The following is a 103,246-nucleotide window of genomic DNA, read 5'->3' on the forward strand; positions in this document are numbered from 1 at the left end:
GGATCTCAGACTTATTGTTGAGCAGGAGCTGCTTGAGTAAGGCAATGGACTAAGACAGAAGGTTCCAGTAATAGGTGATAGGAAGAACAACTAGTAAAAACTTAGAAAACCGCAAGAAAGAGTTCCTTCCCTGCACTAGTTCCCAACTTGATAAAGAAGATGGGGTAAGGCGTTTCTGAATAGAGAAACAGCCTGACAGGAATTTAAATTTCAGTTTGATCAAAGGAAAGTGTGGCGGCCAGGAAAGATGAGTTCCTTAATGGTGAATCTGTCTTCTCCCCCAATTTTGCTATTAGTGAAAGTGGGGACTCTAAAGCAAAGTGAGACAGTTAATACAACTAAAGTAAGTTTTTATACATCTGAGTAAGTGTGCTTACATTTTCACACCCCCCCTCTATCTACATGTTACTTGTCAGAGAAGTGAAGTGGCTAATGGGTGATGGATTATGTATAAGATCTTTATGAAGAAAATTAGACAAGTATTAGTAAGTGGATAGATGTAAATTGTTTCTGAAAAGGACATCTTGAATATTGTAAATTGTCAACCATAAATTTAATCTAATTTCAACCAAATCCCAACAGATGTCCATCAGATAGGAAATGACTGCATAAATTATGATAACAGCCATGCTCTCTGCATTATACAAAACAGGCACAGACCATTCTGTGCAAAAGCAACAGATTACAGAGTCCTCTTAAGCATAAATGGAACATTTTTCAGGATAGATCATATGTTAGGCCACAAAACAAGTCTTACTAAGTTAAAGATGACTGAAATAGGCATCTTTTCTGACAATATAAAACAAAACTACAGGCAGAAACCTCAAGTTTTCACAAATAGGTAGGAATTAAGCAACATCCTACTTAACCAATGAGTCAAAGAAATCAAAAGAGAAATTTAAAAATGAAACACGAAAATGGTTACATAGCAAAACTTGATGGGAGGCAGCAAAAGCAATCCAAGAGGGAGGTTCATAGGGATAAATGCCTTTATCAAGAAACAAAGATCTCAGCCTAACTATATCTTGGGTGGGGTGGGAAATAGAGCCCAAAGTTGGTAGGAAAGAGCAATAAAACTAAGCTGTTTTTTTTCTTTTTAAGGTAAAATTGACAAAACTTTTAAATAGACTCACAAAACAAATGGAAGATAAGTTATACCACAGAAATATATAAAGAATCATAAGATGTTGATATTCACCAGCAAATTGGACAACCTAGTAGATAAACTGCTAGAAAAACACTATCAATCATGACAAAAGTGGAAAATCTAATTAGTCTGTTTAGTAATGAGATTGCTAACGCATATATATGGAATTTAGAAAGATGGTAACAATAACCCTGTGTACGAGACAGCAAAAGAGACACTGATGTACAGAACAGTCTTATGGACTCTGTTGGAGAGGGAGAGGGTGGGAAGATTTGGGAGAATGGCATTGAAACGTGTAATATCATGTATGAAACGAGTTGCCAGTCCAGGTTTCGATGCACGATACTGGATGCTTGGGGCTGGTGCACTGGGACGACCCAGAGGGATGGTGTGGGGAGGGAGGAGGGAGGAGGGTTCAGGATGGGGAGCGTATGTATACCTGTGGCGGATTCGTTTTGATGTTTGGCAAAACTAATAGTGTTTCAGGTTTAAAAATAAAATTTAAAAAAAAAAATCAGAAACCTCCCAACAAAGTCCAGGACCATATGGCTTCACTGATGACTTCCACCAAACATTTAAAGATGAATTAATACCAGTCCTGATCAGTTTCCAAAAATGGAAGAGGAGGTACTGTGAAGCCAGCATTACCCTGATACCAAAATGAGACAAGGACACCTAAAGAAGAGAAAATTACAGGCCAATCAATATCCTTGATGTACAAAATAGATGCAAAAAGCCTTAACAAAACATTAGCAAAGTTAATTCAATAATATGTTAAAATTATCAAGTGGGATTATTCCAGGTATGCAAGGATGATTCAACATCTGCAAATCAAGCAATGTATTGTACAGCTTAACAAAATGGATTAAAAATCCTTGTCATCCCCATAGATAAGGAAAAAAGGCATTTGATAAAATTCAACATCGAATTATGATTTTAAAAAACATCATAGTATAGAGGCAAAGTATCTCAACATAATAAAGACGAAATGGCAAGTCCACAGCTAATCATACTCTTGGGGACGAGGCAAGAATGCCCACTCTGAATATTTTTATTCAATAAAGAAAAATGGAGTCCTTGCCAGAACTAGGAAAGAAAGGCATCCAAAGAAGTAAAATTGTCACTATTTGCAGATGATATGATGTTGCATATAGAAAACCCTAAAGACCACCAAAAAAAAAGTCGGGTACTTACTGATGGTCAAGTGGTTAAGAATCTGCCTGCCAATGTAGGAGATACAGATTCAGTTCCTGATCAGAGAACTAAAATCCCACATGCCACAACTATTGAAGCCCATGTGTTCTGTAGCCTGTGTGCCACACGTAGAAAGTCAGTGTACCAGAACAAGAGCTCTGCATTGACACTGAAGATCCCGCTTGCTACCACCAAGACCTGATGCAGCCAAGTGTTTATTTTTTTATGTATCAGAAAAGAGAGAATCCCATTTACAGTTGTATATTAAAAAACACCTAGGAATAAATTTAACCAAGGTAAAAAACCTGTATACTGAAAACTATAAGACAGTGGTGAGAGAAACTGAAGAAGATAATGATAAACATTCCATGCATACAGATTGGAAGAATTGATATTGTTAACATGCCCCTTCATTTTAAAATGCCCCTTCATTACACATTCAGTGCAGTCTCAAAATACCAGTGGCATTTTTCATAGAAACAGACAATCCTACAATTGTGTGGAATCACAAAAGATCCTGAATAGCCAAAGCAATATTGAGAAAGCTACAGGCATCATGTGTCCTTATTTCAAGCTATATTACATAGGTATAGTAAAACTATGGTATTGGTACAGTAAGGAAAGACATTCTCTTAAGTGATGTTGGGAAAACTAGATCACTACATTACACTATTCACAGAAGTTAAAAATGGATTTAAAAGTTGAGCATAAAACCTGAAATCATAAACTTCTAGTCTAGAAGAAAACAGATGGTAGGCTCCTTGACATCAGTCTTAGCAATGGTTTTTTGGATTTGACACGAAAGCAAGGGCAACAAAGGCAAAAATAAATAGGACTACATCAAACCAAAAATTACTGCACAGCAAGGAAAACCATCAGTCAAATAAATGTGAGAAAACCTTTGCAAATAATATCTGATAGGGGTTAATACCCAAAATACATAAAAACATAATAGCAACCTAAAATAGGCCAATGACCAGAACAGGCATTTTTCCAAAGAAGATATTCACATTGCCAACAGGCACATGAAGAGGTGTTCAATATTACTAATCATCATCTAAATGAAAATCAAAGCCACAATGAGATATCAATTACACCTGTTACTAGAAAGGTTATGAAGAAAATAAGTGTTAGCAAGGATATGAAAAAAATAGAACCCTTGTGTACTATTGGTGAGAACCTCTGTATGGAAAACATAGAAGTTTCCCCCCAAAAAAACTAAAAATAGAACTACCATGTAATCCAACATTCCACTTCTAGGTATTTATCTGAAGAAAATGAAAACACTAATTCAAAAAGATACATGCACCCTCATGTTCATTGCCACAATATTTATGATAGCCCAGACATGGAAGCAACCTGTGTTCACTGATGGATAAAGAAACTGTGTATAATCAAATATTACTCAGTTCTGAAAAGAAATCTTGTCATTTGTGACATGAGTGAACCTGAAGGGCATTATGTTATGTGAAATGTCAGAGAAGGAGAAATAGTTTATAATCTAAAAAAAAAAAAAAAAAAGTTTTCATAAAAACTGAACTCATAGGTACAAAGAACAGACTGATGATTGCCAGAGGTGAAGGTGGTCAAAAGGTACAAACTTCCAGTTACAAAGTAAATGTCATGGAACTGTAATGTACATCATGGTGATTATAGTTACTGCTATCTATCTGAAAGTTGCTGAGAGTTTAAACATTCTCACCACACACAAGAAAAAAATTTGTATATTAGTGATGGATATGTTAACTAGGCTTGCTGTGGTGATTTTGTGCAATGCATATGATTGTGTTGTACACCTGAAACAAATACAATGTTATATGTCAGTTGTGTCTTTTTAAAAATTAATTTTTTAGCTTTTCTTTAACTGCAGTAGAAGAGGCTTTTTAAAACTATATCTAGAGAGCAATAAAGAAATCAATGAATTTGACTACACCAAAATTTAATACATTAAAAATTAAAAACCAAAGCTACAGGTTTGGAGAATGTTTTGTCAACCTATAATACTAGAGAAAGGATTAATGTCCAGAATAAATAAGCTGCAGATGAAAAGAATATACTATATATATTTACTATATATGTATATAATTATATATAATTTCAGTAGCTATATATTTTCTCGATTTACAATGGTAATAAAGATTATTTCCCAAAATAAATACAGAGCTGATACAAATAAATTTTTTAAATCATTCAAAATTATAAAAACTAATAATTTGATAGTATTATAATAGCATTGGTAGGTTTGCTAGGAATTTGATGTTGTAATACACTACTGGTTGGACTGTACATTGGGACACTGCTTTCAAGGAAAAATTTGTTAGTACCATTAGAAGTTAAAATATGGCTGACTACCCTATTACCCAGCAAGTGTACTCCACTATTTTTCCTGAAGAAATACCTATCTGTATAGAAAAAGGCATAGATGATGACACCCAGTCAACAAAATAATGATGGTGCAGCATCACACACTACAGCCCTTGAATCAGATATATCAGTATTTACACAATGTGAAAAGATCTCCAAGGTGTGCTGTATGGTACAAATGCTAGTTGTACATCAATACTCATATTATCAGTTCATTTCAGTTCAGTCGCTCAGTCGCGTCCGACTCTGCGACCCCATGAATCGCAGCACGCCAGGCCTCCCTGTCCATCACCAACTCCCAGAGTTCACTCAGACTCAGTCCATCAAGTCAGTGCTGCCATCCAGCCTTCTCATCCTCTGTTGTCCCCTTCTCCTCCTGCCCCCAATCCCTCCCAGCATCAGAGTCTTTTCCAATGAGACAACTCTTCGCATGAGGTGGCCAAAGTACTGGAGTTTCAGCTTCAGCATCAGTCCTTCCAAAGAAATCCCAGGGCTGATCTCCTTCAGAATGGACTGGTTGGATCTCCTTGCAGTCCAAGGGACTCTCAAGAGTCTTCTCCAACACCACAGTTCAAAAGCACCAATTCTTCGGTGCTCAGCCTTCTTCACAGTCCAACTCTCACATCCATACATGACCACTGGAAAAACCATAGCCTTGACTAGACAGACCTTTGTTGGCAAAAGTAATGTCTCTGCTTTTCAATATGCTATCTAGGTTGGTCATAGCTTTTCTTCCAAGGAGTAAGCGTCTTTTAATTTCATGGCTGCAGTCACCATCTGCAGTGATTTTGGAGCCCAAAAAAACAAAGTCTGACACTGTTTCCACTGTTTCCCCATCTATTTCCCATGAAGTGATGGGACCGGATGCCATGATCTTCGTTTTCTGAATGTTGAGCTTTAAGCCAACTTTTTCACTCTCCACTTTCACTTTCATCAGGAGGCTTTTTAGTTCCTCTTCACTTTCTGCCATAAGGGTGGTGTCATCTGCATATCTGAGGTTATTGATATTTCTCCCCGCAATCTTGATTCCAGCTTGTGTTTCTTCCAGTCCAGCGTTTCTCATGTTGTACTCTGCATATAAGTTAAATAAGCAGGGTGACAATATACAGCCTTGACGTACTCCTTTTCCTATTTGGAACCAGTCTGTTGTTCCATGTCCAGTTCCAACTGTTGCTTCCTGACCAGCATACAGATTTCTCAAGAGGCAGGTCAGGTGGTCTGGTATTCCCATCTCTTTCAGAATTTTCCACAGTTTATTGTGATCCACACAGTCAAAGGCTTTGGCATAGTCAATAAAGCAGAAATAGATGTTTTTCTGGAACTCTCTTGCTTTTTTGATGATCCAGTGGATGTTGGCAGTTTGATCTCCGGTTCCTCTGCCTTTTCTAAATCCAGCTTGAACATCTGGAAGTTCACGGTTCACATATTGCTGAAGCCTGGCTTGGAGAATTTTGAGCATTACTTTACTAGCATGTGAGATGAGTGCAATTGTGCAATAGTTTGAGCATTCTTTGGCATTGCCTTTCTTTGGGACTGGAATGAAAACTGACTTTTTCCAGTCCTATGGCTATTGCTGTGTTTTCCAGATTTGCTAGCATATTGAGTGCAGCACTTTCACAGCATCAATTTCAGGATTTGAAATAGCTCAACTGGAATTCCATCACCTCCACTAGCTTTGTTCGTAGTGATGCTTTCCAAGGCCCGCTTGACTTCACATTCCAGGATGTCTGGCTCTAGGTGAGTAAACTTGTAGGGAAAACTAAATTATTTATGTACACACATATGTAATAAATGATGGATATTTCATAGGAAGTACCTGGGATTAGGTATAAGACAAATGGAAATATTTTATCTAAATTTCAGGGATATTTATCATAATGCATTTATTTACTATTTCTATAATTATATATATTTAGATAACAATGATTATAAACAGATGAATTTGAAAATAGTATGTCGACATGGGGCTGTCAGGGTCACCTTGAAAATTCCACTAAATATAATAAAACTATTTCTATTAAAAATATATATATATATATATATCACATATTTCTAAGACAGTTCCAGGGAAAAAATGATAGGAGAGGCCATGTCCTTTCATTAAATGAATAGATAGACAAGGAATAAAAAGTCTAGAAACACGTCTAGATAAATATTTCATTTCCTTTTTTTTTTTTCACTCCACTGGGTGTTTGTTGCTTTGTATGGGCTTTCTCTATTTGGGGTGAGTGGGCTTCTCACTGCAGTGTCTCTTGTGGAGCACAGGCTTTAGGCATGGGGGCTTCAGTGGTTGCAGCTTGCAGGCTCAGGAGTTGCAGCTTGTGGGCTCAGGAGTTGTTACGTGCAGCCTCTAGGGCACGCAGCACACAGACTTAGTGGAAGCTTGTGGGCTCCAAAGCACAGGCTCAGTAGTTGTGGCACATGGCTTAGTTGCTCCGTGGCATGTGGAATCTTCCTGGACCAAGGATTGAACCCGTGTTCCCTGCACTGGCAGGCAGATTCTTATCTACTGACCATCAGGGAAGTCCCAAATACTTTGCTTCTGATAAATGGCATTTCAAATAGTGGGGAAGGAATGGCTATGCAACAACCCATTAGAAGTTTATAAACTCTGGTAACATGCAACATAAAGTTAAAGATGGAATAAAGATCTGAAGATCAGAAGTAAGAATATTAAATAATACATTTGACACAAGCTTTCGAAAATATGGTACAGAGTAGTGTATTTTGAAAGATACACTTCAAATAAGCCAAATTTTAAAACTGGGGGGCTATTTTTTTTCTATCACATTTTAATACATGATATCCAAACTATTGAGTTCCTATGTCATAATAATTAAATTGTACAAAGGATATGAACCTAAATCTCAGAAGAAAAACAGGTAGCCATTTAACATGAAAAACTACCCCTCCAAACCAAAAATGTGTCCAAATGTGAATTTATAACAGGTGTGAGCAAACCAGAGAGATTTAGACACACTTCTAACTGTACGCAGGATTTAAGTTTGAAGAAACCTGCTTTGGATTGCAATCAAAATTCCAAATGGGCACACCATTGAGTTAGCAACTTAATTTCTAAAACTCTTATCTTAAATGTGGACAAAGATGTATAGCTAAAAATATTAATTTGCAACATATTAAAATTAAGAATCAACCAATATTCAATATGCAAGAGGTTAAATTGAAGTGCAGGAAAAAAAGCTAAGGAACACTGCATTAGACATAGTTCCATGTATCTTTTATATATTTCAAATGTTATATACATATTTGCATTTGTATATGTAATAATAGCTATAATTGAGTTGCATGGTTCTAAATATGCTAATGAATGACCTGATTTAATTCTCACAACCCTGTATATCCCCATTCTACAACTGAGAAAACAGAGACAGAAATTAAGTAACTTCCACCAGATGAGATTTAAACTCCTGGCACTCTGACTCCTGAATACCATTAATATATGCAGAGAAAGAAAATTGGAAGGAAACACGGTATTGAAAATAATTATCCTAGGAAGGGAAACAAAGAGGGGACTGAGTAAATTTTATACATATTTCTATACTGTTTGAATCTTTTATAAAATGTATTCATCATGTATATCAGATCAGATCAGTCGCTCAGTTGTGTCCAACTCTTTGCGACCCCATGAATTGCAGCATGCCAGTATCATCATGTATATACTTATGTATTTTTAAAGGAGGAAAAAAGTTTGGTGAGGAACTCATTTTTGTTCTTCTATGTAAATAAATTTTAAGATAATTTGTAAGTAAGAAAAACATATTAGTAAACTCCTGGAGTTGGTGATGGACAGGGAGGCCTGGCGTGCTGCCGTCCATGGGGTTGCAAAGAGTCAGACATGACTCAGTGACTGAACTGAAGTAAGAAAAAATGTGAAGGACTTTTTTCTTCACTTTCCAGGTTCCTTGGCTTAAATTGTATGAAAAGTTTGAGGTTATTGTGCCATCTCTTATGGCTTTAAAATTTTTTGATATTACATTGATGAATCATACTGTTCATGGGGTTCTCAAGGCAGGAATACTGAATTGGTTTGCCATTCCCTTCTCCAGTGGACCACATTTTGTCAGAACTCTCCACCATGACTCGTCCATCTTGGGTGGTCCTACACGGCATGGCTCATAGTTTCATAGAGTTAGACAAGGCTGTGGTCCATGTGATCAGATTGGTTAGTTTTCTGTGATTGCGGTTTTCAGTCTGTCTGCCCTCTGATGGAGAAGGACAAGAGGCTTATGAAAGCTTCCTGATGGGATAGACTGACTGAGGGAGATACTGGGTCTTGTTCTGATGGGTGGAGCCATGCTCAGTAAATCTTTAATCCAATTTTCAGTTGATGGGTGGAGCTGTGCTCCCTCCCTGCTATCTACCTTGGGCCAAACTATGGTGGAGGTAATGAAGATAATGGTGACCTCCCTCAAAAGACCCCATGCATGTGCTGCTACAGTCCGTGCCCCCAACCCTGCAGCAGGCCACCACCAACCCACGCCTTTGCCAGAGACTCCCGGACACTCACAGGCAAGTCTCCTGTGGGGTCACTGTTCCTTTCTCCTGGGTCCTGGTGCACAAGGTTCTGTTGTGCCCTCCAAGAGTCTATTTCTCAGTCCTGTGCAAGTTCTGGTGGGGTTAATGATGACCTCCTCCAAGAGGACTTATGCCATACCCACACCCAGAGCCCCTGTCCCTGTGGCAGATGACTGCCGACTGGTACCTCCACGGGAGATGCTCAAACACAGTTCTGTGTCAGTCTCTGTGGGGCCCCTGGGTCCTGGTGTGCACAAGGTTTGTTTGAGCATCTCTGGCAGAAATGGGGTTTGATTCTAAAGGTGAATTCACCCCTCTTACCTTCTTGCTGGGGCTTCTCCTTTGCCCTTGGACGTGGGGTATCTCCTCACAGCCACTCCAGTGCCCACCCTCTTACTGGGGTTTCTCTGACCTTGGACGTAGGGGTATCTCCACATGGCCGGTCCGGTGAAGCGCAGGCACCACTCCTGATCTTGGATGTGGGATATCCCCTCTCAGCCACTCACCACTCCAGCGGGGCCACCAGATTCCTTATATTGACAAAGGAGGCAAGAATATACAATGGGGCAAAGACAGCCTCTTCAACAAATGGTGCTGGTTCCAAATAGGAAAAGGAGTACGTCAAGGCTATATATTGTCACCGTGCTTATTTAACTTACCTGCAGAGTACATCATGAGAAACGCTGGGCTGGAGGACACACAAGCTGGAATCAAGATTGCCAGGAGAAATATCAATAACCTCAGATATGCAGATGAAACCACCTTTATGGCAGAAAGCGAAGGAGAACTAAAGAGCCTCTTGATGAAAGTGAAAGAGGAGAGTGAAAAAATTGGCTTAAAGCTCAACATTCAGAAAACAAAGATCATGGCATCCGGTCCCATCACTTCATTGGATGTGATGAAGAAACAGTGGAAACAGTGGCAGACTTTATTTTCGGGGGCTCCAAAATCACTGCAGATGGTGACTGCAGCCGTGAAATAAAAAGACACTTACTCCTTGGAAGAAAAGTTATGACCAACCTAGACAGCATATTAAAAAGCAGAGACATTACTCTGTCAACAAAGGTCCGTCTAGTCAAGGCTATGGTTTTTCCAGTAGTCATGCATGGGTGTGAGAGTTGGTTGATAAAGAAGGGTGAGGCCAAAGAATTGGTGCTTTTGAACTGTGGTGTTGGAGGAGACTCTTGAGAGTCCCTTGGACTTCAAGGAGATCCAACCAGTCCATCCTAAAGGAAATCAGTCCTGAATGGTCATTGGAAGGACTGATGTTGAACCTGAAACTCCAGTACTTTGGCCACATGATACGAAGAGCTGATTCATTTGAAAAGACCCTGATGCTGGGAAAGATTGAGGGCAGGAGGAGAAGGGGACGACAGAGGATGAGATGGTTGGATGGCATCCCTGACTCAATGGACATGAGTTTGAGTAAACTCTGGGAGTTGGTGATGGACAGGGAGGCCTGGCGTGCTGCGATTCATGGGGTCGCAAAGAGTCGGACACGACTGAGCGACTGAACTGAACTGAACTGATGAATCATGTACTGATTTCATTATTGTAGATAATCCAGTTACCTATTAAGTGCTAATAGTTGCTTGGTATTTTACAACCTCAACTGAAGTTATAAAGTAAGTATTCCACAAACCTCCTGACAGTTCCTTGAAGATGGAGCTGGCCTGGCATTTAGTCCTTACTGCCCTTTTAAGTTTTTCTTGCTGGGGTTTAGACTGGGACTCTGATAAAAATTTCATCTCAGCTGCTGGTCCTCTAACCAACAGCTTGCTACATAACCTGAGAGATCCCCTGGGAAACCAGGCTTCTCCCTTTGTAGCAGAAGATGAAGAAATTTATGTTTGTCGCCAGCCACTGCCTGCATTCCTGCCAGAGTACTTTAGAAGTGTCCGTGCCAGTATGATCACCCATTACAAAGTATTTCTGCCATGGGCACAACTTCTCCCAGAAGGAATCTCGGAGAACCCAGACAAGGGAACAGTGCTGTGCTATCGGCAACTGCTTGAGGCCCTCAAGACTGCTCAGCTTCAGCCCTTGGTGGTTCTACACCACCAGACCCTCCCTGCCAGCACTCTCCAGAGAACTGAGGCCTTTGCGGATCTCTTTGCGGCCTATGCCTCCTTTGCCTTCCACTCCTTTGGGGACCTAGTTGAGATCTGGTTCACTTTTAGTGACTTGGAGAAAGTGATCACGAAGCTTCCCCACCAGGAATCAAGATCTTCACGTCTGCAGATCGTCACTGATGCCCACAGAAAAGCCTATGAGATTTACCATGAAAAATATGCTTCTCAAGGTGAGTTCACACAACCCTGATGGCTGACCCACCGGCAGCCTTCATCATCCACCTTCATCCACCCTTCCTAAAGCAGGACTCAGCATTTCTTTTCACTTACTTTCAACAGTCCCCTCATAGCTATTTATAAGTGAGAAATTAATACCATCCTGAAGATTTCTTGGTAGAGGTAGGTAGGGGTGGCTTGCATTGTACCATGCCCAACATCCCGTTTGAAAAATGTCTTTAAACCCTCCTTACCCAGTCTTGAGTCTACACTATTATCAATTATCTTTCTGTCTTTCCTTCTTCAGTCTTGCCTCCCTGACTCCCTAGGATTTCAAGATTGCCCATTCTCTTTCAGCCTCCCTGCTTTCTTTTTTACATTTTAATTTTTTATATTTTTTGACCATGCTGCATGGCTTGGGAGACCTTAGTTCCCAACGAGGGGTCAAAACCATGCCCCGTGTAACGGAAGCTCAGAGTCCTCACCACTGGACCATCAGAGAAACCTTGAGCCTCCCCATTTTTCTTATGTAAAGAGAATTACATGTTCTAGTTGAAGCTTATATTCCAGCAGGGGAGACAAATACAAGATAAAATAATGATACACTGATGGATAGTGAGAAGAGCATGATTACAATTGTCCATATTCCCGCTTCATAGCTAATTTAAGCTTCCCATTCAGTAGGTCTGGACAGACTCAGGACATTGATTTTAATATATTCCCTCGATGAATCTGAGGTATACCAATTTTGAGAACCAATTAGATTAATTAGGTTAATTGGATTAGATATGCTTTCTAGTTTTTATTATATACTGTATATTTGTATACATACTATATATCTGTATATTCTACTTTTTAAATTTATTTTTAATTGGACTTTGCAATTTTGTGCTGTTTTTTTCCGTACAATAACATGAATCCCATGAGTATACATATTCCCCCTCCCTCTTAAACTTCCCTCCCACACCATGTTCTACTTTTGAAACTTAACATATATAATTAATATAGTCTCATTTTAATAAAAACTCTTTGAAAGTATGATTTTCAGTGTTCTTACATGTTCGCATTATATTAATGGCTCGTTTAAGATATTTCATTTTTACATACTAGTTTAATTTTCACAGTTAAAAATTACGTTGCAGTGAACATACGTATAAATGCTTGCCTTCAGATAAATTCTGACAGACTTTTTTTTTTTAATTATTTGTGTAATTTATGGCTGCGCTGAGTCTTCATTGCTGCACATGGGCTTTCTCTAGGTGAACAATGAGAAGTGCAGGCTTCTCACTGCGGTGCCTTCTCTTGTTGCTGCTCCCAGGCTATAAGCTTGAGGGCTTCAGTGGTTGCAGTGCGTGGGCTTAGTTACCCCAGGGCATGTGGGATCTTCCTGGACCAGAGATCAAATCTGTGTCCCTGTTTCAGCAGGCAGATTCTTTAGCACTGAGGCACCAGGGAAGCCCTCTGAGATTCTTGAAACTGAAATTACTGGGTCAGAAGATGCACTTTCTTTAAGACTTCAAAGGATGTTGCTAAATTATTTTCCAGAAAAGTTGTAACTTTATACCAACAATTACAAAATTGTTCTTCTGACCCTACTCAGCCTGTTTTCAGTGATGTAATTGTTTTATCATTGGTGTAGACAGAAACAGTTAATAACAGATCTATAATAAAAATAGAAAAGACTTTTATTCAAGCCAAACTATATCTTTGGAGAGAGCCTCTCAGAAATCTCTGAGGGACTCCTCAAGAAAAGCATGGTTTTAAGCACAGTTTTATATTTCGTCAGAAAAAAAGAACATCAACCATGACGGGGGTACATTCCTGCAAAGTTTTGAAAAAAGACAGATTAGCCTGTGCACACAGAGTGTGTGTGGCTTGCCACCCGGGAAGGAAGCCTTATTATCAGAGGTGTACTGTCACTGACATCCCAGGAAAAGACGCATTCGTCTCTATCTGCACAACAGATATTCTTTACTTCTGGGCAATGCATCTTCTTCTTTGATGGTTAAAGCACATGGACAATGTATGTTTAATAGACTACAAAACAGGATGTTCTAGTTAGCAAAAAGTTTATGTTAAATCATGCATAAGCCAGAATGACTTCCCCATATCTCAGTACGTGGAAATTTTCTTCCATCATTGGTAATTTGTTGGCTGAAAACTATTATCTCCTTATATTCTTTATTTGCGTGTGTTCAATTATAGAGAGGTTAAACATTTTTTTCTGTGTTTAAAATAAAATCAGGGCAAGGGGGAAAAGAGTGGGAATGTAATTGGGGCTATTTTAGATATGATTGTCAAAAAGGCTGTCCTTGGACCACCTTTTTAGCCAAGTGGAAGGAGGGAGAGAGCCACAGGATCTGGAGGGTTACACGCCGCTGGGTGAGAGAACAATCCTGCCGAGGGAACCACAAAAGCCCAGCTGTCGGTCTCATAAACTCTAGATCAAGGGAGAAGAGGAGATGCTGGATTTGAAACCAGTTTCTTTAAAAGCCTATCATGGGACAAATGAGAAAATAAATAAATATTTATTGACTGTAATTCTACTGAAGAAGCTTTGAGTAAAATGAACTTTGAAAGAAGGCAAAACTAGACATGGATCATCTGAAGCTGAAGAAAATCTGTCTTATTTTGAGGACTAATTCCATAGAATTATTTTAAATTATAAAGCTATATATACATGTTTGTTAAAATGTTTTACATATTTCATTTTTTATCTTCATCAGGTTACTAAAGACTATTTCTTTCTTAAACTCATGTTTGCCTTCTTTTCTTCTGCTCATTCCTCTCAGCCTTCATTTCATGTTTTATCAACATCACTAGATTGTCTGTCCCTGATATAATACAGGACACTAAGTAAATTCTCTTCTCAGTCTCTTTACTATTCCAAAAGACAGTTTTTCTTTTTCCTTTCTCTCTCTCACTCATCTTCCGCTTTTTAATCCAATTCCATAGCTTTGTTGTTCTTTGTAAAATACATTTTTAATATACCCAAAAAAGTTACATATGCTGATTAAAAGCAAAATATAACTTTTCAAAAGCAGGGATATTGAATAATATCCCCTGAACTGAAAAAAATTTTGAGACCAAAAAGTGAAGCGGGCAACTCCATAAAGTATAATTATGGGATTTATTGTGGGTAACTTACATATGGGTTGGATTGGCGATCTGGAAGCATTTGCAGCTGCATTCCCCACTGCTGGGCTTCCCTGATAGCTCAGTTGGTAAGAATCCGTCTGCAATGCAGGAGACCCTGGTTCAATTCCTGGGTCGGGAAGATCCCCTGGAGAAGGATAGGTTGCCCACTCCAGTATTTGTGGACTTCCCTTGTGGCTCAGCTGGTGAAGAATCTGCCTGCAATGCGGGAGACCTGGGTTCCGTCCCTGGGTTGGGAAGATCCCCTGGAGAAGGGAAAGGCTACCCACTTCGGTATTCTGGCCTGGAGAATTCCATGAACCGTATAGCCCATGGACACGACAAAACGTCAGACTTGACTGAGCGACTTTCACTTCCCCACTGCCAAAAGGGGTATGGGGAATTTAAAGGGGCCAAAGCTAAAAATACAATCTGACTACTAAGGGAGTAACACATATGCACCAATAGGAGCCAGGGGTTTTTCCTCCCCCTTGGGGTCTCATGACCATTTTTCCCTGTGGACCATTAACTATCTGTGTTAGTTGAAGAGCATTCTTCCAGTTCTTGCGTCAGATGAAGACAAGGGTAAAAGTTGATAGGAAACTTATCTGGCTTGGGTGCATTTCTTGTGAGTACACCAGAGCTCAGTAACGCAGGATGGGAAGTGGGTAGGACTGCAGGCCTAAGAAGGAGCTGACAAAATGCAGTCAGTGTGATTCAGCCACATAATAGTTAACATCCATGAAGTGACCATGCAGTCCAGTGATTAAGCTATAACAATACTGTAATGGTTTTGTAACATATAGAAATATTGAATTACTATTTATACACATGGACTAACAATGTTGTAGGTCAATTATGCTTCAATTTTTTTTAAAGCAAGTAAACAGCAAAAAATGAAATTATACCCACAATATAATATCTGCTAGGTAGAGAGCCAAGAAAAATAAAAGCAAATGTCAAGGCAAAAATATTTGCATCACAAATATTCATAGCAGTATTATTCGTAATAACCAAAAGTGGAAACAACCCTAATGGCCATCAATTGATGGATAAACAAAAAGTGGCATATTAGTAAAATGGAATAGTACTCAGCACTTGAAAGGAGTGATTGATTCATGCTACAATATGATAATTCTTGAAGACATTATGCTAAGTGAAAGCAGCCAGCCCCAAAAGACCACATATTATATAATTTCATTGATATTAAATGTCCAGAGTAGAAAAACCTATAGTAGAGACACTAAAGTAGAGTAGTGATGTCTGGGGCTAGAAGAGAGAATGGGAACTGACTGCTTAATGGGGATGTAATATCTTTCTGGGTGACTAAAGTCATATCTCATATAAAGTGTTCCAGAATTAGTGCAGAGAGTTGCACAGCTTTGTAAATGTACTAAAGATAACAAAATGTTATAGTTTAAAAGGATGTATTTTATAGTATATGAATTATACCTCAATTTTAATGTAAAAATTAGTTAGAAAGTTGAGGGTTTATAAGACAAAATAAACCATATCACAACTTTTGTCTACTTGTATGTTTTTCCCTATCTCATCTCCCGTTCTACCCACCCCATCCCAGGTTACCACTGTGCTAAATATTCCATCCATCTTGCATTAGACCATGGCTTTCCCCCTCCCACACTGGTGTCACAATGGATGTACAAGTTTAAGCATTTCAATAAAATAATTAATTACAGGAAAAGTGGCATTTTACTAAATACATTTTAGCCAAAAAATCACCATGTTTAAAAAATACGTTTAAAAATTAAATTCCCATATACTGCTGATTAGAAAATAAACAATCTGAAATTCTGATTTTTTTCCAAGGAATTTTTTATCAGGGAATGAGTTACCTACAGTGAAATGCATGGATCTTAATTTTACAGTCTGATCTGTAAAATTGAACCCATACCTGTATCAAGATATAAAATTAAAACCATCCTCTCATCATGATATAAAACATTAATCAACACCTCCGAAAACCCCATTTCTGATAATTGTATCCCTTCCTAATCCTTACCCCAGAAACAAACATTGATCTGGCTCCTATCAGGAATCATACAGTAGGTACTATTTTGTGTCTGTCTTTTTCCATCAGCATGTTTGTGAGATTCATTTATTTTGTTGCTGTTAGTAATTTGCTGCTTGTTTCTTCTAAGTGGTGTTCTATTGTGGATGTATCACAACTGAGGGGCACTTGGGCAATTTCCAGTTTTTATCTCATATAAATAAGTTGCTATGAACATTCTTGTACAAGGTTTTGCACGGACGTATGTTTTCATTTCTCTTGGATAATACCTAGGAGAGGAAATGCTGGATTACAGGGGAGAGATGTCTTTGACTTTCTAAGAAACCGCCGATTTCTCAAAGCAGTTGTTCTATTTTATACTCCCACTAGCTATGTGTGAGAATTTCAGTAGCCTCATAACCCTTACTAACATTCGGGCATTTTCGTCCTTTTCTATTTTAGCCATTCTGATGGTATCTCATTTAGATTGCATTACTTTTTTTTAAAAAAAAGTTTCCCAACTGCGTATGTATTTAAACAATTTAGTGTCCAATTTTGCTTGGTTTGGAATTTAGCATGATGAAAGAGTATTATACATTTTGTAGTCCTCTAGGACTTTTTTGTTCAAACAAAATTGTTTCCAAGGCTTATTCATATTGTTGAACAGAGCTATATCATCATCTTTTCACTGCTTTCCACTGTGGGACTAAGCCAAGTTTTGTTAATTCATTTTCCTGCTTATGGACATTCTAGTTTTCAAATTTTGCTATTATGAACATAGCCATTATGAACATTCTTGCACATGCTTCTTTCTGCATGTGTCTAAGAGTTTCACTTGTGTTTATACTCAAGTGATTGCTAATTGGGGGGATGTAAATATTTAGCTGTGAGAGATAAGTTGTTTTCCACTGTGGTTATACCAACTTACATTTCCTCGACCAGTGTTTATACATTGGTTCCTATTGACCTCTTCCAACACATGTAATTACCAGAATTATAAATTTTTGCCTATCTCACAGATGTAAAAATATTTATCATCCTTTATCATCTTTTTTACCTGATTCCTATTCAGATTGAGCAGGTCTTCATGTGTTCATTAGCCATATTTATTTCTTTTGTATAATTCCTGTTTTGCCTTTTATCCATTTATGTTTTGACTTGTTGGAATACTTTATATATTCTTTAATCTGCATTGGGCATATGGGATGATGGTATTTTTCCACTTCTTATCTTTTCAATTTTTTCATGGAGACTTTGAGGAACACAATTTCTTACTTTATACAAAATTATCAATCTTTTGGTAGATTTTTTTATAAGTTCACTTGTATCATTTCTTAACATAATTTTGTTTACTTATTTATTTTTGGCTGTGCTGGGTCTTCATTACTGCGTGGCCTTTTTCTCTGGTTGCAGTGAGTGGGGGCTACTCTCGAGCTGCAGCGTGCAGGCTTCTCATCGTGGTGGCTTGTCTTGTTGCAAGCGTGAGCTCTAGGGCGCTCAGACTTCAAAAACTGTGGCTTATTGGCTCAGTAGCTGCGGACACTGGGCTCTAGAGCACAGGCTCAATAGTTGTGGCACACAGGCTTAGTGGCTCCGAGGCACGCACGATCTTCCTGGATCAGGGATCAAAACTGTATCTTCTGCATTGGCAGGCTAATTCTTTACCACTGAGCCGCCAGGGAAGCCCACAGTCCCTTTCCCCTCTACTCTGAATCTCAGATATTAGGTAATTGTACATCTTCCAAGAACACTGCTTAGTCACTTTCTGTCATTGTGTTACTGTTGATATTTCTTAATGATTAAGGGGTAATCATTTAAAAGTCAGAGAGAACCTGAAAAATTAAAAGCTATAGGTGGTTCAGAGTTTTTTCCTTTCTAATCAAGACTTTTAAAAAATTAATATTACTTTTTTGTTTGTTTTGATTTTTACTTGTTTTGCCTATCCAGGGCCAAGGAAATAATTTGTTCAGCATGTTGGTAATATATCCATAGGAAGATACTCTATCAATACAGGCAAACCTTTAAAGCATTTTTACTTTTTATTATTTTAGTTCTTTATTTACATGTTTATTGAGTTAGAGGTACATGAGAAAATGTTAAACCAAACAACTACTTTGAAAACAGATTGAGTTGGTGATTTGAATTTATCTGGCTATTTTAAAAAGTACTTTGCTTTACGTAAATTCACTTGAATCCAAAATTTGAAGCATCCTAGTAACTCACCGAAATAACTGAGGTAGTGACTTGTTTCAAGATTGCATACATCCTACAATAATACTACTTTTTAGAACAGTTTTAGATTTATAGAAAATTTGAGCAGATAGTACAGAGTTTCCATATGTCCCTGTCCCTGAAACCAGTATCCCCTAACATAAACATCTTACATTATTATGGGGCATTTGTTGCAATTAAAGAACCAAGGTTGATACGCTATTACTAACTAAAGTCCGTGTTTTGTTCAGATTTCCTTGATTTCTCCTGCATGTCCTTTTTCTACTCCAGGATCTCTTCCAAGGTACCACATTGCATTTAGTTGTCGTATCTCTGTAGGCTCCTCTGAGCTGTGAGAGAAGTTACAGCCCTGTGCTTTGGTGGCCGGGATGTAATGGTGTAGCCTTCCACTAAGGAAAGCTGTATGACAGTTCCTCAAGAAATGGAGCCTGCAATTACCATACGATCTAGCACTTGTGGGAATACACCCAAAAGAACTGAAAGCAGGAACTTGAACAGATATTTGCACACCCATTTTCATGGCGTTATTCAAAACAATCAAAAGATGAAAATAATCCATATGCCCATACAAGGATGAATGGATAAATAAAACATGCTAGATACATACAATTGAATGGTATTCTGCCTTCAAAAGAAATGAAATTCGGACACATGCTACAGCACGGATGAACCCTGGGTACACTACCCTAAGTGAAATAAGCCAGACACAAAAGGACAAATATTGGATGGCTCCACCTACATGAAGGACTAGAATGATCAAACGCACAGAGACAGAAAGTAGAATAATGATTACCAGAGACTGAGTGGAGGAGGGAATGGGGAAGGACTCAAGGACCCGGAGTTTCTGTTTGAAATGATAGAAATCTTGGGAGGTGGATGGTGGTGGCAGTTGCAGGACAAAGCCACTTTAAAACATTTAATGGTGAGTTTTATGTTATGTATTTTTACCGCAGTTTTGAGTTCTTTTCTAATGACTGTGTGTTGGTATAAACTTCCTGCTCGTGTTTTCAACGTCCTACCGTGGGAAGGATATGAAAAGATTCTTGGCAGACCAGCAGGAGCGTGAACACATCTCTCACAGGAAGAGCAGAGTTGCACGCCGCGCCTCCCACCTGCCAACACCGGAACGCAATCTAGGGCAGCGCTGGGGACCCCACCCTCCTCCGGAAGCATTGATCCTGCAGTTCAATACTGGCCTGATTGATTACTTTTATTTAAACATTTGGGGCAAAAGGGAGAGGAGCAAACAAAAAGGGGCTGTTTTGTCTGAACAATAGCAATGGGTTTTAGAGGAATGACATACTTTTGTGATGGAAACAGAACTGAGCTTATCCTTAAACAAAATCTAGTAATACCTGTGAGGGACATAAACTCACACATTGCCATGCAGTAATTTTCTACATGGGCTGGAAACAGTTAATACTCAACCCCCAGCAAATACTGATTTTGAGTTCTGTAGACAAGAACACTGACCTTTAACCATATCCAGCAAAAATTACAAGATAAATTATCTTAAACCAGTGCAATTAGCCCCCACTTCAGTGCCGAAGAAACATGAACTGCCAGCTTAGAATGAGCTTCCAGTTTTGAGTCACCTGCATTTTATGTTATTTTAAGAAGTATAGTTTGTGCTTGCACTAGGAACCAGTTAGGAATAATATCGGAAAATTCATTTTGTATGATATGAGACTTTCTGGAACCTCAGGTACGTTTGTTCACTCTGAGTCTAAAAACAGCTTGTAAAGTCAAATAGGAGTGATGTGTGAGTCAGTTGCACTTAGGGATTAACTGTCCTCCTGTGTCATGTCATTGATCCAGAGATAATACTAAATTGGACATTTAAAAATGTTCAGCACAGGCTGACAACATATGTTCTACGTGTGCTGATGTGATGATAGACTGAAGTGTGGAAAATCTGTGGAAGGTGAAATGGCTCCATGGGCCACAATCACTGAATAACTGGAAAATAGCATTATCTTATCAGAAGGAGGACCAAATGTCTCTGAGTGATATTCCCTGCTCAGAGGATTTAGAAGTTCCATTATGCTTATCAAAATAAGCACTTTGGTAGTTGGCAGCGGTTGGTTATTAATAGTGGTTTCAATGACTGGGGAGATCTTTCTCCTGTACAGAATTTGAATGTAGGAGAGAGGTCAGGCATATAAGCTTGTCATTTAAGTCTCAAACTCTGGCTTTAGGCCATTTTGTTTACTGTTTCCAAAGCACAGGTCTGAGCACTTGCCTATGCACGCATCCTAAGCTTGCTATTTGGAGAGACTCGAGAAATGTCGAAGCTTGCTCCTCAGGGAGCACACAATCTCAGCAGGAGATAAAGACTTTTGTGCATCAAGGAGTTAGATGGTGCTTCTGACAACTGAGGCATCCCAAGTCCACCACGTGAATGGATGCATTCTCAGTCATGTCCGACTCTTTGCAACACCTTGGACTGTAGCCTGCCAGGCTCCTCTGTCCATGGGATTTTCCAGGAAACAATACTGGAGTGGGTTGCCATTTCCTCTTCAAGGGGATCTTCCCCACCCAGGGATGAAACACACATCCCCTGCATCTCCTGCACTGGCAGGTGGATTCTTTGCCACTAAGCCACCTGAGATGCCCACAGCAATGTGTTTCAAACCGATCTGAGCACCACTGTATCTGAAGCACCCAGGAAGCTTGTTAAAATGCTCTCATTCCTGGGTCCACCCCAGTCGGCTGACAAGAAGGACAGGTGATTCTGATGTACGTAAGCTTCAACACCACTGTTAGGTGATCAAATGTCAAAGTGAGAGGGTTCAAGCTGCACAGGTCTAAGTTTCCTTCATATTCTCCTCAATGCACAGTAAGGGTTGAATGGACATTGGCACAGTGAATAAGGACAGGTAACAGCAGTCCCCTGAGAGCACCCTACCTTTCCAAAGTCTCTCCACTTGGAACTCTAAACTGTTGTATAGACCAACAGTTCCCAAGCTTTAGCGTGTGTCGGAATCACCTGGAGAGCTTGTAAAGCACGCAGAGGCCAAGGTTTATTAGGAACTGAGACGCAGTTCTCTCCATCTGCCTTTTACATTGTGTGGGGTTAGGGAAAGGAACTGTTTTTATTCTTGCAAAAGACTTCACAAGTGTCCTGCACGTCACCGTTCTGATTTATATGAAACAGTCTCTAAAGGGACATTTCTTAAAAAGCTACTTTGTTTTCTAAAATCTTTCAGCTAGAGTAAAATCATGTGAGTGATTTCTGCAGAAATCTTTTTTAAAGTTGGTGAATGTGGACTAAAAAGGCCAACAGAAAACGAGTTCACCAGTGGCTTCTGGGGTCACAGCCTCCTTCCTCTCTCACCTACATCCCCTCGTCTGGTTGGTTTCAGGGGGAAAACTCTCTGTGGTCCTGCGAGCTGAGACGCTCTCCAAGCTCCTGCTAGAACCATCTATGTCTGCACTCGTCAAGGTAATGACAGCCCAAAGAAATAGAATCTGTAACTTCTGAGAAAAGTTGCAAGTTTAGTTTTAAAAAAACAATAGAAATTTTTGTCGACTTGACATCCTTTCTTTTTAAATTTGTCTTATTGACGTGTACTTGACCTACAATGCTGTGTTAATTTCTACTGTACAGCAAAATGATTCAGTTATATATATTTTATATATATATACATTCTTTGTCACATTCTTTTCCATTATGGTTTATCACAGGATATTAAATATAGTTCCCTATACTATACAGAAGGACCTTGTTGTTTATCCACTCTACGTATAATGGTTTGTTTGACATTCTTACAAATGCCTCTTCTGAGTGTTATGCATTCTCTAGATTTATAATTACTTTAAAACAAAATCTTATTTGTTGTAGCCCCAGCTCTCACTTGGTCAAGTGTCAGCTTTTGCCTACACAAAGACGTCAAATGCCTCTGGTCTTGCTCCTTCTTAAAAAGAGCTTATCAAAAGAGAGGTCAGTTTTGTATTTTTCATTTGTTTTTTTTAGCAAAACAGACACTAGGGTAAGAGGTTTTTTTTAAAAAAATAACATTAATAATGTGGTCCCTAGAGTGCCCATCCTGCTTTCTACCTCCTCTAAAAACAACTTTTAACTATAATTTTAATAAGAAACATTAAAACATTTGAGAATTTAACAGCCTTGGCCCTTGTAACGTTGACTGCTGGGCAGCGTGGAAAACCCTCTGAGAAAACAACTGATTCCTGTGTCTGTGTCTGTGTCTGTGCTGTGATGGAGGCCCCATGTACCAAGGTCCAACTTCAGATTTACAAGCTCAGGGGTTTAAACACCAGACATGATAAGGTTCTGAAATGACCAGGTCCAAGACTGATAGTATGACCAGAAAACCAGAATATCTAAATTCTTTTACAAGGGGCGATAACTGCTATCAGTTATGAGCTCAGGAGACCAAAGTGCTGATCAGAAAATGCTTGTCAAGCAGTAGTCTTTGAACTGGTCTCTCTGCCCCCATTTCCCCCCTGCAATACATCTTTTGCTGAATTCCCTGCTGAGAAGCTACATTCCCCTGAAACAGTGAAGGTCCTCAGAGCCTTCCAGAATGCGGTTCACCAGGGCCCTCTTGCCGGCTCTCTGCCCTCGCCTTTTCCCCGGTGTGCATGCTGTCACTCCACCAGCCCTGCGGCATTCGCTACCCGAAGTCTTATCCTCCTTCCCTTCCTCAAATCTCTTCCAATAAAATTCTACTCATTCTTAACATCAGTGTTAATGTGCCCACCATAAAGAGGCTTCTGTTAATAATACTTCCCCACTAAACCTGATGTGGTCTCTCCCTGCTTGGAATATTTTAGCCATTTGTTAGATCAGCAGTTCTCAAATTTTGGTATCAGCATCACCTGGAGAGCTGCTGCTGCTGCTACTGCTGCTAAGTCGCTTCAGTTGTGTCCGACTCTGTGCGACCCCATAGACAGCAGCCTACCAGGCTCCCCTGTCCCTGGGATTCTCCAGGCAAGAACAGTGGAGTGGGTTGCCATTTCCTTCTCCAATGCATGAAAGTGAAAAGTGAAAGGGAAGTCACTCAGTCGTGTCCGACTCTTCGCGACCCCATGGACTGCAGCCTACCAGGCTCCTCCGTCCATGGGATTTTCCAGGCAAGAGTACTGGAGTGGGGTGCCATTGCCTTCTCTGACCTGGAGAGCTACTAAAGTACAAAACTTAGTGTGGAGGGACGCCCAGGCTTTCATAGCCTTCCCACATTCCCAGGTGAGTCTAATCCCCACCAAGATTTGAGGTGTGGACTTTTCTTATATCACTTAGAACTTTATACCTGTTCTTCATGTGGTCAGTACATTTACTAACTCTCTCTATCAAGTTGTAAGTTTCTGTGGCTCCTACTCATCTTTAAACCCAGCACAGTGACTTCCAAGAGTATGAAGTCGATGATCACGTGCTGTCTGGAGCTGGTAGACAAAGCAAGGGCTGAGAGGGCCAAGGAGAATGTTCCAGTGGAGCTTGCCAGAGGGGAGCAAGCCTGTGGACTGTTGAGCAAACATGGCAACAACTTGATTGGAAAAGCATAGGGAGCAGTGGAGAGTCAGTTATCTCAGGTCACAGTGCACTGGATTGTTTCCAGATGCCATTACCCACGGTCTCAGTCCCAAGGGAAGACAAGGGGGGAGTACGGGCAACAATCTGGTCGTGGCCAGGAGAGAAATGGCTCGCTGAAAAGGGTGGAGACTCTGGATCTGTAGTTCTTAAAATATACTCAGACAGAGACAGGTGGAGATGTATGTCCTTAATTGGAGCACACATAGGAGTGTCCACAGACCATGAGAGCTCTGTTTCTGGATTACAGGATGGCCCAGGCTAGGGCCAACGGGAGTGGACTTTAAGCTGTGGTTTGAAAGTAGCCAGTGACTATAGCCTACAATTAAAACTCCAAGCTCCGGTAGGGTCTGCAGAGATTACTAAGTGGACTGTGGATGGCTGAATCTCCATTGCCTCTGTCCTGCAGAGTGGAAGGGCCATGAGAAGGGTGCCACCCAGGGCAGCTCTGGCCCCTGACCCCTTTCCTTAGAGTTCACTCACTCAGTGGAAACCCACCCTTTCTGGCCCACAGTACTTCTTTTACTCACTCATTCACTCATTCCATCGTATGCATTTATTGAGCCCTTCCTGTGTGCCAAGCACTTTGCTGAGTGCATACATGATGCATTCCTCACAACACAGAGGCAAACCCCATACACATTCCCACCTTGTCCCCAGCTTTTCCTCATCCTGCTTTCTCCTTGGAAAATCCCGCTTTGGAGTATTCCATTTAGTAACGAGAGAAACAAACAAACAAAAAATAGTTCTGAGCCAGTTCTTCATCTTGAAATTGCTTATGTTCTAAAGATTCTGTTTGCTTATTTCCAGGATGCAGTTGACTTCATCTCTCTTGATTTACCTTATGAATGCCACAGTGAGGCAGATTTACCACAGACGTTGAGTGAACTGCAGGTAACTTAAGCTATTTTCCATATTGATGATGAATGGCAAAGGTTCCTGAGAGCATACTAGTCATTTAATGCTTCAGCTGATGCATAAACTGGTGGTCCAGTGGTTAGGACTCCATGCTTTCATCACTGCCAAAGGCCTGAGTTCAATCCCTAGTTAAGGAACAAAGTTCCCACAAGCCTTGCAGCACAGCCCCCCCAAAAAAGAATCCATATACGAGCAGACTTCCCTGGTGGCTCAGATGGTAAAGCGTCTACCTACAATGCGGGAGACCCAGGTTCAATCCCCGGGTTGGGAAGATCCTCTGGAGAAGGCAATGGCAACCCAGTCCAGTATTCTTGCCTGGAAAATCCCATGGACGGAGGAGTGTGGTAGGCTACAGTCCATGGGGTCGCTAAGAGTCGGACATGACTGAGCGACTTCACTTTCACTTTCTTTCATACATGCAGTCTTGTCTGAGGAAATTTCCATAGAGAACCTCTGGAGGTTAGATAGTCTTCCCTGGAAAGGATAAAGAGAGTTGGCTTGTTAAGGTAAATATTTACCTGGATCCTCTGCTCTCTCATGTAGAAAGCTATTGAGAATCAGAATTCCAGTGTTCATTCTGAGATTGAAAAAGACATTTCGTAGATGTGGTCATGGAAATATTTGCCTTAACAAGCCAACCCTCACTGTCCACTCCCCCCAAAGAACCTGTACGCCCCTCTCTGAGCCTTAGCTGCTGCTTCCCGCCAGCACACAGGTGTCTCAGGGCCCGGGGACCCACCGCATGTCCACAGGTTCTGAGTGCTGCAAGAGCTGCATGTGAAGGTCCTGCATTCCCTTCTCAGAAGAAACCCTGCTCACCAGGGAATTCCTCACTCAGCAGACGGCTCCTCCAGCTCTCCAGCCCTGTGACATCACAGGCCACCCTACTGTGCATGGGTCTTTCAGGAAGGAGAAAGCCCTCTATTCCCTTAGTAATTCGACTTTACTACATTGACCCAGCACAGGGAAGGAACAAAGCTATGTGAGCCACAGCCCCACTAACTGGTTCTGAGCAAGTTAATCTGTTTCTCAGAGCTTAAGTCACCTCATTGTTGCTGGTGGCTCTGAGAAAATAAAGAACCTGCCGGCCTCCTGTTTGAGTAGTTGCTGTTGGTATTTCTCAGTGGCTGTTAACTATTCAGAGGAGGGGAAGACAGTGTGGGAAAAATGACCAAACCCAAGAAAAGGTAACTTAAAATGAGGTCAAACAACTTGTCAGCCCAAAGATGTTCCTTTTGATACTGAAATGGCTAGAAATGGGAGAAAAGTGACACCTGCTCCCATTTTAATGGAGATAGTTCCTTTTCAATTTCTTTATGGAAAATTCAGACATATCCAATGGTAGAAAGAAAAACATAATGAAGCCATCTCCAGGTTCAGAAGCTGTCGACTCGGGGTTGATCTTGTTGCATTTATACCCTGCCTCCCCGCTCCCCAAGCCAGATTGCTCTGAAGCAAAGCCTCGACGTTATAAACATCACGACGGCAGCCCCTGATGGAGCTTCTTATAGTAGCTCAGGCCGCCGACACGGGCAGATGGCCTTGTTCCTGGTCCGAATACAGAGACTAGTTCTAGGAGATACCTTGTGGCCTGAGGTGATAAGATAGATGAACCTATGTCTTTGGTGGGGGTCCGTATAGAGAATGGCCTCTGTTATAGAAAAGTGTAGTTTTTTCCTCCCTCGAGTCTGGAGTCAGCTCCCTTTATTAACTGACACAGCTAGAGGTCATTTCCAACACCACACTGAGTGTTGTGGCTTCACATCTTGAACATCTGTCCCTGTTAACGAACAACTCTCAGCAACTTCCGTTCACTTGCTGGCCTATATCATTTTCAGACCATTGAACCAAAAGTGAAAGTTTTCGTCTTCAGCCTGAAACTCCAGAACTGCCTCTCCACCAGGAACAACGTAGCCCATCTGCTCTTCAGCCTTCTCAAAGGTGAGTGGGCCATCACTGGAGAGGTTTGCAGTGACGTTTGGCACGTTGGCTTGTAGGGTAGCAATCTTGAGAGTCTGGGGTTCCAACAGGAGTAGTGACCAAAGAAGGTCTGGTCTGAGAGGCTGCCCTAGATGCCTGTAGAGTCCTTGACTTCTTACTGTTGGTCACTTAGTTCCCACTGACCCAAGAAAGAAGAGAAGTTCTGTACAGCATGCGAAGGATGCCAGGGTCTTATGGAGATAAAAACCATCAGGCCAGAGATGTCAGGTGTAAGCGTGGCAACAGCCCTGTGCCCATCTGTCTGCTTCCACTGCTCCTCCCTCCAGGGTCTCTCATCTGTGCCCCCCTTTGCAGGACTGCTCTCTGCCCACCCCAGACACTTTTACTTTTGTTCATTTCCGCATTGCCTGATCAGCATCTTCAGTTACAGGACCCCACAATTCATGGACCATCTCCACAATGTCTCTTATTTCAAATTCTTGAGAGTGAATCTGATGGGTGGGCCATGCATCAGAAGACTTCTCCTGGGACTTCCCTTGGTGGTCCAGTGGTTAAGACTCCATGCTTCCAATGCTGGGGCTGCAGGTTCGATCCCTGGTCAGGGAACTAGGATCCTGCATGCTGTACAGCATATAAAAAAGGTTAACATTACATTTGATAAAAAGTTTTTAAATGATTATTCAGAAGAAGATTGTCCTGGTCCAGTCTGGTCAAGGGAAAGCAGTGTCCATTAAGGCATCAGGGGCTGAGGACCACTAGACACTCTGCCAGAAGGGGCCAGGGGAGGCCCCTGGGTGCCTGATATCCAGTTCAGTCTCCCTGTAAGGTCAGAATATGGGAGATGTTGGTAGTGCCCTTTTTACCACTTGTAACCAGTGCTGACCTGGCTTCACAGACTTCATGAACCATATCCATGAATGCCACATAACTCTCACCCTAACTCACTTTGGAGTAATGATTTCCTGTTCTTAAATCCCATCTCTTTCTAAATGGTTGCAACAGGCAATCTTATGTTTATGCTGCTGCTGCTGCTAAGTCACTTCAGTCGTGTCCGACTCTGTGCGACCCCATAGACGGCAGCCCACCAGGCTCCCCTGTCCCTGGGATTCTCCAGGCAAGCACACTGGAGTGGGTTGCCATTTCCTTCTCCAATGCAGGAAAGTGAAAAGTGAAAGTGAAGGTGCTCAGTTGTGTCTGACCCTTTGCGACCCCATGGACTGCAGCCCACCAGGCTCCTCGGTCCATGGGATTTTCCAGCCAAGAGTACTGGAGTGGGGTGCTTCTTACAAAAAAGATTCCACCCTCTCCTAATGTTTGAGGTCTTCTGAGTCAGTTGTGCTCTGCATTTGGTCTCTAGAAAAGCAGCATCAGCATCACTGGAAACTTGCTAGATATTCACATTCCAGAGCCCACTTCAGATCAGAAAGCTCTGATCAGAAACCTGGGAGTTGGGCCCAGCAATCTGCATTGAACAGGCTCCACAGGTGATGCTGATGCACATGGAAGTTTGAGAACTGCTGTTCTTAGTAGGAAAAAAAAATCACATGTGACCTCCTTAAATCATGGCCTTGGAATTTTCCAGAGGGGCTTGGAACCATCGCTTGGAGTTTGGCTGTGGTATATGAGTGAGGAGAACTGTTGATGGCAGTCATGCATAGTTGGGTGGGCTTCAGGTGGAGTAACTTAAACTTCTTCTCTTACAGCCATAAATGAAGACCAAGTGCTTGTTATTGGGTTTGATGTTAGTACATTCCTGAGCTGTTCATCGAGTTCCAAGAAAAGGTAATGTTAGATTTCCTGTTGAACTATCAATAACTGATGTTTGCAGAATGCTCTGCTGTTCTTCACCTGTGTAAACTCATGGGACTATTATCATGTGCCTTTTGGATTAGTGAGTCTTCTGTGGCCCTTCTGGACATGAAAGATGGAGACTCAGAGGGGAAGGCTGGGAACAGTGTCTCTGGGCCCCATGCAGTTCTGACATTCTCACCAATCATTCAGCCTCCTCTAGTTCACCAAGTGCACACAACTAACAGAGCAGGTGTTTGAAGCCCTGCCTTCTAGTTAAGATCTTGTTGGAGGCATTGTTAGATGATGAAGAGCAGGCTGGGTTAACAATAGACCTGCTCATCCCTGAAGTTATGTGGTCTGAGTAAAGTGAGTTCTCTGCACCATTTTCTGTCATGAAATTTGAAGCATATTACCTGCAGGGAGACAGCATAAATGGGAAAGTCAGCCGTGCACCGGGCAGAAGCCTAATTCAGCGGTTTCTCAGGACAAAGGTTTTAAATTATTGTGGGATTGCAAATAAGTTCTTAGCACATGACTAAAGTACAAAATTGGTGAGACACATATTAAAAAAAAAATTAGAGCAGATCTGCAATTATCTCCATAATTATGTCAGTCTCTTGCACTTACCTGGAGAAGAGCATGGCAACCCACTCCAGTATTCTTGTCTGGAGAATCCCATGGACAGAAGAACCTGGTGGGTTACAGTCCATAGGGTTGCAAAGAGTTGGACATGACTGAAGGGACTTAGCACCCATGCGTGCATGCACTTACATTCCAATGCATTTCTTGAGTGAGAAATCTTGGTGTGGAAGCCAGTGTAGGGAGTTTCCCAGAACCCTCAGCACTCCACAGAGTATGTTGCACAATGGAATGTCTTGTGCCCTGTGTCAAGGAAGGACTAGGGGCAGCCATTAGCTTCCCAGACCTTCAGCTAGAGCTCACTGCAGACATTTCTAGCATAGCTCTGTCCAAGATCATAAGGTTCAGTGTGCTACCTCTTTGTACCTTTTTTTTCTCCCAGCACTTGGCTGTCGTCAGCCATGTCTCCCTCTACTGTTCAATCCTCTCAACTCACTTCAAATCAGCAGTTCACATCACCAGACCCTAAGCAGCGACATGTCAGGCTTTGTGCTCAGTGTGAGAAGTATATTGCAGTTATACTGCATGAGCACGCAGGTCAGAACTGCTCTCCGTTTATACTTGGAATCAGCTGAGGAGTGCTGGGCTGTGTTTTTTGGAAAATAAAACTGAAGAGGTCATAATAAAAGGGGCAGTCTGAGAAAGCAGTGCTTATAAAATCACAAGGTGACATGAGACATCAGTTCCAGGGTTCTCTTTCTAACACCTTGATCTCTCGCTACTTCCCCTGAAGGGAAGGTCCAATGTTGGATAACATGAGAGTAGGTGAGTGTTTATGGAGAACCTGCAGGTGTGGGGCAGGTGGAAGGGGGTTCTGGGAGGACAGACATAATTTTCTCATTGGAGTGTTTTAGACTCAGAAATGAGACAGAGAGGCGCACCAGTGACTCTAGCAGAGAGTGTGGCAGGAGATACAGCACTGCTCCCCAGAGGAGAGGACGAGAGCATGACCTGGGATGCTCTGAGGGGTTAGAGTAGAAGGTGAGGGACAGCTGAAGGAGGGACACCTGGAAGGCTGGGCATACGGACTTCTTGAGCTAAATCTCTACCCAAGTGAGGCAAACCCAGGCTCCAAGGCCTGTATGGCAAGTTCTGTTTTATCCAGGTGCAGTTTATTTCTTGAAAACCTCTTTTCACCCAAGCCAGAAGGACAATCATGATCAGAAGGGTTGGGTCGGAAGAGCTGAGTGGGCACCCCTCCGTGTCCCTGGTGTGCTCAGACTCATGCATCTGTTTTGGATAATCCGCAGCTATAGGCCATCATTTCCCGTCACCACTTTTTTACCAAATGCAGAGTTGATGCTTCATAAAACAGAAGGCGCTTAAGTTTGAACCCTGGAGGAGGGCATGGCAACCCACTCCAGTATTCTTGCCTGGAGAACCCCATGGACAGAGAAGCCTAGTGGGCTACAGTCCATAGGGTCGCACAGAGTTGGACATGACTGAAGGGATTTAACACACACAAATTTGTAAGGCTCAGGCCCCGCTCCATGGGAGAGATCTTTCTGCAGGGTCCCTGTATCAGTTCTGCGCTCTGGGCCAGGCTTGTAAAATGCCAGCCCCTCTCCACACGAGAGCCCTAGGACAGGGAGTTGCTCTTGTCCTTCACTGCCTCTCCCCTTGTGTGTTCTCTCCTCCGGGCTGAACACACCCACCTCTACCAACGCTTCCTCAAGGCTGCCCTCTGCTGGTGAAACTGCTGCATGTTCTCAGGCCCTGCTCTCCAGCCCACAAGACAGGACTCAAGGAGGGAGGGAGGGAGGGAGGGAAAGAGGAGGGAGAGAGAAGGAAAACAGACTAGAATTAAACAGAATATATCAGACTTTGTTGTGTATGAAAATAGCTCTTTAAAAATAATTTTATTTATTTTTGACTCAGCTGGGTTTTCATTGCTGCACGGGCTTTTCTCTAGTTGAAGAGAGCGGGAACGATGGGGTGCTGCTACTTTTCATTGCAGCGTGCAGGCTTCTCATTGCAGTGGCTTCTCTTGTTGCAGAACATGGGCTCTAGGGCGCTCAGGCTTCAGTAATTGCTGCACAAGTGCTCAATAGTTGCAGCTCCCAGGCTCTAGAGTACAGACTCAGTAGCTGTGGTGCTCAGGCCTAGTTGCTCTGAGGCAAGTGGGATCTCCCTGAACCAGGGATCAAACTCATGTCTTCTGCATTGGCAGGTGGATTCTTTACCACTGAGCCACCAGGGAAGCCCCCCAAATAGCATTTCTATGTTATGTTTTATTTCAGCTATGTTTATTTCAGATATATTTATTTCTGAATAAATATTTATGTTCATAAAACATAACACAAATATGCATATAATGTCCACACATCTACGCATATATATAGTGATATGTGGTTAAAAGCACAGACTCTGAGCTCTATCATTTGCAAGCTGTATAATCAAGGAGTTCTCATTTTAAAAAAAGATAAAAGTTTATTGACATAAATGAAGCCCAGAGATGGACAGTCTATAGAGTGGGTAAAATCATCAGAAGTCCAGGCTCCTCTCTTGTTTTGTCACCCTTATCAAAACTTCTACCTCATGGTCCTAGATGGATGCTTGAGCTCCTGCCATTATGACCATAACCCAGGCAACATGAAGAAGAAAGGAGGTTGTAGCTGGGGCTGATATTTAAGTGGTACACATCAGTAGAGCTGTACTGGTAGTTCAATCACTGAAATATTTCTGTACCAGCTGGTAAATAGCTGCTGGCCCCTGATGCCCAGAAATTACTCACTTCTTTAAGTCTCAGTTTCCTTCTCTGTAGGAAGAAGATAAATAATGTAGTGCCTACCTCATACACTTATTTTGAAATTTAAATGAGGTAATTAATGTACATACATTTTTATCACAGTGGCCAATACAGAATCAAAAGACTCAATAACTGAAGTCATTATCTTTAGTTGTGTTTTATAAATATACATTATAAGAAGAAAAATTTCATCAGAACTGAAGACGGTATTCAAGGGTGTTCTGATACAGAGACTAGTAGCATTAGCACAGTGTTTTCAGTCATGCAGGAGTAGTGATAACTTGCCTAAGTTCAGTTCACTCAGTCATGTCCAACTCTTTGTGACCCCATGGGCTGCAGCATGCCAGGCCTCCCTGTCCATCACCAACTCCCAGAGTTTACTCAAACTCATGCCCACTGAGTCGGTGATGCCATCCAACCATCTCATCCTAACTTGCCTAAGAAGGGGTAATAATAATAATTTCCCATCTCCCAGTCACTTCCTGCCCATCACTTGGAGTCAGGGTTATTGGAACCTTTACTAACTAAGCACATTGTCACCATTCATCAGTCTCAGGTCACCTATAAATTAGAGTCATTACTTATTATGTCCCTTTATGTCACTTCACTCCCTCAGCTGGTCTTGTTCTCTGAGTGACAGCCTGACCCTCCAGACTGCCCCGCAGCTGGGCCCAGACACAGCAGTATATACCTGGCCGCCCCGCTCAGCCTATCAGAGGGTCTGGGAAGCATTTGCCAACCAGTCCAAGGCAGAACGGGATGCTTTCCTGCAGGATGTTTTTCCTGAAGGCTTCCTCTGGGGTGTCTCCACGGGAGCTTTTAATGTGGAAGGAGGCTGGGCCGAGGATGGAAGAGGGCCGAGCATCTGGGACAGAGTTGGGCACCAGAACACCAACAAGGGCCAAGCAACGCCAGAGGTGGCCAGCGACAGTTACCACAAGGCAGACACTGACGTCGCCCTGCTCCGTGGTCTCCAGGCCCAGGTCTACAAGTTCTCCATCTCCTGGTCCCGCATCTTCCCCACTGGGCAGGGGCATAACCCCAACCCCCGGGGCGTTGCCTACTACAACAAACTGATTGACAGCCTGCTGGACTCGCACATCGAGCCCATGGCCACACTGTTCCACTGGGACCTGCCCCAGGCCCTGCAGGATCGTGGTGGGTGGCAGAGTGAGGAAGTGGTGGACGCCTTCCTGGACTACGCGGCCTTCTGCTTCTCCACGTTTGGGGACCGTGTGAAGCTTTGGGTGACCTTCCACGAGCCGTGGGTGATGAGCTACGCGGGCTACGGCACCGGCCAGCACGCACCGGGCATCTCCGACCCAGGGGTGGCCTCTTTTAAGGTACTTCCCATCCTTGCAGTGCCTACTTGTTGGAAGAGGAAGGGCACTTGGTTGGAAAAACACTCTTTCACCTTCCCATCAGCAAGTCTTTCCTTTTTCTTCTTTAGAGGAAATTGGAGGGAGGGAAGGAACTGTTAAAATTGTTAAAAGTGCCAAACGCTGTTCTGGCACTTTAAACATTGTTACTGCACCCTCAGAACGGCTCTGATGGATGAGGGAATTGGGGTTCAGGAGGAGAAGCAATTTGGTCGTGATGACATTGCTAGTGTGTTTGCAGTGTGAAGCCAACATTTTGAGCCCAAACCTACTTGACTCCAAATCAAGTGTTCCATGTCAGCCAGGACTTAACTGCAAGTGACAGAAAACCCAACCTAAACTGACTTTAAAGCAAGGAGGGAATTTCTGAGTTCAGGAAACTAGAAAGTCCTAGTTTTAGCTGATCAGAGTAGAGTTGTTTGGACCACCGATGACGTTACCAGGACTCAGTTTTTCTTTTTCTCTTGTTCCCCTCATTGGCTTTATTCTTAGGCTTCCCGGTAGCCAGATGGCTGCAATCCTTCTCTGATATTTCAACATAAGTAGAAAACAGGAAAGATTGCTCATCACTGTTCCGGCAGAGGTCTCCTGTGTTCATGGTCTCCATGTGGGTCGCATGCTCATCACTGAACCAGTCACTGGGTCTAGGCTAGGGGACTGTGAAGCTCAGTGCAGATCCCAGCTCTACCCCTCAGTACTGGCTGAGAGATGGGGAGGTGGGGACGGAGGAAGGTAATCTTTCCAGGGGGCAATCAGAGTATCACTTCAACAAGAAGGGGATGTATATCTTGAAAACAAAATATGTATTTTTTCTTTTTTTGGCCACATGTGGCATGTGGGGTCTTAGTTTCCCAATCAGGGACTGAACCAATGCCCCGTTCAGTAGAGGTGCAGAGTCTTAACCAGGGAAGTCCCTGGAGACAAAATTTTAAATATCTTCATATGGGTCCCAAGCATCGTCTTCCTTTTTTTTTTTTTTTTTCCTTTTAAATCTCCCAGAAAATCTACTAGCTTCACTGGCAACATTCTTCAGGATAAGCACGTTAGTCTGGCTTTCCCCTGCCACACTTTGGGTTCTGTTCTGAAATGGGCTTCCCTGGTGGCTCATATGGTAAAGAATCTGCCTGCAATAAGGGAGACATGAGTTCAATCCCTGGGTCAGGAAGATCACCTGGAAAAGGGCATGGCAACCCACTCCAGTATTCTTGCCTGGAGAAGTCCATGGACAGAGGAGCCTGGCGGCCTACAGTCCGTGGGGTCACAAAGAGCAGGACATGACTGAGTGACTAACATGCACAAACTGCTCTGAGACAGGAGTATTCACTGTGCCCCAGGCTAGATAAGTGTCACCGAGACATTAAAGCCTTTGGGGGGAAATGATACTAACACACATCAGAAAATTAGAGAGCAATTCAAAATACGCACAGAGTGAGCTCTGTGAGTAAGCGACTCAGTATAATGCCGGAACGTAGCACTGAAGTCAAGGCTTTCGTTCTGCTCTTGTTCAGTACACTTGCTTGCTCTCATTCAGCACACTCGTTCACCACACCCACGGAGAAAGAGAACTCCACTGAAAGGGGGAGGTTTGGACCTTTCTGTGTTTTTATTGTGAAGCTCATCCCAACCTTTTCTCCTTTGCTTCTTATCCCTACAGCTATGTCTCCTGAGATTTTCCTATAGAGACTTTGATGAGAAAGTCCACCTCACTTTTCTCTCTTGATTCTTCCTTTTATTTATAAAACATTATGATACCAGTAAGGAAAAATTTCAAAGACGAAATCTCTCTCATCATCATGGACTACAGCACGCCAGGCTTCCCTGTCCATCACCAACTCCTGGAACTTGCTCAAACTCATGTCCATTGAGCCAGTATTTCATTCCAGTCACAGTTTCCTTGCACTCACAGTATAGTGTACCCCCGGCTTAGTACCTTTGGCTTTTTGTTGTTGTTGTTGTTTTTATTGAATGTAGTTAATTTACAGTGTTGTGCCAATCTCTGCTGTATATCAGAGCAGCTCAGTTATATACATATATACCTTTTTAAATATTCTTTTTCATTATGATTTACCCCAGGAGATTGGATATGATTCCCTGTACTATACAGCAGTATATATACAGTACTGTATATACTATTATATATGGTGTTAATCTATCCCATATATGATAGTTAGCGTCTACCAACCCCAAACTCCATCCCTCTCCCTCCCCGTTTCCCCTTGGCAACCACAAGTCAGTTCCCTACGTCTGTGAGTCTGTTTTTGTTTTGTAGACAGGTTCATTTCTGCCGTATTTAGATTCCTCATATAATATCATGTGCTGCTTGTCTTTCTCTTTCTGACGTATTTCGCTTGGTATGGTAATTTTTGGTTGCATCCATGTTGCTGCAGATGGGGTTATTTCATTTTTCATGGCTGAGTAGTAAGTATCCCAGAGTATATATGTGCCACATCTTGTTTATTCATTCCTCTGTCAATGGACATTTCGGTTGTTCCCATGTTTTGCCCTGACACCAGTAAGCTTAGAAGGGAAGCATTCCTGCTTTTAAGAAAGGAGCACAGTTTCCTGCTGGAGGTCAGGGCCCAGTTAAGGACTAATATTTGGCACACTAGAAGCAGTCAGGAGCTCCTCTTCATAGAGCCATGTTTTGGAGTAACATTCTTCAAACACAGGTGTCATCCTCTTCACATGACGAAAAGAAGAGGAGCTCAGTAATAACAAACCCCTTCCTGCACCCCCAGTCTCTGCTCTGTGCTCTGCTCACACAGCTGCCCTGAGTCCTTCAGGGAGGATCCAGAATGACCCACTTCCTGCAGACCAAGCTGAAGTTGAGAGAGAAGATGGTTTGAGTTTCCTGAGTGTGTGACAGAGTCGATTTAAATGTAGACTTGTTATGCTCCACACACCCCTCCTTTGCCCAGTTTCTCACGGCGCTCCACCAAGGAACGATGCTGACTTTTGTAAGACCATGAGTTGAGTCTACAAACAGGTCCTGGTGGTGGTTTCTCTTCCTAGATTTCATTAAGTAGAAAGGAGATCAGGCAGACTAGAAAGACTTTTCCCCTCCTTTGTGTTAACTAAAACGGTCCCCACTTCCAACTAGTTGTGGGCTCGCTAGTCCATAAGCCCTCACCGAGCACAGAGGCAGCATAGCACCGTGAGTGACGGTACAAGCCCGAGGCGGGACGGCCCGCATCTACCCTTCTCTGGATCTGCGTTCCTCACCTGTATTTTAGAAATAGTATTTGTACTTGTCAAACAAGTGAGGATCACACGAGAGAAGCCATTAACCCTTGTTATTGTTAGTGTGGTTGCGGTGCTATTGCTAATGATCTGACGGAGGTGTTGACTGGTTGTCAACACTTGTGGACATTGTTGCTGTTGGCTTGTGAGGCTATCGTCCCTGTTGCCGATGTTGCTGGCACGGTGGTATTGTCAACATTGTCCAAGTCCCAGCCTCCTTTACATTGTTAGCATCAGTCTTCTTTTCGGTGCTGTTGACGTGATGTTTTGTTGATTTGTTGCCAGTGTGACATAGGTGTTAACTTGTTGATGACTTGATGACATTGTTGGCATCAGTGTTGATATATTGATGTTGACATCATCAGTCTTACTGCTTTTATTAACTTGCTACCATCATTCACCTCGGTGTTAACTTGCTAACATCGTTCTCATTGACTTGTTGCCAGCTTGTGGGTGGTGCAGCTGCCACTGAGTCCTGTATTTCCTTCTTTCTTCCTCACAAGGTGGCCCACATGGTCCTCAAGGCACACGCCAGGGCTTGGCACCTCTACAACACCCACCACCGCCCACAGCAGCAGGGGCGTGTGGGCATCGTGCTGAACTCGGACTGGGCAGAACCCCTGTCCCCAGAGAGGCCCGAGGACCTGAGAGCCGCCGAACGCTTCCTGCACTTCATGCTGGGCTGGTTTGCACACCCCATCTTTGTGGATGGGGACTACCCGGCTGCCCTGAGGGCCCAGATCCAACAGATGAACAAGCAGTGCCCCAGTCCTGTGGCCCAGCTCCCTGAGTTCACCGAGGCAGAGAAAGAGCTCTTGAAAGGCTCTGCTGATTTTCTGGGTCTGTCCCATTACACTTCCCGCCTCATCAGCAAGGCCCGAGGAGATACCTGCATCCCCAGCTATGATACCATCGGAGGCTTCTCCCAGCATGTGGACCCCACATGGCCCCAGACCGCATCCTCTTGGATTCGCGTGGTGCCCTGGGGCATAAGGAGGCTGTTGAACTTTGTATCCTTGGAATACACAAAAGGCAAAATTCCAATCTACCTAGCTGGGAACGGCATGCCCATAGGGGAGAGTGAAGACCTCATCGATGATTCCCTGAGAGTCGACTACTTCAACCAGTATATCAATGAGGTGCTCAAAGGTAAGAACATGGCTATGCTGGTGATTGAGTATGGGTGGTACTTCATCAAGTCTTCAGAGTTTTGTTTTATGGGACAAAAAAACGGTCTCCCATGGAAATGAAGCCAGAAAGTAGTGTTTGTAGTCAGCTCTTCATATCAGCCTCCTAACTCTCTCCCTAAAGGCCTTAAGTCTTTGCTTTTATATTCTTAGTCCCTACAGTGCTCCTTCTATGCTCTGCCCATCTGAGTCCTAACCATTCATCAAGCCTCATCATCTTTTTGTTGTTGTTGTTCACAGCATGTGGCTTGCAGGAGCTTAGATCTCTGACCAAGGATCGAACTCATGCCCCTTGAATTGGGAGCATGGAGTCTTAACCACTGGACTACCAGGGAAGTCCCCTCCAATCCTAATTCTGGATAAACAATTTATGTAGCCTTACAGGCTTTGCCTTTACAAGCCTCCCCTATTTTATAGCAGAACACTATTCAAGTGCTTCGGTGTCTTCTGGGCTGCAGTGCTCAGTTCAATCCAGTCGCTCAGTCATGTCCGACTCTTTGCAACTCCGTGGACTGCAGCACGCCAGGCTTCCCTGTCCATCACCAACTCCTGGGGCTTGCTCAAACTCATGGCCATTGAGCCGGTGATGCCATCCAACCATCTCATCCTCTGTCGTCCCCTTCTCCTCCTGCCTTCAATCTTTCCCACCATCAGGGTCTTTTCCAACGAGTCAGTTCTTCACATCAGGTGGCCAAAGTATTGGAGTCTCAGCTTCAACATCAGTCCTTCCAAGGAATATTCAGGACTGATTTCCTTTAGGATTAACTGATTTGATCTCCTTGCAGTCCAAGGGACTCTCAAGAGTTTTCTCCAACACACCAGTTCAAAAACATCAATTCTTCAGTGCTCGACTTTCTTTATAGTCCAACTCTCATATCCATACATGACTACTGGAAAAACCATGGCTTTGACTAGACAGACCCTTGTTGGCAAAGTAATGTCTCTGCTTTTTAATATTCTGTCTAGTTTGGTCATAGCTTTTCTTCCAAGGAGCATGGCTGCAGTGCTGAGAAACCCCAAATAAGCACCTCTATTTAAAAGATAATAGCAGAGACTTTAGAACAATCAGTAACAGAGACTTTAAAGCAGTCCTAATTTTGTTTTTCTCCACAGCTATCAAAGAAGACTCAGTGGTTGTTCAGTCTTACATCGCTCGCTCCTTCATTGATGGCTTTGAAGGCCCTTCTGGGTATAGCCAGAGGTTTGGGCTGTACCATGTCAACTTCGATGACAGCCGCAGGCCAAGGACTGCCAGGAAATCTGCCTATTTTTTTACCAGCATGATCGAAAAAAACGGTTTCCTCAACAAGGTAGTAAAAAGACAGTCACCACCCAGTATGGCAAACGTCCCCCGGAAAATCAGAGCCTTCACTTTTCCATCCGAGGTGCCCTCCAAGGCAAAAGTGGTCTGGGAGAAGTTCTCCAGCCAACCCAAGTTTGAGAGAGATCTGTTCTACCACGGCACATTCCGCGATGACTTTCTGTGGGGCGTGTCCTCGTCAGCCTATCAGATTGAAGGAGCTTGGGACGCCGACGGCAAAGGCCCCAGCATCTGGGACAACTTTACCCACACACCAGGGAGCAACGTGAAGGACAACGCCACTGGAGACGTGGCCTGTGACAGCTATAACCACCTGGATGCCGACCTGAACATGCTCCAAGCTTTGAAGGTGAAGGCTTATCGCTTCTCCATCTCCTGGTCTCGGATTTTCCCAACTGGGAGAAACACTTCTGTCAACACACATGGTGTTGATTATTACAACAAGCTGATCAATGGCTTGGTGGAAAACAACATCTCTCCCATGGTGACCCTGTTCCACTGGGACCTGCCCCAGGCCCTGCAGGACATTGGAGGCTGGGAGAATGCTTCCCTGATTGACTTGTTCAACAGCTATGCAGACTTCTGCTTCCAGACCTTTGGTGACAGAGTCAAGTTCTGGATGACTTTTAATGAGCCCACATACCAGGCCTGGTTGGGGTATGGCTCAGGGGAATTTCCCCCAAATGTGAATGACCCAGGCTGGGGACCTTACAGGATTGGCCATACAATCATCAAAGCTCATGCCAGAGTCTATCACACGTACGATGAGAAGTACAGGCAAGAGCAGAAGGGGGTCATCTCCTTGAGCCTCAGTTCCCACTGGGCAGAGCCCCAGTCGCTGGTCCCCAGGGACGTGGAGGCAGCTGACCGGCTGCTGCAGTTCTCCTTGGGTTGGTTTGCCCACCCCATCTTCCGAAACGGAGACTACCCCGACGCCATGAAGTGGAAGGTGGGGAACAGGAGTGAGCTGCAGCACTTGGCCACCTCCCGCCTGCCCAGCTTCACGGAGGAGGAGAAGCACTACATTGCAGCTACCGCCGATGTGTTCTGCCTCAACACTTACTCCTCCAGGACTGTGCAACACACGACACCCAGGCTAAACCCACCCTCCTACACAAGTGACCAGGAGCTGCTGGAGTGGGAAGACGCTTCCTGGCCTGCCACAGCCATGAACAGGGCTGCCGCCTGGGGGACGCGGAGACTGCTCAACTGGATCAAGGAAGAGTATGGGGACATCCCCATTTACATCACTGAGAACGGAGTGGGGCTGACAGACCCCAAACTGGAAGACACCGACAGGATATTTTACCACAAAACCTATATCAATGAAGCTTTGAAAGGTATGTGAGGGTTCATGTTCCCCTTACAGAGTCTCCCAACATCTGTATGTCAGGAGCCTTGGCAGGATGGAGTACAAACCATCAACAGGTCTCTCTTTTATACCCTGGTCCTCTAACTCTTTCCCTGTCTGAGGTTGCATATCCCTCTGGAATCTGAAAAAAAAAAGCAATGATCATCACCCCAAATGCGCACACAGAGTCCCACAAGAGTATTTTCATTATTGACCAACTAGTGTGTGACAAGTACTATTCTAAGTGCTGGGGACACAGCAGGGAACAAAAAAAACACCTTTATGCTGACAAGGAGCTTATTATATTCTGGTAGATTCCATTTGTCAGGCTTCTCTGGTGGCTCAGATGGGAAGAATCTGCCTGCAATGCAGGAGCCCCAGGTTCTGTCCCTGGGTCACAAAGATCCCCTGGAGAAGGGAATGGCAATCCAATCCAGTATTGCCTGGATAATTCCATGGACAGAGGAGCCTGGTGAGCTACAGTTCATGGGGTCACCAAGAGTCAGACACGACTGAGTGACTGGCACTGACTTTCAGGTTCCATGTACCCTAGAGGAATAACCTCTAAAGTGGGCTAAGACTCTTGAATTTCAGACATGTCCCTTTACTCCAACAAAAGAATTTGATTTTGCAAAGATCAGCCATTAATACTTGTTATGGGGTTATCGGTATTAACAAAAAGATGATCTATTATGGCACACATTACTTGTGTGTACAAGTTGGTGGTTGAAGACTGCCTGAAGTGAGGAGCCAGTACGTGGCTGCGCTTCTTGGGCCCTGACCCTCCTGGTATAAAGCTGTCCTCTGCCCTCTATGCATTGTCCCCAGCCTACAGACTTGATGGTGTCAACCTTCGAGGATATGCTGCCTGGTCCCTGATGGACAACTTTGAGTGGCTGAATGGCTACACGGTCAAGTTTGGACTGTACCATGTTGATTTCGATGACGTGAACAGGTCTCGCACAGCAAGAGCCTCAGCCAGGTACTACACAGAGGTCATCACCAACAATGGCATGCCGCTGTCCAAAGAGGATGAGTTCCTATATGGACAGTTCCCCAAGGACTTCATCTGGAGTGCAGCTACTGCCTCATATCAGGTGAGGAGTTAACCATCTACAGTAGACCTACTATGTGCCAGGCTCTGTCAGGGCTGCAGAGGGCAGACAGGAGCAGTGGATTTTCACAGACCTGTGGGTAGGAGGTACAGGTACTGCAGGGTGAGGATAGAGGGGCATCTGGGAGGCCCTCTTTCCAGACAGTCTGGCTTCTTCACATCCCCAAATTCAGGTGGACAAGTACAGTTAGAAGGGCCAGGCTGAGATAGGTGTTAGCAGGCCAGATGGAGCAGGTGGAACCAGGCAGAAACCCTTAGGCAAAGATGTGCAAATATGAAGATTCTCAGCTGGACGCCTTTATTTCTTACCTAGTATCTTCCAAGCAGACAGTTTGATCAAAATGACTATCATGTGGACCTGGGCTTTTTGTGACGTCCTAATAACATGCCTTTACCTTATTCACGCTAAATGAAGCTCACTAATACAGAAAATACAAGGGTTCACTTTTCCTCAGAGAAATGAAAGCTACAAAGTGAAGTGTGACTTGCCTAGGCAGTTAAGGGTGGGACCCTGCTTTACATCTCCTGCCTCCTTTCATTTCCTTTGATCCAGGAGTGGGGGCTCTGTATTCTCAATGTGGAACCTGGGCAGGGTCAGTGGTCTGAGCTGACCTGACTCTGGGTTGCTCAGCCCTTGAGTTTTTTCTAGGTGACCATAGCTGCTGAAACTGTTTCCAAGAAAGGTGAGGGTAGCCCCACCAGATGACCAGACTACCGTGATATAGTGACATCTCAGACCAAGTTTTGCAGTATCCAGATGTACGTTAGCTAAGCACACAAACATAGAAACTATTCATATGTCTTGTTCCACTGCCTGGAAGAAACCACAGTTCTTAGTCCTCTTTGGAGCTCTGGTCAACACTGAACATGAAAGGTTCATTGGAGGAAATGCCAAAATTTCAGAGACAGAATCCTGTCACTCTTACTTGAGGCAGACAGAATTCTCTGTAGAAAGGTTTCTCCAGCTGGGCCAACTGACATTTGGGGCTGGAGAACTCTGCTGTGGACCCATCCTGTGCACCGTGGTCCGTCCCGTGCACCGTGGGCCCGTCCTGTGCACTGTGGGCCCGTCCTGTGCACTGTGGGTCTGTCCTGTGCACCGTGGGCCCGTTCTGTGCACCATGGGTCCATCCTGTGCACTGTGGGTCCATCCTGTGCACTGTGGGTCCATCCCATGCACCGTGGGTCCGTCCTGTGCACTGTGGGCCCATCCCATGCACCGTGGGCCCGTCCTGTGCACCGTGGGTCTGTCCTGTGCACCATGGGCCCGTCCCGTGCACCATGGGCCCGTTCTGTGCACTGTGGCCCATCCTGTGCACCATGGGTCCATCCTGTGCACCGTGGGTCCATCCTGTGCACTGTGGGCCCGTCCCGTGCACCGTGGGCCCGTCCTGTGTACTGTGGGTCTGTCCTGTGCACTGTGGGCCTGTCCTGTGCACTGTGGTCCCGTCCCGTGCACCGTGGGCCCGTCCTGTGCACTGTGGGTCTGTCCTGTGCACCATGGGCCCGTCCCGTGCACCATGGGCCCGTCCCGTGTACTGTGGGCCCGTCCTGTGCACTGTGGCCCGTCCCATGCACCATGGGCCCGTCCCGTGTACTGTGGCCCGTCCCGTGCACCGTGGCCCGTCCTGTGCACTGTGGCCCGGCCTGTGTACTGTGGGATGTTTAGCAGCAAACCTGGCCTCTGCCCACTAGATGCCAGTAGACCCCTCCCTCAGCTGTAACAACCAGCAATGTCTCCAGACATTGCTAAGTGTCTCCTCGGGGACAAATAGTCCCTGGGTGAGAACAGGCCCCATGGGTTTCCAGCTGGACTTATTCTAGGTCCAGGGAAAGGGTCTTATTCTAGTGCTCGGGCTGCATTCCTGAATCAGGTATCACTGTGACAGTTGATGAACAGTGATTTTTCTCAGTCCATCATTGCTTTTATATTTATTAGGTGGCATTCAACAGAAAGGAGGTCGAGTTTTGTCTTTTCTTCTGCTTTTTTACATTTTATTTACATATAAATACATATTGATATGTATCAAAAGTATGGCCTCATGAAGTTCTATTTTGTTCAGTGGGTTATACTTTTGTCATCATCAGTATGGAGATACTTAAATCATCCCACATTTTGCCAGGTGGATGGTCCTTTAGCTAGAGCCTGTGTCCTTTTGATGTGACCCATCGTTCTTTGAGCACTTTCCTAATTCTTTCCAGTACAACAAGATGTTCCAAGCGTCTTCTGTACTTTCTGCCCCAGCCCTGTAATCAGCCATTTCTCTAATGAGCCCTGGTTTCTTTTATTGGATAAGGGCATCTAGAAATCAAGATCTAGGTGCTTGGTGTACTCACGGGTCATTACTTCTAGGCCCTCTAGAAGTGGACAGAGCGAGGAAATACATGTGTGCACACACACATATATCTATTTCTACATCCACCCACATCTTTATGTATATTAAAAAAAACACCTTGATACCTCCAAGTCCAATCCTACTCCACAAGGTTAATGCTGGCCTTCCCGCTTTTCATATTCATATCTCTTTTCTCCAATGATGAGAAATCTAACTCCTAATATCCTCAACATAGTCCCTTACTGTCTTAGTCGCCCTGCATTAACTAGTCTCCCAACCACCAAGCCATCTCCTCCACTCAGATGGGCAGCAGCTAGTGCCTTTCTGCTGCTCCAATGCCGCTCTCACAGGGGCCGTGCAGGCCAAGCCTGGATGAGCATTCTTGGTTAAAATGCCACACTGCCTAGCCGCAGCCAGTCATGGAGTTTCACACCATACCCATCAAAGTGTTTTATAGTAATTTATAGACATTACACGTCTTGGACTACCTAAGCCCATGGGTAGGCATTTGCCCAGTGGCTTGTGGTCAGTTTCCCTGTAGATAAGGTGAAAGGAGGAAAAGGAAGCACGGAAACAGTGATACCCGTCCTGATTAGAAACTCTGCCTCCACGTCTGGCATCACTGGGATTTGTCTGACTGTGCTTGGGGTTAAGGCACATCAGATTGTTCATCGAAACGTTTAATGAGCACCCACCATACACCAGACATTGCTGCACTGACAGCCGGGCCACCAAGGTGAAAGATGCCACGTCTAGTCTTGCCTAGTCTTGCTGGAGGGAAGCCAGTCAGCAGACACATAACTGCTCAGTGCAGTGTGATAGTCCCATGACGTTCAGAAAGTATGTACAGGAAGCTGCAGGAGTTCAGAAATCGGGGGGAGCAGAGAAGGTGATGCTGACTTATGTCCTGACTCAGGACCCCGCACTGACAGGAAGGGCTTGACTACATGACTGACTTGACCATGTCTTGTCCTCTTAAGATCGAAGGTGCATGGAGAGCAGACGGCAAAGGACTCAGTATCTGGGACACGTTTTCTCACACACCCCTGAAAGTTGAGAACAATGACACAGGAGATGTGGCCTGTGACAGTTACCACAAGATTGCCGAGGACCTGGCCGCCCTGCAGACCCTGGGCGTGACCCACTATCGCTTTTCCATCTCTTGGACTCGCATCCTCCCCGACGGGACCAACAAGTACATCAACGAAGCGGGCCTGAACTACTATGTGCGGCTCATCGACACGCTGCTGGCCGCCAACATCCAGCCCCAGGTGAGGGGGCCCTGAGCAGGCCTTGGCCAAGTCCACGAGAGGGAGCCGGCTGGGCTGCGGAGCACATCTCCTGGGAAAAAAACGGTGCTCTTGCCAAGTTTAGTTTTTGAGTTGTCTGTAAAGATTTCCCTTCTGTCCCTGACCACCCCCTCCCAGCTATCTATTCCCGTCCTTACAGGTGACCAGGGCTGCTGAGTCTTCATGTCCTTTTGGGTATCTGACCAGTGGGCAATATGTGTGTGTGTGTGTATGCTTTTTACCCTCCTTTTTCCTAATGGTACGATACACATAGTTTGATACTTTTTATTTAACAATAGTTCTTATAGGTATTTCCATATCCCTATGTATTTTCCTCATTTGTTCTTTGTCTTGTTAGTTATGTGGAAACTGTACCTCCCTTCTCTAATCACTTCCCTATAAATGGAGTCTTCCCTGTTTTCACTCTTCTTCCTTTGTAACCAACACTACAATGAGTGTGAATGCATGCTAAGCTGCTTCAGTCGTGTCCAACTCTTCGCAACCTATGGACTTCGGCCCACCAGGCTCCTCTGTCTGTGTAACTGCAGTTACACGATTACTCTAGGACAGACGTTTATAGGATATGGTCCTAGGAGAAGAACTGCTGAGGCAAAAGTTCGTGTGCTTTTAAGCCATGAGTTCTTATGAATAATAAAGCTCATATGGGAGCTTCCTTTGCTGTCACCAGATCTTTTACATTTTACCTGGGAGCCTAAGAACTCTTTGCCTTTTCTCCTGGGCCATTTATGATAAAGGGCCAAAGGGCACTAGCTCCATGGTACTGGTGTTTCCTCTGCTGTAGTAATTGGAGATTACGTACGGCAGCCAGAGTATAATCTCCGAATTATAACCCCCTTCTTCCCACCCCATGAAGCAGAGACTTTAACAAATGAAAGTGCTACCTGGGTGACTTCCCTGGTGGTCCAGTGGCTAAGACCCGAGCTCCCAATGCAGGGGGCCTGGGTTCAATCCCTGGTCACGGAACTAGATCCCACATGGCATACCTGAGTTCCCAGTGCAGCCAAATAAATAAATAAAAATAGATATTTAATTTCAAAAAGTGCTACCTGGACTCCTCACACTGCTAACACTGCAGGAATAAATTAGTCATGCAGCTTTATTACAGTGCGTGTGAGTGCCAGCTGTGATGGAGATGGGAGGGCCAGTGGCTGTCCTGTAGGACCCCAAGATCAGGGGGAATTTATATCCATTACACACAATTCAGAGAGAACACAACTCAGGGCTAAATTATTTTGTGGTTCTTATTTTTTTAAATAGGGTTTAAGCTTTTATTTATTTATAGATTTTAAACTTTTATTTATTTTTGGTTGCATCACATGGCTTATGGGATCTTAGTTCCCTAACCAGGGAATGAATCTGGGCCCTGGGCAATGAAAGCTCAGAGTCCTAACCACTGAACCATCAAGGAATTCCCTGTAGTTCTTAGGGACATTGAGACAAGGTGGAAAAGTGATATGGCCATAAAAACCTTCAAGGAGGTGTGGATCTTAAAAAAAGAAGAGAATTTGGGTGGGTGCATAGGCAGGGAAAGGGCACTTCAGGGAAAGGGAAAGACTGGGTCTGAGCTGAAGACGGTTGACAACTCAGTGGAGACCCCGGCATGGGGGTGTGTCAGGAGCATCAAGGGGAGACCCGGGGGAGGAAAGGCCACCACATGGGTGTGGCCAGAGGGGCCCGTCTCCAGCAAAGGGCTCCCACTCCAAGGAAGAGCCTCCAGACACATTAGATGTCCTTGGGGATGCCCCTTGACAAGCAAAATGCCTCCCTCCTGAAACCGTCAGAGCATTCTATCCAGGAGGTTCTGAAGCTCTAGCATTTCTGATCCTTGATTACAGTCATAGCTAATATTTGCCGAAGAGCTGGCAGGATATCAGTCACTTTTCCTGTCCTCTGCTGTGTGAATTAGGCCTCACAGTGATTCTGGGACATGGAGGTCTTAGTGCCTGGTAGTTGGCAGAGCTGAGACTCAAACCCAGGCTTCTCTGATCCAGATGTATGAACTTTTCTTGCACTTCAGCTCTACTGTCCTATCCTTCCCGCCAAAGAAACTTTGAAGCTTTTTTGTCTCATCATTCATCCTCATTCTTAGCAATAGACATTTATGTTGGCGCATAGAGCATCAGTGGGCTCCCATGAAAAGCAGGTTGGTGGAAATGCTGGTCTTGCGTTTTCACAGGTGACTATTTACCACTGGGACCTGCCCCAGGCACTCCAGGATGTTGGGGGCTGGGAGAATGAGACAATTGTACAGCGGTTTAAGGAGTATGCAGAGGTGCTGTTCCAGAGGCTGGGGGACAAGGTGAAGTTTTGGATCACACTGAACGAGCCCTACGTCGTTGCTAACCAGGGCTACGGCTACGGGACAGCAGCTCCGGGTAAAAGTCTCAGATCCCACTGGTCAGCAATTGGAGGGTGGTTTTCTCAGCACCACTGACATGAAATCCAGGTGGCCCTGGAGGAGGTGGCCAGTAAAGCCCCAAGGCAATGCCTCAGAATTCCTGCCTTCCCCACCGCCCCATTCTGACACCACTTCTGCTGAACCTGAACCTCACATCTCAAACCACCAAATGGCTTTTTTGTTCTGTGCATCTGATCTGCCTCTGATAGGAAGCTCCCTGAGATCAAGGGTGCGAACTAATTGATACAGGAAAGGATAGTACATCAGACTGTACAGATCCACAGTGGGGTTTTGTTTTGTTTTGTTTTGGCAACTCCCCAAATGCCGAAGTTCCCAGTATTTGATTTGGCTGACCTGGGCATAACCTCATGTTGGCATCCCACTTAGTGTGAAATTTCAAAAAATTCTGCTGCAGATGTATCAGTGTCTTTAATTATGGAGAGCTGTCCTGAGCCCTGCTGGGGTCATATGTAAATATGTTATATGCAACTTATTACTTTTCTAAGACACAGAAACCTTTTAATTTCTAAATGTATCAAACTCTGAGTTTTTTTTTTTTTAACAGAAGTATAATTGACTTACAATGTTGTATTTCTAAGACTTTTAAATAAGGAATTATGGACCTGTCCTTGTCCCTTGAGAACCCTCTGATTTTCCTTTTCTCTAACTCTGAGCCTTAGAGAGTAAATTCGTGTTCATTTCTGTGATTTCTTGGGATTATGTGTCCCAGCTGGGAAGAGCCATGGGGAGATCTGCTTCGACTCATTATCAGATGCATCAGCCATTGGTCCTTGGTTGACTTTTTGGTTTTTTGTTCCTCCAACACATGAGAGGCTGCCTCTCTCATAACGTTTGCTCTCGAGGAATCTGTCAGCTGCTTCCACCAACTATACACTCCAGCTCTTTCACAGTGGGTCCCCGAAGAGAGTCAGGATGCCAGCCCTTGAGGCACACACTCTTCCAGGTACTCTGCCCGAGCCATGTGAGCCACTCTGTGGGTGAGGGGTATAGAAACCAACATCAAGTGCCTTCTCTTTGCCAGACACAGTGCTTCTGGGTGCTTCACACACACGCTATTCACAAGAAGTCTGTATTGCTCATTTTGTAGAGGAAGAAACAGAAAGGCTGAATTACTCACCCAAAGTTACATGGTCAGCCAGGAAGAAGTGGAGCCAGGATCTGAATTCCATTCTTCCTCAAGAAAAAATCTACAGTCTCTCTCCCAAACACCAAGAGGCCGTCTATCGGCAGAAAGTGATATTCTTAGCCACATTTATTCCTGTGCTGGGTCTTCATTGCTGTAGTTGCAGATTGAGGGCTACTCTCTAGTTGGGGTACGTGGGACTCTCATTGCGGTGGCTTCCCTTGTTGTAGCTCTCAGCTCTAGGTGCATGGGCTCAGGAGTTATGGCACACAGGCTTAGTTGCTCTGAGGCACATGGGATCTTCCTGGACTGGGGGTCAAACCCATGTCCCCTGCATTGGCAAGTGGACTCCCAACCACTGGACCACCAGGGAAGTCCTGGCCACATTTATTCTTCACTGACGTCTATGTCTGCATTTCCAGGGATCTCCTTTAGGCCCGGCACTGCCCCCTACATTGTTGGCCACAACCTGATAAAGGCTCACGCTGAGGCCTGGCATCTGTACAATGAGGTGTACCGTGCCCGGCAAGGTGGCGTCATCTCCATCACCATCAGCAGCGACTGGGCTGAGCCCAGAGACCCCTCCAACCAGGAGGATGTGGAGGCAGCCAAGAGATACGTTCAGGTCAGATTTTCCTCTGGGTGTTGTTTTTGCTCCTTCTCTTTTCCCTTCCTGTCATGATCTAATGAAAACAGAATTAGACTGTGAAACAAATATTAAGGATCTAGGCTTTGTTTTGCTATTACCTTATTTTGTGCACTTGGGAAAATCATCTAACCTTTTAATATCTTAGTTTTCTTGTCTTTAAAATAGACGTGACCTAACTACCCCACAGCTTTGCTGGAATGAAAGTTCTTTGGGGTTGAGTTTTCTTTCAAGTCTTAAAAAATCAGCTATACATGCAACTCTTACTGGATGCAACATTGGCTTGAGACTAAAAAATAGAAATTCAGCCTCTTCAATCTGTGGTTTGACGATAGGACAGGGCTGCAATGTCACACTTCACCTCTAGGTGTCACTGTCTGATTTTACTTACTCTGCCTAAGACTTCCTTAAGTTGGAATTCTGTGAAACTCATCAGTGCCCCTAATTTTCTAATTCCATGAGTTTAATATAAAGACTTGCATCTTTGGTCATGGAATTTTGCTCTTAGGAAGTAGAGACACAAGTAAGCAGGTGCCAACATGGCCCGCCTTATTTCAATCTGGGTCCCTGAAAGGAGAGAGAGAGAACAGCCCTCTTCAGGCATAGCTTGTCCCCGGCTCCTGCTACTGTCTCTGAAAGGTTGGAAGGTGCCCTCTTCATGTTTCAGGATCAGGAAAGAAAGGCAAGCATCTCTCTCTCCAGACTGCTCCCACGTTTGGCCCTGAGGAGAGCATGCAGCCTGGCATTTCTGAAAGGACACCAATGGCCTTGGTTTGCCAAATCCTTCACAAAGGAACTTGACAAAAGTGGTCAAATGAATTAAGTGCAAACGAGAATTTAATGTCCCCATTTGGTAGTCAGCTTGTGGAGCGTGGGGGAAGCCTAGGACCAAAATTAAGGTATTCCCTCATTTCAGATGCACAGAACTGATGAATTAGAGCTATAATTCATTTTCGGAAATCAAAAGCAAACCTGCAGAAATGTCACGCTGTGGTCTCATCATCAGTCTGTCAGTGAGCCGTGATCCTGCAGCCCAGGACAGTGATCCGCACACCCCCTCATGAATTCAGCTTCCCCGGAAACCCAATTTCTCACCTCCCAGTGAACTGAAGCTTCTTTTACTGGAGCGAGTATGTTCTAAACCTCATCTTTGGCTGAAAATGGAAGGCTGCTCTCACTCCATATTCCAGGCAGCAGCCCGCAGTTGCAGGGAGAAAAGCCTCTCAAGACCCACAGCGTCACAGCACTGAAGTGCTGTGTATACCCTCTAAGGGTTAAGGGTGGCCTGAACCTTACTTAAGAAAACAAACAGGAAAGTTCCCATTTTAGGGCTGCAAGTCCAAAGCCCATGAAGAATCGCCCTTTGCCTGGGTAACCAGGAGAGCCTCGCATCTCTGCCCACCCTAGAAGGTTCTGATGGGTCCTTAGGCATTAGACCTCTTCTCTGGTCAGTGAGGGAATCAGGGCCTGGAGGCTTGGAGTCTCTCCCAGTCTTGGGCCTGGCCCTCCTAAGGGCAGCCAGGCAGCATCTAGCGGGCCCAGGGCTCAGTTCAGTTCACATCTCTCCAGCTGCAGTGGGTAGGAACACAGCCCTGCCCATAGTGAACTCCCAGCACAGTGACAAGACCCATGGGCATTTAAACTGCAACATGGGAACAGACTTAGAAGAAGGGCAAGTTTAAGACTGGGTGGGGAGAAGGAGGCCTGAGGTCAGTGACTCCTGGGCAGGGAGCCTGCTGTCTCCTGTGGGCCTACCTGTTAATGCCAATGCTGACTGTCCCTCCAACCCCTACTGCAGTTCATGGGAGGCTGGTTCTCACATCCGATATTCAAGAATGGGGATTACCCTGAGGTGATGAAGACGCGGATCCGTGACAGGAGCTTAGCAGAAGGCCTCAACAAGTCTCGGTAGGTCCTGGTGCCACGCCCTCAGCCACTGAGGCTCCTGGGTGGCTGGCACAGGTGCTGTTGGGGTTGGAGAGGAGTGTCTTAGGCAAGTTACTGTCTGAGCTTCCATGCGTGCTAGAAATACGACACGAGTGTGTGTGTGGAGCTCTCAGCCCCGGACACGCACGGCTCTGACAAAGGCAGTTGCTCTTGTTATTCTTTAGAATAGGCAGGCCGTCTGGGACACCCACTTCTTAGTGACCCACTGTCTCCCTCTTTGAGCCTCCTATAGCCCGGCTGTGAGGATTAAGTAATCCACCCCAACCCTTACATCATGCATGTGCTGGCCTGGTTAGGGAAGTCCTGCTGAGCCAAAAGGTCTGATCTGTCAACCCTGGTCTCCAACAAGCAAGCGAGTGCTCCAGTTCATCAACACAACCGTGCTGAAGCACCTACTGTGTACCAAGGCCGAAGCCAGGTCCAGCAGGGTCCACATAGAGGGGATTCTAAGTATGGCTTCCTCAGGTGTTGACACACCAGCTGGGAAGACAGTGACCTTCATCACTCCAAGGAATTCTATTCCCCAATTTCTTCATGCATTGAAGACTCAGATGAGATCAGGGCAGGCTGGGTCGACCCAGGAGACTCCCTGCACAAGACAGGTTATTGGCTGACTGGGCCTGGACAATGAATAGCACTGGGTAAAGCAGAGGGCTTTCGATCCAAGGGGAAGGGTGTGAGCACCGGCCTAGAGGTAGGAGTGAGTGGAATGCTGCGATTGGGGACACTGGCCCAGCAGCAGGGAGAGCTGAGGCCACGTGGCAGAGCGACTGGAGGCTGGCACAGGGGCTCAGTCTTGAAGCCACAGGATCTGAGAAGCCCTTGCTGGCTCCTGAGCAGGGAAGTAAAAGGTATGGCAGGGGTGGTGTGGGGAACTTGGGTATTAGTTTTGCCCCAGTTATTTCAGAAACTCCAGAAAGTAAGATTCTTTCCTAGGTTAATGGTAGCAGGAAGGTCAAAATGAAGTGTCAGACGCCTAAGCAGGGCATTCTCTTAGCAACCCTAAACCAGCAGCATGTGGTCAGGATCTGGGAGAGGGGAACCTCTAAGTGCTGCACACAAGGGCATGTTAATCACATCACACAGAAAAGCCTAAGAACACATGGAAAAAATGTAAATATGTATAGAAATGAGTCACACAGCAGAGACTGGCACAACACTGTAAATCACCTATATTTCAATTTTTTAAAATATGTATGGAAAATGTTCCACTAGACGTTTAAAAAGAAAGGGCAGTAAAATCATGAGAGCAGAAAAGTGCAGATCTCAAAAGGTCAATTTGTAAAAGCATTTCCCCTACTTGTAAGGACAGACTTTGTAGAAAAGAAGCATGTCTAAACAAACCACAGTAAAAACTTGAAATCAGAAGAGAGGGTCTGTGAGGGAGGTGAGGTCTGTGTTCTGATGGAAGGAGGCTCAGGCGCTTTCAGCAGCACCTGGGAAGGGCTCTCCTTGCTCCTGGTCAGCTGCCCGTGGGCACCTCAGGTACCTGAGTTTAGAGCCCTCCACCGGCCCTGCCCTACGACAGTCTCTTCCCAAAGCCCCACGCCGTTAATGGCTCCTCCCGCCCAGGCTCCCTGAGTTCACGGAGAGTGAGAAGAGGAGGATCAACGGCACCTACGACTTTTTTGGGTTCAATCACTACACCACTGTCCTGGCCTACAATCTCAACTATACCTCTGGGATCTCTTCCTTCGATGCAGACAGGTAAGGAAGGGCGGCTGGAACAATCTTCGGGAAAGATAGCAAAGTGCCCTCTCTTACTTAGAGGCCTGTACAGCCTCTGAAACCGCCTCCTGATGCTATGTATCCTGGGGTTTGCAAGACAAGCCCCAGCTCCTGATATACACCTCTATCAGTCAGACAGTTATACAGGCTAGGATTTCCAAGATGCTTTTCATTAAAGCAGACAGGCTTAGAGTTTTTAAAAATAACTAAGACTTTCAGTTCAGTTCAGTCGCTCAGCTGTGTCCGACTCTTTGAGACCCCATGAATCACAGCACACCAGGCCTCCCTGTCCATCACCAACTCCTGGAGTTCACTCAAACTCACGTCCATCGAGTTGGTGACGCCATCCAGCCATCTCATCCTCTGTCGTCCCCTTCTCCTCCTGCCCCAATCCCTCCCAGCATCAGAGTCTTTTCCAATGAGTCAACTCTTCGCATGAGGTGGCCAAAGTATTGGAGTTTCAGCTTTAGCATCAGTCCTTCCAATGAACACCCAGGACTGATCTCCTTTAGAATGGACTGGTTGGATCTCCTTGCAGTCCAAGGGACTCTCAAGAGTCTTCTCCAACACCACAGTTCAGAAGTGTCAATTCTTCGGCGCTCAGCTTTCTTCACAGTCCAACTCTCACATCCGTACATGACCACTGGAAAAACCATAGTGTCTCTGCTTTTTAATATGCTATCTAGGTTGGTCATAACTTTCCTTCCAAGGAGTAAGCATCTTTTATATATATATATATATTTTTTTTATCAAATTTTTCTCACTTATCAGATATATTTCAGTTAAAATAATTTTCTTTTTTCCCTTTGAGGGTAAAATTTAAACTATTTCTCTATTACAATAATGTATGTTCACAGTAGAAACATTAGAAAGCAAGAAGAGAAAATTCTTATCATTTCAGAAGTGTATATATGTGTATAGGTATACTACCTCTCTCTGTATATGATATATATATTATACATAGTTTATATAGTATGTCAGAAATTTCATACAGGAATATATTACAGAAAAACAGGATTACACTTATGCACAGTATCTGTTCCTTTTTAAAAAATTGCTAAATATCTAATATTTATTGAGACATTTACAAAGACATTGTTATTTTATTTAATAACATCTAATACAAAGACATTGTTATTTTATTCCCCATCTCAAGAGGAAAGGTTTAATATTCCAACATTCATTGTCTTCTGTAGGGTTTTGTTTTTTTTTTCCTGTAGACATTCTTTATTAGATTAAGAAAGATTTTTTGGTCAGGTTTTGTTTCTGCTTTGTTTGGCTGTGCCATGCGGCATGCAGGATCTTAGATCCCCCTGCAGTGGAAGTGCAGAGTCCTAGCCACTGGACTGCCAGGGAAGTCCCTTTTGTTCCTTTTCTGACAAGCACCTTTCCACATCAGTAGCTGTGAATCTGTCCGGAATCTCTGGAAACAACTGCCGACATCCCCATTCATCCTCCAACCAGCAGTCAGGCTTGCTGAGAGGGGCTGAGGCGGCGCCCCTGCTGGTCTCCGTTTCAGCACCCACTCGACTGCTACCTCACCAGTCCTGGGACTGTCTTCCCAGGCGCCTGTCCTCAGCTCATGAAATGTCCCACATTCAGTTCAGCTGAACAAGATAAATCCAGCTGCTGGTAAAAGTTTTTTGTTTTTTTTTTTAATTGAAGGACTGTGAATGTTAAATATCTAAATGGCTGGTCCTTATAATGAAATGCATGAGCCTGTGCCTCCCCTGGCGGCACGCCTTTGGCACAATGTGATACCCTCTCTTTGCCCATCACTGGAGAGAGAAATAGGGTCTTGGGCACTTAAGGCAGGTCCTAGCGTATCTACCCCATCATCACACTAATGGGGGCCTAAATATTCGTTCCTGTGGGTGTACCACCTGTGGACCACACATAGGTGACTCAAGGGAGCCCCTTTCTGAAGACCTAGCACTCGCGCTCCATGGGAGTGCCAGCGCCCTGCCACGTCTAGTGTGAGCCACTGTTACCAAGTGGCTTGGAGAGTTAGGTCCATGAGCAAGTCCATTCCTGTGTACTGGTGGAAAGCTAGACCAGAGAGTTTAGGTGGCCTGTCCAAAGTTACACCAGCACTGACTGATGTCACTACAGCCAGTGAAAAGAGAAAAGCAAAGTAATGCTCAAAATGCTCCAAGCCAGGCTTCAACAGTATGTACACCGTGAACTTCCAGATGTTCAAGCTGGATTTAGAAAAGGGAGAGGAACCAGAGATCAAATTGCCAACATCTGCTGGATCATCGAAAAAACAAGCGAGTTCCGGCAAAACATCTGCTTTATTGACTATGTCAAAGCCTTTGATTGTGTGGATCACAACAAACTGTAGAAAATTCATCAAGAGATAGGAATACCAGACCACCTGACCTGCCTCCTGAGAAATCTGTATGCAGGTCAAGAAGCAACAGTTAGAACTGGACATGAAACAACAGACTGGTTCCAAATCAGGAAAGGAGTACATCAAGGCTGTATATTGTCACCCTGCTTATTTAACTTACATGCAGAGTACATCATGAGAAACGCTGGGCTGGAAGAAGCACAAGCTGGAATCAAGATTGCTGGGGGAAATATCAATAACCTCAGATATGTAGATGACACCACCCTTATGGCAGAAAGTGAAGAAGAACTAAAGAGCCTCTTGATGAAAGTGAAAGAGGAGAGTGAGAAAGTTGGCTTAAAACTCAACATTCAGAAAACGAAGATCATGGCATCTGGTCCCATCATTTCAAAGCTAATAGATGGGGAAACAATGGAAACAGTGAGAGACTATTTTGGGGGGCTCCAAGATCACTGATGGTAACTGCAGTCATGAAATTAAGATGCTTGCTCTATGACCAACCTAGACAGCATATTAAAAAGTAGAGACATTACTTTGTCAACAAAGGTCTGTCTAGTCAGAGCTATGGTTTTTCCAGTAGTCATGTGTGGGTGTGTGAGTTGGACCATAAAAGCTTAGCACTGAAAAATTGATGCTTTTGAACTGTGGTGTTGGAGAAACCTCTTGAGAGTCCCTTGGACTGCAAGGAGATCCAACCAGTCAATCCTAAAGGAAATCAGTCCTGAATATTCATTGGAGGACTGATGCTGAAGCTGAAACTCCAATACTTTGGCCACCTGATGTGAAGAACTGACTCGTTGGAAAAGACCCCGATGTTGGGAAAGATTGAAGGCAGGAGGAGAAGGGGACAACAGAGGATGAGATGGTTAAATGGCAACACCAATTCTGTGGACTTGAGTTTGAGTAAGCTCTGGAGTTGGTGATGGACACAGAAGCCTGGCGTGCTGCAATCCATGCGGTCGCAAAGAGTCAGACACGACTGAGCGACTGAACTGAAAAGTCAAAAGGTTGTTTTTTAGTGTAAATCTTGTTCATGCTTTGTGCAGAGGGTCTCTTGGGGTTTATAAACTGACACCTAATCTCTAGTGTTTGAACTTGCAGGGGAGTGGCCTCCATCACAGACCGCTCCTGGCCAGACTCCGGCTCCTTCTGGCTGAAGATGACACCTTTTGGCTTCAGGAGGATCCTGAACTGGTTGAAGGAGGAGTACAACAACCCCCCGATCTATGTCACAGAGAACGGAGTCTCCCATCGGGGAGAAGCAAACCTCAATGACACTGCAAGGATCTACTACCTCCGCAGCTACATCAACGAGGCGCTCAAAGGTATGACGGGCCTACCCCTTCCTCTGTGTGCACCTTCTATTGTTGGAAACGTCTAACGTCTGCAGCCGATACTGCACCCACGAGTCTCAGATGAGAAAGATGAGGCTTCTACCTCCTTTTGGGTTTAAGCCTTTTTTGGGGGCTGCACACTAAGATTTTTCCTTCCTAAAGCTCAGCAAGCAAAACCCAGTTGCCTGATGCAGCTTCACCCGAGTTCCTGGCCTGCCCTTTTCTGTCTGAGCCTCCGGTGTCCATGTCCCTGAAAAGCAGCGCCCTCTTGTGGACAGTCTGGGCAGGGCCCAGGAGGAATGGGCTGGAGAGATTGTATCATCTTTTGTGCCCCAAGCAGAAGTCTGAGACCCTTACAGCTCAGCAGAAGCACCAGGGATGGGACTATGACAGGGGAATGTAAGTAATGCTGAGTAAAAGAAAGTGAGCAATGCAGCAACAAAGAGAAATAACTAGAAAATCTTATTCCAGATAAAATCTTTCCCAAGGGTCCCTTGAGACTCTGCCCAAGACCAGTATCCCAAGATGTGAAGATGATGATAGCTGACCCAGCAGGGTTAATTTAGTCTACACATGTTCCTGGTTCCCGATCAGGGCTGAGCCTGTCTAGAAAAATGCAGATGGCTCTGTTTTAACACCCACAGGGGACCAGCTAATGATTCCTTTGTGCAGGGTGGGCTGCTCTCTCCAAGAGCTGAAAAAAGCTCCCTTGACCTGCAAGTGGGGACTGTGGGAGCACTGTGGGCAGGCCCGACCCCAGCAGGCCCGGTGGAGAGGCGCTTATGAGCAGCTCATGCTGGGGCCTCTGTCTTTGAGCAGCTATGCAGGATAAGGTGGACCTTCGAGGATACACGGTTTGGACTCTGATGGACAACTTCGAGTGGGCCACCGGCTTCTCAGATAAGTTTGGTTTGCATTTCGTGAACTATACTGACCCTGCTCTGCCAAGGATCCCCAGAGAGTCAGCCAAGGTCTACGCCTCCATAATCCGGTGCAGTGGCTTCCCTGACCCTGCTGCAGGGCCACACCCTTGTCTTCAGCAAGAAGGTGAGCTGTGGTTCTGGGATGGATGAAGCCAGAGGAGGAAGAGCAAAGGGGCCTTTCTCAGTCCATTTTCTTCTAGTTTATTGCCAGCCCTCTCTGCCTCTCCATCCCCTTCATTCATTCAACCAGTATTTTCTTTTTCTTTGAATGCTCCAGACGTTTCAGGATGGAACAAAGGAATTAAGGGCTAAAGTTACATCTAGAAACTAGGCCCTGGCCTGGAAACAGCAAGTTTAGATTCTTTCCCCAGCCCTACCACTAACTTGCTGTGTAACCTTAGGCAAGAAATGAGTCAAATGCTGCGCCGAGGCCAGGATCAAAGAGTGACTAAAAATATTGTGCCTGGCACATTGTAAGGTGCCCAAGATTTACTGAATGACTGACAAAGTATAAATTACTATACAAATTAAGAGACAATTATCCAGTATAGGTTTTACTCTAATTGCTGAAAGATGCTTAAAACAACGTGACTTCTCTCATACCTCACGAAAAGGATGTGCACAGTCACCTCCGCGATGTGCTGACCTTGGATACAGGGTAGCTTCTCTCCTGCAAGGATCTGGCTTGCGCTTAATAATCTAGGTCAACATGATCCAATAACTCCATATCGCCTGTTGTCCTCTCCTAGATGCTGAGCCCACCGCCAGCCCCGTGAGACAGAACATTCAGTTCCTGGGCCTCAGGCTGAGTACGATGGAAGCCCAGAGAGCGCTTAACGTGCTCTTTGCTTTCATGCTTCTTGGAGTCTGTTGTGTTGCACTTCTGTCCTACAAGTATTTTAAGCGCTCCAAGCAAAAGCACACACAACCAGGTGAACAGGAATTGAACCACAGGTCTTCATTCTGACCCAGAAGTTACCACTTCCTCCAGTTCTCCTCCTAGTTTCTCTGCAAGTCTTTGCCACCCCCAGGACCACTGAGGATCTAATACTCTGTCTATAACAGACTTTATAAAAATCTCTGCACTCTTAAGACACTAATCTTGAAGGATTTCAAGTCCCTGATTAAAATGGAAGTATCCCCACCTTGCCCCCGTTTCAAGAATTCATCTGGGCATTAGAAGACCCTGCGAGTGGCTCGTGTGGAAATACGCAGTTACTGAACTCAACCACTAGGTTCTGTGAGTCATTTAACTGAGCTGTTTTAATTTTCAGAGATTTTTAAAGGTGGAAACATTAGTAAAAACCATAGTAATCCTTTTCATGAAAAGATCAACCGCTAGGTCATCTCCTGCTTTCTTTAAATTCCCTCCTAGCCTCTCTTACCTTCTGTTTCTCAGAACCTGAAAAAGGTGCTCTTAATGGTGTCCTGTCTCCTACGGGTGCTTCTCCTCAGAAGACGGGTTCCATAGTAGTTATGAACATCCCCGTTCACAGCTTCACCACATTAATCCTCTGCTATTGGCTTCCAGAGGCCAGAGGACCATGTCTCAGTGTCTCCGGCAAGCACATTTTTGGAGACAGGACAGAGGGAAGCACACCCACTACATCTGTATGTTTATTCACAAAACATTCAGAGAAGTGGGTGAGTCTATCACTTCCACTCAAATGTGCTCATGAGACAATCACAGTATGGAAGACTCAAACTTATTTAACCTATATATTCTTTCTAGATATCTAGGAGATATTCCTTTTTTTAAAATAGTTTTCAATTGGTTTTAAAAGGTTGATCATGCTCAAGATGTTGCTTCTGGTAAGCGTTCCTACCTGAATTGTATCTATAGAAAATTCCTACCACAGTGTCCCACTGCTGTGGGCCCCAACCTGGCAGTCAAGATTGTGGGGCACAAGCATTTTCTTCCACCAATAGACAGGAAAAGTTGATCAGATGGGGTGAAGATGGTTCTAAAACTGCTGTAAGAGATTTTTATAAGCTGTCAATTTTATGTAAATTAATCTTCAAAAGTCAGTATAACTTTTCTGCAGGGGTAGGGCAGGAAATAGAAAAAAAATAATATAAAGTTGCAAATAAAACTCACTTGTAAAAAGAGCCACGATAAATCTGGGGAGGGGGGGGTTGGAGAAAAAAATATAAAGCTAGTTATTGTTTTGAAACGGAGTGAACAGAAAGATCAACAAAGGAAGACAGAGCCTAGGCACAGACCCAGCTGCATACCGGGCACAGGGTGCATGCCAGAGGTGACCTGCCAAATGGCGGGGCGGTAGAAGGATGATGATGGACCAGTCCTTATATAAATGGAGGTGGGCCACGGGTCAGTTCTAAGGATGTTAGTCACAGGTGGGGGAAGGGAGCCACATTCCTTACCAGGATATAAGATTTAAATGTAAAAAAATGAAACCCATGAGAATGTCAGAAACCCATGAGAGTGCTAGGACAGACAGGTAAGGTTTTTTTAAATTACTTTTTTAAGTGGGAAAAGTATTTTATATTCAAGACTTACGACCTGGAGGTCATAAATAAAAACACTGATAAACAGGACCACATAGAAATTATGGTAAGAAATTACCATCAACATACTCATCAAAAGATGAACAGGGAGAAAATATTTATAGTATATGCCAGACAAACAGCTAACTTTCTTAATATACATGAAATTTGTTGTAAATCAGTAAGAGAGATAAACACAAATAAAAATTGGCAAAGAAAACACAGGCAGTTCTCAGAAAATAAAATAACCAATAATATTAAAAGATGTTCACCTTCATTCACAATCAACACGATGCATATAAAATGCATACAATTTTTCATCTATCAGGTGGATAAAGATGAAAAAGTATAATACCGTGTTGGCAAGTATCCATGTTCTCCTACCTGTCAGTAGGGCTGTAAATTCACAGAGCCTTTAGAGGAGGCAATTTGGCAGCATTTTTTATAATCCAAACTGCAAATACCCTTTGACTCAGTGACTTACAGGTGTATTTCCACAGCTAAGAAGATACTTCCCAAACCTGATGTTCACTGTAGCAACATTTGTAACAGAAAAACAAAAACAAGCACATAAACTGTAATAACCAATGAAAGCAATAAGAGAATAGGTAGTTTACCAAGTAAAATGCTCTGCAGGCATTAATAAGAATGAGGTCGCTATGTGTTATTGGGGAAAGATCTTCAAGACCGTGTATGTTAAAAGGCAAGATGCAGAGTAGTATACATATAATACGATCCCATTTATTTAAAAAATAAAGATTACATATTTGCCTATGTACACATAAAAATTTTCTGAAGACTACAAGAGAAACTTAAGAGAGATTACTTCTGGAGACTAGAAGTCTTCTAGATTAGAAGACTAATCCACAAGACTAGATTAGTGTGTGATGCCAGGAGGAAGACATCATTTTATAGCCTTCCATACTGTTTTGAATTTACCATTATACTTTTTAAAATATGAAATTGAGGCAGGATCCTCATACTCAAAGATTGTGAATCATTCTTTTATGTATGTTTCTCTAAGATCTGCATTTGATTTTTTTCAAGGGAAAATTGATTTTTTACTCACATATTACTGTATTTTTCAAGATGACAAACCTTTATTAAATGAGATGCTTGCTGGAGATGTATCTATTTCAAACTCTTTCCTTAAATTATGAAAGTAATTTCATTACAGAAAACTGAGAAGACATATAAGGATGCAAAATGAACTAAAATCATAATATAAACCACTCTTACTGCTGTTGGTTTTTCTTTCTTTACATTATGCTAAATATACTATATATGATGTGTTTATAAAGTTGAGATCATACTGTACCTGCAGCTCTGTATCCTGCTTTTTCCCCTGAACACATAACAAATAGTCAATAAATATGTTAAATCAAATGGCTGAATTAGTATTGTCCCATTTTTCCTTAGCAAAAGTTAATTCTGCAGAAGGCATGTAGTTGGGTTTCTGAGGTTAAATAAATAAAACTTAACAGGTTTATACCTAAATTTTGCCTGTATTTATGATCATTCCTTAGAAAAACTTTTTAGATCAAAAAGCATGAAATTTTTAAGGTTTCTGCTAATGTTTTTTCAGAAAAATTATACTAGTTTTCACTCCTACCAACAACATACCTGGTCTGCTTACTTGCCAACACTACTACCATTGTTACTTCACAGGTGAAACATAAAATTTGCTCTGAGAAAATTTCCTCCTCTCATTACAAAATAAACTCAGAGTCCTTCTACAACGTTAAGTATCTTCCAATCTAAACACAAAAGGTTAGAGAGGAACAGTCAAAATTACCCCCTTTTCCAGACATTCTTAGTGTCTTCACCGACATAAACATATCACAGCATGTAAATCAGATTAAGAATCTAAAATTCTTAATAACAACCAAATGAGCAAGAGGCAGATCTTTTTTTTTTTTTTTTGAGGCAAATCTTAACTCCCTACTTCATGCTCAACAGTACAGGTTCTTTATTTCTTTGAAGAGTGACTAACGTTGAGAGCAAAACTCCAGTATAAAGGTGAGAACCAGCTGTAGACCGGCAGTTGTTTTGCATCTAATGAGAACAAAGGCCACTACATTATGCAAACAAAATGATGCCTCCCTGCTTAGGAGAGACACTAACATAGCATCAGTGTGTGTCAGAAAATTTCTTCCTGCAGTGATATTTATGGTAAAGTGGTCCCTCCTTTCCTGGGATAGCTCCAGGCAGTACAGATGGGTGGGGGGATTCAGAGACACATGACCTCCACAGAGCCCTGTGCAATAAAGAGATGCTAGAATAACAAAACTTAGAGCAAAGATAAGATCATTCTGATTTTTGGAAAAGTTTTTTTTTATTCAGTGTTTAAGTAAGATTAAAAACTACAAGATTTTGCTTGCAGCTGATGAGCAAGAAAAGTTAAACCCAAATTATCATCTGGCTGGCTAGTTAAAATGCTCTCAGAGTCAGATTACACAGTGACATAACAGTTACCTTGTGTTGGCTTAGGGATTCAGAGCAAAACAGCCCTAAACAAATGTATCATCTGAGAGCACAGGGCTAAAATGGGTATATGAAATACTGAATAAGAAAGCTGATCAAGGGAGGCTGTTACAGACTTTTTGATTTTTTTTTAGGCTTCTAGCAGTTGGTTACCATATACAAGGACCCAGCAGCCAGTTATCTGATCTCTTGTCTGAGTTAAACAACTTTAACCCACTAAGCAGAAATAGAGAGACACTTTGTAGATGAGCTGGAACACATAAAGCAGTCCCACTTCTCCAGCAGAATTTTAGTTGAATTAAATCATAAGAGAAACAATGATTTTTGCACATATTGTACTTGTCGCACTACATCTGTTGAGTAGAATTCCCATTCCAGGTGTTGTTTTCATCTTCACCATCGTCTTGAGTCCTCAATCTATATATCTTGCCTTCCTTTTTAAAGTCTTCCCCCCGTTTCTCCAGCACTCTTTTTCTGACTGGTTCCCTGATGAAACAGAAGAGGGAGAAAAAGGAAAATGATAAAATATGAAAACAGCAGGAACACAAAGTCCTTTCCTTTAAACTGCCATTAGTACAAAGACAACTGTAGTTTAAGGAAAGCCCACAGGGAGATCACTGTATCTACGAACGCTGACTTAAATTTGCTGCTTTTTAACTCCACCTGTTCTCTAAGCCAAACCAGTCAAATGCTTCCCATGTCCGTGTATGACTTACTAAGTTTTAGAACAGTGGGACTATCTGCCAACTAAATTGCTCCTTTATTATTTATGCAAGTTTATATGTCTACTAAAATATTTATAATTTACACAGCACCCTAGTGGTTATCACAAACTCCATTCATAGCTTAATATATGGAAATGGTCAGTTAGCAATTCTTAACTCTTTTAAAATCTTTAAGAGTGATTTATTTCTACATGGACAATTAAGAACAACAAACCTTCATCTGAAAATGGGAAGGAAACAGGTGAAATTTAAACTAATACATTCTCCAATACTAGAGACGGAAAAAAAAAAGCAATAATGGAACACAAAGCTTCCCCCACTCAAACATTTGTCCCATTCTTTGCCCCAATGCAAGACCTTTTCCCTTATTTGAAGTAAGTTTTTAAGACCCATTCAAGCAAGCTCTTTCAGGATGAAATGCTTCCACTCATTGCTCAACAGGAGTTGTAAAATACAGACCTAACAAGACCTAGTTATTTCTCTGTGTCCTCCTCACTTGAGTAATGTACTAAGGATATAACTGGTCTTCTTGCATAATAGTTAAGAAGGACATCAAGATAAAGACTGTATCAGACCAGTAACAATATTCACTCAAATCTTCATTTAGACAGTCAACAGGACACAAAATCAGGGATCTCCTTAGAGCAGACAGGGGCTTCCCAGGTGGTGCTAGGGCTAAAGAACCCACCTGCCAATGCAAGAGACATAAGAGACCTGAGTTCAATCCCTGGGTTGGGAAGATCCCCTGGAGGAGGAAATGGCAACACAGTCCAATATTCCTGCCTGGAGAATCCCATGGAGAGAGGAGCCTGGTGGGCTACGGTCCATGGGGTTGCAAAAAGTCAGACATGACTGAATTAACTTACCACTCACAACAGACAAAGGCAAGGGTTTTCATTAATTATCAAAGATTGGTATGAGGATTTGCTATTAATGGTCCAATAAAGTATTGAACAGCAGTAGGTATGTAGTGTAATAAATTATGCTATTAATTATTAGAAGGGGGTATAATCTTAAATTTTAAGAAAATACTTCCTGTTAACCTCTTTCAAAAATTTAGAATTTTAACAGAGGTGTGAGCTAAGACCATCAGTGCTGTCTACTAGTATTACCATTCTAACCATGGCCATGTGCAATAAAAGTAAGGCCTCTTGGTTAAGGAACCAGTCCAAAGTAACTCTGAAAGAAACACCATTTTCAAGTGAATATACACTTTTCTCACTTTGGTCTTCTCTAAATGACCCAGAGAAGGCAGTTAAATTATCTAGAGCACAATGATCCCTCTAAAGTAATCATGTGCGATGACTGTAAGAAATTAACTGAATGAAATATCTTATCAGACAAGATATGGCTAACAAGAAAGATACTGCTATTTAGACCTGAAAAAAGTATATCTTTTGTTATGGAATAAGAGAATCCAATAAATGAAATAATAAAATCAGTAGCAGTGAAGCTGCTTAGCATGGAATAGATTTTCTAGAAAGATGGCTGAGAAAACTTAGGTACGAGTTTCCCAGGTGATACAATAAAGCTTCAGAACATGCTGGGTTTTCCCCTTTACATAGAAAAAAGGCAAAGTATCTATAAATTTTTTTTTTTTTCCATTTTGAATAAGGCATTGGGCATTACTAATATATTTTGCAAATGGGGAAAACACAAATACCTTTTTTCTGAGTTGCTAGACGATGCAAGGTTTGAGGTTTCCAAACTTGCTGCTCTCACCGAGGTCTGTGCAGGAGGAGGATTACTAAATAAGAAGTTGCTTATCAGTCTCCAGATGGCAAGGAATGGGTAAAGCACTGTCCCCAACAATGTCCAAAAGTCTCCACTGGAAGAATGTACCATGGATGTATTTGGTCTTCCTGCCTAAAAATGAAGAAAGAAACCAAAATAGACTACATCAGCCCAACCACATCACACACAAGGTTCTAGATAAACTTTCTATCTGGGAAAGTCCTATGGGTTTTAGTTTACTGCAATAAAGTAAAATTGCCATCTTTTGCTATTTTTCAAGGGTATATAAACTTCAAGGAACTCCTGTAATCACAACATAGAAACCAGAAAGTAGTTCTCAATGAAATGAAACAATTACTTTGAAGACAACTAAACTTTTGTAATGAAGTTAACAACTCTGATTTTAAAAGTCTTAATGATTTTAAAAAACAGAAAGGTTTCAAATATCAATGACTCCAAAACATCCTGAGTACTTGAGGACTGTTTTAGGTTTGAGGCCCTGCTTTCAGTTGGGGTAAACTATAGTCATCCACCCTTATCTCAGGGGATACTTGCCAGGACCCCCAGTGGATGCCTGAAACCATGGATCATACCAAACCCCACATATACTACTTTTTTTCCTTTACATACATACCTGTGATAAAATTTAATTTATAAATTAGGCACAACAAGGGACTATCAAAATTGCCAGCATCACCAGTATTGAGCTTTGGGGCTATTATTATATAAAATCCGAGTTACCTGAACACAAGCACTGCAGTATTTCAACAGTCTTATCGGATAACCAAGAGGGCTGCAAGGTGACTAATGAGCAGGTAGCATTTAGAGTGTGGATATGCTGGACAAAGGAATGATTCATGTCCCAAATGGGACATGATTTCCTCACACTATCACAACGGCCCCAAATTTAAAACTTATGAATTATTTTTAGAATTTTCCATGTAATACTTTCAAAGTGCAGTTGCCCCTAAGTAATTGAAAGCAGGGAAAGAGAAGCCGCAGATTTGGGGGCACTGCTGCTGCTAAGTCGCTTCAGTCGTGTCCAACTCTGTGCGACCCCATAGACGGCAGCCCACCAGGCTCCCCCGTCCCTGGGAGTCTCCAGGCAAGAACACTGGAGTGGGTTGCCATTTCCTTCTCCAGTGCATGAAAAGTGAAAGTGAAGTCGCTCAGTTGTGTCCGACTCTTCGCAACCCCATGGACTGCAGCCTACCAGGCTCCTCTGTCCATGGGATTTTACAGGCAAGAGTACTGGAGTGGGGTGACATTGCCTTCTCCCTTGGGGGCACAACCATATGCTAACCAAGCTATGGAAGACCCAGACTCTCATCCCAGCTCTGGCACTTAAGGTGGCACATTTAAATTTTCTGGGCCTCTTTTTTTTAATATCAGAGATTAAAATGTTGTTAGAATTAGTATGTTTAAAACTTAATGTGATTTTTATGTTAAAACATTTTTTTTTTAATTAATAAACTGCAATCATACATAAATACAATGACACCAAGTCAGCAGATTAGACAGATGAGGGAAGAAGTTGAAAATGTGTTTAGTGTGTTTAGTTTTTTACTAACGTTACAAATATAAAGCCCAGGATAATGGAACAATAAATTAATCTAATATTTTTGGATACTTTGGATTCTAATTATCCACAGTATATTTTTTCACTTTCCCTTCCTCTAATTGTAAGAAAAAATCAAGAGCAGAACAGACAGACCTGTAAGAATAGAAAAAATATACATGCATATACATACTGGCAACAGTACCACTGAAGCACTTGGGGCAAGTTCCAAATCCAGTAACTTCTTTTTATAATCTTCTTTGGTAAATTCCCTCCTGGGAAACATTGTTGCTAATGAAAAGTTACCGTAAGTGTTGCCAACAGTCTGTAATATAAAAATAAGTTTTAAAACCTTACAGTTGAGCCTTTTTAAAGTAAGATATTACAAACTCATACGCATTCAAAATGACTGATTTAAAAGTTCACTTAAATATAAAATCAAAACATTCATAAAAACTCTGTGCTTTAAAAAACAGCTGAAGGCTATCAAATACAAATAGTACTTAAGAGCTTTCACAACTCAAAAATGACCACAAAATATCAAGAATATGTTTTCTAATAGCAAGACTAAATAAGATGAATAAAAATGGACAATTACATATCTTAACTATGACTACAGTTTGCAATTAAGAATTTTCACTGTCGTTTGTCAAACTTATGTTAGTATCTCACAAATACCCATTTAGGTTATAGGCATTTCATATTAAAAACATGAAAAAATTCTAAAATGAAAAACTAAAATTTAAAATTCTGGAACAGATCAGAATTTCCCTCGTATTATATATATATATATATATATATAGCATGAGTTTTTGCCTCTTCCTTGACTCAAAGAGTAAATGGTCCATAACCAACCCATATTATACACATAATCCAGTCCTAGGAATTTACAGTGGGCAAGCAACACAATCACCTTCACACTGTTAAGTCACCTGTACTTGTAAAATCTTTCAAAGGGAGAATGTAACTTTTGTTTTTTTTGTAATATTTTACTCTAGGTCACACACACACACACACACACACCCCGCCCCCCCCCCCCCCCGCCCCCTCCCCCCCACTGTTCTCACTCAACATCAGGTCACTAAATTAGATCACTGTACTGAGGTGAAGTTCTAACAGGACTGATGCAATCAGAGATCTCTCTTTACTCATGTGATCGCCTCACTTACCTGTGGCAGAAGCAAAAGACTCAGGCCAGGGCAGGCCATTTGAGGAGGCCCCAAATGGGGCCCCAAGGCAAAAGCGGAATGAAAAAGGCTATGTGGAGTGGATCCTACTATAAAGCTTGACGAAAACAGTTAATAATATAAGTTTATTGTCCAGCCAAGCTCACCAGTGGAAGAAGATTTTTAGGTATCCTTTTCCTGGGACCTATTAAGTGACATAGCTGACTAAATGCAGAAGAGATCTAGCAGAAAAGTCTGAAACCTAATTTCAATCTTGAAGTGATACATGAAATACTGGTAAATGCCTCATTTTGAATACATAATCTATCAGAATAAAAAGTAATTGGAAAGTACTCATAACTTATTTTCTAAGATGTTTATTTCACACCCATTTTGTTCAGATTTTGAACAAGGCTAACTTCTGGAAGTAAATTCCTGAGGAAGATACTTCTTGCCAAAAACAGATTGATTATTGATCTTTAGTTTGACCAATCAGCAGATGGTGGGAAAACTGCCAGCCCCACAGCATTCTAAGCAACTTGCAGAAAATTTGCAGAGGACCAAGAAAAACTGCATCTTTTATTGAGGACAGCTCCTTTAGACTTCTGGAAAATCACTTGCTTTTCATTCCTCCAGCTGAATGTACTGAGCAGTGAGAAAAGTTTCCAGAGTCTATTATACGGTGTCAGCAAATCCCTCTTTTCATAGAACAAGCAGATATGCTGTTCCCATATGGCACTCATACATGACGGAAGCTCCACAACATCCCAGAGGCATCTTGTGCCTCCCTCCTGGGGATAAGTCATGACTTACTCATACTCTTCCAATTCTGCCCGGAAATTTTTCCCTCTTACACTTAATAACCCATTCATCGACCTTCATTACAATTCATGACATAAATTTACCTGTGCAGCAAACTGTCTAGCTTCTTCTAGAGGAGCATCAGAAGGGAATTGATTTGTAAAGGAAGAACCATCTGGAAGACGGAACTGAATTCTCGCAACAGTGCTGTAAGAAAATGAAAATTAAAAGTCAGCATCTTTACCTCTACAAATTCTCAAACTGTAAAACTAGAAGATGGAAGTGAAACTGTGTAATGAAAACAGGAATTTATGGAGAGTGAGGGAGGGGAATTGGAGGAAGGTGGTCAAAAGGTACATACTTCCAGTTTAAGGCAAGTAAGTACTGGGGATGTAATGTACAATAGGGTGACTCAGCTAACACTGCTGTGTGGTGTAGGGAAAGCTGCTGAGAGTAAATCCTAAGGGCTCTCACCACAAGGAAAGGCTTTTTCTTCTTTATATTGTATCTCCCTGTGGCCCTTGTACAATAGGGGTCTGAAATGCATGGGTCCGTGTATAGGTGAAAATTTTTTCAATAAACTGCACTATCCATGGCTGATTCAATCCACAGATGCAGAACCACAGGTATGGCGGGCCAACTGTAAAGTTATACGTGGATTTCTGACTAGACAAGGGTGGCGCAACCGTGGATGCAACCCCAACACTTGCATCATTCAAGGGCCAAGTGTATATGAGAAGATGGATGTTAGCTGAACATGTTGTATCAATCACTTCAAAATATATGTAAATCAAACCATCATGCTGTATTCCTTAAACTTATTCAGTAATTATGTCAAATATTTCTCCAATTAGAAAAAAAAATTTTTTTTACAGTAAAATCTTATTATTTTTAGCAACAGCTATTTTGAAATATAATTCACATAAAATTAATCCTTTTAAAATATACAATTCAGTGGTTCTTAATATAGTCAGAGCTGTGCAACCATCATTGATTCCAGAATATCCTTATCCCTTAGAAAGAATGAAAGCCCATCAGCAGTTAGTCCCATTCCTCCCTCTCCCTGCCCCTGGCATCCCACTCATCTGCTCTGTCCTTCTGGATTTGTCTGTTTCTGGCATTTCATATAATGGAATCGTAAGATGGGTGGCTTCTGGCTTTTGTCATACAGCATTTTGTTTTCAGGTTCATACATGTTGCACCATGTGAAAATACTTCATTCTTTTGGTGAATAATATTCCATTGTATGGGATATATATCCATTCTTCAGTTGATGGACATTTTAGTTATTAGCACATTTTGGCTATTATGAAGAATGCTGCTATGAATACTCACATACAGGTTTTTGTGTGCAGACTGTTCTCAACTTTCTCGGATGTATACTTAAGAGTAGAATTGCTTAGCATTCTGAGAAACTGCCAGGTTGTTTTTCCCAAAGTGGTTGTACCATTTTATAATCCCATTAGCAATGCAGGAAGCTTCCAAAATCTCCACATTCTTGCCAAGACTTGGAGGTCACTTTAAATTGACGCATTCTATAAAGTATGGTTTTGATTTGATTTTCCCAATGACTAATAATGTGGAGCATCTTTTCATGTGCTTATTGACTATTTGTATATCTTCCCTGGAAAAACATCTATTTAAATCCTTTCTCCATATTCAAATTGGGTTGTTTGCTTTTTGTTGTTGACTTCAAGTCTTCTTTTTATATTCCAGTCACCAGTCCCTTATCAAATATATGGCTTAAATATAAATATTTGGCTTAAATATTTTCTCCAATTCTTTTTTTTTTTTCATTGCACCACGTGGCATGTGGGATCTCAGTTCCCTGACCAGGGATTGAACCCATGACCCCTCCAATGGAAGCATGGAGTTGTAACCACTGGAGCACTAGGGAAGTCCCTCCAATTTTGTGGGTTTCTTTTCCCTTTCTTGATATCTTTTGAGGCACAAACGTTTTTAATCTTGGTGAAGTCCAACTTCTCTGTTGGTTTCTTTTGTCACTTGTGCTTTTGCTGTCTAAGAGGACTGCCTAGACCAAGATCACAAGAAGTCCTTATATCCCGCTCCCAACAAGAGTTTATACTTTTTAACTTTCACACTTAGGTAGATGATCCATATGGTGTGTGAGATAATGGTTCAAGTTTATTATTTTACACCTGGATATCCACTTGCCCAAGAAGCATTTGTTGAAGAGACCATTCTCTCCCCCCATTGAATGGTCTTGGTATCCTTTTCAAAAATCAACTGATCATAAAGATATAGGTTTCTTTCTAGAGACTCAAAGTCCTCTTATAGGCATACCTCAGAGATGTTGATTCCACACCACTACAATTAAGTTATCACAATAAAGGAAGTCACATGGAATTTTTGATTTCCCAGTGCACATAAAAGCTATATTTATTTATTTTTTGTTGTTGTCTCTTGATAACTTTACTTTTTTTTTTAATTTTATTTTTAAACTTTACAAAATTGTATTAGTTTTGCCAAATATCGAAATGAATCCGCCACAGGTATACTATACTATAGTCTAATAAGTGTACAATAGCATATGTCTAGAAAAACCATGTACATACCTTAATAAAAATACTTTATTGCACAAAATGTGATCAACTGACAACACAGGTTTGCCACACAACTTTGAATTTGTAAAAAACTGCAATAAAGCATTAGCACAACAAACCAGGTATGCCTGTACATCAATCTGTATGTCCATTCTTATGCCAACACCACATCTTGGTTGATGTACCTTTGTAGTTAAGATTTAAAATCAGCAAGTCTGAGAACTTTGTTCTTTTTCCAGACTGCTCTGGGCGCCTTGCATTTCCATATAAATTTTAGAATCCAATTCCTGCAAAAATTTTGGCAAAAAAAAACAACTGGGATTTTGATAGGGACTGTGCTGAATCTGTAAATCAGCTTGGGGGTAAATTGCCACCTTAACAATATGAAGTCTTCTGATCTATGAAAACAAAGTATCTTTCCGTGTATTTAGTTAGGTCTTCTTTAACTATTTCAATTATGTTTTCTAGTTCTCAGTGTATAAATTTTACACTTCTGTTAAATATATTCTTAGGTATTTGATTTGTTTTGGAAAACAGTTCTTAAAAAGTCATTTTTCTGGGCTTCCCTGGTGGTCTAGTGGTTAAGAATCTGCCTGCCAATGCAGGGGACATGGGTTGATTCCTGGTCTAGGAAGCCCCCACATGCCTCGGGGCACTTAAGCCCATGTGCTACAACTACTGAAGCCTGTGCTCTGGAGCCCCTGCTCTGCCACGAGAAGCCACTGCAATGAGAAGCCTGCTCACCACAACCAGAGAGTAGCCTCTGCTCACTACAACTAGAGAAAGCCCATGTGCAGCAATTAAGATCCACCACAGCCAAAAATAAATGAATCAACAAACATTTTTAGAGTAATTTTTCTGATTACAAAAGTAATGCTTGTTAATTTTCTGATATGGAAAATACAGAAAAGTACAGAGAAGAAAATAAGTATTAATAGTAATCCTACTAGCAGTATGTACTAGAAATCTGAATTTCTGTCTTCTGTTTGGGGAACTGCCTTATCCCTCCAATATGTCACTCATTCTGGTATGATTATCAGTAATATTTCTTGTATCTCCTTCACCACAGGAGTGGGCATGTCTACTACCCCAATCAGCTAGCCCATATATGTGACAAAGTGATTGGTACTAAGATGGCCATGTGACCCAAGCAGGACCAATCAGAATTCTCAGTGAATGAGAATTCACTTCTTTCCTCTCTAGGATCAGAAGCTCAAGATCAAGAAGGTGCCAGGAGGCCCTAGGCTCTCCTGACAATATCTGAAGAGTTTCTCTGAGAATAAAGCTAAAACAGAAACCAGGAGACTAAAAAGAGACAGAAAAGGTCTAATGATACCCTTTAGGTTCCTGGATCTAGCAATGCCTAACAAATCTATCACTGTAACCCCCAGGTGCAGAGCCAGGGGATTCCCTCTTCTGCTTAATCCTATTTCACTTGATATTCTGACAACTGAAGAATTCCCATACACATGTCACTGTTGTTCAATCTCTAAGTCATGTCTGACTCTTTGCAACCCCATCAACTGCAGCACACCAGGCTTCCCTGTCCTTCACTGTCTCCCAGAGTTTGCTCAGACTCATGTCCACTGAGTTGGTGATGCCATCCAACCATTTTATATCCTCTGTGAGATCATCACTGTAACCATTTTGATGAAGGTGCTTTTTGTCTTTTGAAAGAGATTTTGCTTTCTTTAAAACATCATGTATTTAGTACTGTAAGTTTATACATTCACATTCAATGACAAATACCATTGGCAGCTGCCAAATGATCAGTATATTCTTCTGGAACTATTTATTAAGCCACAGAATAAATCAGTGTTAAAGAGAAGCCCACAACTGCTTTTCTCCTTAGCTGCCACATACATCCATACACTTTAGCAAGAAATAAAGTACCTTCTTTCTTTTGTGGAAGTCTCTCTCTTGACTTCCATCTCTGCCTGTTTGGCCAGCAGGGCAGCAGCTTTAGCAGCTTCTACTTCTTCCTTTGTCTTTGCAAACCGAGCAGCTCTCTCTGCACGGTCCTTGAAAACAGTTGTTAGATATTAATTATCTTTCACTGCCAGAAAGATCTAGTTACACATTTCCAACATATGGAACACAGATATGCGTGAATTCCTTAAGACCATACATGAACTTTATCACGCTGGATCTGGCATTTTTTAGTTTTATCAACTGTCAGGAACCACAGTTATTGTTAAACAAACAAGGACTTGATTTTGGTCACTATTTCTCAAGCCTGGAACAAGGTCAGTAGATAATATATATTTACTGAATAATTACATGAACAAACAATATTAAGAAAGGAGGTTTTCATATGTATTACAAACGCTTAATTCTAAAACCAATTGATGCAAAACCATCCTAAGCTTCATGTGCCTAAATCCTTTGAATGTCCTAAAAAAGAATGCTTAGGACTAGAGGAGACTGTGAGGGAGCAAATTCTTGGCTTCTTCCCTGGGGAATCTTGAAAACTATCTTTGACTACTGATAAAATTCATAACATAACATGGAGGAAAATTACTTCAAAAGATTATCTCAGTTTTAATCTTAACTGTATTTTAATTAGAGAGACAATTTCTAGTAAGAGAAAACTGAGAATTAGTATTCTCTGGTCACTAAAATCTACTATTTCTGTGCACCCTGTCTGGTAGTAAACCAAAAACACTGTGCCTGGGAAAACAATTTCACCAACGTTCTAGAGTCAAGCATTAAAAATAAACAACACTCACCAGAGCAATCTGCTGTTTTATACGCTCTCGAGCTGCCCTATCTTCTGCCTTTTCTCTGTTTCTTTCCTCTAACATTCTTTTTGTTAATTCTTCTTCTTGCTTTCTTTTATAATCCAACATTTCTTTTCCAGTTTTCCTCCTCTCAATTTCCTTCTTAATCTCTCTCTGAATTAAAGAAAAACTAAGTTTTATGAACCAGAAACAAAAGTTAATAATCCTCTGTCAATACCATTTTGTACACAGGTGTAGGCTACAGCTAAAGGAACAGAACAACTTCACAAAATGTAAGAGTCTAGTAGAATGTATTAATAGCATGGGTCAATGGTCAAATCCTATCAATTTATAAGTCTTTGCCAGTGGTTTTGTAAAGATTATCATGTGGTCAATGTAATTTGGGGAAAAAAAAAACCCAACAGAATTACAGGTTGTCCCTCCAAGGACAAAAAGTAGTCATTTATTTGGCCTGAAGATATAACCTTCATATATTAGAACCCCAAAGAGATGATGAAGTTTAGGTGCACAGTGTAAGACAAATGAATGGTGAACTAGAATACACCACCACCAGAGGAAATATTCAGCAAAATGTCTACCCATTTCTTTTTCACAAAAAGGAACTAAAACTTTGATCTGCATCAAATCAATTTTAATTCAAGTCCCTTTATTCTTAGTGTAAAAGATTCACTGCAAAGGGAGAAAAGATGGTCTAATTTATTCCTAGCAATTTCCAAAAATCACAAAAAAGTGCACACTGTGACTTTACGACAGAAGACTGGTAATGCCCCTTACTGTGCTGCAATGTTGAACTACAGGACCAGGAAGTCATCCCATGTGCCAAGCTAAACAAGAAATCAAACATTCCCTCATGGAAAGCAACAGGAAAAAATACTAGGCATATCAATTTACCTGTTCTTCCTCTTTCCTTTTCTCTTCTCTTCTTTCTTCAAGTTTTTTGGTTAGTCTGTATTTTAAAAGTTTAAAAAATACATTAACTAAGAAAGTTTTAAAAAATGCATTAACTGAGATACATTATATTGAAATAAATTACATTTAGAAGATTTCTTTAGCTAAAAACTGGGGAAATGTGAGACAAACAAAAAAAGCTCCTAAAGGCTAAGCAACAACTTCTCTACCTAGCCCCTGGCCCTGAAAAAAATCCAGAAGAATCAGGGGGAGCCATAAGAAGACTCCCTCCAGCTCTAAGGGCCTTACCTCCTACATACCACTAGAGTTCCCGATTTATTGAATGCTGATTCTTTTTTTTTTTTTTTTTTTTTGGCTACACCATGTGGCTTTTGGGGTCTTAGTTCCCCAATTAGGGATCAAACCTGAGGTCTTGGCAGAAAAAGCACAGAGTCCAATCCAGTGGCCCACCAGAGAATCAGATACTGATTTTAAAATGTCTTAAAATATATATATATATAAATCAATGACTTAAAAATGCTTTACCTCTTACATAGAAGAGGAATATAGCACAGAATTGATAAAAGCAAAAAGCTGAAGGCTAATATTTATAAAGACCAGTAACACCAAAATTGATTTTGAACTGTGAGAAATTCATCAATTAAAAACTAACGATTCTGAAAGTAGACAGTGGTAATGGTTCCACACCCTTGTGAATATATAAAAACCCACCCAATCTGCATACATTTTGCATTTTATGGTATGTGAATTTTATCTCAGTTTTTAAAAACTAATGGCACTTTTTCTCAGAGGGGTTTGGGTTGCACAGGCACATGCAATTGTTAAAACTCAGCTGAAGAGCTCAGCCAGAAATCTAAGGGATGTTCAAAGATGATGGTTTAGAACCCCAAAGAGATGATGAGGTTTAGGTGCATGTGGTGAGAAAAATGAATGGTGCACTAGAACGCAGCAACACCAGAGGAAAAATTCAGCAAATGTCCACAGGTTTCTTCTTCATAAAAAGGATGTCAGAAGGACTTAAGACCCAACATGAAAGGGTTCTGCTATAAATCTGGAGTATTCTGTGCACTAAAAAAAGTTACGAGAGAAATGAACTGAAACACTTTTAAGAGGGGAAAAAAAGGACCCATGAAACATCTTACTACTAAGGGAAATTATAAACTTGTATAACCACTTTGGGAAACTGTTCAGCCAGCATCTACAACCCAGAAATTCCCACTCCTGAAAACATACCCGAAAGATACATTCACCAAGACATGTAATAAACGAATGTTCACAGCAATCCTATTCATAACCAACTCAAACTGAAAATAATTCAAACATCCATCATCAGTAAAACAGATAAATAAATCATGGTATAATCAATACACAGTCACTACAGCTATACAGTAATGAGCAACAATTTGAAGTGCTTATATGATTTAATTATGTGATCATGGCTCAAATTTTTGAAACCTCAAGCAGCTAATAGTTACTTCCCAGTGAAAACTGTTTCATTATTAAGATCTTTTCAACATTTTATCTAATTTCAACATTAGAATTCCTTTTTAAAAGCTGTTTTAAAAATTGGGTGTATGTATCTTCTAAGAGCACTTTGAAATTTTTTTTCCAGTTAAGGAATCTCAAACAACTCTAAAACCACTCTGTCCTGACCAGGCTAACTATAAAAGTAATAATGTTCAATGAAGAAAATTTGGCAACCCGAGGCCAAAACAAAGAAACCTCTAATTCCAGTTTCACAGATACTAGTATAAGCATTTTGTGCATGTCTTCAAATATCTTCTGGGGCTCATTATCCTATGTAACACTTACACACCAGTATGTGTACATATTGTTATTTTGTAATTAAAAATGGCTTATTATATTCTATTTGCAGAACCATACAGGCAGACACTAGTAGACATCCCTTTATGTAAGAATGCAAACTATTTGGGAGAATTCTCTGGGAGTCGACTAGTTAGTACTCTTAGCTCTCACTGCCAAGGGTCTGAGTTCAATCCTTAATAGGGGAAAACTAAGATCCTACAACTTATGTGGTGTATTAAAAAAAAAAAAACACAAACAAACCAGAATGGAAACGATTAAACAACAGAAGCTCCCCTTTCCCACAGCAATTAAATAGCACTTGATCCCACCTCACAATAAAGGGCTACCTTTATTGTGTTTCTTCACATTCCCTCCAATTCTCGAAATCCTTTCCTGAGTTTTCGTTCTCACTTCACTCTAGGATCCCAAGGTGATGCAAGTAAGGGTGCATGGTGAGGGATGTGGTGTTAGTAAAGTAGAGAGAAACAGAAGAGGAAGAGCCTCTGAAACTCTCGTTCCCCACTGCTCTTCTTCCAGACACACACCATTTCTCTCCACGGTGAGAGGTCTATCCTGCTGTGCACCACCAGATCCTGGCCCTGCCACACTCATAAAGAACAATCAAAATCGAGGGAGGTTTTGCTAAAATGAAGCTCATTTATACTGAACCGTCCATGAACTAACCCAAAAACTCAATGACAGCAATCATTATGAATCTTGGTTCCCCATAATATCTATGTCAACAAGAAAATATCAAGTCTAAGTAGTTTTTCTTAATTTCCATATAACACTGAGTGATTTTTAAGTCAATATTTTAAAATATTCCTGCTTATCCATTCACCATTAACTCAAGTACCTTTTAAGAATCATAGTATAAGATTATGATTTAATAACTACTGTAACATTAGACAGTACTAAACTAGAAGCCACAAAAAGTCAGAAATTTGATTATCAGACTAACAGCATGTGATACTTAATAGACAGCCACATATGCAGAACCCAGACTCAGTGCACAGTCATAAAATTGGCTGCCCATCTGGAACTTATCCTGTGACACACAGAGATAAAAGCAGAAGTGATAGATGGAAACACATATACCAAAATACTAGTGAAAGAGGGACTGTTAAAATTATCATACCTAAAGCTGACCAATGACTTCAGAGATATACACAAGTTCTTACTTCTAAAATATAATTTCTATGGATACAAATAAGCTGGTCAAGAAGTAAAAAATTTCAACCTAGAATTTTAAAATTTTTTGTAATTTTAGCCCAAATTCAAATTAATGAAGTAACCCAAATTCAAATTAATGAAGTAACTGAAAACCACACTCTATTAATAACAAAACACTGTGTCTAAAAATAAAAGCAAACCTTTCCACTCTGACGGTGAGGTCTTCAGTAGGTCTCTGATTTGAACATCCACTAGGCTCTTGAGACACAGTGGTCTGGCCTGAACTTTCTCCCCCTTAAATAATAAAAGAAAAAAAAAAGAAGAATGCCTATTTTTAAAAAGACATATATCTTTTGGGTTACAACGTCTGTTAACAATCTTGTTTCTTAAACATCTTTTCCCTACGGATGGAGTAGGCGATAAGAAATAAACTATTACTAACTCTGCAATTTTGAACCTGGAATAACAGTATACAAGTGGGAAATAAGGCAGTTACTCAGCTGAAAGCCACCAAAATAAAACACGCAGAAATATTTATCTGGCAGGAGGGAATATAACAAAAGCAGAATAAGCATGCCCTAGCCAGGGGCAGGCTCTGCTCGAAAGCAGCAGGGTCCAGTATCTTTGGTATCCATTAGGGCAGCCACTAGTCAGTCACGTGTGGCTACTGAGCACTTGTAATAAACTAGTGCAGGTGAGAGACTTTTTCAACTGTATTTAATTTTAATTAAAAATGCTACATGTGGCTGTGGTTATGGTTTTGAAGAGTTCTAGGGAATTTCCTGGTGATCCAGTGATTAGGACTCAGCAGTCCCACTGCAGGGGGAACAGGTTAGATTCCTGGTCCCACAAGCCTCACGGCAAAAAAAAAAAAAAAAAAAAGCGCGAAGCTCTAGAGGCCAAGTATGATACTGGGTATTACTAACGTTATGATGACCCATGGGATCTGCTTCTTCGGACCACAGTGATTCCTAGAGAAGCTTTTCATACCGAATATTTCATACACTAATATTCTTTTAAGGGTTTCTTGAAGGACAGAATTTTGTCCTGGTCTGCGGTAGAGGATAGCTATGGTCTGGTACTCCCTTTCTAAACCTCTGCTATTTCCTTCCTTATCACTCACTATCAACTTAATTATTCCTTATATGTTTGATCTTTGAAACAGTACGGACTGCAGAGCAACAAAGTCTGGGTTAAATCTTGTTCTGTCACTTCAGTAAGTTATTCAATCTCACTACCTTACCTATAAAAAACTGCATAGACTTGTTAGGAGAAATACGTGCTACAGAAGCACAAGACTGAAACTTGTACTAGGACTGGCACGAAGTGATTCAGTTATCACAGCAGTAATAGGAATATTAGAATTACTAAGTAGAATCAATGCTTTGTATGCATGTACTCCTACCCTGACATTCAGTGCATCACCTACATAACTTGAAATCAGCCACAGAAGGATTATTTACACTTCGGAAATTAGTAAACACTACAAATGAGGGCTCTTCTCCCCCGCTACAAAAAACTTTTGTTAAATATTTACTAGCATATCATGAATGCAACCCTTGAGTAAGAAATGGTAACCTCTAGCAGCCAGTGTGTGTTCTATAGGAAATTAATGTTTTCTTTAGTAAGTAAAATGAATGTCAAGGTCATTAGATATTAGCAAAAAATACTTAAGAAAACTTCTGAAAATAACCTGTGAACAAGCTGAAAAAAAGTGTTGTGTATAACAATTAGTGAGGTGGATCTATGACTCATAAACAAAGAAAAATGGATGGCAATCAGCTAAAACAACTGATAAAAATCCAAACACAGTAAAATTACTAGAGGAGGTTCTGTCTTTAGGTTTAAAGACAATTGGATTATCATGCATAACTTATCTCCTGATAAAAATGCACAGCAACACCCATAAAGTAGTTGTGACAAAAAAGAATAAAGAATAAACCTGACTTCAACAACTAAAACCAGCCTGCAGTATTACTTCCAATTTAGAGGAAGTTTTACAAATTATCATAGGGATGTACCAAATCCAGACTGCAGTAAACTATAGAAGAAAACCACTGATGACAGTGGGAATCTATGAAAATCACTGACTAATAATGATATATTGGACTCCAACTCAAAACTGGAAAATTTAGTGTAAATATAAATATTGCCTAATTAATGATAAAAAAGAATCAATGTTAAGGTTTCCAAGATTCATAAGAGATAATCACATTCTATTTACATTTTCTAAAATGCTTTTTAAGATACTTTTTTTTGTGATGCTGCTGGGACCTTGGCAGTGAGAACACGGGGGAGGTCCTAACCACTGGGCCATCAGGGAAGTCCCAATATCAACATTTTTAAAGATGAAATGATATAATGCCTAAGTGTATCCTAATAATAAGTGGCAAGGAGATATGGAAAGGAAGCACAGATGAAACAATATTGGCCATGAGTTAAAAATAGTTGGAAGATAGGCAATGGGTTCATGAGATTTCTTATACTATTTTCTCTACTTCTGTATGTTTAAAATTTTCCATAATAAAGCTAAACAAACAAACAAAAAAACTACAAAGAACTAAGATTAGAGTTGCTACTCACCTCAGATAAGAGAGTATAACACTCTGAGCCTAACCAAGTTATTTACCTATTAAACCAAACACAAGAACGCTCTTTGTGGGAATATAACAGAATCCAGAGTGTTATGTGTAACTCTTTAAATAGTACTAAAGTTAATGGGAAATTATAGAACATCGAATATGGGGAAGAATTTTGCTAAAACCTAAAGGGTTCAACAACAGAACAAGATTCCTAGCAAGGTAATGAGCTTCCTCTCATTAAATATATTCAAATACAGGCTTGACGATTATCTATACAGGAGCTAGAGCAGGATCACCTTTTAAGATACTAATCTAAAAGTACTTCTTAGACTTCCCTGGTGGTCCAATGGTTAAGAACCCACATGCCAATGCAGGAGACACAGGTTCGATCCCTGCTCCAGGAAGATTCCACATGCCTTGGAGCAACTAGGAACTGTGCACCTGCGCTCTAGAGCCCATGAGCTGCAAGCGCTGAAGTCCACATGCCCTAGAGCCCATGCTCTGCAGTAAGGGAAGCCACTGCAATAAGAAGCCTGTGCACTAAAACTAAAGAGCAGCCCCGGCTCACCACAACTAGAGAAAGCCTGGGAGCAGCAATGAAGACCCAATGCAGCCAAAAATAAATAGAAAAAAAAAAATAATATTCTCGCTTTGTATCTAACCCTACATTGCCTGATACAAAGCTATACTATACAAAACAACTGATTGTACATGATCCTTAAAATATTGTATAGAATTTCTGCCTTTTCTGTCAACCCCTCTGCAGTCACAACTCTTATTGCTACAAGCTCTATTTTACAATTAACTTTTAATTCTAATTTTAAAAGTGCAAATACAATTCTCTTAAATGTGTACAGTACTCTATAGGCTAACAAAAATAATTCCAAATACATCAGTTCATTTGGACCTTTCAAAATCCTCTGGCTGAGAAGAGATTTACAAAACTGATGAATGTCATAATGATAGTCCCTGAACCACAGCACAGTAGCAGAAATTACTACTATCAGCTGTTCTGAACTGTTACCTATTTGGGTTTGAAGGACAGAGTCACTGACTTTATCTCCTTCTTCCACTAAATGACAAACATATGTATCTAAAACTGTCCGTAAATTTTAAATTAAGTGAATGTGAAGGGGAAAAATACAGTATTTTCATTTTTAAAAACATTAATCCACAGTCTTCAAAGTGAAGTAGAGTGTTTAGTGTACCCAAAAGGGTACACTAAAAATTACCTGTTGCAGAATCTGATTTTGTATCAGAAGTGGATGGCGTCTCACAGAGCTCTACATTTCTGGACTGACAGTTTTCAGAAGTGTTGTTATGTTCAAATGAGGCAGATGGAGTAGAGACTGAACCTTCTGATTGGCTGCCATTTGCCAATGATGCTTCACCTTTTAATGAATGCATCTAAGGAGAAAAAAACACTGATTTTAATTACAGGTAAGAATCTAAATTTACCATGGTATATGAGACCAAAAATGAGGAAATCAATCTATACTCCACAGAAGTGAGAAGTACTGAACCTTCCAAGTAAATCAATCTAAAATGTATAGTCCTAAACATGACATAATTATACTACGGAATTCAACAGCAAGGTGACAAGAGCATTAAAAGATTTTTAAAGCACACTGTTGATTTTTCTTAAAATGATAATTCAAGGAAAAAGGTTACAAGTTGTATTAGCCATATGCCCAAAGTGGATGGAAGTGAGAAATTGAGTAAGATCCATAAAACAAGTCAAGTAATATACTGTTAAGGACCTTAATCTGAGAGCAATACTCTCTTGCAATAAAGTAATAGTGACTACCTTGTGTGCTTGGGTGACAGAGGAAAAGGGAAGGGAGAATAAGAAGTCACTCATGTATAGGCACCTCTAACTTCGTAAAGTGGTTTTGAAAATCAGTCCAGAAAGACAGTATTAACTACGTTTTAAGTTTAATAGCATGGCTAGTTCCTGAATATTTAGAGTGACTCCAAAAATATTCCAATGTCAAGTTCTTGACAGATCATTTTCCAATGTTTATACAAAGAACCAATTCTGTTCCTTCTCACCTGCCGGACTTTGTGGATTCTGGTAACAAGTTCATCTGCAGAAATACTTCCTGCAATTACTTCCAAAGGAATTCCACTGTCTCCAATAAAAAAACTGGAGGGAACACACACTACAGGATCTGCACAGTGTTATCAAGTCTAACAACTCATGAGAAACAAGGGAATAATTTTATTAAACACTACTGATTAAAAAAAGCAAAATAATCTTTGTGAATTTCACAATAAGCTAACCTGTTTACAAAATAATTTCAACTAGTTTATCACTATTCCTGCAGTACATGTGATACATGAATTATGATTTATTTCTATTGCATATATATAAGTGGAAAACACTCATTACATTCCCTTCTGTCATGACTTTTACATCTATCTTATCTCTTGCCAGCTACTTCTATTAAATAACATTCCAACTGCATCATATTGATTTCCATCTATAGTAATTGCAATTTTAAAAAGCTCCCCAAGGGGACTTCCCTGGCAATCCAGTGGTTAAGACTCTGTACTCCCACTCCAGAGGGCATGGATTCCATCCCTGGGATCCCTGGTTGCAGGATCCCATATGCTGCACCTCACAGGCAAACAACAACAATGACAACAAACCCCCCATGACCCCATTTGATACAGTGCACTGTCTTAAAGGACAACCAGCAATATAAAGCTTCCATAAACAAGAATTCATCAGTTCCTGAATAAAAACTAGTAATTTCTAATTGTCATGCATCAACCAAAAGAAAGGTAAATCCTCAAGCAATATTCATATATATACAACTGATTCTTCATGGAAAGGATACAGATCTGTGAAAACTGTAGGCAGGCTTCACTGTAAAACAAAATCAAACAAAAAATCACTAGATGAATGTAAGTATTTCCCAAATACTGAGTTGTTTTTATAAAAATGTACTGTACCAATTACAAGTATTTTTCTGAAACTACAAGTTCCTTTCATAGCTATCAACTGAAAGAGGAAAAATGTATCCCTTATCTCACAGACCATTTTGGGTTTTATAATTTTCAAATTAGAGAGATACTTGCTCTTGCAAACCACAAACTAGTGGTCAGATGTGGTACCTAAAAATCACCTTAGTATCTGCCATGTTGCTTCCTCAGCAGCATGTGTTTCTGAATACAATATTGTAGCTTGTAATAAGAAGATATTAATACCTATGAATTACTTGTGCAAGTGATAATGCAATACTTCGTAATATGAAAGGACTCAAAACAACCTAAATATCCACCAGTTAAAAACTGATGAATCATGCAAATATAAAGACGGAAAAGAAAAAAAAGTATGTCAAACTACTATCATTTTTGTTAAAAAAAAAAAGGGAGAGGAAAACAATGGTATTCTCTAGATTTGGTTTCTTCCAAAGAGTGGTTAGGGACAGGGATGGGAGAGAGAGACTTTATAACAGTAATAAAAGATATTGATAAATGTAGATGAGTAATTCCAAGAACCAAATCAATGCTTCAAAGAACCAGAAATTTGCTTTGTCTTTTTCCGAATCTGAGACATGATTATAATAAAAACATCTGAAAATGTAAAAGAAAACTATAAAGAAAAATATTATCAAGAATCCTACTTTCTCAGCTATAACCACTGTAAACTTTTGATACATTTTCTAACAATCTATTTTCAATGCAAGATACCTCCATAAGTAAGAATATACTAACATGTTCCTAGAACGTTAGCTTTATTATTATATAATAAATTAAATTTACTTTTCATAATTTAAAAGACATACTAGATCCCATCCGGCTGTCCATAATGAAACAACCGTCAACCAGCACTATACACAAGTACTCCTGCATCTGCTAATAGAAATTTGTTTTTAAAATGCTAGATATATCAGTCTGTATATAAATCACAACAATTCTGAAATTCTCATTTCCTCCACATTCCCAACAAACCCCTACATTCCTCCTGCCATTACTGACTCTAAAAGGTGCTTCTGGAAGAGAATGGACAATATCAATGATATGATAGACTCTTTAAAAGGAAAAAAAAAAAAACACAATTATAGCTCAATAAATAAATGTTCAGTAACAATTGTGAAGCAGACTGTACTATGATTTGCTTCATGTTTTATTAATGAAAAAAATTTTAATAAAAAGTTTACAAACTTCCAGGTAAATTTCTATCCTAATGTTGATGGTAATTTTCATTTTGATATTATTAATACCAAAAGAACAGAAATCCCACTTTAAAATTTTTCCAGGCATTCATCACTGATGGCTGTGGCTAACATCATAAAGACAAACAACAGAGCATTATGTACCCTGTCACAGAAGAATGGAAGACATACCACCATCTAAGAAGTCGTCTTAAGTGGGGGGAAAAACCTGAATCCAAATGTCAATTTACAGAAAATGGAGGACAGAGTAATAAACTAAATGACACTGACAGGACTACAATGGACAAAGCCTATACTGCAGGAAACTATGTAACAATCACCTGGATTCTCGAAAACATAGACTGCAAAGAAAAAGACAGAGAGGGAGACCCAGAGGCGAAGCCTCCAGAGAAAAGAGCCTGACAGAGACCAACGCATCACAATGTGTAGATCTTTATGGATCCTGAACCAAACAAACTGTAATAAATTAATAATAAAACCTGACTGATGAAACAACTGAAAATGTAAACATGTGGTAGGTATTTGATATTAAGAAATTAAGATTAATTTTTGAAGTATTATGTTAAAAAATTTAGAATTCTTATCTTCCAGAGACATACCAAAATACTGATAGATGAAATGATATGATGACTGAGATTTATTTCAAAATTATATGGGATGGGTTCAAATGGGTGGGGGAAAAGATGAAACAAGACTAACCAAGAGGTGACAGCTGTCAAAGCAGCTGACAAGGTGGGGGGCAGGGTTCATTACACTACTCAAACACTGCTGTGTATGCTTGAAAGTTTCCATCACACACACATGAATTTTAATGGGGGAAGAGGGATATATTCACAAATGAAACAGACTTGTGGTTATCAGGAACTATGATGCACCTATAAATGCTCTTATTTTTACTGAATTAAATGACTCCATTTTCAAAAACAGGATCCAAAAGAGTGGTTATAACCTTTCAGAGATATTTAATATATTGTTTACAATTACTTCCAAGTTTTTAGAATCTGAGGATCACAGTTCCTTTGCATTACGGGTGTATGTCACATAGCTGCTTGGTAGACCAAGAATTTATCAGTTTTTCAATGATATAAGAAGAAATTTGAAAAATGGCAATCAGAATATAAGCCCTCAGAACGCCTTAGACAAAAATCAACATTCTTATAGTTCAAGAGTATAAATCATAAATCACAACCAGGGACAATGGTTAAAAATTTTTTTTTTAAATTGCAAGAGTAAAGATAAGCAAAACATAAGCAAACCTTTTAGTATCGATTTTAATAGCAACAAAACTGTTTGAAGATGCTTCTGTCACTTTCTCATCTTCCCAACTTGCAGCCATCTGTGTCGACTGCTCATCATCACCTGTAAAACATTTCAAGCATTCTTATAGCATAAGGCCAGTATCTACTGATTCTTTTCCCTGTAAATCTGGAACTTCAAATAAAATGCAAACCCACAAATACTATTTTCTACCAAATTTGAAAACTGAATTTTTCCATAAATAAAGTGTTAACATTAATAAAAAGTAATGAAAAAGAAAATATTGGTATTTAGGTTATACAAAGTGTTTCTAAATGAAGACATCCAAATTATGATGCAAATCATGGGCAGAAATGTGTCTATTTTGGCTTTCGTACATATGATTTTAGAAAACAAAGGTACAATACTTTTCCTATATGTAATATCTTTCTGTTGAGTTTAATGTCCTCCACACACACACCACTTATTCTCCAGAATCCCTCCAAGGTAGACAGAAGCCAGGTGTGATTCTGTTTGCAGTTTTGCACCTGCCTTTTGTTAGAGGTATGCCAGTTATAAAAGGTATGCTGATCCAAAACTAATCTATGGTGACAGAATTGAGCATGCATGCATGCCACCTTGGTGGAGGTACTACTGATTGGGAAAGAGGATGAAGGAGTGGGAAAGAGGATGAAGGAGGCTCCAGGGTCTTGGAAATGTTTATATATATATATGACTAACAATGTTGTGTCAGTTTCAGGTGTACAGCAAAGTTTTTCAATTATACATATACCTGTACCTATTCTTTTTCAAATTCTTTTCCCACTTAGGTTACTCTTGAAAACTGAGCAGAGTTCCCTGTGCTATACAGCAGATTCTTACTGGTTGTCTATTTTAAATACAGTAGTGTGTATACATGTCAGTCCCAATCTATCCCTACCCACCCTTCCCCCCACCCCACCCCGGGTTACCATAAATTCAGTTTCTGTTTATTTCTATTTTGTAACTAAATTCATTTGTATCATTTTTTTTAGATTCTGCATAAGCGATGTCATATGATAAGAAATGTTGATCTTACTCAAGTGTATTCATCTATAAAAATTCATCTAGCTGTTCACTGAATATATTTTACTTAATATACTGTATGCAATACCTCAATGACAAAATATTTTAAAAATTACACCCATCAAGAGATTATTTCCATTTTAGACCTGTAACATCTTGGCAGATTTTGGCATAACCATTTATTGATGGGCAAAGGGAAACTTATCAGAGTTAAGTCACTGAAAAATATTTCTAAGGTTAGCAGAGCTATGTTTTCAGATCACACTTTTTTGTTTTAATTTCTTTTTTTTTTAATTTTATTTTATTTTTAAACTTTACATAACTGTATTAGTTCTGCCAAATATCAAAATGAATCCGCCACAGGTTATACATGTGTTCCCCATCCTGAACCCTCCTCCCTCCTCCCTCCCCATACCATCCCTCTGGGTCGTCCCAGTGCACCAGCCCCAAGCATCCAGTATCGTGCATCGAACCTGGACTGGCAACTCGTTTCATACATGATATTTTGCATGTTTCAATGCCATTCTCCCAAATCTTCCCACCCTCTCCCTCTCCCACAGAGTCCATAAGACCATTCTATACATCAGTGTCTCTTTTGCTGTCTCGTACACAGGGTTATTGTTACCATCTTTCTAAATTCCATATATATGTGTTAGTATACTGTACTGATGTTTTTCTTTCTGGCTTACTTCACTCTGTATAATAGGCTTCAGTTTCATCCACCTCATTAGAACTGATTCAAATGTATTCTTTTTAATGGCTGAGTAATACTCCATTGTGTATATGTACCATAGCTTTCTTATCCATTCATCTGCTGATGGACATCTAGGTTGCTTCCATGTCCTGGCACACTTTTTGCTTTACAAAAATGCGAGCTTTCTATACCTACTCTTTTGTAAGTTGTTTTCTTCCTATGTGTGTTCCCCTTCCTCAATTTAATCTACCCTTAGTCTTCTCCATCTCAGTTATCTGATATTGATAACACCATCCTTTCAGTTCTCAGACCAAAGTTTAGTTATTTTTGCCTTCAGTTGATGCTATCTCCAAAATATATCTGGAATATTTGGAATGTATCTGGAGTATCATATTCTGACATAATGATTACAATAGCCTCCAAAGTGGTCTCCCTGCTCAGTCTACTCTTAACGCACCATCCTCTTTTAAAAAGTCAGATCAGGGAATTCCCTGGGGGTCCGTAGTTAGGACCCGGCACTTTCACTGCAGGGGCACAGGTTTGAGCCCTGGTTGGGAGCTAAGATCCCACAAGCCACAAAGCACAGCAAAAATAAAATGACACACTTCAGATATTTCCAAAGCTTCCGCATTTCCCACTTTCTTTTCTGTAATACTATAACCTTCTAACAGACGATTTGCTTTCCTTATCACGTTTACTGTTTGTTGTCTGTCTCCTTCCACTAGAACTCATGCTCCATGAGGGCAAGAACTGTTTTCCTTCTTATTTACTGATATAACTCAAACATCTACAACAGAATCTAGTATATAGTAAATAGCTGGAGTACAGCAGGCTCTCAATAAGTGTTTTGTAGAATGAATAACTAAATTTCTGGTATAGAATCTTGGCATGCCTACAAAACCTGACTAATGCTACATGGCTGAAAACATCTTTTGTGAAATGAGATTCAGGACTATTCAGTAATAAGGGGCTTGAGATATATGGCCATGGAAAAGTAGACAGGGATAGAATGCATGCACAGACCAAGACCAAAAGAATGCCCATTAGCAGACGCCTAGATGTTGAAGCAGCAGACAGGAAAACTATGATTTGCCATGAGATCATTCTGAGCATGTCTTCAGACACTATGGGGTGACGAGAGCTGCAAGATTCCAAGTAAATGACAAGATTATCAACCTAGAAAATAGCTACAAAGGAACATCCTTAATACACTTAGAGAAGGCTGTGAGGTGTAAGGGGTTATTTTTATTCATTCTTTCTTTCATACATTCACTATTTTACTTCACATTTATATTGTGCTAGGCACTGTGCTAACTAAATATAAAACAAATGAGATACTATATGCCCTCAGTGGAGCTTAAAATCTAAAAAAAGTACTTGTTTGGTAAACTATAATTGTGGTAAAAATGCTCTGAAAAAACAGACCCCTTTAGATTAGTCAGGGAAGCCCTCTCTGAGGTGATATTTAAGGTAAGACCTGAAGGATGAAAGAGGTAAACCATGCCACAAGCCAGAAAAGTTCACTAAGCAGAAGGAATTTCTGTGGAGGGAAAGGGCTGTATGGTTATGAGTGTTGTGAACACTAGGTACCAGGGAACAAGATGAGACTGAAGAGTTGAGTCCAAAGATGACTTCCATGCTTGGGTTTATCCAACTGGATATAAGGTGGTGCCATTTACTTAGCAGCAGAGTACCAGGGGGTGGGGAACAGATTCAAGCAGTAATACTTTCAGGCTTGAGAGTCCTGTGAGGCATCCAAATGGGGATGTCAAGTAGGCAGCTGGAAGGATGGACCTGCCACTCCTGAGGCTGATGTTCTTCACTCCCTCACCTAGGCTGTTTGATGCAGATAGCTTCTCAAGGGCTCCATCTCCATTAGCAATGTCTGCTCATGACTCAGTGGAGGGCAACAACAGCTGCCTGACCAACAGAGATGTAAGATTGAATGGAATTACATAACAAGAGTTACCTTAGCTCTACTGGGTGAGATTTTTAATTGCCAACTTTGGTATCTTTACTTTCTTATTTTTGATCAAATTATGAACTATGCTGTGGAGTTAGATGGGCCAAAGATTTCAGGAGAAAACATTACATTCCTGGTGGTGTTAGCAGTATCCCAAAGTAAAGCCACTTAAAAAGAGCAGTACAAACTCGGAAGCAGTTGCAGACCCTACAACCAAGAATTTCAATAGAGAAAAACTCAGCTGGACTAAACCCAAATGGCTTTTTGGTCTATTTTAACAAAAAAAAAAAGGGGGGGGGGCATTAAATAGCATTGGTCAAGGAGATTTTAGCCAACTAGAACCATCAGTCGGTGACCAGTGTTTAGTTGTCTAGCCAGTGACAAAACACCTCTGCTTCAGAATGCTTGTCAAATTATTGTACATTCCCAAGAAAAGAATCAAAACCTGTTTCAGTTTCTTTAAATTTACACACCTATAATAATTTGAAAATACTTGTTTGACTTAACTAGTAGTAACCTCTCCAGTCTCTTAACAGTAATCCCACATATTCTTTAATTAATCCATGAAAATTTCACTAAAACATAAACAATCTGCCTAAAATGTTTCCCACTTGAGTGGCTATATGAACCACTTCCTTCCAACTATAAAGCTATCTTTTTAATTTTCCAGTGAGTTGGCACATTACTGTCAAGGTCTCAGATTTAAGAAAATCATGAGTTCTGACTATATTCTTCAAAGTCAAGAATAAAGGTCTAAGGAATTCCCTGGTGGTCCAGTGGCTAAGACTCCATGTTCCCAATCCAGGGGGCCCAGGTTCGATCCCTGATCAGGGAACTAGATCTCACATACCGCAACTAAAAAAATCTGCATGCCACAACTAAATAAATACATTAAAAAAAAAAAAAAAGAATAAAGGTCTAAGCAACTTATAAGTGTTGCAATTTCATGACTGCACTGTCTACACACCCTACCCAGTCTTGGAGACTAACTTCCTAAAACTCTAGAAAAACTAACGGTATTTGAATGGGTCAAGTGACGTGGAAGCAACTCTTTCCACAGACTGCTAATAGTCCTCCTGCAAACATTCAACAGTCACCGATATTCTAAAAGCATATGTTACATGATACATGCTCATCAGAAAAACTTAAAATTGAATAAGGTATATATTATCAGATCAGATCAGTCGCTCAGTCGTGTCGGACTCTTTGTGACCCCATGAATTGCAGCACGCCAGGCCTCCCTGTTGACACAAAGCCCCAAAGACCTATAACTTTATTTTTCTATTGTACTAATTAGTGCTACTGTTTCCAAATGGGTTTCTAAATGTTTGTTAATTAAACCTAGCATTTCTTTCAAATTAACAGGTTAGTCCAAGAGTGCCTTCAAGGAACCTTTGGACACTGATCAAATGTGCTTTCTGTTTAAAAATACGACTACTGGGGACATCCCTGGCAGGCCAGTGGTGAAAAGTTCCTCCTGTCCTCTTCCAATGCAGGAGGTGAGGGCTCCACCCCTGGTCACAAAACAGAAAGGTTGTAACAAACTCTATAAAAGATTTCCTGATTTCTACACCAATTTCAGTAACTACCTAAGGTCTGTTGTATAACTACCTAACGTCTGTCCGTACATGTTTTTTTTCCCTCTGGAGAAACAAAAAAGACACTTTTTTGGAAGCTGATAAAAAAAATCTGTCAAGAAAAGAGATATATTCTTTTTGTGACACTGGTGTATGTCACTTAGCCGCTGTGGACCTAAGTTTCCTCATGGATAAAATGGGCATGATAAATCCTGTATTACCAACGTCCAGGATCAATTGAGTATATGTGAAAAACACAACTTAAAATGGTGTTATAACTATTACTGCACTCTTAATGAGCATATTCAGTATCATTAGCTTTCCTTTCCCTTTTCTTATGATTTTATTTATCTACGGCAGTGCTGAGTTTTCCTTGTTGCTCTGGGCTTAGGCTTCTTTTCTCTTCCTGGAGAGTGGACGCGGCTCTCTAGTTGCAATGCACAAGCTTCTCATTGGGTGACTTCTCTTATTGCGCAGCACGGGCTCTACGCCGGTGGGCTTCAGTAGCTGCGGGGAGTGTGCTCAGTAGTTGGGGCCCATGGGCTTAATTGCTCCGGGGCATGTGGGATCTTCCACTATTAAGGACTGAACTTGTGTCTCCTGCATTGGCAGGCAGATTCTCTACCACTGAGCCACCTGAGAAGCCCTTCCTTTCATTTTTAATCCACTTATTTTCTTACAGGTTTACAGCAGTTACTTATTATGTGAAATATAACTCTAAAAAAACAGCATAAAAGAATCTGAACTACTCCAGCTCTTCTAATTAACAGCAATGAGTTAAAATTTTACCATAATTTAAAACAATTCAAAATTTCAAATGTTGTGAAACTCATATTTCAGCAACTTGCTCTTCACTACAGTGCATAAAGCTGCAGAGTTATTACCGAGCCTTCCAAGCCATAGTTAATAATGAACAGACCGTTATTAAACACAAATAGTTGAAATAGTGCACCTCAAATTAACGGTAGTCGCAAATACTAATTCGGTTCAGGTAATGAGGATCAGCAAAACTTCACAGAGGCACAAGTGTACTGCAAATCTAGAAGACTGCAGTAATAAAATACGGAGCAAAATAACCCAGAGCAACACAGAATAGATGAGTTAGTACACATTCTAAAACTGTATCTATGATACTGCTGCTGCTACTGCTGCTAAGCTAGTTAGACAATAAAAAGAATCAATGCTTGCGTGTCTACTTCGAAACAAACGGTTAAAAAACAATCTACTTGCAAATTATTTCATATTAGATTCTCCACTCCTATGGCATTAAAAAAAATCCGATTTATATAGACCTCAAGAGTTTACGTTTCAGGAACACACGAAAGCCAGTAACAGTGAACATCAGGTGGTTTCTCTTTGTTGATTACCGATGACACAGCTTTCTTCCTGAAAGTCCACAACTAATTACAAGCAAAACGGCCTGTCTTAGGGCCCGTCTCTCTCCTCACCTACACACTAACTATACGGGAGTTAAAGTCTCTCCAAGTGGGTCTCTCCAAGTGGAGCACTCCGTCGGGGGCGCCAGGAGGCGACTGTGGCGTCTGCGGGTGCCAACTCCGCAGGCGGCGCGGAGTCAGGCTCGACCGCGAGCAGGGCGGCTAGGGCCTGCTCGACCGGTCCCCTCGCCCCGCACTGTGACGGCGGGGCTCGGCGCGTTTTGGGGGCGAGGCCGGGACCGTGCCTCCCGCAGGGCGGCCGGGAAAAGCGATGGGTGGGGGTCAGGCCAGGTGTACTCCAAACGGACGGGGCAGGCGCTGAGACGCCAGGGACTGGCAGCCGGGCCTCTTGGGGCCCGGAGGAAAGGCTGGGGGCCCCTGGGTTTGGAGGTAGGCCGGAGGGGGTGTCCGTGCCACATCTCGGGCCCTCGCCTCCTTCACCTGCCACGAACACCACGAAGACCGCGCCGCTCCTCTTGGCCGACGCGATGGCGGCCGGAATGGCGCCCTGGAACCACAGCATCGCTGCCCTCGGGCCGAGGCGCTCGCTCGGTGTATTGTCGCCGCGGTCCCGGAGTTGGCCCCGCCCTCTCCGTCGCCTGGCTCCGCGGCCCCCGCAGCCCCAGCCGGCCCGCACCCCGCCTCCGGCTCCGCACAGGCGCGCAAGCCCGTCAGCGGCCCACTGGACGGGCGTAAGCGCGCAGGCGAGGCGCACCCCGAGACACGTGACGCCACACGTCGGCGTAAGCGCCGCGCCCCCGTACCTTGTCTCGTTGGCAAGTCGGAGTGTGCGCGCGCACGCGAGGCCGCAAGGCGCTGTAGTCACGGAAATAGAAGGAGGCGTAGGGAAGAATGACTAATCGCTAAATAGCGTCGGTGGCGCCTTCCCGATGCATGACGGGAATTGTAGTCTTGGCTTGGTCCTTTTACTATTGTTCAGTTCAGTTCAGTTCAGTTCAGGTCAGTCGCTCAGTCGTGGTCGACTCTTTGCAACCCCATGAATCGCAGCACGCCAGGCCTCCCTGTCCATTACCAACTCCCGGAGTTCACTCAAACACGTCCATCGAGTCGGTGATGCCATCCAGCCATCTCATCCTCTGTCATCCCCTTCTCCTCCTGCCCCCAATCCCTCCCAGCATCAGAGTCTTTTCCAATGAGTCAATCTTCGCATGAGGTGGCCAAAGTACTGGAGTTTCAGCTTTAGCATCATTCCTTCCAAAGAACACCCAGGACTGATCTCCTTTAGGATGGACTGGTTGGATCTCCTTGCAGTCCAAGGGACTCTCAAGAGTCTTCTCCAACACCACAGTTCAAAAGGATCAATTCTTCGGTGCTCAGCTTTCTTCACAGTCCAACTCTCACATCCATACATGACCACTGGAAAAACCATAGCCTTGACTAGACGGACCTTTGTTGGCAAAGTAATGTCTCTGCTTTTGAATATGCTCTCTAGGTTGGTCATAACTTTCCTTCCAAGGAGTAAGCGTCTTTTAATTTCATGGCTGCAGTCACCATCTGCAGTGATTTTGGAGCCCCCCAAAATAAAGTCTGACAATGTTAATATTGTAGGAAATGTTAATTGTGGTTTGCCGGGTACGGCTAAGGGGTCCACCGTGAGAGCCTCTTCATAGTCTATAAAGAGAAGGAGAAATGGTGCTACCCATTGGAAGATGCTCTTCTTTTGGAGACCTTAAATAAGAGGAAATCATCCTCGACCCGGATGGAACTCTGCCTAGTGCAATGACGTAATTCTCTATTATGATTAGTGGCTATTGTAGATGGGTGTCTCTTGGTATGAAACTTAATGGGGTGTGTAGGGATTTACTACAAGGCTTTGATTTCTATTGAACTTAATTTATCAGCTCGACCTTGAAGAAAAGAAATACAACAGTCACGTTATGTAATACCATACAGCCCGTGTACCTGAGGGGAGTTTATGGTTGAATGCAGACCTTGAGTAAGGTCATTGGTTAGAGATCATTACAAACCTCAAAACACTTAGCTATGCTGTTGCTACAGCTGCTTTCAAAAGTTAAGTCAGGGCTTCTGGTGGAAGCGCCTGGGGAAGGGGCGGCAGGTGCCACGTCGGGCCCCAAAGGTGGCAAGAAGCCCCTGAAGCAGCCCAAGAACCAAGCCAAGGAGATGGACGAGGAAGATAAGGCATTCGAGCAGAAGCAGAAGGAGGAGCAGAAGAAACTCGAGGAACTAAAAGCAAAGGCCGTGGGGAAAGGCCCGCTGGCCCCTGGTGGAATTAAGAAATCTGGCAAAAAGTAAGCTGTTCCTTGTGCCTGAGGCAATGATGATCCTTAGTTCCATTCCTGTTTAAACACCTGGATTCCCTGCCGTAATATCTGTTGTGACCTATAGCTAGAATGAAGTGTTGTCTTGAAACCTATTGTATATTTAAGAATAAACTTTTGTAAAAAAAAAAAAAAAGTCAGAAGCAGAGAATAGATAATGATTTCTTTTCCAGCTACTTTTCATAGTAATGCAAAAGTGAATAAATAATTTTGTTTACCATGATACATGACAGAGTACTATTATCAAGATATAGCACTTTGTGGTTGGTTGCCATTAAAATGAAAACTGATTTCAAATTTAATACTTTCATGAAATTACACGGTCTCTAATAGCTATTGGCTAAAGGTTTCTATGGTTTATTTAAAGTTGCATAGGCTATTATATTGTACATCCTACATCACTTAATTTATCCTCCAGCAGCACAGGCATTTGACAATCTTTGAAGGATTAAGGAAGGGCTACATCTGAAAATACCCCTTTCCTACAAGTATTTAACCTAAAGATAGCTAGGAGATTGCATTCTGATTTTTACTTGCTTTTTTCCAATCAGGCCTCTTATGTAGTGTTCTTATAAACTGAAACATAATGCTGATTACAGACAGTTGCTATTTACAGAGGATATCATTCCTCAGGAAGAATTAGAGTTGATTTCAACATCAACTTTAAATAGTTTCCTTAAAATTTGATCAACATATATACCCTTCCAGTAGAATAATATCTTTAATTATTTCTAATGTGACTCATTGGAAAAGACTCAGATGCTGGGAGGGATTGGAGGCAGGAGGAGAAGGGGACGGCAGAGGATGAGATGGCTGGATGGCATCACTGACTCAATGGACGTGAGTCTGAGTGAACTCCGGGAGTTGGTGATGGACAGGGAGGCCTGGCGTGCTGCGATTCATGGGGTCATGAAGAGTCGGACATGACTGAGCAACTGAACTGAACTGAACTGAACTGAATGTTAGGATTAAATATTAGAAGAATCGTTCACAGCCTCTCACTCATCAAATATTTATTGCACATCTGCTGTGAACTAGGCATTATACCTGGCAGTGATAAGGAGGTGAGACAGTCAGACAAAGCCCCTGCCTTTGTGACTGCACAGCCGGAAAAGGAAGATAGGCATTGAGTAAGTGACTATGATGATGAATACCACAAGAGGGAATTCTGAGTGCTTCAGAAATGTAACGATGTGACTCAACATGGATGTGAAAGTCTCTCAGTTGTGCCCAACTCTTTGCGGCCCCATGGACTGTATAGTCCATGGAATTCTCCAGGCCAGAATACGGGAGTGGGTAGCCTTTCCCTTCTCCAGAGGATCTTCTCAACCTAGGAATTGAACCCAGGTCTCCTGCATTGCAGGCAGATTCTTTACCAGCTGAGCCACAAGGGAAGCCCAAACATGGATAGCAGGGTTAGAAAAGGCCTTCCTGAGGAGATGACATGTGAGGAGAAGTCTAGCTCTGTGAAGGAGAAAACTATTCCAGAGAGAGGAAACAGCAGTGTGAAAGCTCTGAAGCAAATGAGAATAGTACCCTTGAAGCGCTGAAAAATGTTCAGCGTGACTAGAACATACAAAGACATGTATGGTGTGAATGAGGCTGACAGATAGAAAGGATAACTCATTCAGGGCCTTGGGCATCATGTTAAGGATTGCAGACATTTTCCTAAGAATTGTAGAAAACTGTTGAAGAATTTTAAACAGAGGAGTTAGATAAAAGATTTGTGTTTTCAATCTGCAGGTATGCTGCAGTTCAAGTGGATTGCAGTGGAAGTGGAATGGGTGAATGTGAAGAAACTGGTTAAGAACCCACTGTCCATGTATAAGGAAAATGGAGAAGTGGATACCTTCGAGATTTTTGGAGGTAGACTCAATAGGTTTTAGCTATGGAATTTGAGGAAGGAGGAATCAAGAGATCTTGGGTTTCTGTCTTGAGAAATCATATAGAAGGTTGTGATTGATAGGGACCATTGAAGGAAGAGCAGGTAGGTGGGGAGGTGGGCATGAAGATGTGAGTTCAATATTAGGCATGTACTGGGAGTGCTGGAGAGATAGCAAGTCAGGGTGTTAAGCAGGCACAGGGGATAATTGAGGCTCTGCAGGAGATTCTCACAGACTGAATAAAATGAGGTAAGACAAGAGTTATGACTGAGGTCTTGGGAATTCCCTGGCAGTCCAGTGGTTAGCACTCCATACACTTACTATCAAAGGCCCAGGTTCAATCCCTGGTCAGGGAAGTAAAATCCCACAAGCCACTCGTTGCAGCAAGGAAAAAAGAAACCCAAACAAACAAAAAACATATTGAGGGTTGTGTAGGAAAGTATAAACCAGTAACCGAGACTCAGGAGAGGCAGGGGTGTGGGGGGGGGTGGGGTGGGGGAATATGAGAGCTTGTGATACCAGAGAAGCCCAGGGTAGAGTGAGTTTTGAGAAGGGAGTGAGACGCCATTGTATTAAAGGCTGCTGTTGTGTCCAGTTGAATAAGACTTTCAAATATCCACTGCTTTTAGCAATGTGGACGTGATTATCAGCTTAGCAAGAGGTGTTTCGATGGGTTCTTCTGTGTGGAAGCCAGATGGCAATGGGTTGAAGAGTGAAGGGAGCTAGAGAAGGGGGGGTGTCAGTAAATGTGAAGAGAAGGAAGAAGAAAGGACATTATCTAGACAGAGATGTGGACCAAAAAAGACAGGTTTTTTTGTTGTTGTTAAAGATTGGAGAGACCTGTACACAATTATTAATGGAAAGGAGCTAGTCTTGGAAAGACTGAATACATAGTAAAGAGGGAGGACCTTAGGAATATGGGGAAATGTAAAAGTGTCAGTCGCTTAGTTGTATCTGACTCTTTGTGACTCCACAGACTATATGTAGCCCTATCAGGGCCCTCTGTCCTTAGAATTCTCCAGGAAAGAATACTGGAGTAGGTTGCCATTCCCTTCTCCAGGGGATCTTCCTGATCCAGGGAATGAACCCAGGTCTCCTACATTGCAGGCAGGCTCTTTATTGTCTGAGCCACCAGGGAAGCCCAGAAAGATGGGAGGGAATATGAAATATATGGCAAATTCTACTGATAGCCCACCCAACAATCATGCTTCTACCACGCTCCCCACTGTTCTTTGCTGGCAGAGTTTCCCCACTGAGAGGGGACCTGCTGGATACTTGTTTTTTCAGCCTCCCCTTGGAGCCAGTTAGGGCCTCATGGGAAGTAGCAGGGGCATAGGCACGGGGTAGTTCTAGGAGAAATTTTCCTTAAAAAAAAGAGACACATGGAAGAAAGTACAACCCTTCTTTGCTAGATATGGTTGTGTGTGAACAATGCCCGGTCTGCTGTGGCCAGAGGCATGATGTTGCTGACACTCTGAGATTGATAGAGTGGAATATGGAAAGCACACACATCTATGATGACTCAAGTCTTATCTTGTGAGAGAATAACTGTCCTCCTAGATTAGGCTACTCTGTAAGTTGGATATTGTTGCTTGTAATATCCCCTGGGATCATCCTAAGCCTCAGTTACCTCTGCATTCTACCAATGTTGTTACAGATGTAATTTACTCCCTAATAAACTTTCTGGAAGCAGATCTTCTCTCAGTCTATGAATCCCCACAGGACAGAACCCCAGTTGCTTGAGAGATTCATACAACTTTCTTCACTGCTCTTTCTGACTTCTCTCCAATCCATCCTATACAGTGATGTCATAGCCAACTTTCCTCAAAATTATTTTTAGCATTTTTGTTAGCTTAAAAATCTTTACAGGCTCAGGAATTCTCTGGAGGTCCAGTAGTTAGTTAGGACGTCATGCTTCCACTGCAGGAGTTACCAGTTTGATCCCCAGGTCAGGGAACTAGGATCCCACAAGCTGTACAGCACGACAAAACAAAAATGGATAACTTTACTGGCTCTGTAATACCTCTAAAAATAAAGTACAAATTCTGTAGCTCTGTGTTCAAAATCCTCTACGATTTGGCTCCAACCTTCTTTTTCAACCTTCATTCTTCCATTTCCCCACCTGAGTTCCCTGGGCCAACCAGAGCATTGTATCCACTGTCCAGGCCATGTTCCTGGCAATCTCTGTTTTTATTCATTGATTCCTCTTGCATGGAATTATCTTTCTCTAAGTCAACACGTATTTGAGTGCCCACATGGGACAGACTAGAGGTCTGGTGCTTGGAATAAAACTATTTGTTGACTGATGACAGATACTATTTTTGTTCTCAAAAAGCTTAAAGTCTAGCCACTGGAAGAAACATAAATAAACATATAATGTGTTGATCTGGGTAAAATGAAAGAACAATGTCTAGGGTATTATCGAGAGGAAGGGAAGAACAGGGATGGTCTTTTGGAGGAAATGGCAACAGCCCTATTTTTCAAATGAACCTGAATTGCTGATGAAAAGCTGCAACTCAGTTTTACAATCAGACCCATAAAACAGAAGTTTATTGGTGTACAGCAGGCAAACTATGAAATGAGTTATATCTTGTTTTCCTTCCCAACACCCCACATCATTCTTGACTCCAAGGATTTATGGGCTTCTTTGGTGCAAAAAGAGTGGGTTTTATTGCAATGAGCTCCTCTCTGAGGGATCGTAGATACCAGGCCTGTTCCCGTGTCCAGACACAGTGAGGAGGAAGGCCAGGTTTCAGCTGGTGTGTCTCCGACCATTGGAAGAACCTCCCCCCATGACAGCTTGACCAAACACTTGACTCCAGTGTGAATTCTCAAAGTCCGTCTTCAAGCCATCAAAGATATAGAGGTGGTTCACAGTGATTCTGGGCCGAGATGGGGACCCTTCCCAGTTGGCTGACCATAAATCCTCTCACCTTCCACCTCTTGAATCTGTTGGCTCTCCTCTGATGTATCACTACCTGCTGCTTCAGATTTGCCAACAGTTCCCACAGCCCTTTACCCAGCACAGGACCACTGACTTTCTTCATGTCTTGATAGCATGGGATCCTGGAATGCTTCAGTCCTGCACTTGTGCTAGAGCTCATGGACTATACTGGTGTCCCAATGTTATTGTGCTCGCACGAAATTTTATAAAAGTCATGTGCGTTTTAGTTTGCCACAGCCCCTCCCACTCATTTACTTCCTCGCTGGCATACAGATATCTGAGTTTGCTGGCTATACACATTGAGTTGGCATCAAAATGTGTGCAGGCATGCATGAACAAACCACCTTGGCTGCTGTTTCACCAACCTGCTCAGACCAGCTTCCAGTTAAGAAACTGAAAGACAATAGGTCAGAGAAGGTGGCACAGCTGGAAGAAGAGTGTAGTTTCTCATGGCCATTTTATCTTGTGAATATTTTATGTCATGTATATTTAAATTACTGGGTTTGTTTTTTTTTTCTCCAAAAGATGCAAAGGAGCAACTCGACTTAATTTTCTATCCCCCACAATGCCTTCTGTTCTTTGCAGATTAAATGAGTTATTAGTGTCATGAGGCCAAAAGTTCCCCACTACAAGGTTTTTTATTTCAAATTGCACAGATAAAAACCCATCACAAACTGAATTCTTAACTCTGGCCACTCAAGTATATTTGGATATTCATAAGAAAGTATAAAGGTGCCAGTCCTTTATGATTGCTTGGGGAAAAAAACACCAAAGTGTATTTCTTACTGAAGCTTGAACTATAAAATCCCACACCATGCTTTAAAAAAAAAGGATATTTGTTCCATAGAAATTTTCACTTGTTAACCACGAGGGGAGGCTGTATGACTTCATGTTGCAAAGCTATTTATATTAAAACAAAACTGAAAAAAAAAAACCATATAAAGGTAAAATACAGCCTCTGTCCTTGCTTTTTCATGAGTGAAAAGGGGAAGTGTAAAAAAGTAAAATGCTTATGGAAAGCATGATCATTCATCTACAGACCAGAAATAAAATTTGCAACATCCACTGGATCCAAGAAAAAGCAAGACAATTCCAGAAAAACATGTAGTTTGGCTTCATTGACCACGCTAAAACCTTTGTGTGGATCACAACAAACTGGAAAATTCTTAAAGAGATGGGAATACCAGACCACCTTACATTCCTCCTGAAAAACTTGTATGCAGGTCAAGAAGCAACAGTTAGAACCGGACATAGAAAAATGGACTGTTCAAAATTGGGAAAGGAGTATGTCAAGGCTGTATATTGTCACCCTGCTTATTTAACAACTTATATGCAGAGTATGTCATGCGAAATGCTGGGCTGGATGATCAAGATTGCCGGGAGAGATATCAATAATCTCAGATATGCAGATGACACCACCCTTATGGCAGAAAGCCAAGAGGAGCTAAAGAGCCTCTTGATGAAGGTGAAAGGGGAGAGTGAAAAAGTTGGCTTAAAACTCAAAATTCAAAAAATGATCATGGCATCTGGTCCCATGACTTCATGGCATATAGATATGGAAACAATGACAGACTTTATTTTCTTGGGCTCCCAAATCACTGCAAATGGTGACTGCAGTCATGAAATTAAAAGATGCTTGCTCTTTGGAAGAAAAGCTATGACAAACCTAGACAGCATATTAAAAAGCGGAGACATTACTTTGCCGACAAAGGTCCATCTTGTCAAAGCTATGGTTTTTCCAGTAGTCATGTATGGATGTGAGAGTTGGACTGTAGAGAAGGCTGAGCATCAAAGAATTGATGCTTTTGAATTGTGGTCTTGGAGAAGACTCTTGAGAGTCCCTTAGACTGCAAGGAGGTCAAACCAGTCATTCCTAAAGGAAATCAGTCCTGAATATTCATTGGAAGGACTGATGCTGAAGCTGAAGCTCCAATATTTTGGCCACCTAATGGCTAGAGCTGATTCATTAGAAAAGACTCTGATGATGGGAAAGATTAAAGACAAGAGAAGGGGCTGATAGAGGATGGGAGGGTTGTATGGCATCATGGACTCAAAGGACATGAGTTTGAACAGGCTCCGGGAGATGGTGAAGGACAGGGAAGCCTGGTGTCCATGGGGTTGCAAAGAGTTGGACATGACTGAGCGACTGAACAACAACAGACCAGGAAGAGGATTATGTAGTTACAGTATTAGGATTATGGATGCACATTAAATATAAAAAGGAAAGAAGAAATATTTGAATATGTTGTAAGCTTTACTCACGACAATTCAATTTTGAGAAGTAAAGATAGGGTGGCACTCCTCTCTGATGGCACTCCTCTCTGACTCTTCCTATAGATCCAGGTGAGTAAGACAAAAGTGGCAGTCCACACAGACAAAGACAACAGACTTGTGGTTGCTAAGGGGGAGGGTTTGTGGGGGAGGGATGGATTGTGAGTTTCTGATTAACAGATGCAAAATATTATATATAGAATGGATAAATAAAGTCCTACTGTATAGCACAGAGAAATATATTTGGTATCTTGTGATAAACCATAATGGAAAAGAATGTATATCAAGGCTGTATATTGTCACCCTGCTTATTTAACTTATATGCAGAGTACATCATGAGAAACGCTAGGCTGGAAGAAGCACAAGCTGGAATCAAGATTGCTGGGAGAATCACTAACCTCAGATATGCAGATGACACCACACTTACGGCAGAAAGTGAAGAGGAACTAAAAAGCCTCTTGATGAAAGTGAAAGAGGAGAGTGAAAAAGTTGGCTTAAAGCTCAACATTCAGAAAACTAAGATCATGGCATCCGGTCCCATCACTTCACGGGAAATAGATGGGGAAACAGTGGAAACAGTGTCAGACTTTATTTTGGGGGGCTTCAAAATCACTGCAGATAGTAACTGCAGCCATGAAATTAAAAGACGCTTACTCCTTGGAAGAAAAGTTATGACCAACCTAGAGAGCATATTGAAAAGCAGAGACATTACTTTGCCAACAAAGGTCCGTCTAGTCA

The 103,246-nt window shown here is 41.9% G+C and overlaps 3 protein-coding genes across 4 annotated transcripts; 2 read left to right on the top strand and 1 right to left on the bottom strand.

Moving 5' to 3' along the window:
* The first annotated feature begins 10,888 nt into the window (after positions 1 to 10,888).
* LCT (lactase) lies at positions 10,889 to 59,182 on the top strand. Its single transcript, XM_055572708.1, has 17 exons — positions 10,889 to 11,543; positions 22,270 to 22,349; positions 25,266 to 25,349; positions 27,212 to 27,314; positions 29,018 to 29,096; positions 33,110 to 33,836; positions 37,616 to 38,261; positions 39,413 to 40,960; positions 41,800 to 42,068; positions 45,402 to 45,692; positions 47,908 to 48,106; positions 49,696 to 49,898; positions 51,718 to 51,827; positions 53,439 to 53,573; positions 57,049 to 57,272; positions 58,101 to 58,328; positions 58,954 to 59,182. Exons 1-17 carry the CDS (start codon positions 10,904 to 10,906, stop codon positions 59,169 to 59,171), a joined length of 5,784 nt encoding a protein of 1,927 aa, XP_055428683.1. The 5' UTR covers positions 10,889 to 10,903; the 3' UTR covers positions 59,172 to 59,182.
* Positions 59,183 to 63,028: 3,846 nt separating this feature from the next.
* On the bottom strand, positions 63,029 to 94,024 carry UBXN4 (UBX domain protein 4). Of its 2 annotated transcripts, none has more exons than XM_055572710.1 (13): positions 93,875 to 94,024; positions 86,396 to 86,498; positions 83,799 to 83,827; positions 83,008 to 83,126; positions 82,188 to 82,362; positions 78,574 to 78,667; positions 75,377 to 75,431; positions 74,474 to 74,638; positions 73,638 to 73,765; positions 69,285 to 69,387; positions 67,407 to 67,538; positions 65,585 to 65,787; positions 63,029 to 63,682 (listed from the first exon to the last, which is right to left on the bottom strand). In XM_055572710.1, the coding sequence occupies exons 2-13, from the start codon at positions 86,473 to 86,475 to the stop codon at positions 63,544 to 63,546; spliced, it is 1,422 nt and encodes a 473-aa protein (XP_055428685.1). In that variant the 5' UTR covers positions 86,476 to 86,498; positions 93,875 to 94,024; the 3' UTR covers positions 63,029 to 63,543. The 2 variants fall into 2 exon arrangements, with proteins under 2 accessions (XP_055428685.1, XP_055428684.1); XM_055572709.1 differs by lacking the exon at positions 93,875 to 94,024 and adding an exon at positions 93,552 to 93,818.
* A 1,090-nt stretch (positions 94,025 to 95,114) lies between these two features.
* LOC129647293 (translation machinery-associated protein 7-like) lies at positions 95,115 to 95,527 on the top strand. The gene has a single exon (XM_055574442.1). It carries the CDS (start codon positions 95,115 to 95,117, stop codon positions 95,382 to 95,384), a length of 270 nt encoding a protein of 89 aa, XP_055430417.1. The 3' UTR covers positions 95,385 to 95,527.
* The last annotated feature ends 7,719 nt before the right edge of the window (positions 95,528 to 103,246 follow it).

The sequence above is a fragment of the Bubalus kerabau genome, chromosome 3, assembly GCF_029407905.1.
Source record: "Bubalus kerabau isolate K-KA32 ecotype Philippines breed swamp buffalo chromosome 3, PCC_UOA_SB_1v2, whole genome shotgun sequence".
Lineage (NCBI taxonomy): Eukaryota > Metazoa > Chordata > Mammalia > Artiodactyla > Bovidae > Bubalus > Bubalus kerabau.

Excerpts from the sequence above, each read along its gene's own strand:
- LCT (XM_055572708.1), top strand. The coding sequence starts at position 10,904 with ATGGAGCTGGCCTGGCATTTAGTCCTTACTGCCCTTTTAAGTTTTTCT. Across the intron at positions 49,899-51,717 it reads CAGCCAAGAGATACGTTCAG|TTCATGGGAGGCTGGTTCTC; the intron begins GTCAGATTTTCC and ends CCCCTACTGCAG. Across the intron at positions 57,273-58,100 it reads CATCAACGAGGCGCTCAAAG|CTATGCAGGATAAGGTGGAC; the intron begins GTATGACGGGCC and ends GTCTTTGAGCAG.
- UBXN4 (XM_055572709.1), bottom strand. The coding sequence starts at position 93,633 with ATGCTGTGGTTCCAGGGCGCCATTCCGGCCGCCATCGCGTCGGCCAAG. Across the intron at positions 78,668-82,187 it reads AAAATCAGATTCTGCAACAG|GGGGAGAAAGTTCAGGCCAG; the intron begins GTAATTTTTAGT and ends TTATTATTTAAG. Across the intron at positions 69,388-73,637 it reads ACTTCCACAAAAGAAAGAAG|CACTGTTGCGAGAATTCAGT; the intron begins GTACTTTATTTC and ends ATTTTCTTACAG.
- LOC129647293 (XM_055574442.1), top strand. The coding sequence starts at position 95,115 with ATGCTGTTGCTACAGCTGCTTTCAAAAGTTAAGTCAGGGCTTCTGGTG.